We start from the raw sequence: 134,689 nt of genomic DNA, 5'->3' as shown, positions 1-134,689 counted from the left end.
AACAGATTCAGAGTTAAACCTTCAGATCAGTTTTCTGAGCCTCTCCCTGTGTTCTGAGTCTGTCCCAGCGCTGGGAGTACTGGCCCTCCCTGGCTCGAGGCTGGAGCTTTAGATCCACCTGCTTCTTGAATGTTCTTTGGTACTAGATTATTACCAGGTTCACCGCAGACCATAGATGAAAATTCCTGGTCTTTGGAACACCAGTTGTATCTCATGTTTTAGTATTTTTGTTTTTAGCAGGGTCTCTTGCGTGGGGTTGGGTACAGAGTGCCTGAGGCAGAACAGCAGAACCTCTGTCCACCTGTCCCAGTGGAACCGCCGTTCTCCGTAGCCCTTGTGCACTTACTCCTGTGTCTTTGTCCTGCTCCTTCAGCGACCTCTCTTTCACTTGAGGCTGTCGGTGTCTGTTCCTTCCCTTCTCCTTTTCCTCCAACTTCTGTCTTCAGTTTACCTTCACTGCTGGCAAGGCAGAGAAATTTACATTGTGTCTTGTAACCAAAGTTGCCGTGGGTAAGTTTATTGTTGAAATCCATGGCATGGTTACATTGTATCCGCCTGTGAAAACCCTGTTTATTGTAGAGCCAGCGGCCTGTTCTCTGATTACATTTTCTTTCTAGAGTAGGGCCCCTCTCCCCTCAAGGTTGCAAACAGGCTCCCCCCACCCCCAACTTTTTCTTGGATTCTAAATTTTCAGTTCCCATCATTTGGTGTATTATCTTTGTGGCCTGGAACTTTCCTTTGGGTACTTTGTCCTCTTACCCCTGGCCAGACAGTGGCTCTTGAGACTGCCTGTCCAGCCACATTCCTTATTTGACCCACAGTGTGTAGGAAGGCTGGACAGTGAGATGCATGGCAGCCATAGAGGCCTCTGTATCTTGGAGCAGTGTCCCCAGAGACAGTGAGAACAGAGCCCTTGGTTGGCCTTCATGCTGCTTCATGTCTGTGCTGAGTGACACTGCTGAGACAGGCTGTAGAGCCTGGGCTTGGTGGGTGCAGGAAACAAACTGAGGAGGTGTAGCTGGGGGGGGGGGGGGGGGTGCGGCGTGCTCCTGGGACTTGGGACTCTGGGTGTGACTGAGACCTTTGAAGTTGGCCTTTGTCTCATGCCCATGTTAACTCCAGATGAAGCAGATCACCTGTGGGTGAAGTCTTTAAAAGAAAATATAGGAGACTTTACTTTTGGCCTTGGGGTTGAGATGGACTTTGAACAAAAGCAAAAAAGAAAAGGGAAACAAAGAGATCATCATTTTGCAAAGATTTGATACATTCAGTTTCATAATTAAGAAGTTGTGAGATCGGTTGCACAACAGTGTGCATAGAGTTGGGTAAGTTGGTAAGTAAATTTCATGGTTTTTAGCACAGTAGAAAAATGTAAGAGGAGCTCCTGGGGGCTCAGTTGGTTAAGTGGCCGACTCTTGGTGTCAGCTCAGGTCATGATCTCTTGGTTCTTGAGTTCGAGCCCCACATCAGGCTCTGGGGCAGGAGCGTGGAGCCTGCTTGGGAGTCTCTATTTCCCTCTCTCTCTGCTCCTCCCCAGCTTGTTCTCTCTCTCCCTCGCCGTCTCTTTCCCCCAAAAGAAATAAGTAAACTTAAAAAAAAATTTGTTTTAATGTAAGCACTAGTGTTCATCAATAGACATGGTAATAAATGAAAAGGAACTAGGAACCTTTGTAGCATTTACAACCAGTAGAGGGTTGGTGTGCTGGAGGCCACAACTGGTGCAGCCAGCCGCCCTGCCAAGGGGCAGACCCCGAACCCCACACACTGCCCTGTGAACGGTCCATACCGAGAAAGGCGCCCTTCTGCCCCCTGGTGCAAACTGGGAAGCCTGGCAGTGCCCATGACTGTGCCAGGGGGCAGGGGGCGGTGCTGATTGCTGCCGACTCCTGGTCGCAGGTAGCGCCCCACAAAGACGCTGCCAGTTCTCCGGAGCCAGAAGCTCCCCTTCCAGGCGTCTGCCCAGGCTCTTCCTAAACGGTTTGTGGTGAAGGACCAGATTTTCTTTAATTGCCAGTCTGTCAAAGACTGATGATACTTTTGTAAACTGCAATGAAAATGACTAAGTGGAAAAGTAAATTACAAACAAAACGTAAAATACAAACCCAGATTTTTTTCTTCTCTTTTATTTTTTAAATGAGCATAGTAAAACTGACCTTTTTTTAATGTTCTCTGAGGTTTTTTTAATTTTTTTTGTTTTTATTTATTTTTGTTACAGAGAGAGAGCATGAGCAGGGGAGGGGCAGAGAGAGAGGGAGACAGAATCCGAAGCAGACTCCGCACTTTCAGGGTAGAGCCCAGCTTGATCTCAGGGACCATGAGATCATGAGCTGAAACCAAGAGAATGTTTGACTATTTTTTTAGGTTCAAAAAACTAAAACTAAATAATGTTTAGGGAGAAATGCAAGGTAATATTTTAAAGCAAGGGAATAATAAACATTAATTCAGGGTAACGTATACGGGGAGAGCACAAGGTTATTGACAATGTTCACATTCTTATTTATTTTCCATATTTATTTATTTTTGAGAGAGAGAGAGAGAGAGAGAGAGGCAGAGCATGAATGGGGGAGGGGCAGAGAGGGAGACATGGAATCTGAAGCAGGCTCCAGGCTCCAAGCTGTCAGCACAGAGCCCAACGCAGGGCTCGAACCCACGAACCGTGAGATCATGACCTGAGCCGAAGTCGGACGCTCAACTGACTGAGCCCGCAGGCGCCCTTGAAATCTTCAGATTTTTAATTTGAAGGATGGGATCGTGGTGTTTATCACAATGCATTATCACACACACACACACACACACACACACACACACCCCATTCTGTTTGTCAAATGTTACATAAAAATAATTAGAACAGAAATAGCTTTCCTTTTGAGATGTTTTCACATCTGCTCTTTCACATCCAGAGCCGGCCTGTGCTGAGTTTCCCCCCAGCAGCAGGTTGGACTCAGCAGAGGCTTTTTACAAACCATGTGCTCTGTGCTGCAACTGCGTCCGGAAATGCAGGGGTCCCAATACTCAGCTCTTTTCCCTGAAGGCCGCTGAGTCTTCTGAGAAGCAGAGACATGGCCCACGAGGACAGGGATTTTTGTCCCTCTCATTTATTTTGTTCACTGATAAATCCCCAGCTTGGAGAGCAGAGCACGGCGTGTCACTCGTGCTCCGTCAGCCTTAGCTGAACGAGTGAACACAGACACGTGCCCACAGCTCAGGACGGCTCAGCTGTGTGTGTGTGTGGAGCAGTGGCCAGGAAGAGGTGTGTCCACAGGGCTCAGGGGTCCCAGCAGGACCTCTCCACAGAGAAGGGGGCAGGGTGGTTAGAGAGCCCCGGTGGTCAGTGGGTCTGCCTTGGAGCAGGTAGGTCTGCCGGTCAGTCAGGCCCTGAGGCCCAGTGGACGCGGTGGTGGGAAGATGCTGGTGGTGGGCGGGGCTGTGGCCAAAAGGGCCTTGAAAGGCAGGCCAGGGGGCTGGGATTTGATGTTGCCGCTCTTGGGGGGTCGGGGAACAGAGCTGTGCATCGCAGACACCCTTGCAGCAGTGGGGGAGGGCAGAGCACGTGGTGTCTTCCAGCAAAGCCTCCCTCTTTACCGGATTTCTGCCTCTGTGCCTGGTGATCTCTGACCATCTTAGAGCTCGTCGTTCCTGCTCACAGGAGTGTGCCTTCTTGTCTGCCCGGTCCTTGTGTCCCATCTAGCAGCACAAACCGGGGTGCGCCACAGATTTGCAAAACACGTCCCTTTGTTTTCAAAGCATGATGTTACCGAAAAAGATCCTGCCTGAAGACAGTAGTTTAACCCTCCTGGAGTGAAGACGGGGAGCAGGCCTCTGGTGGCAGCTAACGAATCACAATGGTGTAGTTGCAGTAGGCGGGGCTGCTCTCCCGCCCTTGAGGGTGGGTCTCAGGAATGCCTTGACCTTACTTAGAACAGGGTTAGGGGAAACCAGCCGGGGCGCAGCTGCTCCAGACGGCAGGCGGTGAATTCCCACGTCGTCGCCCGCAGGAAGTAGAAAGACATCTGAAAAGCTTGGGACACGGTTGAAGACTGTTCGCCCAGTCAACAGGGCTGCGCCGTCCCTGGATCTCAAGGTTGGGTCCCCATGGCTCTTCCATGGGGTCTGCTCGTGGTCTTGAGCGGAGGGCTGCCTGCCTGCGCCAGGTGCTTGTTTCTTCTAATCATTAAAGTATACCTTCTCTTTATAGAAAATAAGGAAAGTGAAGTATTAAGACTTAAGTGAAGTATTAAGTATTCAAAAGTTGAATTTAATTTAAAAAACCACAAGGGGCTCCTGGGTGGTTCAGTTGGTTAAGTGTCCAACTCTTGGTTTTGGCTCAGGTCGTGATCTCATGACTTGTGGCTTGTGGGATCGAAACCCAAGTCAGGCTCTGGGCTGACAGTGTGGAACCTGCTTGGAACGCTCCCTCCCTCCCTCTCCCTGCCCCTCCTCCCCACAGGTTCTCTCTCTCAGAATAAATAAATACACTTTGAAAAAAGGAAACCACTGGGGCACCTGGGTAGCTCAGTCAGTTAAGCGTCCGACTTTGGCTCAGGTCATGATCCCACGCTTCGTGAGTTTGAGCCCCACGTCGGGCTCTGTGCTGACAGCTCAGAGCCCGGAGCCTGCTTCAGATTCTGTCTCCCTCTCCCTCTGCCCCTCCCCTGCTTGCACTCTGTCTCTCTCTCTCTGTCTCTGAAAAATAAATAAATATTTAAAAACAAAAAAAAAAGGAAACCACAAAACTTCATTATTTCCTTCTCCCCTTAACTGTTCTCTCGTATTTGGCCTTCCACAACTTTTCTGTTTGCCAATACCTTCCTGATGCATTTCCCAGTATCACAGACACTAAGTGAAATAAGGTCCTTTCATTTACAGTTTGTGTTTTAGTTATAAGACTGTTCCGGTTGAACATGGAACTTTCAAGAGTGTGCGTTGCCTGGGAGTGCCGGGGTGGCTCAGTCAGTAAGCATCCGACTTCGGCTCAGGTCACGATCTCGCGGTTTGTGACTTCGAGCCCCTGTGTCGGGCTCTGTGCTGACAGCTCAGGGCCTGGAGCCTGCTTCGGATTCTGTGTCTCTCTCTCTCTCTGCCCCTCCCCTGCTCGTGTTCTCTCTCTCTCTGTCTCTCTCTCTCTCTCTCTCAAATAAAATAAAATAAACATTAAAAAAAAAAGTGCCTGTTGCCTGGCAATGTTTACTTTCTAACCAGAACATGAACTTTTGAAATGTGTGTGAAGTGGTGTACGAATTTAAATTTAATCGTTTTTATGCTTGGAAAGCATCTATTTCATCTTCTGACTCAAAATATATACCAATTTGAGTAATATTCGTGGCAGCTCCTTTTTTTTCTTAAAGGGACAGAGTGTTTTTAGGGTTTGTGGTTACAATCTGTGTTAAGAGTAGCCAGTAGACATGGTGGAAAGGGTGGGGGTGTGATGGTGTCCAAATGAGAGTCTGTTTGTAAGATAGGCAGCCTGTTCTAGATGATTGGAGAGTTTTATGTTCCGTTTTGATTTTCTTATGTAATTTGCTTTGGGAACAAATAGCCTTAATTACAACAGCCGCTTTTCTAAACACAGGTGAAATTGACACACAGCGAAATGCATAGATGTTAGTAAATTTCAGGGAGTTTTGGTGTATATATACAATTGTGAAATCACTACCCCAATTAAGTTATAGAGTATCTCTGTCATCCTAGACGGTTCCTTTTACTGTCCATAATCACTTTCCTGGTTTATATCACAACAGATTGTTTTTCATATTCTTAATCTTTTTGTAAATGGAATCATTTTGTATCTAGCTTGTCTTACATAATATTTTTTTTTTTTTTTAATGTTTATTTTTGAGAGAGTGCGTGAGCTGGGGAGGGGCAGAGAGAGAGGGAGACAGGGTCTGAGGTGGGCCCTGTGCTGACAGCAGAGGGCCGACAGGGGGCTCGAACTCACCAACTGTGAGATCGTGACCTGCACTGGTTGGATGCTTAACCAACTGAGCCACCCAAGCGCCCTGAGGTTTATCTATTTTATTGCTTGTGTCAGTATATTACCCTTTTTTATTGATGAGTCACGTCCCTATAGAATAGTCCTTTGTTGCTGGCCGTTTGTGTTCACTCTTCTTAAAGCTAACGTAACAGTTCACATACGTTGGAGGAACTCGGACGTCAGGCAGGTGCAACCCTCTGTCCTCCTCCTTTCCCAGATGGGACCCTGTGTGTGAGGATGTCACAGACTTTATAAACTGTGAAAGTCAGGATTGATGTTTTTTAGCTTTCACCTTTCATATATATATACTTCTTAATTTTTTTTTTATTCTTTATTTACTTTTGAGAGACAGCGAGACAGAGTGCGAGCGGGGGAGGGGCAGAGAGAGAGGGAGACACAGAATCCGAAGCAGGCTCCAGGCTCCGAGCCGACAGCACAGAGCCCGATGCGGGGCCCGAACCCATGAACCTCAAGATCCCAACCTGAGGCCGAAGTCGGATGCTTAACTGACACAGCCACCCAGGCGCCCCTCATATATATTTGTAAAAAACAGAAAGGAGGGGTGCCTGGGTGACTCAGTCGGTTGAGCGTCCGACTTCGGCTCAGGTCATGATAGCCCCACATTCAGCTGTGCACTAACAGCACACAGCCTGCTTGGGATTCTCACTCTCCCTCTCTGCCCCTCCTCCACTTGCTGTGCACACTTTCACTCTCTGTCTCAAAGTAAATAATCTTTTACCTAGATACTTACCAAAGGCTCCATTCCTTCCTGAAAGTGCTAGTTTCTGATACCATTTCCCTTTGGCCTAAGTAACTCTTTGGCATTTATTGTAAGTTAAGTCTTTCTCTTGGTTTCTTTCCTTCTTTGTGTTTCTGAAAATGTCTTTATTTCACCTTTGTTTTGGAGGGGTGTTTTTTGCTGCAGATAGAATTCTGGTTGGATGGGTTTTCTATTTTAGCCCTTTAAAGGTGTGCTCACTGCCTTCTGGTTCCCATTACTTCTGACGAGAAGCACGTAATTCAGATGATTGTTCCTATGTAATATGTCCATTTTCTCAGTTTACAAGATTTTCTCCCGATCCTTTAGCTTGCAGCACTGTGAGTATAATGTGCCTCGGCAGGATCTTCTTCATATTAATTTTATACCCTGCAGCCAGAATAATCTTAAAACGTAAGCTGTTTTTGTTGCCTGTTTCCATAAACTGTATTACTGGGGACCTGTGTTCACTGATTTCGAGTGTCCTGCTTCACTGAACTCACTCCCCACTCTCAGATTGTATTTCCTGTTTATCATAGTATTCCCAATGCCTGGCATGTGGAAGGACTCAGTAAATATTTTTCAGATAAGTGATCATGCAGAATGATGAATGCTGTGCTTTGTGAGTGAAGTTACAGGCATTGGAGCCCAGCGGGGCTCGTGGCAGGGTCTTCATCCATCTGGTCTGGTGCTGCCCTGCCCTGATGCCGCCACACCTTACCGTCGTCGTCATAGAGAGGCTGGTGGGGCGCCTTGTTCAAGAACACTTGTGTGTCTGATGCACTCAGCAGACCTTCCTCTTAGCGTTGGAGAAACATGTGCAAAGTGGGGGATCTTGTTTCTGTGTTCTTTGGTGTGAAGTATTGTAAGGGTACTTGTTCCATGTTACATGATAACTTAAATTTAATTAAAATTCCAGTTGGAAAAGACCCATAAAATATGTTGCGGATACACGGTTGGAGGGTCATGCATGGGCTGCCGAGGTCTCCAGTCGAAGGTTGTTTGAAGAACCTCTGGCCACCCACGTGTCGAGTGCCCTGGATGTGCCAGGCGGTGTTAGGGAGCCTGGGAGACCCGACTGCGAAGTGTCAGGGCACAGTCCTCCCACAGGTCCTCCTCAGATACAGCAGCCGCTGCATTTCTTTGCAGTAAAGTGGCATTTGTTTTCTGATTTTTGGATTTGTCTTCTGGTTTAAGTTTTCCCATTTGTTGTGTAGTACCTTTACAGTTTCATTGCCAGAGAAAAACCGTAAATAAATCATTAATGAAGTAAGAAGAATGAACGGACAAGGGACAGCTTTGATCTTTCTTGGATGGTTTCTGTTAAAAATGCCTTTGCCTCTCACATGGCTTTTCCAGCCATTTTTACGTGGACAAGAGGGTGCCCTTGCTGCTGTCTGGCCCTCCAGTTGCTTTATGTTGCAGCCAACTTCTTTGAATTCTTCCATATTGATTGAAAATGCATATTCGAAACATTTCTTCTTCTTTTTTTAATGTTTATTTATTTCTGAGACAGAGACAGAGCATGAGCGGAGGAGGGGCAGAGAGAGAGGGAGACACAGGATCCAAAGCAGGCTCCAGGCTGAGCTGTCAGCACAGAGCCCGACGTGGGGCTCAAACTCACAGACCGTGAGATCATGACCTGAGCCAAAGTCGGACGCTCAACCAACTGAGCCACCCAGGTGGCCGTCACCTTCTTTTAAAAATTTTTTTTAAATATTTATTTTTGGGAGAGACAGAGAGAGACAGAGCACGAGCAGTGGAGGGGCAGAGAGAGAGGAAGACAGAATCTGAAGCAAGCTCCAGGCTCTGAGCTGTCAGCACAGAGCCCGATGTGGGGCTTGAACTCACAGACCGTGAGATCATGACCTGAGCCGAAGTCGGGCACTCAACCAACTGAGCCACCCAGGCGCCCCTCAAAACATTTCTTCTTTAAGTCACCTAAGTTTGTACCTCTATCTTTGTTTTGTATTTGTGCACGGTTACTTTTGAGGACTGAAAAAAGTGTGACAGTAACTAAACCTACACTTGTCCACAGTATATAAACATAAGGGGCCATCTGCAGGACCTAATTTCCCTTAAATAAGTCACAAGAGACCCATTATGTGACTTCGAAGGCAGGGCTTGCACCTGCTTCTGTAATTAAATCAGGTTTTATTGGAGCACCCCTGTGCCCATTCTTTCACACAGTGTGCTTTCCGGCTTCAAAGGCAGAGCTAAAAACTGGGGACCCAGTGATGGAGACTGGCCCACAAGACCGAAATGTTTACTATCTTGCCTAAAAAACAGCTGGCCGATGCCTGCTCCAAGGCGAGTAACCCTTGGAAGACCAACACCAAAGTAAAGCTAGGGTAGGGTCTGTGCGGACTGTCCCGCAGCCAGCCCACCCCTTGCCGATGCGGGCACTTGGCTTCGACACAGTTACGGTAGGTCAGAGCTGCTGGCCATACCATTATGACATAAAGGAGGTTAGTTTCCAACTCTCGTTTGTGATGCCAGAAAACTGCCAGGGGCTTGAAATTGGATCGGGAGGGGGTCCACGTGAGGATGTTTGCTGGTTCCTGGGGTCAGCTAGACCCTGGGTGACTGGACCCCTTGTCTGGGTGCCTTCCATCAGCTGTGGCCAAAACAGACAGACTTGCCCACAAAAGAACAGCTTTCTCTTTCTGCAGTGCTGCTTGTTGGAGACTTCCTGGTTGCAAGAGGGAAGTTTAGCCCATGGGGATGAGCTCCAGACCCCTGGTTACAGGGGCATCACTGGCCGGGTAGACTGGGCTTCTCAGTACCCCTGACAGCCCAGCACACCGAGCATGCTAAGTAAAGCTGTCCTGGAGGCGACTCACTAAAAAAGCACCTTCTGGGAAGGGCAGTCATGTATCCGGAAGCGCTTTAAAAAAAATTTTGTAATGTGTGTTTATTTGTGTGAGAGAGAGACAGAATGTGAGCAGGGAAGGGGCAGAGAGAGAGGCAGACACAGAATCTGAAGCAGGCTTCAGGCCCTGAACTGTCAACACAGAGCCCAGCACGGGACTCGAACTCATGAGCTGTGAGATCATGACCTGAGCCGAAGTCGGATGCTCAACTGACTGAGCCACCCAGGCACCCCATGTTTATTCATTTTGAAAGACAGAGAGAGACAGAGCACAAGCAGGGGTGGGGCAGAGAGAGAGGGGGACACAGAATCCGAAGCAGGCTCCAGGCCCTGAGCTGTCAGCACAGAGCCCGACACGGGGCTCGAACTCACAAGCTATGAGATCGTGACCTGAGCCGAAGTCAGACGCTCAACCGACTGAGCCCCCAGTGCCCCCAGATGCACTTTTAGAAGAGGTCTTGCGGCAGCTGATGTTCTGAGAAGGACAACTTAGTAGATTTTATAAAAGTGATAACTTTATAACGGTATTAAAAGTTCACACAATACAGAAGAGCATAATGATTTAAAAAAATCAAGCCATGGTATAGAAGTGGATGAATGTTGGGCACCTGGGCAGCTCAGTTGGTTGAGTGTCCACCCAACTCGATTTTGGCTCAGGTCATGATCCCATAGTTTGTGGTATTGAGCCCTGCATTGGGCTCTGCGTTGACAGTGTGGAGCCTGCTTGGGATTCTCTCTCTGCCCCTCCCCCACTTGTGCTTGCTCTCCTAAAACACGTAAAGAAGGGGCGCCTGGGTAGCTCAGTCGGTTGAGCATCTGACTTCGGCTCAGGTCATGATCTCACAGTTTGTGAGTTCGGGCCCCGCGTCAGGCTCTGTGCTGACAGCTCAGAGCCTGGAGCCTGCTTCGGATTCTGTGTCTCCTTTTCTCTCTGCCCGTCCCCCGCTTGTGCTCTCTCTCTCTCTCTCTCAAAAATAAATAAAGTGGGGCGCCTGGGTGGCTCAGTCGGTGGGGCGGCCGACTTCGGCTCAGGTCATGATCTCACGGTCCGTGAGTTTGAGCCCCGCGTCGGGCTCTGTGCTGACGGCTCAGAGCCTGGAGCCTGTTTCAGATTCTATGTCTCCCTCTCTCTCTGACCTTCCCCCATTCATGCTCTGTCTCTCTCTGTCTCAAAAATGAATAAACGTTAAAAATAAATAAATAAATAAATAAATAAATAAATAAATAAATAAATAAATAAATAAAGTAAAAATGTAAAAAAAAATACATAAATAAATGTTAAAAAAAAAAAAAGATACGGGTGAATGTTACACAGCCAAGAAAATGTCCGTTAACCTCTGGTTCCTAGTTTTCCCCCAAATAATCAGATACTTAACCTTCTAAAGATGTTTGCATGTCTTTTACATAAAAGCATTGTTGCACTTTTCCTTGAATTTGACATAGAAAAATCAAGGTGGTGCTGATAAAATTAGCATCCCTCGGTGCAGGCAAACCCCACCCTTGTCTGCACGCCCCTCCCCCCACGTGTCTCCTGTGTCCTTGTAGGTTTGCGATGTTTGTATCCATCAGATTTGTTCGCACAGCTCCCAGTGCTCTTTAGTCTTGTTCTAGGATTTCCGTGGGTTCAACACCTGCCCACAGACCCGTTACCCCTGGTTTCCATTTTTGACTGCTGCCTTTTGGTTTGTGTTTTCACTGGCTGGGTTTTCAACAGATCATTTTTTCTAGAAGCTTCTTGTTCCAGAAGTTCTCATGTCCATGTGAACATTAGTCTGTGCCTCTGTCTGTGGAGAGCTTGCCTGATCATAACATTATTGGGTCAGGAGTGTTCAGATAGTTGTCCCACTGACATTCTGATGCTGTATATTACAGATTTGTGCTACTCCAATTATGAGGGAGAAAGCTGCCAGTCACAAATGACTCAGGATGCTTAATAACTTAGTTTTTAGGGGCACGTGGGTGGCTCAGTCAGTTGAGTGTCTGACTCTTGATTTCAGCTCAGGTCGTGATGTCACAAGCGGTGGGATTGAGTTCAGTGTTGACAGAGCAGAGCCTGCTTGGGATTCTCTCTGCCCTTCCCCCGCTTGCTCATGTATGCACATGCCTTCATGGGGGGGGGGGGAGTTTGGATGTAGTTACTGGCAACCCACTGAAATTAGGAAAATTAATTTTAGATTATTTTATTGATCTTTAAGACGGTTCTGTCTGAGACTAGGAAATTTTGACATTCAGTGCAGTAATATTAGTGATATCTGGCATACATACTGAGTTTTAAATAATACTGAGTTTTAAATAATACTGAGTTTTAAATCATAATTTAAAATGTGAAAGTTTCACAGGGTACTCTCTTCCATCAGATTAAGTAGCTGACTGCTTCTAGATGTTGTAGGCATACGAGCCTATCTCCTGTGGAGGGCTTGGTTCCAGATAAACCGCATTAAAGCAAGTATCACAATAGAGCCCAGTCAAATGAATGTTTTGGTTTCCCAGTGCGTATAAACGTTCCATTTACGTTAAACCATCGGCTGGGGAGTGTGCAGTAGTGTTATGTGTTAAAAAAAAAAAAAAAATTACAAGCCTCAATTTTAAAATACCTTATTGCTAAAAAATGCTAACCATCATCTGAGCATTTGAGTCAGAATCACTGATCAGAGGTCACTGCAACAAATACAGTAACAATAAAAGGTTTGAAATATTGCACGAGTTATCAAAATGTGACACAGAAACAAAATGAGCTAATGCTGTTGGAAAGGAGACTTGCTTGATACAAGGTTGCCAAAAACCTTCCATGTGTTTAAAAGAAAAGTACAGTGTGAAAGAGGTATGCCCAGAGCTATTTTTAGAGAGTAGACAGAAACTGTTACTTAATGGGGTTTAGAGGCCAACTACTTAATAGGCGCTGGGTACCTGAGAATAAAAACCAAAGAAGTTACTTACGGGCAGTAGTTGGATTTGACAGTGCTGTGGTACTTCTGACATGGCCTAACGAGGCAAGACAGTACTGGCTCGGACTTGGATGCTGAGAGTATGCTGCTCCATCAGCATCAATAAAGACCCCTGCTCCTGGCGGATCTCTTGGCTCCTTGCTAACCTAGTCTGGTGAGGTCTACAGGTGAGAGAACTGCAGTGATTTGCCTGAGGTCGCACAGCTAGAAACTTTCAGAGCTGGGCTTAGAACCCTCACATCCTGATTCCAGAACCCATGATCTCTCTCTTGGCAGTGAGACTTGTTTTATTTTCCGCCCTTAGCAGCACACCATCCATCATCCCTTGGGCCTAGGGGCGAGGTGGTTTAACTGGTGTCCATAGGCCAGGGCGTGGTGCCCTTGGTTTGGGTTCAGATCCTGACTTCACCTGTCTGTACTTCTGTCTCCACATCTGTGATACCACTGCCACAGAGCCTGCCTGGTGAGGGGAGGGGAAGCCTGACCCCTGGGGGCTGCCACGCTCCAGGAACCCAGCCCGGTGAGTGCTCAAGGCGGCCACTGGAGGGAGTCGAGGAACCTGGCACATTGGGGCCGTCCACCCCTGCACCCCCCTCCTGTCTGTTGTGAGCGTTAACCTTTGCATTAGGTGTGGTAATTAGGTGCCCACAGGAGGGTGGGGGGTGTGGGAGCTGCTCTTGTGTCTCCTGCTGTCACTTCTCCTGCCACAGGCCCAGATGACACCACTCTCCTGTCCCAGGTTCCTCATTCTGTTCAAGTGTGTCCTCCCCAGACAGTTCCATGTAGAAGGCAGGAGCAGTACTTCTCCCAGACTCTTACATTGATGTATTCTTTATTATTTTTTTAAATGTGTGTTTATTTTTGAGAGAGAACATTTATTTATTTATTTTAAGTTTACTTATTTTTAGAGACATCACAAGTGGGGAGGGGCAGAGAGAGGGAGAGAGAGAATCCCAAGCAGGCTCCACACTGTCAGTGCAGAGCCCGATGTGGGACTCGAACTCACGAAACCATGAGATCGTGACCTGAGCTGAAACCAAGAGTCGGAGTTTTGACTGAGCCACCCAGGTGCCCCACACATACAGATTATTGAATCAGTATTGAGTTTAAAACTTACGTCCATCCTTTATTTTTCAGATGGTTGATCTCAGGCCAGGGTCGCAGGTGTTTAATGGCACAGGGAGCTGCCTAGACCCGTCTTACTCCTATCGCGGAGGCAGAGTAGGGAGATTGGAAAGCTCCCCCCCTTTTTTTTAAATGTTAGATATTTTCTTTAATTTTTTTAACGTTTATTTTTGAGAGACAGAGACAGAGCGCAAGTGGGGGAGGGTCAGAGAGAGAGGAAGACACAGAACCCGAAGCAGCCTCCAGGCTCTGAGCTGTCAGCACACAGCCCGACTCAGGACTCGAACCCACGAACCGCGAGATCATGACCTGAGCCGGTCGGACACTTGACCGACGGAGCCGCTCAGGCGCCCCAACACTTTGCCTGGTTTTTACCAGTGGTGATATTTTGCCAAAATATGAGTGTTTTGTTTTGTTTTAATTTTTAAATGTTTTATTTGCTTTTGTGAGAGAAAGTGGGGGAGGGACAGAGAGAGGAGGAGACACAGAATCCGAAACAGGCTCCAGGCTCGGAGCTGTCAGCACAGATTACAACATGGGGCTCAGACCCACAGACTGTAAGATCATGACCCGAGTCGAAGGACACTCAACCAACTGAGCCACCCAGGTGCCCCTCCAAACTGTAGTTTTAGATCATTACCAGGAGACTGATGTTGATACGATCTACCGATCCTACTCAGATTTCCCCATCTTTACTTTTACTCATTTGTGTGCATGGTGACCTCTGTTCAGCGGTTTCGCCTGCATAGGTTTGTGTTTGCGCCACTAGACTCAAAATACTGGAGGTCTCAGTGCCACTGGCCATCCCCGCGTTGGCCTTCGTACTCACACTCACCTCCCATCCTTGACCCCTTGGCACCCACCCATCTGCCTTCCATTTCTGACGTCGTATCATTTCAAAAATGTTCTGTAAGTACGGTCATACACTGTGTAGCCTTTTGGGATGGGCTTTGTGTGTTCAGTGGCATTCCCGGGAGGCTCATCCAGCTTCTCACAGCAGTTACTTTGTTTTCGTTTGCCAAGTAGTATTTGTTACATGGTGTATTCACACCCCAGTTTTTTAAGCATTCAGTTGAAGGACATCTGGACTAATTCTGGTTTGGGGCTGTTAGGAGTAAAACTGCTCTGAATGTTGTGTGTAGGTTTTTATGTGAACAGTGTTTCCTTTTCTTTTGCATAAATCAGCCAGGAGCAGACCTGCTGGGTCCTGTGGCAAGTGTGTGCCAGGTAACTTTCCAGTGTTTCCTGGAGTCCTTGTAATCGACCTCTCGCTCTGCCTCTGTGTTCACGCAACCTCACGTACTTTGCATTTACCAGGGTTTCATATAAGGGACTCCTACGTCGTCTGTTAGGTCTCACCCCTTTCACTCAGCAACATGCTTAAACGGTGGTTGTGGCTCATTCCCTTCGTGCTGAGCAGTAGTCCACTTTACGGACAGACCCCTTTCTGTTGATCCATTCACCTGTCGATGGACATTGGGTTGTTTCCAAATGTTGGCTGTCAGGAATAAAGCTGCTGTGACCATTGGTGTGTAAGTCTTTGTATAGACATGTGTTTTCATTTTGCATGTGTAAGACCGTACCCAGCAGTGGAGTGGCTGGGTCATATGATAAGTGTGTGTTTGACTTCTTAAGGCACTACCAAGCTGTTTTCTGAAGGGGTTGTGGCGTTTTACGTCTTCAGCAGAGTTCATGTTACTTCACATCCTTGCCAACTTACTTGATACGGCTCATCTTTTTTTTTTTTTTAATGCTTATTTATTTATTTAAAAAAATTTTTTTTTATTTTTGAAGGAGAGAGAGAGACAGAGCATGAGTGGGGGAGGAGCAGAAAGAGAGGGAGACACAGAATCCAAAGCATGGTTCCAGGCTCTGAGCTATCAGCACAGAGCCTGACCCGGGGTTCAAACTCACGAACCGTGAAATCATGACCTGAGCCGAAGTCAGACGCTTAACTGACTGAGCCACCCAGGAGCCCCTTAAATGTTTATTTTTGAGAGAGAGAGAGAGAGTGCAGGTGGAGGAGAGGCAGAGAGGGGGTGGGGACAGAAGATCCCAAGCGGGGTCTGCACTGACAGCAGAGGGACTGGGGCTCGAACTCACGAACTAACTGTAAGATCATGGACCTGAGATGAAGTAAGACGCTAACCGACTGAGCCACCCAGGTGCCCCGATACGGCTCATCTTTTTAATACAAGCTGTTCTAGTAGAAATGTAGTAGTATCTCATTTTATTTTGCATTTCTGAATGACAGCGACGAACATCTTTTCATGTGCTGTTGACCATCTGTATGTCAGTGTTATGCCCTTTGCTTTTCCATACACATTTTTAAATAGGTTTCTCAATTTCTATCAAATGAGCCTGCTAGGATTAGAGTTAAGATTGTATTGTATCTGTAGATCAATTTGGAGAGGATTGGCATCTTAACAGTATTGACTCTTCTGATGCATGAACATTATAAATCTGTATTTTTTAAAATCTTTGGTTTCTCTAGGCAATGTGTGATTTTCAACGTAAGGGTCCTGTATGTCTTCTGTTAAATCTGACTCCTAAAAAAATTTAGCGTTTTGGATGCTGTTGTAAATGAAACTTGAACGTAATAATATTTTCCAATTGCTTACTGCTCTCAAAAGTATGGTTGTTTTATTTAAAAAAAAAATTTTTTTTAACGTTTTATTTATTTTTGAGACAGAGACAGAGCATGAACGGGGGAGGGGCAGAGAGAGAGAGGGAGATACAGAATCGGAAGCAGGCTCCAGGCTCTGAGCCGTCAGCCCAGAGCCGGACGCGGGGCTCGAACTCACAGACCGCGAGATCGTGACCTGAGCTGAAGTCGGCCGCTTAACCGACTGAGCCACCCAGGCGCCCCAAAAGTATGGTTGTTTTAAATATCATATTAGTATCCTGTGATCTTGCTAACTTCACTTCTCAGTTGTTGGTTGGTTGGTTGGTTGGTTGGTTGGTTTTCTGTTTGTTTTTGTTTGTTTTTTGTGGATTCCTTAGGATTTTCTATATAAACAACCAAGTCATCTGTGAATAGGGACAGTTTTAGGTCTTTCTCTTTTTTCTTTTTTTCCTGTTGCAGTGTTCAGGGTCCTATGACAATGTTGAATAGAATTGGTGAGAGCAGGCGTCCTTGTCACATTCTGGTCTTAAGGGGAAACCATTCAGTATTTCACTCCTAAGCATATCAGCTGTAGGCTTTTGGTCAGATGTCCTTTATCAGACTGAGGAAGTTTCCTTCTATTCCCAATATCTCCTGAGAATTTTTAAAATCATAAATTGGTATTGAACTTTGCCATATGCTTTGATTGAATCTCTTGAGATGATCATGTGGTTTGTCTCATTTATTCTATAATGTAGTGGATTACATTGGTTTCTTTGGAAAGTTAAATCAGGCTTGCATTCTTGGGATAATTTCTACTTGATTAGATTCTATTTGCTAATACTCTGTTAAGGATTTTTGCGTCTGTGTTTATGAGGGATTTTTTGGTAATGTCTTTGTGAGGTCATGCTGGTTAAGACACGTAAAGAGCAGATCCTTCTTCCTCTGTTTTTGAAAAAGTTTATCTAAGATTAATGTCATTTCTTCCTTGAATATTTGTTAGAAAACTCATCAGGGCCTGGAATTTTGTTTGTGGGAAGGTTTTCTATTACCGATTCAATTTTGTTAATGTTTTTAGGACTACTCAGATTTTTCTGTTTCATCCTGTGTTAATTTTAGTAAATTATATTTTTCAAGGTACTTGTCCATTTCATCTAATTATTGGCATAAAGTTGTCTATAATCTTATCATCTTTTTTGTGCCTGTAGGGTCTGTAGTGATGACCCCTCTTTTTTTCCTTCCTCATGTTACTGATTTCTGTTCTTTCTTTTGTCTGGCCAGTTGTTTATTAATTTTATTGTTTTCAAAGAGCCAACTTTCGTCTTTGCTAAATTTTTCTATCACTTATCTGTTTTTTATTTTGTTGGTTTCTGCTCTTTAATATTTCCTTCCTTCCATTTCCCTTGGGTCTGCTCTGCTTGCTTCCAGCGTTCTAAGCCTGAATCTTAGGTTTTGGCTCACATGTTACATTTTATTATTTAGCTCAAAATATGTTCTATTATTATGATTTCTTTGAGCTGTGTGTTAGTTTAGAAGTGTGTTGGGTGATGTTAAATACTTGAGGTTTTCTCAGAGGTCTTAGTGTTGAGTTTCTAACTTAATTCTGCTAAGCTCGGGGAGCACACTTTGCATGATTTAAATTTATTGAAATTTGTTTTAGAGCCCAGCATGTGGTATATTGATGATTTTTTTTTTCTTTTCTGTGTGTTTATAGATGTTGAGGGTCACATAAGTGTCATTTAGGTGATGGTGGTCGGTAGTGTTCTTCAGGTCATCTATTTATACTTTGTTGTTGTTGTTCGTTCTGTCTGTGTCTGAGAGAGGGGTGCTGAGATTTTTAGAGCAGTGGGTTGTCTCTTTCTCCTTTTAATTCTGTCAGTACTTGTTTGATGTATTTTGACACTCTGTTGTTTTTAACACTTATTTATTTTGAGAGAGAAGACGTGTGCATGCAAGTTGGGGAGAGGGAGAGAGAATCCCAAGCAGACTCCACACTGTTAGCACAGAGCCTGACGTGGGGCTCAGTCTCATGAACTATGAGATCATGACCTGAGCTGAAGTCAGATGCTTAACTGACTGAGCCACCCAAGAGTCCCATTGTGTTTTATCCATTCTGACAATCTCTCCCTTTTTTTTTTTTTTTTTTAAATTTTTAAATTTACTTCCAAGTTAGTAGCATATGGTGTAATAATGATTTCAGGAGTAGAATTTAGTGATTCATCACTTACATATAACACCCAGTGCTCATCCCAACAAGTGTCCTCCCTAATGTCCCTTGCCCATTTAGCCCATCCCCCCCCCACAACCCCCTCCAGCAACCCTCAGTTTATTCTCCATATTTAAGAGTCTCTTACGGTTTTTCTCCCTCCCTGTTTTTATATTATTTTTCCTTCCCTTGTGTTCATCTGTTGTGTTTCTTAAATTCCAAATTCTGCTTGAGTGAAGTCATATGATATTTGTCTTCTCTAATTTTGCTTATTAGCATAATATACTCTAGTTCCATCCACGTTGTTGCAAACGGCAAGATTTCATTCTTTTTGATCTCTGAGTAATATCCCACTGTATGTATATACCACATTTTCTTTATCCATTCATCAGTCAATGGACATTTAGGCTATTTCCATACTTTGGCTATTGTCGATAGTGCTGCTATAAACATTGGGGTGCTTGTGCCCCTTCAAAACAGCATAGCTGTATCCCTTAGATAAATATCTAGTAGTGCAGTTGCTGGGTCGTAGGGTAGTTCTGTTTTTAATTTTTTGAGGAACCTACACACTGTTTTCCAGAATGGCTGCATCAGTTTGCATTCCCACCAGCAGTGCAAGAGGGTTCCTCTTTATCTACATCCTCACCAACATCTGTTGTTGTCTGAGTTGTTAATGTTAACCATTCTGACCAGTGTGAGGGGGTATCTCAGTGTGGTTTTGATTTGTATTTCCTGGATGATGAGTGATGTTGAGCATTTTTTCATGTGTCGGCCATCTGGATGTCTTCTTTGGAGAAGTGTCTATTCATGTCTTTTGCCCATTTCTTCACTGGATTATTTGTGTTTTGGGTGTTGAGTTTGATACGTTCTTTATAGATTTTGGATACTAACCCTTTATCTGATATGTCGTTTGCAAAAATCTTCTCCCATTCTGTCGGTTGCCATTTAGTTTTGCTGATTGTTTCCTTTGCTGTGCAGAAGCTTTTTATCTTGATGAGGTCCCAGTAGTTCATTTTTGCTTTTGTTTCCCTTGCCTCGGAGACGTGTTGAGTAAGAAGTTGCTGCGGCCAAGGTCAAAGAGGTTTTTGCCTCTTTTCTCCTCTAGGGTTTTGATGGCTTCCTGTCTTACATTTAGGTCCTTCATCCACTTTGAGTTTATTTTTGTGTCTCGTGTAAGAAAGCGGTCCAGGTTCATTCTTCTGCATGTCACTGTCCAGTTTTCCCAGCACCACTTGCTGAAGAGACTGTCTTTATTCCATGGGATATTCTTTCCTGCTTTGTCAAAGATCAGTTGACCATACGTTTGTGGGTCCATTTCTGGGTTCTCTATTCTGTTCCATTGATCTGAATGTCTGTTTTTGTGCCACTACCATACCGTGTTGTTGATTACAGCTTTGTAACACATCTTCAAGTCGGGGATTGTGATGCCTCCAGCTTTGGTTTTCTTTTTCAGGATTGCTTTGGCTGTTCGGAGACTTTTCTGGTTCCATACAAATTTTAGGATTGTTTGTTCTTGTGAAGAATGCTGGTGTTATTTTGATAGGGATTGAGACAATCTTTTTTTTTTTTTTTTTTTTAAATGTGTATTCATTTCTGAGAGAGACAGACAGAGTGTGAGTAGGGGAGGGGCAGAAAGGGAGACAGAATCCGAAGCAGACTCCAGGCTCTGTGGGGACAGTTCATGGGGCTTGAACCCGTGAACCATGAGATCATGACCTGAGCCAAAGTTGGACATTTAAGCGACTGAGCCACCCAGGTGCCTCGAGACAGTCTCTTCTTTTTATTGGAGTTCTTAGTCTAAAGAGTTCATTTCCCTTTTTCTTTTTTTTTTTTTTTAATGTTTATTTATTATTGAGAGAGAGAGAGACAGAGCATGAGCAGGGGAGGGGCAGAGAGAGGAGGAGACACAGAATCCGAAGCAAGCTCCAGAGCGGCTCCGAGCTGTCAGCACAGAGCCCATCGCGGGGCTCGAACCACAAAATGCGAGATCATGACCTGAGCCGAAGTCGGACGCTTAACTGAGCCACCCAGCTGCCCCATTTCCCTTTTTCTTTTAGCCTTTATAGCTATACTTTGCATTTCTTTATTTAGAGGTTGCTCTGGAGATTACAATAAACACATGTAATTCTGCACAGTCTCTGTGGTGTGGCCGTGTTCTCGCCTTCACAGGCACAATCACCAACTTTAACTTTGCCTCTGGCCCCACTCCCCACACCCCTTTATGTCATAGTTGGATGTGTTGTGTCTGTGGACCTCCTGGCCCCCACTAGCAGTGTTATGATGTTTTGCTTAGAACAGTCATCTGGAATAAAGTGTGTCAGCAGTGTGCTTGGAATCTCTATACTTCTTGATGTTTTCTTCGCATTTTTCTTATAGATTAGCCTACCATGGCAGACCAGAGACAGCGCTCACTCTCTACCTCTGGGGAATCACTCTACCATGTTCTGGGGCTGGACAAGAATGCAACCTCAGATGACATTAAAAAGTCCTATCGGTGAGAGGCCACACGCGGGGAGGACCTCGTACCTCGTGGGGTTTGACTTGCATTTACCGAAACCAGTGTTTGTCCCTGGCTGAGCTGACCCCGTGTCAAGCTGGCGATGGTTCCACCACACCTTGTAGCCTACAGCTCTCAACTGATATTTTCTCGGCAGCGACAAAATAACACTTTGTGGGTGATACAGACGGTCTGCCCTGGAGCAGCCAGGTCCAGAGGGAAGCGGGTCTGAGCCTGCTCCGTAGCCGGGGCTTTAGAATGCTCAACGATTTGCTCTTCTCCGCGCAGTGACAGTAGTCCCCTCCCAGTGGAACTTACGCACAGCTGCACGGAGTAGGCCATAGGAGGCAAACCCCCCACGAGTCCGCACCCTCAGCTAGTTGTCTCTTGTGTTCCTCACGTGTGTGATTCGTGAGCACAGAAAGCAGGCCCACGTTGTGCTCGCCTCGCTTGCAGTCACTTCGTGGGGCAGCTGAGCAGTTAGCCTGCTGGGACACTAGAGGTCGGCAGTGGGTTTGCCTTGGAGCTGTTGGAAGAGCCCTCCCTCCCCCACCCCCCTCGCAGGCTGTGCCTGCGGCCACTCCCCCAGGGTTAGCCTCACCCCAGGACCCTCTTCTCTGGGGCCGGGGCCGGGGCCGGGGCCGGGGCCGGGGCCGGGGCCGGGGCCGGGGCCGGGTCTGGGTCAGGGCCGGGCAGTTTGCAGAGATTTCTCTGGGTCTGACGGTCTGGAACTCTGGAGAGGTGGAAAGTGCCGCGGTGATGCATGAATGTGTCCTCCACAGGGCCCTGTGATGGGTGTGTGTGAAATAAGGGACAAAGAAATGGTTTTGATTTGCAGAAAACTTGCCTTGAAATACCACCCTGACAAGAACCCCGATAACCCGGAGGCGGCAGACAAGTTCAAGGAGATCAACAACGCCCACGCCATCCTGACGGACGCCACAAAAAGAAACATCTACGACAAGTACGGGTCGCTGGGGCTCTACGTGGCCGAGCAGTTTGGAGAGGAGAACGTGAACACCTACTTTGTGCTCTCCAGCTGGTGGGCCAAGGTGAGCGGAATGGGCGGGGGGCGGGGGGTCCGGGCGCACACAGTCAGACCGTTCAGTCCAGGGGCTCTGCTCAGGGGCCCCGGTTCCCGGGTGTGGGGCAGCCTTTCTCCCCGTCCCGTGCGGACGCGGCCGGCTCGCTTGCCTGTGTGCAACGGGCCGAGAGCGCACAGAGCGAGCCCGACACCGAGCGGACGTCCTCTGACGAGTAAGTTCCTACAGAGACAGGCCTCGCAAGGGAGCTTTTCCAGCGCGTTTTGGACGGATGTTTTTGTCGTCGTGGGGGAGGACGTGTTTGAAATCTGACTTGAGAAACTTTTGACATTTTGTCCGGTGGTTCTGTTTTGAACGCTTGTCCTTTTCCTCACTTGACTCACAACCCGTGTCCCGTGAAGGCCCGAGGGTGTGACGGCCCCGGCCACCCGGCGCCGTGGTGCTGGCCAGTCAGCCCCGTAGCCCCTCCCTGTAGGCTCCCTTTCCAGAAGCTTACAGAGCTCCGTCTCTCGGTGTCCCCGCTCCTCGGGCCCTGAAGGGCCGCGGAGGGCGTCTGGGCCCGACACGCCCCCAGAGCGGCCTCGGGCTGGCCGCGGGGCGGGGGTCCCGGAGGCCGCGTGGCCAGCGCCCCTGTCGTCCACCCGCGCAGGCGCTGTTTGTCGTGTGCGGCCTCCTCACCTGCTGCTACTGCTGCTGCTGCCTCTGCTGCTGCTTCAACTGCTGCTGCGGGAGGTGCAAGCCCAGGGCGCCCGCGGGCGAGGACGCCGGCTTCTACGTGTCCCCCGAGGACCTGGAGGCACAGCTGCAGTCGGACGAGCGGGGTGAGTGCCCGCCGAGGGCCGCTGAGCGGGGCGGGCCGGGCCGGGCCGGGCCCTGAGCCGTGTCGACCTGTCTTGTCAAACAGGAGGGCACTGACACGGTGCCGCAGTGTTTGTGGTGGTCGCTGGGACTGTTGAGGTGTGAACGTGGACACTTGAGGTAAAAGCAGACGCAGAGGGCTGTCCCCACCCGCGATCTGAAGCGGCCGAAGTTCCACGGGACCCAGCAGGTGGGGAGGGACCGAGGGCTGGCGGTGACCCGAGGCGACGGAGGAAGGTTGCGTTGGGTGGAGGTGCGCAGGTAGCCTCTCCCCTCCGACCTGTGACCCTGGTGGAGCGGCCGGGCGACGGAGCTTTGTCACGAGGACGGTGTCGCTGGGGGTCACACGTGCGCTCGGGAGGCCCGGTGGCGAGGCTCCGCCCTCACACGATGAACACGCGCGTGCTTGCTTTTCAGAGGCCGCAGACACGCCGATTGTCATACAGCCAGCGTCCGCCACAGAGACCACCCAGCTCACGGCCGACTCCCACCCCAGCTACCACACCGACGGGTTCAACTAAGTTCCGGAGCCGCTGTGATAGAGGATAGCCCAGCACCCGGCCACTTCACCCTTAGAATCATGAACTGTAGCCGCAGAGATGGGGAGGGGGCTGCCCTGGCCACGGAGGAGGAGCAGCCGCCAGCCCGCCGGGGCCCTTCCCACCTCTGTGCCCGCCCACCCGTCGCCCCCCAACACGTGAAGTGCGTCGCATGCAGTATTTAAAGCAGTGTAGCTACGGTCCTCTTCTGTTCTCTCCTTTTTTAATAGCATGTCTGGGGCCACGTTCCGTGTGTGTCTGTGTTGTGGGCGCGCCGCGGTGTGGCCGCGTGAACCAGACGCCGAAGCAGTCTCGGGGCTCACGAGTGGCCACACCGGCCGTGGCTGCTGCGTAGGGTCTCCCAGCCGGGCAGGCTGGGGCCAGAAGGGTGGCTCCTTCCCCTGTGTTGGTGGCGGCCAGAGGCGGGTTCTGGCCGGCGGCAGCTGTGAGGTCCAGTCCCTGTCCTGTGCTCGCCAGCCGTGTGGTCACAGCCAGAGCCTCTGGACGCGTTCGTTGCCTGGGAGGAGGTGGGCACGTCCTCCCTCCGCCCAGCGCTGGTGGCCTTTTCGTGCTGTGGGTTTGTGCGGGGCCGTTTGCCTTGGTGGCTTGGCCTCGTGGCTGGGTTTTCCTCTGGGTGTTTGTCGTGGAACGTGTCGCAGGCTCTGCTGACCCCAAGATTGCGTTTTCTGCCCGGATGCGGCCCGGGTCTCCGTGGCACGCGGTCCCTGGCCAGGCTGCGGGACGTGGTTCTTCCGCACTCCCACTCTCGTGCCCCGGCCACATTCCAGCCACCTGCCCTCCCCTCGGGTCACCCTCCACATTCCTTCAGGCCCGCCCGGGCCTCCTGGTGGGCCTTTCTGGACCTGGAAGAACCACAAGTGGTGGTGGCAAGCCAGTTTGTTGTCAGAGGGGCTGACCGTCCAGGCCCAGGTTGCTGGCGGAGCAGGGCCGAGCGGCTCTGGGAAGCACAGTGGTGAGCACAGCCCTCTTCTCTGCGCTTCCCAGAGCTCCTACCCTCCTTCCTTCGCCCGTTCCCTTCGGCTGCCCTTGATGGTTCAGGCGGCGCTAGAGACATCAGGTTCCCAGAGGAGGCAGCACCTGGACCGAAGGTGCACCTGGTGCCCTTGGCTGGTGAGCCAGCAGCCGGACTGTGGGATGGATCCTCCTCTCACCGCTGTGTTGAGCGGCACCTTTTGTGGAGCTGGAAGTCAGTCTTGTCTGTGCCCCAGAACTCGTGGGTGACGCCCCTGCCGCGGGGACTGAGGAGACGTGGGTTATGATGTGCCCGTGCCGGCCCAGAGTTGAGAGTTGCCCCACACCCCCCAGCGGCACCAGATGTGCTGTGGCTCCCTGCTGGGCCCACACTGGCCGGTGGAGACCCACGGGGCCCACGTGGGCTTGGCTGCTGCAGAATGCGTCCTGGATTTGCAGATGAAGGACGAGGACGACGCCGGCTCAGACGTACCAGGTCGTGCTCCTGACGCCTGCGGCCTCCACCCCCTCCCGCCCGCCCGCGGAGCCCTCGCTTGTCTGCCACCCGGGGCCTTGAGGAGAGCAGGTTCTTGTTGTTGGCCAGGAAGTGGCTGGAGGGATAGCGGTGTGAGGACAGAATGCGGACGCGCTCGGAGAGCAGCCGTGTGAGGGCGGGGCCAGTACCAGGCCCCTGGGCAGGTGTTTGATCCCATTTTGTTGTTTTTTGTCCATTAAAATGATTGTGAAGACGTCCAACGAGAGAGAGAGTATGCACTGTGATTTTAAATTAGAAATAATTCGCTAAAATCTGACCTCGTGAAAGGCTAAGAAATTCATTGCCGGCTCTGGGACCAGGGAGGAGGTAAGACCACAGAGCTGTTCTCTGCCAGTCCCAACATGGCAGCGAGATGGAGCCTGAGAGGCAGGCTGTGGTCGGCCTTTGTGACGTTCTGGAAATACCTTTGGGAGCTGTTTTTCCCCCAGAATGGCCAAGAACTAGCTTCAAAGCCTGGACTTAAGGTAGAAAGCCTCCCCCTCTGCTGCTGGGACCTGCAGGGGACCATGCACCTCTGTGCTCAAAAAAACCCCGGGGCCACTGCATGCGTCTGGGGAGCCCCTCGCCAAGTGTCCTCCAGCCACAGGACGGGACACTGTCCTGGGGGCCGGGGTGGGTGGGTGTTGCAAGAGGGGCCGGGCAGGAAGTTTGTCCGACCAGTCCTTTGAAGAATGTGTGTAGTCGAAGTGAATCGTGGCAGTGAGGACGGTGACGATTGCCCAGGGGCCTGGGGTTCTCCCTGCCTGGCCCTGACTTGGCGATTCTGAATGAGAGCCCCCCCGGCTGTGCTCACTGTCAGCCCTGGGCGTGTTCCCTTTTTCTGGAGTGTTCTGTGTGTTTCCCTGCTGTGCACTTGCTGAGTCTGGAGGGGCACCCTGTTCACTGGCCACGTGGGGGCGACTGTCTGCCTGCTGCGCAGCTGTGAGAGCTCCTGGCTCTAGGACACCCCCCCCCCCCCCCGTCCCCCTCTCCCCTCCCCCTCCCTCTCTTCCCTCCCTACAACCCCCGTGCCTTCCCACCCACCGCCCGCTTCCCCCCTCCACTTACCTCCCCTGCTTCCCTCCCCCACACACCCACCCCCCTCGAGCCAAGGCCATGTGTGGCCAGAGAGCGCGGGGCCAGTGTGGGCTGGAGCCCGTCCTGTTCCACAAAGCGCAGGGCTTGCCCAGATGCCCTCAGGGGCCTGGCAGCAGCGACCGCTTCAGGATGGCAGGAAACACGCAGGAGACTCGCGGGGCGTCTGATGGTGGCTGCTGGCGTTTGCGTTCTGTTCCTGCCCCGTGATGTGGTCTTCTTTCCTTTCTCTTGTCTTCCTTTGGCTTTGTTCTGTTTTCAAACTGCTTTAGATATGACCGCTCGGCGTGTGAGCTTTCCTAGTTCCCTGGTCAGTCAGCGCGGTTTGGCACCCATGGGGACCCACTGGAGAAGAAGCCAGAGTGTGCTGAGGTTAGAGCAGGTGGCGTTTCCACACCCTTGACCACCAGGTGTGGCCACGAGGCTCCTGCTCCAGGAAAGGCCTGTTCCCACGAGTTCTGACGGCAGGGGACCGTCGGGTGAGCTCCTGCTGGAGGAGTGCCCGCTGGCTGTCTGGGAGACGCTGGGGTGACACCACCAGCAGGTGGGGTGGGCGCCTGCCCGCGGGCTCCCACCGGGGGTGGCGGGGGGCCCTGCCCGGCCTCCCCCGGCTCTCGGCAGATCCCACCAGAGGGACGGACGTGAGGGTGTGGGAGGAGCGACCTCATTCCTTTCTCAACACGCTGGTCTGTGAGCCCGTGTGACACAGGACCGCCCTGTTTGTTTTTGTTACTTTGGTTGTGAACCCTCCTGTGGAATTGGCGAAAGCTACGTTTTTACTGTCCTTACGAGCACGGTTGGCGTTGTCTGTGCTGTAGGTGTGGGCAGTGGGTGTGTGTGTGTGTGTGTGTGTGTGTGTACATATGTGAATATGTATATATCCCGCGGCAGGCGTGACTGCTGCTGTCCGGCGGCAACAAGTACAATAAAAGCTGGCCCCAAAACGGCCTTGGGTTTCCTGGTGAGTTGGGTCAAGAGCAGGGTCTTGGAGGCAGGTAGGCTCCTTCGCCGGGTGCGCAGAAGTGAACACCGACCCACTTGTGTCCCTAGGGTTTGTGTGAACGGCTAGGTAGGGTGCCAGGGCTACCGTGGTGGACCGTCCCCCAGTGCCACCCCCATCTCTGGGGGCCCACCCTTCGTGCTCACCTGACACTCCAGTGAGTGACCCTTTGGGACCTCCAGGTGGCTGGAAATCTCCCCTCCCTCGAAACATTAAAACCAGTTTTCTAAGCATAGGATACAGCCCGTGACAAATGCATTCTAGAGGGGATGCTGTCTCCTGCCCACAGGTCTGCTTTGGGAGGGGTCCACTGGGAAGGAGCAGGGGCCACACGGGGCCACCCTCCAGGAAGGGGCTGGGCTCAGGGTCCACAGGCAGTACCTTTCGCAGATTTTGTTTCCCTAGGAAATGGGACAATGTTTCAAGCTAAGAGAGGGAAGGCAGTTCACTCTGGAATAGACACGTGTGTATATATACATTGTTTTTAAATACTAAATACAAATGCATGGAAACAGCCGTCCATGCGCCGGTTTTGTCCTGTTGCTGGAACCCACAGAGGTGGGCAGGTGCCCCTGACCCCGGCTCCCACGTGCACCCTTGAGGGCCAGGCTGGAGGGTTAGGATGGGTCCCGTGATGATCTCCATTTCGTATGTCTGAATGTTGACCTTAAAATAAAGATAACTGTTGTAAAATAAATGTTTTCACCGCAAACCAGGCGTGTGTTTTATTTAAGGATCCCTGTGGCATCCTCTTTTGGGGGCGTCTTGCACCGGGGGGGCAGGGACCTCACTCCTGCCTGGCCCACGTGTGGACAGAAGCCCCTCCTTGGTTCTGTTTTTCACCTCCATTTTCTAAATACCACAAATAGGGTGAAGAGAGGGTCCTGTAAGCTCAGGGCGGCTTGGACTGTGGCTTCTGCGGCCCTCCTGGGACATGTCCCAGCAAGCCGCTGGCCGAGAGCCCGTGCTTCCACTGTCCCCTCATTCCCACCTGGCTGACTTGGTAACTCCTACCGCCTCAGCCTGGAACCGCCCCTGTCCCCCACGCAGACGGCAGATCACAGAACTGCCTGGCAGGACGGGGCAGGCTGCAGGAGTCCGGAACAGCACGCTGGGCCTGGGCCCGAACCCTCAGCGGGTAGCACAAGGTAGGCAAAGGGTGACTGTGGGGGCACCTGGGGCAGGCTGGCCACCCCCCGCTGTCCACTGGGCCTGTGCTGTGTCCCCCCGTCCCCCGGTTCCGACCAGGTCACCCCAGTGCCCGCCCACCCAGGGCATCAACGTGGAGTGCACTCGGGTCCTCGTGCCTGGACGCTGCTGTGCCTCCCTCCTGGGTCGTGTCTGAGCGAGTGGTGACCTGGCACTGCATCCTGGTGTCTCCTCAGCAAGGCCACCCTGCACCCCAGCCCCCATCTGGTCCTCCAGCCGTCATGGCTCCACGGGGTTCAGAGTTTCACCCCCACACACACCACACCGCCTTGGTGGCAGACAGACAAGAACAGCGCGTGGCCTGGGCCCCGTCAGGCACCCTGGACTGTGTGCAGGTCACAGCATGGGGTTTCCGGCCCCACTCCCAACTACTACTGTGCCTCTCTTTCCTCATCTCGGAGATTGAGGTCTCTGCCTCAGGGCACGTGTGTCCCTGGGGGGTTCGTGTCTGGCCCACACAGTGGGGCGGGTGGCCCAGGGGCCTTGGCTTTAGGTCGGAGAGGCCACCCTGAGCCAGGAGGCCCGTGGGTGTGACCACTCGGTCCCGGCCACAAGTGTCACCTTCCATACCCTTTCAGTGACTGTCCTTCACACCTGGAACCCCCCCCCCCTTGGGTCAGGGTACTGGGTCGTCTGTTCCCTTGGTCTTAGAGCAAGGCAGAAATACTTGGAAAAAAATTAAGCAGCATAGAAATGCTAAAAGTAATTTAACAAACACCTTGAAACAAACCCTCCTTCTGGACATAAATATGAAGCCGTTTGATTTAGATTTTCCATAAAAGGAAAGCTGACGGTGAAGCCCTGTACCTCCCTCCCCAGCCCCGCGTCCCCCTTCCAGCCCTGGCCACCAGAATTTCAGTCTCTTTCTGCCTGTGGTTCTAACCCTGCCCACCGGTGTCAGCAGCCATAAAGCCCATTTCATTCATGATTTTATCGACCTCTAAGATTTTGCCTCAACTGTAGCATGCTGTATTCAGCATGCACTTTCCCTCAGTGCAGGTTTTTTGAGAACTCCATCGTGGCTCCACGTAGGTTTGGTTTGTTTGCTTCAGCTGCTGCATGGCATGCAACCTAGAACCAACCACAAGTGGTCGACGGCCTTGCTAGCTGAGGACGTGGCTTTTCGGTTTTTCGCTGTTGACCAAAGCCTGGCTGCCGGGAGCAGGTGCACGCACGGCCAGCGGGCCATGGCTGGGCACCCATCCGGAAGCCCGTGGACTGCGCCGGTCACCGTCACCACTGGAAGCGGGGAGGAAGCGGGAGGGGGCGACCGGGAAGTGGCGGGACGTGGCCCCCGCGGCGGGGGCAGGGGTCTGGGGACCCGGGGCGCCGAGGGCCAGGCGGGGGGACTCCCTCCCGCTCAGGAAGACCGCGGCAGCGACTCCGCGAGAGCAGCTCGGGCGGCCACGGGCCGCGGGCAGGACACGGGGGTACCGGGGCGTCCGGGTCTGGAGGGGTCCCCGGCGCGGCCCCACCCGGCGAGCGCACGGCCGCTCGCAGCCCCGGACGCCGGGCTCTCTCCTGCCGCAGAGGGACCCCCGCTCCTACCGTTTCTCCGCGGACTCCGCTCACCGGCCCCCCACCTCAGCCCTTTCTCCGTCCGGGTGCGCGGTGCCGCGCGGGCCGGCTCCCCACGCTCGCTCGGCGGCTCCGCTGGCGCTGGGGCCCGGGGGCGCAGCGGGGGGCGCGGGAGGCTCGGAGGGGGCGGGGCCAGCGCTAGCCCCACCCCCGCCACGTGACGCCGGGCCAATCCTCGGCCCCCTGGAGGCCGGTCGGTGACCAGAGAGACGAGCCTGAGGACCCGCGCCGGGAGCCAGGCCCACCCACCGGCGCGCCGACCCCGGACGTGTCGCTGCTGAGGCCGATACCGCTCCCAGCTCAGCCCCTCCTCCGGCCCCGTCCTGTGGCGGTCAAAGAGGTGGGTCCTCGTGAACCCCATGTGCGAATTATCCCTTCTTGCCCTTCTACCCGAGGCCAGCTAAAAACCCACCCGCTAACCCCCGCCGGGCCCCTTCGCGCCTCTGAATCGGCCGCTCCCTCCCGTCCTGCTCGGAGCAAACCCACAGCTCCAGGCTGCTGAGCCCGAGCGAGCCCGGCCAGGAATCCGGGCACCTTGCGGTTCGGTGGGGGGCGGGGCGGGGGGGGGGCAGCTGAGGCCCCGTGAGGGGTGGAGTCTTGCCCCAGGCCCGTAGCAGCCCCCAGACTCCACTGCTGACAACCTGGCTGACTTGCCCGACTGAGCGTGACCACCAGATGTGCCCAATGCCGGTCTGGGGCTCCCCAAGCTTCCCTTCCGGCCAGGCCCCGGGGGCATCGCTCCTCGCCTTGTGGCAGCCGCTGCTGGCAAAGGGGTGGCACCTCACGGGCTGACGAACCTGAGATTGACCCCGGAGACACCATTCTCAGGTTGGACAGTCCTGGAGGCACCGCCCGGGGGCAGCTGGTGAAGGACACCCACCATGTCATGGGAGCTTCTGGACCAGCGTGGGATGGGCTCCCGGCTGTAGCCCCGTCTTCCCAGCTCTCCTCAACTTCTCCCCCAGGCACCTGCCCCCCCACCCCTCAGCTTCTGCTGGGCCCGGAGGAGCCCAGATGCCTGGAAAGGCACCATGAGGGCCACCGGAGAGTGTCCTGGGGATGGGCTCATCCATCCCTGGAGGGCCTCACCCACGCCTTCTGCCCCAACTGGAACCCCCCGATGTGCCCGGAAGCTGTGCTGATTGTGGTTCCCAGGAAAGTCTTGGACCTTGGGTTCTGGTCCTATCTCTGGGACTAAGAGGCCCCAAGGCCCAGAGGAATTGTCCCCTCCTTTCTCTGGCAGCCTGAAGACCCTCCCCCAGCGCCGTTTGCAAGGTGACCTACTTCTACTCCCTGCCCCCAACAGGACCCAGCAGGAGATGGGCTCAAGAACCCCCCCCCCACCCTCCCCCAAGCCCATGGCCTAGCTTCCCCAAGTTGCCTTGGACGAAGGGACCACAGCCTGAGGGGGCAGGTCCTCTGGTTCAGGCTTCCCGTCTCCCGATTCTGCCCTAGGCCCCCACTGACCCTCAAGAAGCGGGAGGAACTCGTCCTCCCCCGGAGGCTGGCTGAGTTGGGCAGGAGCAACTGGGCCCTCCTTCCAGCTGCGTTGTGCACACGCACACGTGCCCGTGGATTTGCCGTGTGCTGATGTGTGTGCGTGGTGTTGATACGTGGGTGTACGTGTGTGGGTTTGAGTTATTCTCTGGGAGCTGGTCAGCCCCTAGCTGGACTCTGGGGGGGCCGTCCGAGGAATAACCTAGCCTCTGCCTGGACCCTCATTAACGGTTTGCCCTATTTCTGTTCTGGAAAGACCCAGTGTGACCAAATGGCACGTTCCCAGCCTCACTGCCCCAGGTTACCTCCTAAGCAGGGCCAGGCCAGGTTCCCAGCACACAGCACAAGGATGTTAGAATGGGTGAGCGGGGGCCCCAGAACATGGGGAGGGGCGTCTACTCACCAGCTTGGGCAGAAGCCCCTCCTGCTGACCTCTGGGCCCCATGTCCGTGCTCTGTCCCTGGTGCCTGGCCACCCCTCGGACAGCCTCCTGCCTTTATCTGCCTGCCCTTGGCCTGGCCCCCACCCAGTGACTTCCTGTCCACGCCCCCGCAAGCTTTTCCATGACATGGTCTTTTGTGGGGTTGGGGGGGGGGGACCAAGGAGATCAGGAAGGCAGGAAAGCGGCAAGAGCCAGCCCTGGAAGAAAGAGGGGGAGGAAGGCTGGGGGTGCCCGGCAGCCCACCCCCAGCAGCCCAAGCATCTGCGTCCCACACACCCACACCCAGGCCGGCCTGCCACAGACCCACCGTCTGGAGGGGAGCGAGAGAAGCCCACACACCCTCGAGCCCGGCGGCAACGAAGGCAGGGCCGGAGGTGGGTTTCTGGCCCCACACAGCACGGCCGGCCGCTGAGGCCCCGCCATCTCTGCTGCAACTTGGGGCTCTTGTCAGTGGCTGGGATCCACTCGTCACTCCCTCCTACCGCCGCCCACACGCTGATTTCCGCCCCGCTCCCCGATACTACAAACACATGGTGGGGGTGGGAGGCGGCTGCGGAGGCTGTCTCCTGAGACCCAGAGCCCCAGGTCCCCGCGGCCACCCCGGGGCCCGTCTAGCAGAGCCAGGAGCTGTGCCCTCCTGAATCCGGCACTGAGCCCGGATCGCCGGGAGAGCCGAGCGCGAGACCGGGGGTGCCCGTTGTGCTGTGGAGAAGGCCAGGCCCCTGGACTCTTCCTCTCCGTGGTGGCTCCGCACCTCGGTCCCAGGCAGGGCAGCACTCAGGTGCCCCTCACCCATCGGTCACGGCTTCATTTCCCTGAACTTTATTTTATAAAACGTACAGAGTGAGTTACAGCGGTAACGTCTTTTTTTAAACTGAAATAAGTTACGACATCTCTGTAAGCAAGGCCACGCGAGGCGGGAAGAGGCTGGGTGGGGGCGAGGGCAGGAGGGCTCAGGCTCGCTCAGGCTCGCTCAGGCTCGCTCGTGGAGGCCACTCTTCCTCATCACTGCCGTCAGGAACAGCGTCGGTCCCGAAGTAGCGGTCACCGAAGTTCCCTGGGGAAGGAAGCAGGCCCTCGTGGCGGGGATTCGGGCCGCCAGAACCCCCCCCTCCCCCAGCACCGCTGACCGGCCCTGCGCGGCCTCACCGATGCCAGGGATGATGCGGAAGAGGTCATTGACGCGCTTGTCCACAGCTGTGGTGAGGATCCTCACTTGCGGGAAAGCATACGCCACCGAGTGAACACCCATCTCCGCCATGAGCAGCGACAGCAAGAAGATCTTGTCCTCCGGCACGTCGTGGTCCTGCACGGTACGGGGCCAGTGAATTCCAAGCCAGCCCTGCGGCCGGCGGCCCCCTCCAACCCACTCACCAAGAGCACCCGCACGGCCATCATGGCTGCAGCGCCCGTGGACACGGTGCAGTCCATCAGGATGACATGGTCGTCACTAATGTCCTTGGGCAGCCGCAGGTAGTGGAGCTGCGAGGAGCCGGAGTCGGAGCCGGAGTCAGAGCCGGCACAAAGCCAGGGCTGCCCTCCGGACTCTCCCCGCCCCGGATTACCACCGCCACCCCCCCCCCCCCCCGTGCCCTCCAGGCTCCCTGCGCCCCTTGGCCCCTGCCCTCCAGGCTTCTTCCGGCCCCGCACCTCGGGCTCCCCAGTGAGCTGGTTGGTCTGGATGAGGATAGTGCCTATGCGCACGTCTTTGCACACGGCCCGCAGCGCGGGCTCCATCGTCTCACCGGCCCGCAGGATGGACACGCCAGTGATCTGGGGGCCCGGGGGTGGGGGGCGTTGAGGTGGCCGGACCTACCGCCTCGCCTCCCCGGCTGCCCCAGTCTCGCCCCCCCGGCTGCGGTCGGCCCCGCCGGTACCTGCTTCCCCGCATAGCACTTGCCCGCGTAGTCCTGCCCCTGCGGGGTCTGCACGACGCAGTCCTGCGCACAGAGGGGGTGGGGGCGCTCGTGAGCACGAGGGGCCGCCCACATCCCGCTCCCCCGCCCCCCCCCCCACCGCCGGTCCCCACCCCGCCCCGCACCTGGAAGGGCAGGAAGGAGAGCGCATGCTCAATGAGCAGCCGCATCAACCGCTTGGAGTAGAAGATGAATTCGTCACGGCTGGTCTCCTTGTCCCTGTGGGCCGGTGGCGTTAAGCAAAGGGGTGGGCCGCCAGGGGCCACCTCGTCCTACAGAAAGGGCTCTCACCTGATGATGGTGTGCATGCCTCGCACCTGCGGCGTGCTCTCGAGGACACTCAGCGTCTGAGGCAGAGGGTGGCACTGGTGCGCCGAGGCCAGTGCGGCCCTGGAAACACAAGCCAATTGGGGGACTCAAGAAGGGGTGTCTCCTCCTGGCGCCCCATCCTCCCGCTCCGACACTGTGTGTGGGGCAGATGTGAGGGGGACAGTGGGGCGTGCAGAGTGGGGGCCGCCGCCTCCCTGTGGCCGACCTGGAGGGAGGGCCCCACCCCCGAGATACGCCCGCCAGGCGAAGGCAGAGCAGCTGACCTTCAGGTGGGAAAGCGAGGGGCTACGGTGTCAGCCTCCCCTCCCAGCCCCAATCCCCTCCGGGCCTTGCTCGGGAGAAAGCGAAAGGGGACCAGGCAGTGGGAGGGAGGAGTCTCAGCCCCCAGGAAGGGCGACTGGTCCCCAACCCCAGAACATGTCTCTCTGGGCAACAACTGAGCTTCAGGGCCAAACTTCACCCTGACCCTTCCCTCCAGGTGATGCACCACCCTCTCTGAAGACAGGAGCAAATCTAGCTCAGGGCCACCCCTGCTGCACCAGGCCTGGAGAGGGGAGAGGAGGGGGGGGAAGTGGGGAACAGAGGGGGCGGGGCAGAGGGGAGAGCTGGGGGAGGGCGGAGCAGAGGGGGCGGAGCAGAGGGCAGAGGGCAGGGGCCGGGGCAGAGCTGGGGGAGGGCGGAGCAGAGGGCAGGGGGCAGGGCAGAGCTGGGGGAAGGCGGAGCAGAGCAGAGGGGGCGGGGCAGAGGGCAGAGCTTGGGGAGAGCGGAGCAGAGAGCAGAGCTGGGGGAGGGCGGAGCAGAGCAGGGGGGCGGGGCAGAGCTGGGGGAGGGCGGAGCAGGGGCGGGGACAGCAGCCCCCCTCCCCCAGCAGCGCACAGCACAGCAGCAGCACAACCAGAGCGCACTCTGTCCTCACATATCCCAGCGCAGCTTCCTCTGCTCGCCAGGTGAAGAGTACGTTCGGGGAGGGAACAGGGCAGGAAACCCAAGGGTTTACAAAGAGGAAAAGAACAAAGAGAAAAAGAGCATTTAGCAAGGGAGCGCGGGCAGCCCCTGCAGCCTCCGGCTAGCTGGCCTGAGAGAGAGAGGCAGGTGGCGGGCGACTGGGGGACCCCTGGAGGCTTTGCTCTCCGAGGCACGAGGCACGGCCCCCGTCCCGAGGCCTGCCTGCCTGCCTGTCCCCGCCGCCGACCGCCCACCAGCAACACTTCCTGGGGCTGACAGAGACGAGCGGCCACCAGCCACCACTTCCGTGGCTGGCCAGAGAAGGGGAACTAGCCGGCAGCAGCATTTGGGTGTTTTCTCAAGTCTGAAACCCCAGGAACTGCATTCTCACAACAGAGGCTTCCAGAGGGCCTGACAGGACAATCCCTGCAGGTGCCCTGGTCTGGAGGAGAGCCAAGCAGTGATTCAAGCGAGGGCAGGACGCTGGAGGGGCCAGTGACTGGCCCTGGAGGCATTCCCAACGCAGCAGCTGGGGCTCCCAGTTGTGAACCGGGGTCTCTCCTGGTGCTTCCCGATCCCACAGAAAGCCTGGGCTAAAGGCAGGTCATTCATTCATTCATTCATTCATTCATTCATTTCATGCTGAGCACTGTGTGGGGTAGGTGCTTCCTCTGCTCCCTTGGGGCCCTGGTGCATTCAGAGCTCCTGGCTCTCTCTCTCTCTCCACGGCCAGATGGGCAGGGGGCCAGGGGGCTGAGGCCTCACCACCATCTGTGGGAATCCAGACCAGACCCTCAGATCAGGCAAAGAAGGCATAAACCCAGGCCCTCCCTCTAGCTTCTGAGGGGCAGGCCTGTAGCCACTGACCTGGGGGGCACCCAACAGGGCTGGCTCAGCACAGCTGTGCCCTCTGGCGTCAGACCCCATGCAACCAGCCCCATGCTAGGGAGAGGCCTCCAGAGAGGTCTGACCAGGGCAGAGTCAGGGCTCTGTGTGACCTTGGGCAAGTTCCTTAACATCTCTGTGCCTTAGTTTCCTCATCTGCCAACAAGGACAGGCAAGAGCAGTGTGGGGGCCACCACACTGTCCCTTCCGTGCCTGGGGCAGGGCTGCCCAAGGGTGGGCATGACAGGAGAGGACCCTCCCGCCTGCCCAGGTGACAACCCAAATTCTGAGCTGCCTGTGGATGTTGGAAATGCCTCCGTCTGTGCAGACAGGTGTAGGAAGTCTTACCTGACACTGAGCTCACGCTGCGGCAGCAACACAGGGAGACACAAGGGAATGGGGTGGCACGTCAGTGATGGTAGCGCTGCTCACCTCACAGTCACCGGACAGCACAGCCCCTCGCCACCGTGCACCCTGGCCAGCTGGGCCACCCCCACCCAGGAACGGACCTGCCACAGCCCCACCAAGGGATCGTCCGAGGCAGCTGCCAACCGTGGGAGGGAACCAGCTGTTACGGCCTGTGACCTGGGCACCCTCTGGACTGGGCAGTAAGAGCCAGGACTCCTGGGGCTCTGTTCCTCATTCCTCAGGCTTCCAGCACCCCATTACGGAGCCTGCCCAGAGCGGTGGGCAGTGCCCTTAGCCAGCCCAGTGCATGTAACTTCAGGTTGGGGCACCCCTCCTGGAGTGTTCGGGACACAGCACCCAGCACTGACACCCAACGGTCCCTGGAAGCTTTGGGAAGAACAGGAGTGCACCCTTCCGCTCAAGGCCCAGCTCAGGCCGGAAACACCAGAAGGCACCTGTACACTCCACGCTTCCTCAGGGAACCCAGCTGCCTCCGGCCAGCACAAAGGGCCGGGGGCTGGTGGGCAGCAAGGCTGACCGAGCAGGCCTGGGACACTGGAGGGCCAGAACGTGGCAGGGGACAGTAAATACACGGGGGCTGCAGAGCAGGTGGCTGTGGATGGTGGCTGCAGGGAGGCAGGGAGTGGGGCTGGGCGGGCTGCAGGTAGCTGGGAACCTGGCCCAGCTGACTCACCTCCTCCAGCTGGCTGTGCATGTGCTGCACGATCAAGTCGATGGCCACTGTGTTCCCGCTCCCTGGGACGGGACGGGACAGGTCAGGAGGGTGACACGGGCAACCAAGGCCTCCTCTGCCCACATCCCCAGGGCAGGTGGGTCTGCAGGCTCACCCCAGGGCACCACGATGTCTGCCACACGCATGGTGGGCTGGATGTACTGGTCGAAGGCAGGTTTGACGAACTTGTTGTACTGCTTGATGACGCCCTCGATGTCTCGGCCTCGCTCGCTGATGTCCCGACGCAGCCGCCGCACGAGGCGGATGTCAGAGTCTGTGTCCACAAAGATCTTCATGTCCAGGAGCTGGATGGGGAGAGCCGGCTGCTGAGCGGGGCGTGCCACCGGCAGGGCCGGTGTGGGCGACATCGGGACCAGTTCCTGCAAAGATCTCTGGGCTGTGTGCCGACCTTGGGGCACCTTGAGGCACCTTGAGGGTCTGGCTGGTACCTCTGGCTGGCAGTGTGCGTGGCTGTGGGGGCATGTACACGTTGCGTGGGGGCGCTGTCCACCAAGGGCTTCAGCCAGAGGCCACTGGATGGGTACTGGTTCCTGAGGCAGGTGGAGCCGGCACCACTACCGTGGGTCGTCCGCTATCTACGTGCCCTCGCATACACCAGGGGACTGGGGACTTGTCCCCTCCCCACCACACCCCCCATCATGGTTCTTGGGCTTGGTGAGTTCCGGTCTGGTCTAGAACGGGCGGATGTGGGGCTGGGCGCTGCTGTACGGTGGGCAGCGGAGTTCCCTGAGCCTCAGCCCAAACTCGCTGGCCTCAGAACTACAAGGAACCGGGAGCAGGTCTGGCACAGCTGGCTGTGAGCACAGGCCTCCCCCGATGGGCCTCAGCAGGGGCAGGAGAGGGAGCCCCGCACAGCAGGGCCTGGCGGGATGGACGCGGCTGTGCACGCCTCCCAGGGGTCAGGGGTGCGCCACGCAGATGGCACAGACACAAGGGCCCGCCTCCATCCCAGGCAAGAGCACGCACGTGCACACACGCAAACCCACACCCACCACCCCAAGGTCACTCTGACCTCAGTGCCTGCACGAGCCCCAAAGAACGGCAAAGGAAACACAGACACGAAGAGGGTGCGTACGGGTCAGAAGAGAAAGAAAACACAGTAGAGGCCCTGGCCCAGGGCTTGCGCCCCCACCTGGAAGGGAGCCTCTCCTCAGGCTGCCTCCCCCACCAAGGGCATTTCCAGTCTCTCTGTGGGAGTGGCGGGTCTGCTTGACCCAACGTCCTGACTGGCTCCCCACAGAGTAGCCATTCCTCACCCAACACCCAGTGACTGCACCACAAGGATGGGACAGGTGGCCATGCACCTGTCAGAGCCAGTGGCTTGGCCTGCTTGGAGGAGGCAGGTTTGAGGTTAGAACCACAGCAGGGGCAGGGAGCTGAGCCGGGGTGGGCGTCCCCGGCCGTCAGCCTCGAGCCCTGCTCTCACCTCCAGCAGTGTCTTGTCAGCAAAGGCCATGATGCCCTCGAAGATGATGACGTTTGCACCGTAGAGCGTTTTCTGCAAAGGAATCGTGCAGCGGTTCACCCTCCGTGCCCACCGTGCTCCCAGGAGGATAGGCACAGGCCGAGCCCAGCAGGCCTACCCAGTCTTTCTTCCGGCTGTGGGTGGTGAAGTCGTACACGGGAACCTTGACACTCTTGCCCTGCTTCAGCTTCTTGAGGGTGGACACAATGAGGTCAAAGTCAAAGGCGTCTGGATGGTCAAAGTTGAAGTTGTTGCGGGCAGCCTGCTCCTGCTGCTGCGTGGTGAGCACCTGTAGGGGGAGGAGGCAGGGGCTCTGTGTACCCCTCCCCGCCATGCCCGGGGCCGGGGCGGGGGCTCCAGGCCCCTCGGAGGCCATGGCCTGCATGTGTGGGAGTGCTCCTCACCTTGTAGAAGGAGTCCATGGACAGCAAGACCACCCAGGGCACGTCCAGGGCCTCGATGATCATCCTGGCCACGGTCGTCTTCCCGGAGGCGCTGCCGCCTCCCAGGCCTGCGGGAAGGGGCAGAGTGACCCTGAGCAAGGGCCGCCCAGCCATCCTCCCAGATGGGTTCCCTGACACAACTGAGGGGCACGAGGCTGCTGACATCAGTGGAGCCGCTGCTCGGGTGCTCAACGGCAGGTCCTGCCCGACCTCCCCTCCCGCCGCGGGCCTTGCTCACCGATGGCGAAGGCCTCCTTGGACTGCGTGCCGTGCTCGTTGTACCAGGGCGGCCGCCCGGCTGTGTAGATGGTGCGCTTGCTGGTGCGCAGCAGGGGCGGCTCAGACTTGCACTGGCTGGTGGTGCGCTTCCGGGGCGAGCGCCCGGTGCCCACGGCTGGGAGGAGCCTGTCCAAGGACTCCGCATTGCTGCCGCAGAGAAGGAGTACACGCTCGCCTCTGCCGTCCCGTGTCGGGCCTGGCGTGGCCGCCGTGGGGCGCGGCCTCCGTGCAGGCACACGGGCACGGCGCGGGGGGGGCAGACTCAATTGGGGCATACACAAAAAACCACCCGCGGCCCACCCACAGGGCTCCGGGCCTCGGACCGCCACTGCCCACGCAAGTTCAGAGGGACAGCAAACACGGGGCAACGAGGACTGCCATCTTGGGCCTGGCTCCTCTTTCCTCGTAGGCTGGGCACCAGCGGGCTCCATAGGGCCCCTGTCCTTTCAGGAGATGAGAGGGGCACACCAATGGCAGTCAAGACCCCGTGGAGGACTATGTTTCCTCCCAGGACACTCTCTGGGCAGTCCTCTTGTTTTCTATGATCCGATCCCTGCCACCCCGTAGGGTACACAGGGCGAGGGCCTCCGGAGACAGAAGCTGCTGACGGGAAAGCTGGGCAGGGCGGCAGAGTGGATGGGTGCAGGAGGAAGGCCCTGCACTGGGAGGCCTACAGGGAGGCCCTTGCTACTTGCCCTCCAGCTCGCTGCAAACTCCGGGCAGAAGGCAGCGGCCCCCAGGGGCTACGAGCTGGAAAACTCAATCCAGGGAAGGCACGGACGGCATCCGTGTTCTGTCCTGCCCATGCTGTCCCCCTAGTGCCGAAGGGACATGCTGATGTCTCTGTCATCTCAGAAGGGGCACGGTGTGGCTGCTGGCCCAAAGCCTCAAATCCCAAGAGCGGCAGCTCCGGGGACATTCAATTTGGCTGAGTGGCCCAGCTGGGAGGCAGTGTCTGCCTGATGCCTGCTCAGAGTCTGTGCTGAGAGGCTTGGACACAAAAGCCTGGTGTAAAGATGGCTGCAAGGCCAGGACAAGCCCAGGGAGAAGGCATTTCTGGCCACCGCATGAGAGAGAGACCGGGCTGGCCAAAGCATCACCTTGCTGACCTGCTCCCGAGGCTTCAAGGCAGGCCGTGGCCCAGCACAACTACTGACTATCCGGGCAGAGCCCCCGGCGGGTGGGAAGACAGGGCAGGGAACCATGTGGACGCGCTGGGCAAGTCGGTCCCTGCGCAACGCTTTCTGCAGCACTGCCTGTCCACCCCTGGTCCAGGACCCTGGTGATGAGTGCTGCTCACAGTACTAGCAGGAGAGCCGGGGATGAACAGAGACAGGGAAGGCGTCCTGGAAGTATGGCTGGGTGAGAAAGTCCAGTGCCATGAGACACGAACTCATTTATATATTTACATAAAACCGCCCGCCTGCACACACCTTCATTTGAGGGCGCGTGAGCAAAATGGGGCGCACAGAGGGGACTACAGTCTGTGAAGTCTGCTGCCACCCCTACAACCAGCAGTGCCGGGCCGCGGGGTGCCTGGAACCGGGCCGCAGACCCATGCCCCGGCAAGGGTGCTGCCAGCTCACCCAGGCCCGTGACAGTGCCTTCCTGCCTCTGGAACAGCCTGCAAGAGCCGGGAAGGTGGGGTGCACATGTGTTGGGCGTGGGAGGAATTAGCTGAAGCCAAAGGCGTGACAGGTAGCGCTCGGGAGCCTACTGGTGTGTTGAGAGGACAACTTCAGCAGCAAGAAACCACCCACCACATGACAGGAGACACGTGGCCGCATCCTGGGGGACAGACAGCACAGGACTGCCGCTGCTCCTTGCCAGGACAGCACAAGGAGCCAGCGCTGGAGGTGATTAGCCTGTCTGTGTGCTCAGTGTCACCTCTGTGGCTCTGGAGACAGCAATCTGGAGCGAGGACAGCCCTAGGCACTGTCACCCAACAGCAAGCATGTGGGGGCTTCTGCCCAGCATGGAGCCACCCCAGCAGTGCCGCCCACACGCCCATTCAGTCAAACCAGAGAGGGACACGGTGCGGGGGTGGGGAAAGCATGCACCAAGCAGCAGTATCTCCAGGACCTGGGCAGAGGGCAGTGCTGTGTGATCTAACCCCGGACGTATTCGTCTAACCACACCGAGCACACAGCCCCCACGGCTCACCAATGTGTTGCCCTCCCAAGCAGGCGGCCCGCCGCTCGCTCTGGAGATGACAGATGGCCCATTCGGGAGAGTGGAGCCAGCCCTGCCGTGGCCCTGGGGGTGACGGTGGGCAGAGAACAAAGTCCAGCCCCGTGCCTTCCGCGAGCACACTCCAATGTGGGAAACCTGACTTGCAATGGAGGAAGTCCTCCCCATCTCAAAGAACGCGCTCTTGTGCGCTCGTGCTGAGCATGCCCACGCAGGACCGCCTCGGGGCAGCGTAGGCCTGGGGCTGGCATCGCTCCCGTCCCCTGCTTCTCACCCCGGCGCAGCGGCCTGGCCTCTCCAGCAGGAAACTCAGAGTCCCTATTTGTGAGTGTTCGTTGTACTACTGAGGTAATGACGGCCACCACCACTGACAACTACTGAGGCTCATGCTGCCAACAGCCTGGGACCATTCCAGGGAAGAGTACCCGTGCGCCAGGAAGAGCTGAAAGTAGGGCAGAGAGAGCTTTGCCAGAAACCCGCCCCGTCTAGGGCGCCGCCCCATCTAGGGCGTGTGATGGGCCGGAAAGGCATCAGGCTGGGTCTGCAGCCAACTCCAGCTGCACTGCCTTCTCCAAAGCCCCGTCTCTCTCTGGGAATCAGGGACAAAGCCGCGCTGTGACCTCAGAGCAAGCCGCACCCCATTTTCTCGGCGACACGACCTTGGAAATGGGAACATCGCACAAAAGATCTCATTTCTCAGTCAACAGATGGTCGGGGTGCTTCTGGCTACAGTGACAAAAGCTAATCTCAAACCAAAGGATTATGAGCCACAACAGAGACTCACCTGTAACAGACTGCCCCGAGCAAAACCAGACCCTGCTGGCGGCCAGCCCTGCCTGGCCCCTCACGAGCACCTACCCGGCCTGTTTCCCTGCGTCGATCGGACACACGCTACATGGGGCTGCCAGCGGCCAAGACACTGCAAAGGCAGTTGCCTCACTACAGCCGCGGGGGACAACAGGCCTGCCACTCACCTGCCTTCTGCTCCGAGGGCCCAGCATCCCGAGATCCTGATGCCAGGGTAAGCTGGGGGGCTGCTCATGGCTGGGACACAGGGGACAGTGGACAGCAGAGTGATCCCAGGTGTGTGCAGGAGCATCTCCACAGGGCCACTTAGACCCACAGTGGCCCCCTTGGACAGCTCAGGAGACACCTGAACTGTCCCTCCATGTGTGGGCAGGAAGTGCTGCAGGTGAGGAGCTGGGGTTGGGTCCGAAGAGCCTCCCGTGTGGAAGGAACAGCACTCACTGCCGGCCTCAGAGGCTGAGGCCACGGGCATTAAGAGGATCACCCGGCTGGGGGCTGTGCACTTTCCTGATATTAATAGCACTGACCCTGCTGAAAAGAACAGTGTCCTGTGGCCCTGGCAGACCTCAGGCCTGCCCTGGCCTGTGCACCGGCTGGTGCACTGCTGGCCCAGTGCTTGCTGAGGACCACAGTGCACCCCTCCTAGAACACCACGGAAAAAACTCCAGACCCCAGGCCTGCTTGGGACTGTAAAACCAATCCTCTCTACACCCCTACAGGACAGGGAAATCTGAGGTCTCTCCTGGCCAAGTCTTGCTGAATGTCAATGCTGCGCTGAGCGCCACACTCTTGGCCCCAAGGTGCCTTCTAGAGGCATAAACAAACCTGAAACTCTATCCACCTGCCCCACCCCCTCCAGGGGTAGGCTCCAGTTCATCCCCCAAGGCCACCCAGTGCTGCGTGTTCAGCCGGGGGAAACAGTCATTCTCTAGCCTGGCAGCAGGAGAAAGAATGGGTTCAGCCCCAGCCTCAGCAAGGGAGGGTCAGCCAAAAGATCTTTACTGCAGTGTGTGAAGCGGTCTGCATCCCTAGGTCCTCAGCCTCCTTTCCAGCTTTCCTCCTGGCTTCTAACAAGACGGAGGCTCAGGGAAGAGAAGATTCCAGATGTGGCTCACACACCTGAAGAGGGGCCGCTCCTGGCCGCCCAGGTAACAAGGGTGCGTCTGCCTCCCTGTCCAGAGGCACTCGGAGGCAGAACTGAACTGTCCAACTTTGCCCACAAGCGCTTCCCCCTCCTGCTCCCTGGCCTGGACAAGCGGGCAGGGCCTGGCCCACACTTGGGAGGCTGGAGCTGTCCTGGACAGGGCTGCAGAGTTGGGGCATGCAGCACCAGGGCCTTCACTGGTGCCTGACACTCTGTCCAGGTTTAGGAAGTTTGCTGGATGAGTCAAATGAGGCTGGATGGAGGAGGGAGGAGCCAGGCCCCAGTGGACCCCAGACTGCTCAGAGACAGAGGTGTCAGGGGAGTATTCTCAGGGCAGGTAGAACGCTGGGGGGCTGCAGCCTTAAAGGAGCCAAAAACAGGCTCCAGAGACTTGCACAGCCCCTACCCCATTACCCTGGAAACCTCCCTGCAGAAGTCCCTCGTTCCTGCTGCTCTGGGCGGGTCCAGCCAGCCTCCCTCCATTCCCATAGCTGCAAACCCACCTCCACCAGGACCGCACCAGGAGACAGCCCCAGGGGTTCACTGTTATCACCACCATTCTCATTTACCCATCAGCATGTCCAGTGCTAAGGGAGTTGGAGTCTCTGTCCTCATGGAGCTAACCCTCTAGAGGGGCAAGCAGACAAAACACAAGGGCAAAGTGGACAAACCATACCAATGCGTCCGCAATGATGTGGAAGAAGCTGGAAGGGTGGTCAGGGAGAGCCTTAGCTCAGGGGCACTGGCACATACACCTAAAATGCCAACCAGACCCAGCTCCGGGGCCCTTGGGGGGTGTGCAGGGACTGTGGGGGCAGCACAGAGGAACAGCCCTCAGGACACCAGCCAGCATCAAGGGACAACCGTGAAGTCCAGAGGCAGTTCCAGGGTAGACCCCATGGGCCTCTGGAGAAAGCGTGCTGGAGTCTCCACTTATGGCTCCCAGGTCCTGGCTCTCTTCCTACGACCTATGCTTCCCTGGACATCATGGGGGGGCACCCAAGCCCACTACATGATTCTGCACGCAGGATGGGGCCCTGACTGCAGCTGCCACCTATCTGTGTCCTCAGGGAGTGCTTTTCTCAAGGGCCTACCTAGCTTTATCCTCTCTGATCTTGGGCTACCTCAAAGATTCTTTGGAACAAGCAGGTGTCACAGACTCAAGTCCTACAAGACTCACCCTGTGCCAGGCATATAGTCACTTTTTGCCGGGAAGGTGTGAGATGGGAAGGACACACAATGCTCCTCAGGGCCTGGGCAGCCTCCTGCGATCTGGCGGCTCCTGAAGGAGAGCTGTCATCGCAGGGCAGCCTCGCCTCATCCCTTACCCCTCCCCCCCTCCCGCCCCTCTCCTCCCTCCAAGAAAGAGGTTGCCCTGGCACCCAGACCATTCTGGAGGAATCCAGGCACACAGCATTTCTGCCTTGGAGAGATCACCCAAGTCCCGAGATGAGATGCCCGGGCTGGAACCGTGGTTTCCTTGGACCCCCACAACCTGCGGCCCTCGCAGAGCCTTCCTGAATCGACAGTTTAGACCCGGAAGTGCAGGGGGCTGCTCCGGATCGCGGCTCAGCCACCGCCCCCTGGTGGGCCTGGCCCCAGGAGCTCAGTAGGAGCCCATTTCCTCTTGGCCTCTTCCATCTCCCCAGTCAGGGTGACAAAATGGCCCTGCCCCCGCTCTACCCTTCCAACTTCAACTCTTGCAAAGCCTCCCCAGAGCCTGGCGGCACGGCACAACAGGTGGGGCAGGCAGAAGGCGGCAGGCACGATCTACCCCAGACTCACGAACCCTGGCCTCTTAGGTGGAGCAGAGCCTGAGTCCCGGCGGATTCCAGAACACACTGACCACCTCAGATGCTCCAGCCCAGGGGCCTTCCCCGTCCCCTCGGGACAGACAACAAAGTCCACGCCAGCTACGTGCAGAATCCGCTTTATCCGCAGAACCTCGGACTGGGCGCCCGGCAGGCCCTGCCCATCAACCCGGTGCCGCCGGCCATCGAGGAGCGGCGGGGCGGACACGGTCTCACCTCCGGGCTCAGCGCCGCCGGCCCCGCCAGGCCCGGAGGAACCTCCCACCGCGGCCGGGGGCCCCCCGCGTGTCCAGACCCAGCCCGTCGAGGTCGCCCTGCCCGCACCGCGGGCTCCGGCTCACACGGCGGACGCGAGAGGGCGTGCGCGGCCCCCAGCCCGTGCTCGGCGGGGCGCGCCTACCGGTCCTCGCACGAGGCCTCGCTCCTCTCCGCCGGCCGGTCGGGCCCGTCTCCCGCCGCAGCGGGCGGCGGAGGCAAGCGGGGCGCGTCAGCAGAGGCTGGGGGCGCCGCCATGGAACTCTGAGGCCTCTCCGCGGGCCGCGTCTCCGGGGCTGGCCGCCGGGAGTCGTAGTTCGGGGCTTTGCGCCGCACACTCGCTGGCGCGCCGTGCGGACTACAAGTCCCACAAGGCCGTGCGGCTGTGCGTGCCGGGACTCGTAGTCCGGCCTCACCCGCTGCGAGCGGGCGGACGGGAGTCGTCTGCGAAGAAAGATCCCACCCCGAGCTTTACCATAAACTCAGCAGCACAAAGCCCCTGGAAAAAAATCAATAAACATTTATTTGATACAGTCATATTTAATACATACAGTTGATGGCCCACCCCCGCGCCACATGGGGCCGGGAGGCGGGGACGAGGACCGGGGACAGATGGTCACAAGGCGGGCAGGGCCCGAGCTCACCGTCAAAACATCTTGCAAATAAACACTTTGTAGATAGAATATATATGTATATATACGGTTACAAGTGATAGCTGGAACCTCTCTTCCGAAATGCACTTATGTACGGAGAACCGGCATTAAAAAACCCAAACCAAGAAACCCAAAGCACAGGATGTGTGGCTGCCAGGCCAGAGGTACTGGCCGGCGCCCCCCCCCCCCCCGCCCGCCCCCGCCCGCGACCCCCAGGCCTCCAGGGTAAGCCACCTGGGGCCCATCGAACTGGACACACCGGGACAGCCCTGCCCCCCGTGGGTCAGGGTGCACCCATTCTCTCCCTTCTGAACCGGAGGGACAGGAGGGGGCTACCGCTGGGAGGGCCACTGATCACCTCACACCAGGATACACCCTCAACTGCCTTTGCACAAGCAAATAAAGTGCATCCTATTTTTGTGTGAAGTGTCAGCCCCTTCAGTCGGGCCGTTCCTGTTCTCAGGGCAAGGGTGGGTGGGCTGGGCCAGAGGTAGATCTTCAGAAAGGGACCTGGCATCGTGCCCTGGGCTTGGGTCTTGGGCAGGGTTCACGCCCACCATGCCCTGGGGGTCTGCCACTCCAGTCCCTCTCACTGAAGGTGTCAATCAAGGCCAGGCGGTTACCTGGCTGGATTCCCACCAGAGTGGGGGGGTGGGCAGATCCCGCTGAGCCGCCCAGGGCTCTGCCCACTTTGGAGGAGGGCTCTGCCCACCAGCTCGCCACTGCCACTCACCAGAACATGGGAAGCAGGAAGGGAAGAAGGGAGAGAGGGGTCCGACCCAATAGTCACTTTTGGCAGCAGCCCCCCACACCCACTTTAAAGACAAAGAAGGGGGTTAAAGTGCTAAACATCAAGTTATCCAGGACCCCACCTCTTCCCACACATCTAGGCAGGGTTCCCAAACCAGGGACCAACTGTGGACTTCAGGGGGTGACCTGGAAACTCACCCCCCAGCAAAAAACCAGCCCCCCGTTCCCCAAGGGCCAAGTACCTGAGAGGCTGGGGCGGGCGGCCGTCCCCAGCAGAGGTGTTGAGGTCCAACCTCCTCCAGCCATTGGTGACAAAGACAAATGCACCCGGGGCTCCTGCCAGCACCTGCATCCCCTCCCTGCCCAAGGCTGCCCCCCCCCCCCCCCCAGTGGCTGCCTGACCCCACCTCTGCCTCCACCAGCTGTATTACCATAGTGACACCCAGGAACACAGAAAAGTCTTTCTGCCCACGCTGCCCTCCCTTCATGTTTGACGCTGGATCACATCCATCCATCCATGCCTCCAGTCTTTGATCAAGTCAAGGTGTGTGTGAGTGGGGGTAGTCCAGGTCTCTACACCCCCTCCCTAGCACACAGGCCGGGTTGCCCAAGAGCCTTTTGGCCAAAGGAAGGAAACTGGAGACGGGCAGCATGACCAGCCCCCAAACCCCCCTGGAATCTGTCTCCCTACTGCAGGGCCAGGAGAGCCAAGCCTGGCTTAGGGCCCCTCCTCTCCTGTGACTAGATGAGGACGGGAGCTGAGGGGCAGAGAGGTGCCCGGTCAGCACCGCCTCCCTGAGCAGGGGAGAGACACCCCCTCAGCCCCTAGATCCACCGTCGGCACCAGGAAACCCTTAGCACCAAAATGTCGGATTGTTGTTTTTGTATAAAAAACAGAATAAAAAAAAGGTTGTTACTTGTCACAGCAACAAGACTGGCATCCACTACACCCAGGAGATACACGCACACGGGCAAATATCAAAATTCACATCGTCCAGGATCGGCAAGGCCGAGCCCTCAGCCCACCCTCTACCCCCCAGTGGGAAATAACCTCTGTCCAAACCCAGTGGCTCTGAGTACCTTCCTCCTCCCTACACTGCCGAAGCTGGAAAGTGGGGCCCAGGGAGGAGGCCAGAGGCGGTTTGGCCACCTCCTGTGGGTGCCCTGGACTCCAGCCTGAACCCTGGTCAACCTGCAGACCTAGCCACGCTCTCAGCCCCAAAAGGGCCAGCACAGAGCTGCCACCAACACAACGTGACCTTGGCCAAGCCCCCTCCTGGCCTTCAGCTCTCATATCGAAAGACCACACAACCAGAAACAAAAGGGCAGGTAAAAAAAAAGGGGGGGGGGCGGGGAAGGAGACTCCCATGGGAGCTTAGCCACAGGCCAACCCAGACCAGCAGACAGAAGGCTGATTCCCACAGGGATTACTCCTCAGAGCTGGGCCCCAGTTCCATGCCCCACATGCCTGTGGGCCCCAGACCAGACTGGCCCATCCCTGACCCACTGGGCTGCCCCAACCTAGAGCAGTGGTCTTAGCAAAGCTGGAGATTGGAGCCAAAGCTATGCTCCATGTGACCCCTTCACCGCCCCCCCCGCCCCCCCTCCCCCGCTCCGGCAGCCCTGCAGGTGAGAGCAGAACCCTCCCCCTGCCCCAGGCAGGGAGCACCCATGAAGACAGGATGGCAGGAGAGCCCACGAACAGGGCCACCTCCACCCACTGTGACGGACAGGGGCCAGTGGGGCAGGGGCCCGAGCACAGCAGGGGTCACACAGGCAGGGGAGGGTGGGCCTGGAGAGGTAGAGAACAGAAGCAGAGGAGCCAAATGTGGAAGGACGAGGGAGGCCACGGTAGGGCGGCTGTCTGGTCAGCATGGTAGCAGTCAGACTCAGGGTCTGTCCTGGGAGGTAGCTGGGGGTGCTGGGGTCCAGTGTTGGGTAGAAAGGTGAGGCTGCTCAGGTGCCCTCATCAGCCCAGAACCATGGGTCACCGAGGACCCCCAAGCCTTGGGCCTGAGAAAGCAGACGGGGCCAGGAGCTTGCATGGTGAAGGCCATCTGCCTGCCTTGCTCTACCCCGTGGTGCTGAGGCCTAAGCCACAGACCCTCTTCCTGCCCATCCAGGGCCCCAGACTCCACCAGGCCCATAAATGTCCCTCCAAGCTATTGCACTTCCGTTGCTGCCACGGGCCTCCCCCCAGAGAACCAGCCCAGGTGTGCCCTGTGCAGCCTGCACACGGGAAGGGCCGTCAGGAAGGAGAGAGGGACTGGCTGCCTCCGCTGGACAGATGAATAGGCAGGGGTGGGGGGTGGAGAACTGGAGGGCAGGAGGTCCTGGAGCTAGCTACCCCCACCCTGAACAGAGTGGGCTTGGTGTCCAGTGTGGGGACCAGGCCCCACCCACCTGCCAGCCACTCTGCTCACTTCTCAGGAGCTTTGCTGGCTCCCACCTTCCGGCCAGTGGAGCCCCGGGCCCCTTTGTCTCTGCCTCCTGGGGGCCAGTCGTCTCGACGTGGGGGCATCTTGGGTGCGGGCTCCTCAGGGGTCCGCTCCTTGGGCTTTCGGCCTCGCTTCTTCCCACCTGCCAGACTCTTCTTCTCTTCCTTCTTGGGTGCCAGTGAGTCCTGGCTCCTGTGTTTGGGAAGTGGGTCAGCCGAAGTACGGAACCAGTTCTGGAAAGAAAAACACCGCAATGTAGACCCCGAGGCAGGAGGATGCAAGGCACTGGGGTCAGGCAGGCCGCTGCGCTACGGTGCCTCCTGCTCGGGGTGTGGGGGAGTGGTGCCCAAGCTCCTCCCGTCCTCCAGGGAAGCCAGAAGCCACTTTGAAACAACCCCACCAGATTTCTTCTTTCCTTTTCTTGTTTTTTTTTTTTTTTTTTTTTTTTTTTTTTTGAAACCACCAGATTTCTCAACCTTGGCTGCTTGCTCAAAGGCCACACAAGCTATTACCCCACCATTCCCGCCCTGGCCCAATCCCCTGCCTGGGGCCAGCCCATCTGCTGCAGGCTCAGCAGGTGTCTCAGCCCATCCCACCTCTGCATGGGTCTTGAGGATGTGATACTTGACGCCACTCTCAGAGCTGAACTCCTTTGGACACAGCAGACAGCAGTACTTTCCCACCAGGTGGTCTCCCTGCAAGGCATCAGGCAGGCCAGCCCCCAGATATTGGACCCCACCCCACCCCTGGGAATACCAGAAGCACCAGATCTAAGCAGGGAACCCCGGGCCTCTTCCCGCACCTGTGTGGCTATAGGGTCGGGGCAGCAACTACAGCTCATCTTGTTGGGTGCTCAATGGGTGAGCTTAGGGACCCATCAAGGCTTCTGTGTGGCAGGACCTCTGAGCTGCCCCCACTGCAGGGGAGGTAAGGGATAAGGAGAGGATGGGAAGAGGAACGTGCCTTGGGGAAGGGCTGCAGCCTTGGCCTAAGGCCCCTCACCCCAAGCCCAGGTCCACTGTGCCCGCTTACACCCACACAGACGAGAAGCCCCTGTGGGCAGAACAACTTGGGCCAATGGACTCATGGATAGGGTTGGAGAATGCTGAAGTGTCCTGGGCTGGGCTGGCCATCGGGCACTGGCCGGTCCCTGCCCCACCGGGGTGGGGTCACACACCCAACATGCCGGAGCCCCTAAGGGTTGGCTGGGAGTGCAGAGCACCTACCCCACCACGGGGAAGGGCCAGGGGACTGACCTTGCTGCAGCTGGCGAGATGGGCCTTAAGGCCGGACACACTGGAGTAGATGGCTTCACAGCACTGGGGACAGGAGACAACGGTGGGGGAGGGCCTCCCAGCAGATGTCCCCACACAGACACACGCGTACCCCTGGCTGAGGGATTATGGGGCCTCTGGGGTAAGTGGGGGGCTTGACCCCAGGGGTCCTGGGATATGGGCAGGCTAGACCTCTAAAGCTGAGATTATGGGGCTCCATCTAAGGACCCTGCAGGGATCACAGGTTGGCTGATCACTTGGAGACCTCCTACCCAGGGCCACACCTGGGCTCTTTACTCCTCAGCCCCAGGGTCCCCACACCCACCCACCAGCCTGCCCCAACTCACGTCATTGGGGCAGTTGACGTGGCCCTTCTCCTTGACTTCATTCTTCCACGCCTCCAACAACTGGGGGTTAAGTGTGGGGAGGCCTGGCCGAGTATAGTTGAGCTGTAAAAGCAGGTGAGCACCAGGGTGAGCCCAGGGGGCCTGTGTTAATGGGAGGCTACTGAATGCCAGGCCAGAGCCGACCCCACCTGCTCCAAGGACCTGACTGTGCCCCCCACAGATGGCAGATGTGAACCTGGAAGGCCAGCAAATGGGCCAAGTCGCAGGGGCGGGGCCGCTGCAGGGGACCCCAAACTAGGTCACACCCTGTTCGGGGACGGGAGCTCACCCGGGCAGTCTCAGGTACTAAGTCATCCTTCACCCGCCGCTTGGTCCAGTCTCGAGCCAGTTCGTCCTCTGCAATCTCTTGCAGGTGGAACACGGCAACCTGGGCTGACGTGCGGCGGATGCGGCCGCTGGGGGTCCGCTCCACACCCAAGAGGTCCTCAGTTTCGGGGGGCTTGTCCTCAGGCTCCTCAGGCGGCTGCAGAGCAGGAAGACAGGGTGAGCAACAGGGACCAAGTGGCACGGGGTGCAGAGAGACAGAGGTACGTGCCCCAGGCAGTGAACACGGGCACTCGGGGGTCCCAGGCTCGCTAGGCCCCATGCACGTAGCCCCCAGAAAGGGAAGGGGGAGCACACACAGCAGATGGCACGCGACACACGTGCTTGGTACCCCAGGGGCAAGAGGACCCAGGCCACAGGCTGCTCACTGGGGCCGTGTGCTCCGAGCGCATGTGGTAATCGTGTCCGGCCTTGGAGCGGTAGGTCTTTCCACAGTGGGTGCAGGGAAAGGAGGGGCTGTCCACTTCACAGGGAGGCTTTCCGCAGCGTCGCTGGTGGTACTGGTAGCCCATGAGGCTGGAGAAGGCGGCCCCGCAGCCCTGGGGTCAGAGTCGGGTAAGTGGCCAGCAAGGGGCTGTGTCTCATCCCACGCCCAGCGCCCCGTGCAGTGCGCCCCGCCACCCCCCCATCCCACTGACCTCCTGGGGGCAGCGCAGCCTCCCCATCTGCTTCAGCACCTTGCGCAGCCGCTCCCGCTCCTCCTGCTCACTTCCCTCCGAGGCCTCGGCGTCAGAGGGCTGGGGGGCAGGCCCAGCCTTAATATCCCCACCACCACAGGGCCCCTGCCCCAGCCCAGGGGTCAGGGCCACAGGTGTCCAAGGTCAGGCACGGGAACCACTAAGTTCTGCTGCCACGTGGGGACGAGAGGTCAGTGGGCAGGGCAGGCAGGGTGGGGTGGGGTGAGATGGACTAGGAGGCTAGCGGCTGGTGGGTCAGGGCATACCTTGGCGCTGTGCTCCGCCATGGTGTGGTAGTTGAGGCCGGCCTTGGACTTGAACTGTTTCCGGCAGTGCTGGCACTTGAGAGCATCCTGCAGCTGCAGACATGCCCCTGTCGTGAGAAGCTGAGTCCGGGCACTTCCCCGCCTGGGACCCCGGGCAGCCTTACCTTCTGACACACCTCCATGTGCTTCTTAAGCCCCACGAGGGTCTTTCGGGTGACCACGTTGCAGGTGGGGCAGACAGCCTCCCCCCGTTCATGGATGGCCCGCTGCCACTGCTCCTCAGGGCCACCTGTAGGGCAGGGCCAGGGCCTCAGGGGCTGGTGGGGGCTCCCGGACGCCCTGGATGCCAAGCACAGGACCCACGGTCCACACTCAGCCCCCAGTCCCTGTGGTCCAGGATCTGCCCCAGAGTTGAGATCTGTCCTGGGCCCTGCACATGGCAGCCCCCCCACCTGGAGCTGGGTGGGCCGTGGGGGCCGGCACGTCCTTGCTGACCGTGCTAGCAGGAGCCAGCACCTTCTTGCGCACGTCCTCGGGGCCCGGCCCCTCCTGCTTCTTGGCACGGTGCAGGCGGGATTTGTCCTCTGCCTTGGCCAGGCCTGTGTGCACATACAGGATGGGGCAGGTGTGAGCCAAGGGTGCAGGCACACTTGTGCATGTGTCGAGCCCCAGATGCTGTACTGGCTAGGGCCTCACCTTTGAGTCCGAAGGTCCCTGAGATGGACGGCTGCTCCCCTGTAAACTTCTTGGGTGTCTTCTGTTTCCTTCCTGACTCGGGGGAGAGAAAACAGGGCCCAAGGTTTCTGGTCAAATAACCGTCGGGAGGCCTGGGCCAACAGACCGCTACCCCCACCCCAGCCACTGCCTCCCCCCTCTCGTCTTACTGTGCTTTGTGCGCTCCGCTCCCTCCTCAGGTGGGGACACAGGGCCTGTGGCCCTCGGTGCCTCCTTGCTCCCCAAGGGCCTGCTGCCCAGAGAAAGGGGGCTGCTGCCGGGGTCTGTGCTCAGCTGGAAGGCCGAGGTGTGGCCCGTGGTGGATGGGCCATACTCCCCATTCTCCGGCCTCGCCTGCTTTGGCAGGATGGGGCATGCATCCAGGCTGTCCGCAGCCCTGCAGGGAGCAGGCAGGTGAGGGGCAGGAGGGCCCACTTCTGACCCTGTTACCACCTCCAACCTGGAAGGAGCCCCCGTACCTTTTCTTACCACTGCTCCTCCCTGTGGCTCGAGGAGTTTTGTTCTCGGACTTGGTCAGCAGCACCATTTTGCAAGGTGGTGTGTGTCTGCTGATGGCAATGGGCCTGCTGACCGTCACTGGCTTACTGACCACAATGGGCCTGCTGACCGTCACCGGCTTCGTGACTGGCATGGGTTTCGTAACTGTCACAAGTTTTGTCATCGGCACCGGTTTGTTGATGGTCACTGGTTTGGTCACCGGCACGGACTTGGTGACTGGCACTGGCTTGTTGAGACTCACTGCCTTGGTGACCGGCACGGGTTTGGTGACCGGCACGGACTTGGTGACCGGTATGGGTTTGGTGACCGGCACAGGCCTGCTGACCGTGATAGCCTTGGTGACCGGCACAGGTCTGCTGACCGTCACTGGCTTGGTGACTGGCACAGGCCTGCTGACTGTCACTGGCTTGCTGATGCCGATGGGTTTGCTGACACCCACGGGTTTGCCAACAGTGACAGGTTTGCTCACTCCAATGGGCTTGCTGACCCCAACGGGCCGGCTGATAGGGACCGGCCGGCTGACCGGCCCAGGCTTAGGGGCAGGCAGGGGTCGGTCCATGTGGTTCCAAATCCGGTGCTTCTCCAGCTGGGTCTTGGAAGTGAACGCAGCCTCACAGAAGGGGCAGGGAAAGGTCAGCCTTTCTGAGATGGCACCCTGGGTGGAGAGGGCAGGCATGGGATGGCAGCCCAGGCCTCTGCCCAGACACGCCCTGAGCAGACAGGTGGGGCAGGGCGGGCCCCAGGCCTCTCTTTCCCTGCCCCACAGCCCCTTACCCCTTGGCACCGCTGGTAATGGTACTTGAGCCCGTAGATGCTGGGGAACTCCAGCCAGCACCCTGAGTTTGGACACTTCACCCTTGAGTGCGCCTTGAATTCATCTTTCCACTGGTTCATCAGGGAGAGCTGGACATGGAAAAGGTGAGGCTGCTGACCCCTCAGCCAGCCAAGTCTCTGCCACCCCAACCCATGCCCAGCCTCCGTCTCCTCCCCGGGCCTGCAGGGCAGACAGGCTCCAGGAGCCCTTCAACCTCAGAAGTGCAGCAAGATTCAGGCCACCCCAAGCAGCGATGGTGTACTTGACCTGTTCTAGGAACCCCACAAATGTGACCCACTGGGTCCCAGGCCGCACCATGAAGCCAGAAAGCACAGAGCGACCTCTGACGCGAGCTGAGGGCTTGGGGCTGGTGTGTGAAAAGCAAGCAAAGGCAGGGTGGTGGCCTTGACAAGCAGACCCCAGCATGAGTCCCACCCCCGCCTTCAGGGAGCTCACAGGAATGTCTCGGAGGGCCTGGTTCTCGGCTTTTGGACGCCCCTTTTTCTTCCCTTCCGTCCTGTCACTGGCTGGACTCCCCGGGTCAAAGCAGAGTGGGCCCTGGCTGGGCACCGTCTGCCCGCCCCGGACCACCGGCATCCCTGCAACACATGATATGCCAAGGCTTGGAAGCTGCATTCCCCACAGCCTCACCTGCCACCCAGGGGGCTGCTCAGGCCTGGAGGAAGCCCCACTCCCCCCACAGCGAAGCATGGGGAGTGGGAGACTGTGACTGTAGTCAGCCCAGGACAAGAATCCAGGGGCCCAGGCGGCCCAGCTGAGCACCCAGGAACTAGACTACTGGGGGAGCTGGGAGCTGAAAAGGAGTCCCACAACCAGTAGCAGCTGCCTGTGGTCACCTGGAGTTGACCTTGGCCTGATCCCTCTTACCCAATTTTGGTGGGTCATGCAGCACAGGAAGTCGGACTTCGTTCCGGCTTCCATCCTTCCCAGGTCCACTCTTGGTGGATCCTGGGAGCCGGCGGCCTCCTCCAACACAGAAGGGATCGGTCATTTCTGCAGAGCAAGTAGACAAACCTGTGAGGCTCACCAGGCCCGACTCAGGACTTGAATGGACTACTCTTAAACCCTGCCCCCAGATAGGCCCCTCTCCGGCTCAGGGGAGGAGAGCCTGCCCACCTGTGTATGTATGGTAGGTGATGGAGGCTTCTGGTTTAGGGGAGGGGCTGCCCAGCTGAGGTCTCCCCGGATTATCCAGGAGACACAATCATCTTGGAAGCACCTAACTGTCCCGAAACCTTCATCAGCTCTCATAGACTTCCTTTGTCCCCAGACACACAGTCCTAAAACGTGCCATGAATCATACCTGGTACTGAGCTGCGGGCAGCCCCTGAAGAGGTGGAGCGTTCAGGAAGAAAGAGACCGACAGCATCCCTCCCAGGGGCCAATTATGACGCTAATATGGCTGCTAGCTCACAAGCTGCTCTGGCCCAGCACCTTGGGACACCTTACTCCACAGCCCCACTCAGACCGAAGGCAATGCCACCCTACCTGGACATGCACCCCTGGACCCTTCTCTCCAGGACACAGATGGAAGATGGCCAAGATGAGCACTGCAGGCCCCTAGCCTACTCAACTGAATAAATTCCCCTGGGGGGGGGGGGGGGCAGATCAAGGACTGAGGATCCCAGGAGCACCTGTTTCTAGTCCCCATGCCAGCTGAACCATTCTACCTGACTTTCTTCTCAGCCTTGTCTCCAGCAGGAATCCCTCAGCCACCCTCTACCTGGCTGACCTCCTCTCCACCTCCACCCTCAAAAGCCTATCTGTCCCCCACCTACAGGTCCACCAGTGCCACTCCAGAAACTGCCAGGCCATCGGCCACAGGGATTACCCCGCTGCCTGAGGCTGGACATCCTGGGCCTGTTCTGCTGGGGGACTCCAGACCCTGAGAGCTCTGGGGAGGGACTCTTGAGCTCAGCCCTACAGGATCCTCCTACAGGGACACCTAAGGCCACAGGAAGGGGGGGGGTGTTGTGTGGGCAGGCAGCCCCTCCTCTGGCAGTTCCTAACGAACTTACATCAGAGGAAGCGGGGAGGGACTGCAGGGCCTAGAGGGGGTCCAGAGACTGAGGTCTCTGGTAAGGACAATCACTGCTCATTACCAAGGGGGTGCCCATATCTTGGGCCCAGGGGGAGGTTCGGGTCTACACGGGCCTAAACAAACTTCTCTGAAGTCTTCACACCAAAACTTCCAAAGGAGACATGCCAGCATCAGTCATCCCAACGCCATGATGATTCCATCAGCCTGGGATGTTGGTGCCTACCAAGAACCCACTTTGCAATCTCTCCGGCTTGGGCGGAGAACTCAGAGTTGGGGGGCCTGGGGCCAGGGCTGGCCTAGGGGGCAGACACCCTCCTTCCATCCACGACCTGTGACTAGAACAACAGGAGGAAAAGAGATTCCACCCTGTCAGAGGACCCAGCAGGGTGGCAAAGGTGGGACCCTCGCAGGGGGGAGGGGGCGCCACAAGCAACGCTGGCGGGGGGACCTCGGCACAGGCCGGGCGCGCGGATGAACCCGGCCAGGAAACGTACACCTGGAGACTGGCCTCGCCACACACCTGTCACCTGCAGCCGGGGTGCGGGGCCCCGGCCTGGCCCCGAAAGGGCCGATCGCGGGTGCAGGGGGGGAGGGGGGGGCGAAGGCAGTGAACCAAAATGGCGACTTTTTCTGGAGAAGGAGGAGACAGGAGCGCGGCGCCGACGCGGGGCGCGGGGCGCGGCGCGGGGCGGGGTGGGGGGGGTCGGGGCGCGGCGGGGGGCGGCGGGCGGGGGCTCCGGGCCCGGTTCCCCCCCCGACGACCTGCGTGCGGGGTCAGGGTCGGGGACGCGGCCGAGCGAGGGCTGCCCCGGGGTCCGGCCCAGGGCGCGGCCGGGTGCTTACCTGCGGCGCCCTGCGGGACGGCGGCCGAGGCGGGGGGCCGGGGCCGGGGCGCGGGGCGCGGGGCGCGGGGTCCGGGCGGCGCAGGCTGCGCGCCGCGCTGCGCACATGCGCGCTCCCGCCCCTCCCACCTTTGACAGTTTTACTGTAGGGGGGAGGGGGCGAACTCTCGCGGTATTCCTGCAGCCGCTCCGCGACGGGGAGGAACGGGTTGGGGGGGAGGGGGCCCATCGGCCCGGCCCCCTCTCCCGGCTCCCGGGTCCGTCGCCTCCGTCCGCTGGGGCTCCAGTGCAAAGTGGCCCGTTATGCCGCCCGTAGGGCAAGAGGCGTTTTTTCAGGCAGTGGGGTAAACTGAGGCACTATCGGGACGCTGGGAACTGCCCCGATCCCAATGTACGCGGATCGAAGCGACCAGATGCCTCTAGGTGTTGGCCCTGGGAAGGTGCAGCAATGGAGACCACCGTCCTCTGGGAGCCTGAACTCCTGGCCCCTGGGAGATTGGGGCCTGCAAAGCAGGATCTGGATCTCTTCCAACCGGCCCTGTGACCACCTCTGCCTGTGGCCACAGTCAGGGGACCGCCTGGCTACTAACAGTGCTGGGGGAGCAGTTTGAGGCCATGGGCTCTGTGGGGTTACTGACCACTGGACCAGCCTCTGTCTGCTTCGGGTGGGGGTGGCCAGGGCCAGTGCCTTGCTCTGCTGTGCCCCAGAACCCAGGGGACACTGGTATCAGGGCTGGGGGTAATGGGGTACCATCGCTACCAGGATTTGGGAGTGAATGAAGCAGAGGAAGAGGTGCCTGTTGGGAAACAGTTACAAGACACACCTCCTTCCCTGAAGCCTTTCCCACCCCCGGCACCTACCCCCCACTCCACCCTTCTGTCTACCCTGCAATAGATTCAGGGCAGAGCACAAGAGACATGGTCAGATTAGGGTCTGCCTCTCCTCATGGGGACTCTTGAGACCTGCTTCTCTAATGGTTGGCACAAAGTGCCGCCAGAGAGAGGGGTAGGGGCCTTCTTTGGAGCGTTCATTGGGTTAGAACTTCCCTTGGAAATCAGAGCCAGAGAAAGGTCCATGTGGCCCCAGGAGGAAGAGGAAATGTCCTTCCCTCATTGACCGTGTCCACCCTGGGGACAGGACATCCAGGGTTGGGGGAGGGGTCAGTGTGTGAGAGCCAGCCAGGTTTGTCATCTTTCCCCGTGTAAGTCTGCATGTCCACGCATGGAGCACGTCCACGTCTGTTGATAGGTGTGTGCCTTAGTGACCACGTGTGCCGGGCAGTCTCCTGTGTAGACGTCTGATGTCAGGGTTATGTCTATGTGTCCCATACTAGGGGAAAACATGCCTATCTGTATGTTAGTATCCAGGTGACTAGTTGGAAGGTGTGTGTGTGTAGGGAAATCTGTATCTTAGCAGATGTGTCTCCAGGCTATAGAATGTCTGGATGTCGGGACATTGTGTGTCCTGTGCCCCCTGTGTTTATGTTAGGGGGTCACTGGGTATCATGGTGTATTGTGGATCTGGAAACCAGCATCATTGTGTCTCTGTGTCTCCAGACTCCCGTGGTCAGTTTCTGCCTCTGCATTACCATGTGTCTGGTTGCTGTGTGGGCACATGTGTCAGGGTGTTGTTGTGACCCATGTGTTTCCTATGTTAGGGCATTACCCGTGTCAGGGGCTTAATGGGGGCCCTCCAAAGATTGCCATGTCAAATCCCTGGAACCCACGAATGGGGCCTTATTTGGAGAAAAGGTCTTTGCAGATCTTAAGTTAAGGGTCTTGAGGTGAGAAGATCATCTGGGATTATCCAGGTGGCCCTTAAATCCAGCGACAAGTTTCCTTGTAAGAGGAAGATATGACACAGAAGGTGATTTGACCACGACGGGCTGAGATGGGAGTGATGTGCCCAGGGATCCCCGCAGCAGCCGCGAGAAGCTGGGAGAGGTGAGGAAGGGTTCTATCCTGTGCTCCGGGAGGGACCGTGGTCCTGCTGGTTTTCAGACTGGTAGCCTGCATTACTGTGATGAAATCAGTTTCTGTTGTGTTAAGCTTCCCAGCTGTCATTCGTTATGGAGGCCCCAGGAAAGTAACTCACCTGTGTCCGTGCATCTGGCTGCAGTCCACAGGGCTGAGCCCAGGATTCCCCACCCGGCCCTGGGGTAAACAGGTGTGCGGTCAAGATGCGACACCACTGCCCCCTAGTGGCCCTGTGGAGGCACCTGAACTGGGCACCGGGCACCGCCTCCTCCCACAGCCAGGGGCCCTCCATCCAGGACTCTTCCCACTCTCCAACACCCAGTTGGCCTGAGCCAAACACCACACTGGGGCAGTTGAGAACCAGGTTTATTTCTGGTCTTTGTCAGAATATAAAAAAGCGCAAAACAAAGAAGACAAGACAAGCATGGCAGGGTGGGGGGCAAGACAAAGGAGGGAGAAGACTGCGGCAGTGATAGGAAGGGCCCCCTGGAGAAGACAACGTTGTGATGGCACAAGGCAGGCTGTGGCAATCAGGGTGGCCAGAAAGGACGAGGGGGCTTCCTACTGGGGCCCGCGGGATAGGGGGCACCAGGCCAGTTATCCAAATCCCACTCGGGACCTGCAACAAGCCACTTCCCATCTGGAGGCCGGCTTGGGGCACAGAGAGGAGGCTGGAGGCTCAGCCTCAATCCCTGAGATTTTCAGGGCTCCCTAGGGGAGTGGGCAGGCAGAGGAACAAGAAGGTGGGGGCTACCAGGACTGCCCTCACTGTCCCTCTGCTGGGCAGCACCAGTCCCAAACCTTGGGCCCTCTGGCTCACAGAGTGGTTGCTCAGGTGCTGGCTGGGTCTCTGGTGGGCAGGGGTCGGGGGCACAGCCCTCAGGACAGTCTCTTGTGTGAATTCAGATTTTCTTGGGAGAGGAGCAGTGAGAATACATGCCCACAACTGTCCCTCAGAGGCAGCTTCCGCAACCGTGGGAGGAGGGGGGACACCCAAACCCAAGGCCAGGAGACAGCTGGGTCTGATCCCCGTCATAGGGTGCTCATAGTACTGGGTTAGGTCTTGGGCGCCTGAGCAACCCCCAGACCTCTCTTGCCACAGTTCCCGGGAACAGATGGGAGTGTGGCGAGGGTTTCAGAAATCACGAGGGCACGCACTTGGCATGGTGTGCCTGGGGATGCGGCTGCTGCTGATTATCTGGGTGGGGCAGGGGAGGGCACTCGCCAGAGGGAGCTTCCACAGCTTATTCCGCCTGTCCTCTAGATGCTGGGTGAGGGTGTAGAACTGGACAAATGGGCAGACAGACAGACCTCTTGCCCTGGGGGAGGGCAGGATGCTCAAAGGAAGCATGATTCAGCAGGCAACAGGGGCACAGACATCAGTGTGGGTGAAGGGAATATAAATAAACGGACTCCCCGGGAGTCTAGGGGGATAACCAGACCCTGCTCTGGCTCCAAGTAGCTGCCCCACACGCTGCCAGCAGCACCAGAGGGTGCATTTGGGCTCAGGTCCTGCAAGGAAGGGCCACACCCAAGCAGCCCGCACCTGCTCAACGGCCCAGAATGCACAGCCAGAGATGGCAATCCTGGTCCCACCTGTCCATCGGGCTGGGCTCAGCCCCTGGGGCCTCCTGCAGGGTCCGAGAGGGGCTGTGTGCCAGCTATGCATCATCCTTGCCACAGGCTCCGGTCACAGTGCTGGGGTCTGGGGTTCAAGCCTCAGGCAGCAGCTAGGACATGTTTCCAAAGGAGGCTACGGGGTGGGTAGGGGTGAGGAGGGGTGGAGATCTCTGGCATCTTCCACTCTGCCAGGCACAGGATGGCCCTTACCAGCGTCCTACAGCCGCCCCCCTGAGGTCAACTCACCCACCCTCCTCTTGGCCCCATGGCCCAGCCTCTCCCCCTGCCCCCCCCCCAAGACTCTCAGGCCCCCCTGGCTCCTCCCACTGACCTTGGCTCAGCAGCTGCAGGCTCCGCCCCTCCTCGCGCACCTGCAGGCGCAGCACCTGCTGCAGCACCTCCTGCCGCTGCGCCTCCTGTGCCAGCCCCATCCGCTGCAGTTTCTCCCCATTCAGCCTCAGCAGCGCCCGGCCTGGGAGAGAGGGGAGGAGGGGTCAAGCCAAGGTCAACACGCAAGGAGCATTAAGAGCCAAGGCAGAAGTGGGGGGGAGAAGAGGGGGACATAGACTTAAAGAGAAAGAGAGGCAGAGACAGAGAAATAAGGAGAGGGAAGAGGGGGATAGGCAGAGGAAAGGCAAGGACGGACAGAGCCGGGGCAGAGAAAAGCCAGAAAAAGATAGAAATGCACTGGGGAGGCAATGGCAGATTCTGCAAAGAGACAAACCTAGAAGGAGAGGTTGACTAGAGGGAAACAGAAGACAGGAAGAAATGATAGCAAAAGAAACTGAGGCAGGCTGAGGGGGGCTCTCCAGGGGATCCTTACGCCCCTCACACCCCCAGCAACCGAGGGTACCTGTGATGGCGTGCTGGGAGAAGGCCTCCACGTAGACGAGGTAGTTGTGGGGACAGTGCTTCTTGAGCCACTTGCAGACGTCCTGCTGACTCCACAGAACCACAGGCCTCGTCAGGCCACCCAGTGAGGGACTTGTGTGGTACAGACCATAGTGGTCGGAGTATAGCCGGCCCTGCAGGGGAGATGGGTGGCAGGTGGAGTGAGGTGATGGGGAGGGCAGGGGCTGAGGTGGGTATGCTGGGTGGGTACCTGGGGGGCCTCTGTGCCAGGCTGCTGCAGGAGCTTGACTGGCCGGCCGCCAGCGGCCCGCTGGCTACGGGAGTCGTGCCACGTGAGGCTGGTGCCTGGCGTCCGAGGCAGGTGACAAGGGATGCTCTCAGTGGACACTGTGTGATCCAGGAGGGTTCGGCAGAAGCTGAAGTGTGCCGTGGCTGTAGAGCACGGGTGCCTGATCAGAGTGGTCAGGGACAGGGCCAGAGGACCCTCTCTCTGCAAACCAGCTCCCTGCCCAACCCATCTTCCCTCCCAACACAGAGAGCCACCTTCCCGGTTAGAGGTTCCCAACCCCCCAAAGGCAGAAAGGAAGTACACAAGAGCTGTCTTGAGCACCCACCCAGCCCAAGGATGACGACCTAGAAACACCTTTCCTTTTCTGAGTACACAGTTCATACTCTGGGGAACAGGACTGTGCTTAGATTAGAGAGGAAATGTGCCCACCAGGGAGCCTCAGACTTATAGCCTGGCGAGGGGCTATCCTGAGGCCTGATCTTGCCCTTGCCTTGGGCTGACACGTGCTGAACCAGAGTGGGGCACAAAGACAGGACCTGCTTGTGAGGGAGCACTGGCCCCTACGTCCTGGGAGAGCCTGCATGGTGGGAACCCCCTGAGTATGCTGCCTGCCCCTCACCAGTGAGGGCACCCCGTCTCTGCAGCCATACCTAGCATCTGAGACTTGGCTCCTGCCCTGTTGTGCTCTGCTCATCTGCTGACCCACCAACAAGAGGGCTGAATGAACTCCGGGTCAGCCAACAACCAGGATGGCTCTCCTCCACCTGCCGCAGAGCCCTTGGCCCAGGACAGCTCCTGGGGGTAGTGGGCTTCCAGAGGGCATGGGCTCCTCAGCACAGTTGTGCAGGGTCCAGCCGTATGCTCAGAGGGCCCAGTGACACCTTGCGCCCTCTATTCCCCACACAGACTTCATTTTACTCTTGAAGTTTCAGTTTCACTCTCATTTCTGGGCTTGTTGCTGACATAGGTCATGGGAGGGCAGACACCCCGATGAGCTCCTCCCAACACCTTGCACAGGTCTGGGCACAAAGGAGGTGGCCAGAAATACTGTGGATTAACGGATGGATGGGTGGGTGGGTGGGTGGGTGGACAAAGGCTCTGTGTGGTATCCACACGTCAACAGAACCCTAGGGAGAGATAGGGCCCAGGTGTGCCCTCATCTTTACAGCATCCAGGCCCCAACTCAGCAGGCAGAATCAGGTTCTTGGCCAGGGCGCTTGCCCCACTGGCTCTCAGCAGAATGAGAGACCCTGCCTCCCATGGACACAACCTCGCAGCCACAACTGAGGGCAGGGTTTGGCGATGTGCCCAAGAGGTCTCGGTATGGGGGAAAACCCATTACTTCCCCTCCTTCTAGCCCTTAAGATTCCTCCGACTTAACATCCCCCCTTCATTCTTACAACGTTCTGGAATCGGATGACACCAGGTGACTCTAAAATTGAGGTCCAGGTGTGGTGTGGCTGCCCCGTTGTGGCTTCTAGTATCGTGGAAAAAGATTAATAAATCTTTCAGGACACAGGTGCCTGTGCCGCTCGGCGTCGCGTCTCAGGGCCTCGCGAGCGGAGCCGTGCAGGGCCGGGGCCCCAGAGCTAAGCTCTGGGCGAACCAGTCGGACGCCACCGAGCGCGCTGCACCTGTCAGGGTACAGCCGGGCCCCGCCCATTTCCTGCCCAGCACCAGGAGGGATCTCCATCTTTCCGTCCGTCTGCCCGTCGTTCCGTCCCTCCCTCTTAGCCCCAACGTCAGAATTCCAGCATAAAATGGGGCGGGGGCGCCCAAGCCCGACTGTGGCCTCGGCTCCCTCTCGGCCCCACTGCAAGAGCTGGGGAAGGAAGGGGAGCTCGCGCGAGGGAAAAGGTGACCGCAGGATGGTGCGAGCCTAAGGACAGGAGCCCCAGCCCATAACCTCCTTCCAGCCAAGGGTGCGCCGATCCCCGAGGCCTGAGGCTACCCGCCCCGCCGCCCCAGCTCAGGACAAAGACACCGGAGACCCCGTTCAGCCAGGACGCGCCCCCCAGTCCGCGCCAAGCCGCCACTTGGAGTCCGCCAGTTCCCGCCCCCGTTCCTCTCGGTCCTCGAGCCCCCAACCTGCGATATCCCCGAAGCCCCGCTCACCGTCCACATCCCGGCGCTCCCCGAAGCCGGCGCGCACAGCCCCGGCGCGGCCTCGCGGGGGGCTCAGCTTGGTCCTTAGCTCCGTGAACATGGGGCCCAAGGATCCCGGGCCCGTGCACACGCCCCTCGCCGGGCGCAAGGCGGCCCGTGTGGCCGGCGGGGAACGCGCGCCGCTGCCCCGCCCCAGCCGGCCCCGCGCCCGAGCCGGTCCCCGCGCCCGGCGAGTCTGCGCGGCGAGGCACCTGCCTCTGAGCCCTGAGTGCTGGGCGCGCTCCGGGAGCTCCGAGGTGTGTCGGCGGCGCGCAGGTCTGCGTATGCAAAGGGTGTCTGCCAGGGTAAGGGACGACCTTACGCACCTGGGCATGGCTTCAAGGAACAGTGATTCTGTGCACCTATACGGGATCCAGACGTCTGAAGGGGCTTCTGAGGCAGGGAAATAAAGATGCGATCTTTCGCGCGGGGAAGGAAGGGGTAGGAGGGGAGTATCCTACCTGCTCCTGGGATCTTCTGTCCACCGGAGCCCAGGTCAAAGGCCAGACCGATGCCTTGCAACCACTTCCCTTCATTCTCCTACCTCAGATTACCGACTCACTCCTTTATTTACGCATTCTTCACACCTATCCAGAGATCTCTCCTCAAATGGGCACTTGCTCCCCTAGACCCTCTCTTAACCCCCACCACAATGTGAACTCCAGGAAGACAGCCAGGGTCTCTCCCCTTCCCTCTGTAGCCCCAGAATCTGACTCAGTGCTCAGGATGTGGCACCAAAAGGGGGTTGGCTGGGAATGGGGAGGAGAGAGAAGCTCCAAGGAGGCTGCAGCAGGCAGGAGGCATGTGTTTGTTCCAGGACCCCGCTGAGAAGTGCTAGGGTGGGCTGGGGGCTGCCCTGTCCAGAGGCTACCCACTGAGTTTCGCTTGCTCTGCCAAGTCTGAGCACTCTCCCCAGGTGTATGTGGGCTGCTGGAGGATGTCCCACAGAATGAGCAAAGGTACACGCGGAGATACAGAAACTTATGCAGAGTCGTCATGTATGTCCACCTGAAACACGAGCACAGGTGATCTGACTGGTACCCATGTCCACCAACACACGCAAGTAGAGATCTGCACCGAATTCATCCACATGCTGTGGCCACGCATGCCCACATACCGAATTGTTCCCAACATATCTACTGCCTTTACTTATTTTCGCCAATTGGCCCTGTAGGGGCTGCGCTTCTGCCCTCACTGCCATGCTCAAGGTGTGGTGGGGGTGGGAGTGGAGCCTGTACTGGGACTGGTGCCTGAACTGGAGCCCGGGGAACCTGAGTGCTGAGAGCTAGAACAGCAGCCTGCACCCTGGGGCACGAGCAGACAGGTGTGCCCACGATCAGGACACATACACCGCACACAAGCTGTCCACAACTAGTCAGGTGCAGCCCCGCTCAGATGTGTTAAGGCCTGCCCCAGGGCCAGGACGATTCTGAAGGGAAAGGTGAATGGCTAGGCCTGATTATGAGCGGTCCCCGGCGGTCAGGCGGACTCGGGGAGGGGACCCATGGGTCCCGCTCATGCAGGCAGGTCTCCTCGGAAATGCGTCGAAAGCACGCAGTAAGTAAAGATGCCCCAGGCTGAGTTTTGAGGTCCTGCAGGTTTTTTTCCAGGATGATGTCGCTCCAGGAGGTCTCCAGCTGGGCGGTTCGCACGCCTCCCCACTATCAGGCGCCCCGCGCGTGCGCCTGCCACATCCCCGCCCCATCGCCGGTGCCGGAAGTTGGTTTTCAGGAACTTCCGCCCGAGGAATGCGGAGTGGGCGGGGCTTCGTGCGGCCGGCGACCTTTGCTTCCGGGGCGCGGGTGACGCAGGGCCCGGGAGCTCTTCCTGCTGAGGAGCCTGGGACGTCTGTGGTCTTTTGCCTGCGGTCGCGGCCTCCGTCCCCTCTTCCTCTCCGGCGGTGGTCGTCACCGGCGCCATGAACAAGAAGAAGAAGCCGTTCTTGGGCATGCCCGCTCCTCTCGGCTATGTGCCGGGGCTGGGCCGGGGGTAAGGCTGGGGGCGAGCCGCGGCGCTTGAGGGGAGGGAGCCGGCGGCGCGGGCCCCGGGGCCCGGCGGGCGGAGCGGGCCGCGCGCGCTTGGGGAAGAGGGGCTGGGGGCCGGCCCGGGCCCGGACAAGACCGTCCTCACTACCCGACGCTTCTCCTCGGGAATCAGTCGGATTTGGGGAGCTTGGCGACGGGGAAGATTTCTCGAGAGGGATGACAGATTAGGATCTGTGGCCACACTGTTTGCAAGACGTCCCTGGGCTTGGTTTAATCCATGTAGAAGAATGATGCTTTGGGGTGGACCAGAGCTGAGTACCACTTCTGCTTGCTCCCTAGACGACGCGAGGCTTGGGCTTTGACCATGCGTTGGTGGTGAGCCCGTGTTTGGATCTGTAAGATGATCTGTGAGCAGGTCTGCAATGAGGACTACGGGAATCTTTGACGGGTCGTAGGAACACCGCGGCTACTCTCCCCAGGCCAGGCAGACCCCACACCTTTGTCGAAAGCATAAGTGATCCTTTCCCGGCCAGATTCCTCTGTGTGGCGGCTCCCAGTGCCCCCTTCTTTCCCCGTGGTGTTGGTCGTCATACACTGGGTGTTGGAACTCTCAGCTCAGGCAGGCAGGGCATCTGTGAGGCTTGTGACTGGGTCTCCCGCGCCTGTCACACGGATTACTGTCACAAGAGGTTGAATAAATGAGCAGTCATCATCATTGTATTTGTTTGGTTATTCATTTGTTTAGGGAAGCTATCAGGTTGCCCTGTGGGGGGTTAAGGTTGGAGTGGGGAACACACAAGTCTCACTGGCATCATCTTCAGAAGACCTCCTACCAGGAGAGGTGAGGTCTTTGCATTACTAAATAAATAAAGAGGAACAGATTCGTTTTTTAAGCCTTTTTTCCCTAAAGTTTATTTGTTTTGAGAGAGACAGAGACAGAGAGAGAGCGCGCATGTGCATGAGGGGAAGGGCAGGAGGAGAGGGAGGGAGAGAGTCCCAAGCAGTCTCCACGCTGTCAGTGAGGCATTGGATGTGGGGCTTGATTGAACTCACAGACTGTGATCAGCAGTCAACGCAGGGATGCCTGGGGGGCTCAGTCAGTTGAGTGTCTGACTTCGGCTCAGGTCATGATCTCATGGTTCGTGGGTTTGAGCCCCATGTTGGGTTCTGTGCTGACAGCCCAGAGCCTGGAGCCTGCTTCGGATTCTGTGTCTCCCTCTCTCTCTGCCCCTTCCCTGCTCACACTCTGTCTCTCTCTCAAATATAAATAAACATTAAAAAAAAGAGTCAATGCTTAACCCACTGAGCCATGCAGGTGCCCCTAAAAAGGAACAGATTTGGAACTCTTGGGTCCCAGCGGTCAGGGAATGCTCTATCGAGTGGTAGCATTTGAGCCCTATTTGGTAGAAGATTGGGATTTAGGGATGTAGAAATGTGTGTGACTGACACTGTGTGTTGGGTGGTGAAGAAAAAAGGCCTGGTGTGGAGGAAGCTGAGGGACTCTCAAGGGGTCTGTTGGGTGGAAGGTGCAGGGGTGGAGGGGCCAGAGTTCCTGTAGGAGAGACAGAGCCGTCGGAGCGCCATGGTCAGACTGCGCTGAAACGAGAAGAAGGCTAGAGGCAGGGGTAGCGAAGTTGGTTCCCGGCTGTGATGGGAGTCAAGGTTTGGGGAGGAGGGGTTTCAGAGGTAGACTCAGTAGAACTTGGTACCGATGGGATGGAGAAGAGGGCACGGAGGTGAGGCCGGTGGTCTGGTGCCCGCCTGGTACTTGGAAACATCCCAGGGCGGCTGCAGGATAAGCACAGAAAAGGAATTCTGGTTGGGTCACATTGGGGTTGGGGGGCTCCTTGGCTGTGTGGGGGACGCGATCAGCAGGTTATTGGAAATGGGAGGCGGGAACGTGGGCAGAGGGAGGTCTGATGCTCTGGTGAGTCTCTCAAGGAGAATGTGGGGCCTTGGTAACCTCCTCAGGGTAGGTCGGAAGCTTTCTGTCCTGAAGAGAACAGACTAGTAACGTTGGCGAGCAGAGCGTGCTTGGTTCCTTACTGCCTGGCGCTTTGGTGCCTTCCCAGAGATGCGAGAAAAAGAGGGGTTATTAAGCGGGGACTGTGGAGGGAGAACAAAGGAACAAGTTCGCCTGGATAAATGGGCGTCTTGGGGTCTCCTGCAGTGCCACTGGCTTCACCACCCGGTCAGACATTGGGCCCGCCCGGGACGCAAATGACCCTGTGGATGACCGCCACGCGCCCCCGGGCAAGAGGACCGTCGGGGACCAGATGAAGAAAAGCCAAGCTGCGGATGATGACGATGAGGATCTGAATGACACCAACTACGATGAGGTGACCTGTGGCGCGCTCCCAGCCAGTCCCCAGAAGGGCCGACCAGCTTCTTGACCCCGTGTGCCCTTGGCATCTCTGGCGACGGGCTCAGAGAGGCCAGTACAGCTAGCGCCTCTGCTGTGCCCAGGGTACCTTCAGCAGAGGGCAGGAAAGGAGCAGGACAGACAAAGATACGTGCACTGTGGTCTCTTCAGAAGAGATGTACTAGTCCTGGGGTTTTGTCTTGGCTTGTTTTTAATAATGAAAACTCCAGGTGGAATTGGCGATGATTCTCTATTTTGTTTCAGTGCATACTCTCTTAGTTAGTTAGTATTTGGCCATTTGAGGTTTTCTTCATGTGTGTTCTAACAGGTGGCATTTTTACTCAGGAAAAGATTTTAAAAATTTCAATTCTGAAATGATTAAAAAAAAATTTTTTTTTAACGTTTATTCATTTTTGAGAGAGAGAGAGAGAGAGAGAGCGTGAGCAGGGGAGGGGCAGAGAGAGAGGGAGACACAGAATCCGAAGCAGGCTCCAGCCTCTGAGCTGTCAGCACAGAGCCCGACATGGGGCTCAAACCCACAGACCACGAGATCATGACCTGAGCTGAAGTCGGACGCTCAACCGACCGAGCCACCCAGGCGCCCCAATTCTGAAATGATTTTAAACTTCCAGGGAACTTGCAAAAATCGCGTGGAAAATGCCTTCACTAGCTTCTCCTCATCTCACGTGACCTTAGTACAGTTATTGAAACCAGGAAACTAACATTGACACAACACTGTTGGCTGGGTACCTAACCCGTGGGCCTCATTTGCGTTCCATCCGTTTGCCCCTGGTGTCTTGTTTCTGGTGCACCCAGTCCAGGACCCTGCACTGCACTGGCTGTGTCTCTTGGTCCCTTCCCCTCTGGGTAGCTCCTTTATCTTTCGTGCCCATGATACTTGTGAGCAGTACAGATGACTGACTTTATTTTCCCTCAGTTTGGGATTGTCGGATTGAGAAAAATTGTTTAACAAACGTTTTACAGCTAGAGGTGTTCTCTGTTTCTGCTTGTGGGGATTGTGTTGGGGGTAAAGCTGACCCTCTAAGTATGTTGTTGTGTCCTTAGTTTAATGGTTATGCTGGGAGCCTCTTCTCCAGTGGGCCCTACGAAAAAGATGACGAGGAAGCGGATGCTATTTATGCCGCTCTGGATAAAAGGATGGATGAGAGAAGAAAAGAAAGGAGGTAATGTAAATTTCTGCCCTTTACACTGTATTTACCCAACTCTCTTTCTCCTTCCTTTTTTCTTTCTCTTGCTTTTAATTCTATTTATTTATTTTAATAGTTTATTTATTTTGAGAGAGAGAATGTGCATGCGTGAATTGGGAGAATGACAGAGAGGTGGGGGAGAGAGAATCCCTGGCAGGCTCTGAACTGTCAAGAGCAGGGCCCAATGCAGGGCTCGGACCCATGAACCGTGAGATTATGACCTGAGCCAAAGTTGGATGCTCCACCAACTGAGCCTCCCAGGTGCTGCATTAAGATTGTATTGTATTTATTTTTTGACATTTGTTTATTTTTGAGAGAGAGAGAGTGCAAGTGGAGGAAGGGCAGAGAGGGAGACACAGAATCCAAAGCAGGCTCCAGGCGCCCTGCTGTCAGCACAGCTGGAGCCCACAAACTGTGAGATCATGACCTGAGCTGAAGTTGGATGCTTAACTGACTGAGCCACCCAGGCACTAATCTCTGTACCCGTGGAGTTTGAACTTACACCCAAAATCAGGAGTCATATGCTCACTGATTGAGCCAGTCAGGTGCCCCTGTATTTACCTAACTTTAAAAGAGATACTTGCTTTGACTGACTTCAGATGTGGAGAAAAGTTGCAAGATGCACGTGTCTGCTCAGCTCTGAGGCCACCTGGATCTTAATTTATGGCAGCCACACTTGGATAAGTGCCAGGCTGTTGGAGAGTAGTCTTAGGGCTGGGGACTGGAGTGGAGAGCTTAAGAACTCTATTGTTTTCCAGAAATCTACAGAATTTGAGGGATTGTTTTGATCACACGTCAGGATTACTGTCTTTGAGAGGGGTGTAGTGATGTTAGTTGATATTTATTAAGTAATTTGGAAGTTAGCTGAAGATGACAGATGAATATGTAAGTCCTTGTAGGCAGGGGCTGTGGCTTGAGAATCTTGGTCCACACGACAGCGCTGGGACTGCGTTGGGACTGTGGGGAGTCAGGCTGGGCTGGGTGACGGTGAGCCTGGAGGGAGCAGGTGCACTCTGTCCTTGGGGGCCTGTTCAAGAGAAGATGTGGTTTCTCTGTGGGTTCTCAGGTGGGTGTCTTGCCCTGAACTTTGGTTTAGCAAATCTGTTCGTTGATGTTACTTCAGTCTCCATTTCATATGGCAGCTTTCTGAATTCCCCGACCCTGTTTCTGGGGAAGTTAAAACAAAGTGAACACATAATCTTTTAAGCCATAATAAGTTATATTGTTTTGTAAGTTTTTTATGATTTGTAAAACAAATTTTAAAAATGAAACAAGTTACAAATAAGAAAGCTGTAATCTTTTTTTACTACTGAAAGAATGTGTTTTCGTTATAGAATGTTGGGACAGTGAGACCAAGTATAGATAAAAGGGTTATATTTGGTCATAAGTCCAGAAAGTGATAGTTAACATTGCTTCTTACACATGCAATTTAGTAACTTCCCATAATGTGTGTAGAGTTTTTATTTTGGAAAGGCGAAATACAGTTGTTCAGGGCTTTTTGTAACGCTTGTTATTCGTTATTACGTAGGCGTGCGTTATTTTATGTACATCTAGTAATTAAGTATATGTGGTTTTGCATATTAAAGAAGGTTGAATTTCAGTCTTCTAGAATTCACTTCAAAAACTGGGGGACATGGATACGTGTAGAAAGTCATCTCATTAAGTGGTTTTGGAAAAATGCTTGACTTTTAAAACTTCTGTTAGGAGTACTTTTTACGATACAAACCAGTGGGACAGTGCAGCCGAGCATGCCCTCATGTAGTCTCAGCCCTGGCTACACAGCTTGTACATTTGCTTCTCCCACATCCGCTGGTGGTCTTTGCTGGGTCGTGTCAGGGTCAGTTTATCCTCTGCACTGGTGCAGCACCTTTATTGCCCCCAGCAGCATGAACCCCAAAGCTTTATTCCAATGACTACCTGACAGCCAGTCCATATCCGTATTTTCTTAAGAAAAAAGTTTTTTAATGTTTATTCATTTACTTATTACTTTTAACATTTATTCATTTTTGAGAGTCAGAGGGAGAGCATGAGCAGGGGAGGGGGGGAGAGAGAGAGAGAGAGACAGAGACAGAGACAGAGACAGAATCTGAAGCAGGCTGCAGGCTCTGAGCTGTTTGTTAGCACAGAGCCCGATGCGGGGCTCAAACCCACAAATTGCGAGACCATTACCTGAGCTAAAGTCAGATGCTCAACCGACTGAGCCACCCAGGCGCCCCAATGTTTATTTATTTTTGATAGAGACAGAGTGTGAGCAGGGGAGGGGCAGAGAGAGGGAGAGACACAGAATCCGAAGCAGGCTCCAGGCTCCAAGCTGTCGGCAAGCACAGAGCCTGACACGGGGCTCAAACTCAACAACCGTGAGATCTTGAGCTGAGCTGAAGTCGGACGCTTAACTAACTGAGCCACCCAGGCACCCGCATATTTTTCTGCTGGTCTCCAGAACATAGTAGAACTGCTCTTTTCCAAACCAAGATACAATCAAGACCACTCCTCATTTCCTGTCTCTTAAGTCTGTCCCCTTACCCTGCCTTTTTAAAGTTTTTGTGCCATTGGCTTTTTGAAGAGATCAGTTGTTTGGTGGCAGGGCGTGAGTTATGGAGTGGCTGCCCATCTCCTCGGGTGTCCTTAACCTGCTCACAGTATTCCCTGTGGAGTGGGAATTGGATCCTGAGGCTGCATTAAAATCAGGTAAAACGAGTTTGACCAGAAAAGCTGATAGGGGCAGCTTCTCCCCTATGTGTGTTGCTTTTCATTGGGAGCCACGAGGACTAACTGTCTCCAGCTCATGGGGAGGTGCTGGTCTTTTCCAAGCGGTCATTTGTCATAACACATTCCCGTGCCTGCTGTTTTCCTCTTTACCTTATGAAGAAAACGTAAATCTCAATGTTAGGAAGTATTAGTTATGTGGGTCACATTAACTCTTGTTTAACTTGGTTGATGCTTTGTTACAGTAACCCATAAATTTCTTCTCAGTGCCTAGACCTGGTCCTAAACCACCAGAACCCGGTAGCTCTCTGTCCCTGAAGGCCAGTTGCATGGACTGATGAGACAGCCCGTTAGTTCTGGCACATGGAGCAGAAAGCTGGCTTTAGAGGTGCACTGACTGCTTGGAAGGGAGGGAAGCAGTGACAGGCTGAGAGTCAGGTGAGCAACTAGGACAGTGGTTCAGTTTTCACAGGATGGATCTACCTTTGGGATTTTGTAGAATTTTAAAGGTGTAAATGCACTCATATTCAAATGCAAGTATTTTTATCAGGGTAAGATAACCTGCTCCCTGCCCCTTTTTTTTAAGTTTATTTATTTTGAGAGAGAGAGCGGGGAGAGAGCATGTGCACTTGAGCTCATGGGGAAGGGACAGTGGGAGAGAGAGAGAGAGAGAGAGAGAGAGAGAGAGAGAGAGAGAGAGAGAATCCTAAGCAGGCTTTGTGCTGTCAATACAAAGCCTGATGTGGGGATGGATCTCATGAACCACACATGGGATCATGACCTGAGCTGAAATCAAGAGTTGGATGCTTAACCGAATCATCCAGGCACCCCCAGCTTACTTTTATTTTAGTGAATTTCTGCCTGTTTTCATTTGGTAAATAATTGGGTCAATATAATTATGGATGTATCCATTGATACTTTAAAGTATATTTGATTTAACTGCTGAGTGTGTGGAATTATTCTTTTGGTGACTTAATGAAGAATAATAAAATGATTTCGTTTCAGAATTGACGTCCAGTATTTCTCTTTTTTTGAGAGAGAGTGTGCATGTGCGAACGTGGGGGAAGGGGCAGAGGGAGAGGGAGAGAGAGAATCTTAACCAGACTCCATACCCAGCACAGAGCCTTATGCAGGCCTCAATCTCATGATCCTGGGATCATGACCGGAGCTGAAATCAAGAGTAGGATGCTTAACCAATTGAGCCACCCAGGTGCCCTGACGTCGAGTATTTCTAATGGATGCACACATTTTACTTTCTAGGGAGCAAAGAGAGAAAGAAGAAATCGAGAAGTACCGAATGGAACGGCCCAAAATCCAACAACAATTCTCAGATCTGAAAGTAAGTGGATGGATGGCACGCACTTTCTCATGCCTCTAAGTTACCCAGCAGAGAATGGGGTAGGATTGATGAGACTTTACTAACTTTGCTCTTTTTTAATTTTTTATCTTTTTAAATATTTACTTATTTATTTTGAAAGAGTGCGAGTGAGCATGAGCAGGCGAGGGGGAGAGAGAGGGGGAGAGAAAATCCTAAGCAGGCTCTGTGCTCAGTGAGGAGTCCGACACGGGGCTCCATCCCACAACCATGGGATCGTGACCTGAGCCAAAATCGAGAGTCGAATGCTCAACTGACTGAGCCACCCAGGTGCCCCAGCTTGCTCTTTATTAAATTCATGTGATAGCAGAAGGTCCCTGCTTTAGTGTTTAATTTTTTTTTTTTTAATTTTTTTTTTCAACGTTTTTATTTATTTTTGGGACAGAGAGAGACAGAGCATGAACGGGGGAGGAGCAGAGAGAGAGGGAGACACAGAATCGGAAACAGGCTCCAGGCTCCGAGCCATCAGCCCAGAGCCCGACGTGGGGCTCGAACTCACGGACCGCGAGATCGTGACCTGGCTGAAGTCGGACGCTTAACCGACTGCGCCACCCAGGCGCCCCAATGTTTAATTTTATGTGTATGTGTGCAAAGAAAAAGTTCTTTCTCCCTCTGCTGAAAAAAATGGGACTTGTGAGTTCATTTTCTTAGTAACTTTAATTCTGTTTGTGCATAAGGTTCTCCACACAGTCCTCTGGGCTTTGACAGAACAATTTACATTTGAGTGAGATAGAGTAGATCCAAGACATTGAATTTTTTGAGTGAAGTAGATAATTTCTGCAACAAAATTCTTTCTAAACCATGATGATTTGGGGACCAGGGGTCAGGGAGAACATAGTTTTTCATGTGCACATGAAAGTCTACCAGAGAATTCATGTTTTTCGGGGGTCGAATGTTTCCAGAGGAAGTTGGCAGAAGTCACAGAAGAAGAGTGGCTGAGCATTCCCGAGGTTGGCGATGCCAGAAACAAACGCCAGCGGAACCCGCGCTATGAGAAGCTGACTCCCGTTCCCGACAGTTTCTTCGCCAAACATTTACAGACTGGAGAGAACCATACTTCAGTGGATCCTCGACAAACTGTGAGCATCTGAAAAGAAGGCGACTGGGTCTTTAGCCTCATTAGAGAGAACAGTAGTGGGAGCCATGGGTGGTGTTAGAGTAAGTGCTTCTGTGGTTCAGAAGCTGAACTGTGGCTGAGTCTGTATAGCTGCATGTATATCAGGCTACCCTGGAAAGATTTCAGAGTGATGGGATTCTTGTGCATGAAAATGCAACCCCGTGTTTTTTGTCCTCTCCCCCTCCTCCCCCAGCAATTTGGAGGTCTTAACACACCCTATCCAGGTGGACTGAACACCCCATACCCAGGTGGAATGACACCTGGATTGATGACACCTGGCACAGGTGAGCTGGACATGAGGAAGATCGGCCAAGCGAGGAATACTTTGATGGACATGAGGCTGAGCCAGGTGAGTCTGTGTTGCGTGGCGTCTTCCTACGATGTAGAAATTGCTTTCTGATGATCAAACTAACATATGTTGGTGAAAAGTGCATATTTTGAAGTGCTTTGTCACAGGATCCGCAGACCTGTGACGAAGTAGTGTCCTGGCAGGACCCTGCGTCCAGGCGGCCTGTGCATCTGCCTACAGGGCATGCATAGGTGTGGTGCAGTCAGCACCAGCGGCAGAGGCCGGGCCGCGCGGCGCTCCTATTCCCTCTCGGGGAGCTGAGGGTGGTCGCAGGTGACAGAGGGCTGCCTGACAGACCGAATGAAGGCACTCATGTCAAGCTGCACGCTCTCTGTCAGTGCGGCTCGGTCCTTCCACCTTTATGCAGAAATTAAGTGCGGGTGTATATCCGCAGTGGAATATCACTCAGCCATACTAAAGAGGGAGAGCTGGTCATTTACAGCAACGTGGGTAGGCTCAGAAGATACTATGCTAAAAGAAGTAAGTCAGACAGAAAAAGATACCAGATGATCTCATTTATATGTGGAATTGAAAAAACAACCAACCGAAAAATAGACTCTTCAATACAGAGAACAAACTGGTGGTTGCCAGAGGGAGGAAGGAGGGTAGGTGAAATAGATAAATGGGGCTTAAGAGGTACAAACCTCTTAAAACAAGTCACCATGATGAAAAGTACAGCGTAGGGAATCGTCAGTAAAGTCGAGGTAGTGTTGTACGGTGGGTGACTGCATCGTGGTGAGCCCCGGGTGACGTATGGAGTTGTCGAATCAGCATTATACACCTGTTTTATACTTCGTATGGTAATTCTACTTCAATAAAAATGTTAAATGTGCATGTTTTCTGCCTGCACTTGAGTAAATTTGTCAGTGCTCTAGAAAACCCAGGTGAGGTACAAAAACCTTTCTAATTATGACACGCACATCGGAAACCATGAAGGGAAATATTTGCAATTTGATTACGTACCAACGATAAACTTTTGCATGATAGAAAGCACTGTAAATTCACAAGAATGCACAATGTGGGAAGAAGAATCCTCACGTGCTCGACTGCCTGTGTTGCATGTATGACCTTCCACGGTGTAGCCTCACACGGATGCACCTGCACATTCTTAGGAGGCGTCCGGGCCCACACCCTCACGCCACCAGTGGATGACGTGGGCTGTGCAGCGGGAGCTACTTGTGACTAGAAGTGGCAAAACAGTGTAGTGAACATCTCAACCGTGACTGTTTGATGCAGCGAGAAACTTTCAGGTTTTCAGGGAACTTTTACTGTACTTGAGCTTTTTCTGGTGAGCAAGTATTTTATAATACAAATCAGCTTACAAATCTAAAAAATTACACGTTTTTATGTTCCTGGATGTGTACCTACTCTATACTTCATAAATTGGGAAGTAGTTCACTGTTTATGGGTATCGTGATTGAATCTTTGAGGGACTTTGTGGGGTTTCATTATTATTATTATTATTATTTTGCTGTTACAAACCACGCTTTGGTGAGCTTGTTTGTGTATCTTTAAAATGGACTTGCGGGTTTTTTTCACCTAAGTGCTAAGCCGTCTCTCCAGCACACGGCATTTGAGAGCCCACGGCAGAGGCAGAGCTTTTGCGACCAGAGGCTTGCTGCGCTGGCTGAGGGCGGGGCATGCATCGCCTCTGTGGTCACTGTCACCGACTGGAGAGGCAAACCCCCTGCGGCCAGCCAGCCTCCGTCTCGCTTCCATTCTTGCCGGTGGCGTGGCTGCATCTTCTGCGCGTCTCCTGTCCCAGCAGTGCCGTCAGTGCTGCCTCTGGCGCCTGCTTTGTCCGTTTCCCTCTTGTCTCGACACTGCTCTGACGTAAATCATCATTCCTGTTGTGTGCGTCTTCAGGAGTTGTTTCTCTTCTAGGGTTTTTTATGGAATACAGAATAATTTCTTAAAAATCCTTTTTGGTAACTTTTTTGTGGTAAAATATATGTGATAAAATTTGCCATTTTAATGATTTTTCTTAATGTTTATTTTATTTTATTTTATTTTTCAACGTTTATTTATTTTTGGGACAGAGAGAGACAGAGCATGAACGGGGGAGGGGCAGAGAGAGAGGGAGACACAGAATCGGAAACAGTCTCCAGGCTCTGAGCCATCAGCCCAGAGCCCGACGCGGGGCTCGAACTCACGGACCGCGAGATCGTGACCTGGCTGAAGTCGGACGCTTAACCGACAGCGCCACCCAGGCGCCCCTCTTAATGTTTATTTTTGAAGGAGACAGAGACAGAGTGAGCAGGGAGGGGCAGAGAGAGAGGGAGGCACAGAATCCGAAGCAGGCTCCAGGCTCTGAGCCATCAGCACAGAGCCTGAGGTGGGACTCGAACCCACAAACTGTGAGATCATGACCTGAGCCGAAGTCGGACGCTTAACCGACTGAGCCCCCCAGGCGCCCCCGTACTTAAGTGTACAGACAGTGGTGTTGAGTGCGTTCATGTTGTTACGTGACTGTCACTGCCGGCTGACTCCAGAACTTCTTCATCTTCCCAAACTGAAGCTCTGTCCGCATCGATGCTGATTTCCCAGTTTCCACCTCCAGCCCCTCTTAACTTCTTTTCTTTCTGTCTCTACAAATTTGACTTGATTCTTGCACGTACCCTCACATGAGTGGATTCGCACAGCATCTGTCCTCTTGTGACTGGCTTCATTTCCATTAGAGTGATGTTCTCAAGGCTCATCCCGACTGTGGCGTGTGTCGGTACCTCTTTTCTTTTTCAAGCTGAAAAACACTTCATCGTGTGTATGTATAGATCCCATTTTGTCTGTTCTTTCGACAGACGCTTGGGTTGCTTCCACCTTTCGGCTATTGTGACTCGTGCTGCTGCGGACACGGGTGTGCGGGTAGCCGTTTGAGTCCCTGCTTCCGAGTTCCTTTGGGTGTAAACCCAGAAGTGGGTTGGTGGATCATGTGGTGACTCTCTGTTTACTTCTTTGAGCAGCTCTGCCTAAGGGTTGCAGTTTCTCACTATCCTGGACATTTGTTATTTTCGGATATCCTGGTAACAGCCGTCGTAACAGGTGTGAAGTACTGTCTCGTCGCTGTGGTTTTCATTTGTGTTTCCCTGATGAATGTTGAGTGTCTTTCCATGTGGAGAAATGTCTTTTCATGTCTTTTCCTTGGAGCAAAGTCTACTCAAGTCCTTTACCCATTTTTTTGGTGTTATGGTTTTATTGACACAAATACAGCGTGCACATAAGCTGTCTGTTCATTTTGTTTGCTGCACAGCCTGGCTTGAGATTGGTGAGTCTCATGGCCGGCGGGGCTGCGCTTTCCACAGCGGTTTTGTGGTTCCTGGAGGGACCCCGTGAGCGGTCTCTGCATAGTAAGATCTGTTGCATGTCAGCAACGCTTCAAGCTCCTTGACATCGTGGACGAGGAACTTCCGGAAGCCACCGGGGAGCGTGTGCTTTGTTTTCTTGTTGCTCCCGTAACCGGTGCTGGCCATCAGGATCTGGCCCTTGAACCTTCTGTGCACTCTATTTTCCGTGCCTCTGGGTTTCTGCCAGTTGAGTTTAATTTGACACATGGGTCTGACTGGTGCTGGATGAACTTCTTGGTTCCCTTTCTGACGGTGCTGTGCTTCACCTGAGGTCTGAAGGTGGCCACGATGCCGGGGAGTGACAGCACCGAGGACGAGCTGCCCGTTTTTTTTCAAGAGCAGTTTTAGATTCACACCAGAGTTGCGAGAAAAAGATAGATTTCCCATATGCCCTCTGCCCCCACACGTGCGTAGCCTCTTCTATTGCCAGCATTCCCATCTGAGTGGGCCAGTCTTTAAAATTAATGAGCCTACATTTACAAATCATCATCCAAACCTGTAGTTGGTATTAGGGTTCACTCTTGGTGTTGTGCATATTATGGATTCGGACAAATGTATAATAACGTGTATCCACCATTGCATAGTTGACTCTTGAACAACGCAAGGGTTAGAGGCAGTGACTCCCTGCTCAATTGGAAATCCGTGTGTAACTTTTTACTCCCCAGAAACTTAACTGCTAAAGCCTATTGTTGACTGGAAGCCTTACTGATCACTAACTGTTGATTAACGCCTATTTTCTACATTGTATGTATCATGAACTGTATCCTCACAATAAAGGGAGCTCAAGAAAAAACATTATTTAGAAAGTCGTAAGAGAAAATACATTTACAGTATTATCCTGTATTGAAGAAAATCCATGTAGACCCATGTAATTCAGCCATGTTGTTCAAGGGTCAGTTATTATATCACTAAAAAGAGGTTCACTGCCTTTGAAGAGATTTAAAAATTCCCCTGATAAGCTCTGCCAGCTCGTCCCTTCCTGCCTCTCCACCTCTAGCAATCACTGAACTTTTTACTGTCTTCATAGCTCTGCCTTTTCCAGAATGCCATATGATTGGAACCATTCAGTGCGTAGCTTTCTCAGATTGGCTTCTTTCAGTTAGTAACATGCATTTAAATTTCTTCCATGTCCTTTCTGTTGTTTTTTTTTTTAATTCACATTAGCTTAAAAACATTTTTTTGATGTTTTGTTTATTTTTGGGAGTGAGAGTACAAGCGGGGGAGGGGCAGCGGGAGGGGGACAGAAGATCTGAAGCGGGCTCTACGCTGACAGCAGCAAGCTTGATGTGGGGCTTGACTCATGTGAGGTCATGACCTGAGCCAGTGTCGGGCATCGCACCAACTGAGCCACCAAGCCACCCAGGCACCCCTCACGTTAGCTTTAATCGTAATAAGATTTGGCATCTTTTTGCATGCTTAGTGGCTATTTCTTTTTAAAAAATGCTTTTAATTGCAGTGTAGCTGACACACAATGTTACATTAATTTCAAGTGTGCTTCTTTATGTCCTTTCATGGCTTCACAGCTCATTTCTTTCTGTCACTGAGCACTGCTCGTTTTCTGGATCTATTTTATCCATCATCTACTGAAGGACATCTTGGTTGCGTCTAAGTTTTGGCAGTTCTGGGGCGCCTGGGTGGCGCAGTCGGTTGAGCGTCCGACTTCAGCCAGGTCACGATCTCGCGGTCTGTGAGTTCGAGCCCCGCGTCAGGCTCTGGGCTGACGGCTCGGAGCCTGGAGCCTGTTTCCGATTCTGTGTCTCCCTCTCTCTCTGCCCCTCCCCCGTTCATGCTCTGTCTCTCTCTGTCTCAAAAATAAACGTTGAAAAAAAAAATTTAAGTTTTGGCAGTTTTTTTTGTTTTGTTTTGTTTTAATTTTTTTTTAACGTTTATTTTTGAGACAGGGAGAGACACAGCATGAACAGGGGAGGGTCAGAGAGAGGGAGACACAGAATCTGAAGCAGGCTCCAGGCTCTGAGCTGTCAGCACAGAGCCCGACGCGGGGCTCGAACTCACGGACCGCGAGATCATGACCTGAGCCGAAGTCGGCCGCTTAACCGACTGAGCCACCCAGGCGCCCCAGTTTTGGCAGTTTTGAATAAAGCTGCTGTAAACGTTCATGTGCAGTTTTGTGTGTGTGTACGTGTAATTTTTTAACTCTGGGTAAATACCAAAAAGTGTGACTATTGGATTATATGGTAAGAATATGTTTAGTTTTGTAAGAGACCAACGAACCGTCTCCCAAAGTGGCTGCACCGTTTGGCATGCCCGCCGGCAACGCATGAGAGCTCCCGCCGCCCCACACCCTCACCGGCGTATGGTGTCAGTGTTCTGGAAATTGCTCATTCTAAGAGGTGTGTAGCAGTATCTTGTTTTCATTTGCATTTTTCTCTGGTGACATATGTGGAGCATCTTTTCATATTTATATTTGTCATCTGTATATCTTTGGTGAAGGGTCTGTTAGGGTCTTTGGCCCAGTTTTTAATTGGATTCTTTTCAGATTATTGAGTTTCAATTGTTCTTTCTATGTTTTGGATACACGTCCTTTATCAGATTTGTCTTTTTGAGTATCTGTTCCCAGTCTGCGGCTTGTTTTTTTATTCCCTTGACAATGCCTTTTTATTAAATTTATTTTTACAATTTACATCCAAGTTAGCATCTAGTGCAACAATGATTTCAGGAGTAGATTCCTTAGTGCCCCTGACCCATTTAGCCCATCCCCCCTCCCACACCCCCCCCCAGTAACCCTCAGTTTGTTCTCCATATTTGTGAGTCTCTTCTGTTTTGTCCCCCTCCCTGTTTCTATATTATTTTTGTTTCCCTCCCTTATGTTCATCTGTTTTTTCTCTTAAAGTCCTCATGTGAGTGAAGTCATATGATTTTTGTCTTTCTCTGACTGATTTCGCTTAGCATAATACCCTCCAGTTCCATCCATGCAGTTGTGAATGGCAAGATTTCATTCTTTTTGATTGCCGAGTAATACTCCATTGCATATATACACCATGTCTTTATCCATTCATCCATTGATGGACATTTGGGCTCTTTCCATACTTGGGCTGTTGTCGATAGTGCTGCTATAAACATTAGGGTGCATTGTCCCTTCAAAATAGCACAGCTGGGGGCGCCTGGGTGGCGCAGTCGGTTGAGCGTCCGACTTCGGCCAGGTCACGATCTCGCGGTCCGTGAGTTCGAGTCCCGCGTCAGGCTCTGGACTGATGGCTCAGAGCCTGGAGCCTGTTTCCGATTCTGTGTCTCCCTGTCTCTCTGCCTCTCCCCTGTTCATGCTCTGTCTCTCTCTGTCCCAAAAATAAATAAAAAACGTTGAAAAAAAAAATTCAAAATAGCACAGCTGTATCCCTTGGATAAATACCTAGTAGTGCAATTGCTGGGTCGTAGGGTAGTTCTGTTTTTTATTTTTTGAGGAACCGCCACACTGTTTTCCAGAGTGGCTGCACCAGCTTGCATTCCCACCAGCAGTGCAAGAGAGATCCCCTTTCTCCGCATCCTCGCCAACATCTGTTGTTACCTGAGTTGTTAACGTTAGTCATTCTGACAGGGGTGAGGTGGTATCTCATTGCGGTTTTGATTTGTATTTCCCTGATGATAAATGACATTGAGCATCTTCTCATGTGTCTGTTGGCCATCTGGATGTCTTCTTTGGAGAAGTGTCTGTTCATGTCTTTTGCCCATTTCTTTACTGGATTATTTGTGTTTTGGGTGTTGAGTTTGATAAGTTCTTTATAGATTTGGGATACTAACTCTTTATCTGATATGTCATTTGCAAATATCTTCTCCCATTCCTTTGGTTGCTGTTTAGTTTTGCTGATTGTTTCCTTTGCTGTGCAGAAGCTTTTCATTTTGATGAGGTCCCAGTAGTTCATTTTTGCTTTTGTTTCCCTTGCCTCCGGAGACGTGTTGAGTAAGAAGTTGCTGCAGCCAAGATCAGAGAGGTTTTTGCCTGCTTTCTCCTCGAGGATTCTGATGGCTTCATTTAGGTCTTTCATCCATTTAGAGTTTAGTTTTGTGTCTGGTGTAAGAAAGCGGTCCAGGTTCATTCTTCTGCATGTCGCTGTCCAGTTTTCCCAGCACCACTTGCTGAAGAGACTGTCTTTATTCCATGGGATATTCTTTCCTGCTTTGTCAAAGATCAGTTGGCCATACGTTTGTGGGTCCATTTCTGGGTTCTCTATTCTGTTCCATTGATCTGAGTGTCTGTTTTTGTGCCAGACAGTGCCTTTCACAGACAGAAATTTTTTAATATAAGGAAGTCTAACTTATCAGTTCTTTCATGGATGGTGCCTTTGGTGTTGTGTCTAAAAAGTCCTCACCAAGCCCCAGATCATCTACATTTTCTCCTATGCTACCATGTAAGAGTTTTATAGTTTCGTGTTTTATATTTAGGTTTGTATTCCATTTTGAATTAATTTTTGTGAGGGGTATAGAGTTTGTGTCTAGATTCATTTCTTTGCATGTGGATGTCCAGTGGGTTTAGTGCCATTTGTTGAGGAGACTGTTCTTGCTCTGTTATGTTGCCTTTGCTCCTCTGTCAAAGATCAGTTGACTGTATTTCTGGGCTCTGTGCTCGCCCCCCACCCCCGCCCCAAAGTAAGCTCCACACCCGACATGTGGCTTGAACTCAACAACCCTGAGATCAAGAGTCCCATGCTCTACGGGCTAAACTAGCCCCCTGGGCCCTGTTCTCTACCACTGATCCATTTGTCCGTGTTTTCGACAGTACACACTGTCTTGGTTACTGTGGCTTTGCAGTGAGTCTGAAAGTTGGGTAGTATCAGCCCTCTGGCCTCTTTCTTCTGCTTCAATATTGTGTCGGCCACTGCAGGCCTTTGTCTTTCTACATAAGCATTAGAATCAATGTGTTGATACCCATGGAATAACTGGTTGGGATTTTGATTGGGATTGCATTGAATCTATACATCAAGGTGGGAAGAACTGATATCTTAATGATATTGTCTTTTTTTCAGGAACATGGAGAGTAGATGATACTTTTTTGTTTTGTTTTTTTAGAATTGAAAAAAATTATTTTTAGCATTTTTTTTTTTTTGAGAGAGAGAGAGGGCACAAGCGAGTGAGGGGCAGAGAGAAAGAGAAAGAGAGAGAAAGAGAGAGAAGTGGGGCTCACCTGAAGCGAGGCTCGTGCTCACCCCAAGCAGGGCTCGAGCTCAGGAACCATGAGAGCCAAAGTCAGAAGCTTAATAGACTGAGCCACCCAGGCACCCGATACTTTGTTTTTAATTTCAGATTCCTTTTGTTCACTGCTGATATATGGGAAAGTGATTGACTTTTGTATGCAACCTTGTATCCTACACCCTTACTATAATTGCTTATTAGGTCTGGGAATTTTTATGTTGATTCCTTGGATTTTCTACATACACAGTCATATGCAAACAGAGCCTTATCTTTTCCATTCCAGTCTAGACCACTTTCCTCTTTCTCTTGTCTTGCTGAATTCACTTAGGACCCTCTGTCCACATTTCTTTTTTGTTGTTGTTGTTGTTACTGTTTATCATGGTAATTTTAAGGTTCACAGAGAGAATTGTATAATGAACTGCTATTTGCTAATTTAAAGAAAGTTATTGAAATAATCTTTTTACTTTATAATTTCTAGGTTTTACTCATTCATAGGTAGACCTTATGTTTAGCTAGGTTTTTTCCCCCTGGGGCTTTTATGATTTTTTTTTTTTTATAACTCTGTTATATATATATATGTGTGATCATCACAAACTGTTGTTTTGAGTTAGTGTTGTTTTTCTACCTTTATAGTGTCCGTATTCACTGGTGGTCAGGATTGTGGGAGGGGTCCTGGGGCTTCTGGGTACTTTGTTTTGGCGTCTTTGACTCCCCTCCAGTTCCTATTTGACTTGTCCTGCCTTGCAGGTGTCTGACTCAGTGAGTGGGCAGACTGTGGTTGACCCCAAAGGCTATCTGACGGATTTAAACTCCATGATTCCGACCCACGGAGGGGACATCAAGTGAGTGCTCTGTGGAACTGGTGGGAAGGAGTGGGACTCAGGTTGCCTAGAGTGTTTTAGATTTTATTTGAAAAGTATGCAGCCAAAATAGGACGCGGACATTCTAAAAAACGTGTGGTGAAATAGGTTGATTTTTATCTGTACGGTTAAGTATGTTGTGGATATGAAATATGTTACAAATAATATTCAAAATTGGTGGGCATGCTGAACTAGAAGGCACCTTGCTAACTGTGTCCCACACGAGGACCCTCAAGCTCAGTGCCTGCCTGGCGCCTGGAGAGGTCTTACAGCCTGTTTGCACGGGTGCTCCGCAGCCGTCTCAGAAGGGTGCTGGTCAGAGCTTTGAGCGGGTTTTGCCCCTTGGGACATCAGATTTGACAGTCCCTGCACTGGCGTCTTCGTCCTGGGCCTGGGCATCCCCTCGGCCTGACCCCGTGTGCCTTCTGACCCTTGCAGTGACATCAAGAAGGCACGGCTGCTCCTCAAGTCTGTGCGGGAGACAAACCCTCACCACCCACCAGCCTGGATTGCATCCGCCCGCCTGGAAGAGGTCACCGGGAAGCTGCAAGTAGCACGAAACCTCATTATGAAGGGGACGGAGATGTGCCCCAAGGTAAGGCTCGGGTTGGGGTTTTCCTGGAAGGCTGCACGATGCCAGCCGCGGAGGGACCCTCAGTGTCTGTAGCACGCGGGGCGTCTGTGAGAGGTAGACTTGAGGTAGAATGAACCTGCCTGCCTCTTGGTGTCGAGACTCCACACAGCTGGACAGGCCAGGGGGAGGAGGCAAAAAGTATTAAAGGGCTTTTTCCTGCTTATTCTCACTTAGAGTTTAAGGCTCATCTACGGTTAGTTTAATGGCAGGATAACCTTAACCAGACAGCTAAATTGGTCAGCTTTTCCACCCCACCTAATATAAGAGGCATAAAGATTAATTCTCACTCTTAGGAGACTATTCCAGTACTTTTTTGAGAGGTGGGGAGACTAGACAAGCTTTAAAAAGTCCTTTGAGACCCTCTAACGCACCATACATTTATTGTGCAGATGGGGTGCCCTTGGCAGTGAAAGATACCCTCTCTGAACCCTTAACACAGGACATCAGGCATAAATTAGAACTTCCCAGGCAATCCCACAGCCACATGCCGATACGTCTCCATTTCGTCTGTCGATTGACTCATCATCCCAAAGGGCAGACTGTTCGTCTCTCGTAGTGTTGTGTGTTTCCCTGACTTGGACACAGAGGTGCTGGAGCGACATTCCCAAGCGTTGGCATTACGGGGCCCCCGGTGCAGGCGTGTTTGAGACCAAGCTCACGGACTTAGGTTTGATTGTAAAACCTGGGGCCGTGGGTCTGATGAGCCCAGCCCCTCCTGTTCCTGAGGCTTTCGGGGTCGCCTGCTGCTCTGCCTCAGCTTACTGCCTGCACGGACACTTCTGTTGTTTTGTTTTGCCTCACAGAGTGAAGATGTCTGGCTAGAAGCAGCCAGGCTGCAGCCTGGGGACACAGCCAAAGCTGTGGTGGCCCAAGCTGTCCGTCACCTCCCTCAGTCTGTCAGGATTTACATCAGAGCAGCGGAGCTGGAAACAGACATTCGCGCCAAGAAGCGGGTTCTTCGCAAAGGTGAGCCTCCCTGGGGCTGCCGTCACCAGCAGATGCATCTGGGGCTGTGACCCACGTGAGGCAGGCGCCACCTTCTCCACTCCTGGTGCCCGTGTTCTCGCTCGGAGAGCAGACTCTTCACTGCTCTGCTCAGGCTTTTGGTGGAAACGGTTAGGGAATGGGTGATGTTTTCAGGCCTTTTTCTGGGCTGGGTTGCCTCTGCTCTTGGACCCTCTTGGATCGGGGGGTAGTTTCCACTCTGGATGAGGCACTCGGGTTTATATCCCACACCTGCCTTTTCCCGTTGTGTGACCTCGAGCACGGTAAGCAGTCACGCTGTGGCCCAGGTTTTCCCATCTGTAAGAACAGTGTTCATTCGGAACCTGCTTCTTGGGGCTTGATGTGGTGGTGTCTGTGGGGGGCAAGCCGGGCCAGCCCAGGGCAGGCTTTGGGGTGCCCGTCTTCTCCACTGTCAGGAACCTGACGCCGTGGCAGGTAGCGTGTCGTGGTTTTAAGGCTGGACCAACTGGGTGGTCACAGCAGAGCTGTGTGTTAATGGGGTCCTTCCCGTCTCCTGAAACCCTTGCTGGGTCACGGGATAGCACCTGTCTTCTCGCCTGGTGCTTCAAGCAGGGTGGCATGTGCCATCGGCTCCTGTCACAGTGAATGGTTTGTATGGCGAGGAGGCTGTCCCCACCCAGGAGTCACTGCCCAGATGGAGCCTGTGTGGTGAACTGTCGTTGTTGCAGAGCTCGCGTTAAGAGCCGCGTTTCTCCCTGCACAGCCTGTGAAGTGGATGCTGCTTCTGGTCTCTGTTCCAGAGCAGATGCGCATGAGAGGGCTGGTCCGGAGTAAACCTGTGTCAGTGGCGTAACTCTGCTTGAATTGGTGGTGTGGGGAAAGCGAGGTATGTTTTGTAGGATTGAGGGCAGTGTTCGGTGAGAGGTTCCCGGCTCTTGTTTTTAAGGTGGGTGTTTGAATGAGATGTTAAGAGGTGTGTGACCTCAGGCCATGCGAGTGTTCTCACACAGTTTCTGACTGTTTGTTCTCTGTGTTTGATTGAGGCCGGGCAGAGTCCCCCTTGTGCCTGTGTGTGTTCATGCGTGTTTTCCTCTCTTGGGTCTGGTTCTCGATTGCAGCCCTACGACCCGTTAAGTGCTCAGCCAGTCTTTTAAAATGAGGCCAGGAGCAGAAAGTTAGCACCTGTCTTGGTTTATAGAAATCAGCTTGTCTGTTTTTAGCCAGAAAATTAGTTCTTTAATGACAAACATATTAAACTGTGGGTAATTAGCATTATTTATTTAGGAAAGCTCTACTGAATCTCGCCTGCCACAACTCATGATGAATGGTCAAAATGTCTTTGTGGCCACTCCTTTTTCACCACCACATTACCTGGATTCATTTCCATCTGGCTTCAGATTTGGAGAGGGGAGCGGGCATGGCGGTGGGGCCTGCAGAGCAGTGTTGACTGATGGCTTTTCCAAGCTGTGCTGGATCTCTAGAGCAACGGCTCTCCTGCCTCTGCTTCTCTCAGAGAGCTGTGCTAAGGTAGAAAGAACATGGAGTCCCCAAGCTGGCCTCTGCCCCTAATCCCTGCTCTTGGTCCTGGCCTGCCCCTGGCCTCAGAGTATTTCCAAGAACAGCATTCTTTTTTCAGATGCCTGGGGCAGAGCTGGGTGCTGCTTCAGTTAGCTCTTGGTGAGAATCAAGGTGACAGCTACTTCCATCAGTGACTTAGGACACCTCTCCAGCCCTGAGTTGCTGGCATGGGAGCTCTGGGTCTCAGTTGAATGCAGCTGACCTCTTAGTCCGTTGTTGGGAGGATTTGAACTTGGAATGCTAGTCTGACACCTGAGTGACCTTGAGCGTGGTATTAGACCTTTGAGCTGGTGTCCTGGTCTGTATAAGGGCAACATGTGGGCCTGAGGCTAGGCTGTTGGCTGCCTCCTGTCAACTCGGCTCACTATGATAGACGTGAAGGTCTATGTCACTCTGCGATTAATACAGTCATAGAAGTGGAGTTATTTTACCCTGAAACCGTGTATTTTGGTGCATAAATCATGGCAGCCTCCAGTGGCCGTCACTGTCGGGTCACTGTGAGCAGATGGATAGCAGCTGAGTGTCCTCCCTGCAGGGCCATGGCCGTAGATCATGTCGGCCTCTGTGTGATCCCGCCTTCTGCTTGCGGGCATGTCTATCCCTACCTAGGCTGCCCCTTGTATACCGGCTGGCTACAGCCTCTCAACGTGGTAGCTGGCCTCTGGGAAGAGCTCTGGCAGGAGCCGAACCGGCCAGCAACAGCTGGTTTAGCTTTAGTGCTCCGGGCTGCTGACGAGACAGCGGTGGAGGAGTTCCCACTGTCTTCCCAAAAAGTGGACACACACCAGCCCTGGGCGTCGTACCCATCTCTTGGTGAAGGTAACGACCCTGTGAGTTCAGTCCCACTGGAAAGTTCCAGATGCTAGAGACTGAATGACGAAGTTTACTTCCACTGATCTGCAGTATAATGCGGAGAAGGGAAGCAGGGGCAAAGTAGCTAACGTGTGCCTGCAGGGGTGTACTTGTGTGTCCTTGTGTTTCTGGCTGGTCACTTGGCTGGAGGATAGGACTTTCTTCCTCCACTGCTTGTGCCCTCTGCTAGCACCTTACCTGGTCAGGGTCCTTTCCTGGACCAGGGACTCAAACTGTGAACTCCTGAAGTGGCTAGGTCCTCAGCGGTCTTGCTTTCTTGGGCTGCCACGCTTCCATTAACTAACTTTGGAAGTGGAAATCCTAAGCCAGGCCTTAGCACTCTCTGGGCTCTGGTCATGGGTTGTCCTTCCGCAGTACACAGTGCCACTCAGTCTCCCCTTGGGGGTGAGAGTTCCCCTCTCCAGCCAGGGCTGGTGCACTGGCCTCAGAGGGCTCATCTTTCAGTGTGATAGAGCTGTGGCTCTGAGGCCTCCTGCAGAGTTCACAGGTGGGAACCAAGCTTTCCCAGTGGGTTGTGACCTGTAGTCTGGGGAGCTGCTTGGATGTCACTGCTTCTTCCTGGACCTGTGCGTTTTGGCTGCGTGAGAAGCACCCGTGTAGGCGGTTGCATCCCATGATGTTGAGGCCTGTTGCTTCGGGGTGTTTCTCCCAGCCACGTTCGAAATGCTCACTAGTGTCCCGTTGTTCTGCTAGGCCTTTGCTGCAAATGATGGGGATGTGGTAAGGCCAAGGGATCCCGCAGTCTGAGCCCTTTGCTGCACGTTTTTCTCTGTGAAATCGGTTTCTTGAGTACGCAGTGGATGTGTGGTGCTGGAAGGGCTCTGTAGTCAGGGAAGGCACTTCCAACCCTGAGAGAACCAGTCCCTGCCGCTCCCAATGGAATGGGTCCAGGGTGTTGGCCCAGTCCAGGGGCTGGCTAGGGAATGGTTCCGGGTGAGGGGACTCAGCTCAGCAGTGGGCATCGTCAGGCCACCCTTGGGAGGGATTCCGTGAACTCCGAATGGCCCTCTGTGATCCTGCTCCGTGGCGCTGGTACGCAGCCCCGTGGATTGGGTGGGGGCGGCACGTCCCCTGAAGAGGAGGCCTGCCAGTTGCTTCTGCTGGTGAGGGAGGCTCAGCTCCATTGGCAGGGAAGCCTGCCAGTTCATCTGCTGGTGATGAAACCTGGCTTCATCCGGGTGCCCCCGGAAGGCCCCAGTCTGTGCCCTGATTTCAGATGAAATCAGAGAGCTGCCTCAGAAGTGCTGTGCTTTCCTGGCTAGTGACCTGAGCTGTGCTGTTCTCCGTCAGCCCACCCCTGCCGGGGGCCTCCCGGAGGGCCTGGCCTCACCCTCCCCTAGTACTCACGCTGCAGGGCTCTGTGTTGGTCTGCCTTCTGATTTGGACTTTTTGGTAAATTGTGTATGAAGAAAGGGTTCTGTTGCTTAAACAGAGGTTTGGAAGTTTCTGGACTGCACAAAGTTGTAGCCTCTTCTGGGAGTCCGTCCCCCTTCTCTGATGTCACTCCATATGCTGGCTGCCATGGGCCACCAAAGGAGCCCACCTGCTGCAGAACCAGTCTGTCTGCGTCAGCGCACAGCGCTCCTCAGGGGCCAAGAAGGAGCCCACACCCAGCTGGCCCTCAGATGCACACCAGCCTGGGGAGATGTGTATCCCAGGGCCACTTCTCTTTGCTTTCCCCCGATTTCTGCACACTCACTCACGTGCGACCCGCCCGGCCAGCCCTTCACACGTGGGTGATTGCCTTCTTGTGGTTCTTAACATTGGTTTTCAGGCCTGAGTGGGAGCAGACATGGCACACAACTCCCTGTGCCTCCCTCAGTTGTCTGCTGTGTCCTGGCCTTGCTTGTGATTGAAGATGTTCTGCCCTGGGCTTGGCTGTATCTGCCCCAGACTCGAGAGGACCCACATAAAGGGCTGCTCCGCGATCCTGGCCACCAAGGGAGGGATCTTTTGGCCCTGCTGGCGGCAGCGCTCTTTGTGACACAAGCATCCTGCTTCTGCTTCTGCTTTTCCGTGACCTGATTTCTTGCCTGACCTTTCTCAGCCCTTGAACATGTTCCAAACTCGGTTCGCTTGTGGAAGGCAGCCGTTGAACTGGAAGAGCCTGAAGATGCTAGAATCATGCTCAGCCGAGCTGTGGAGTGCTGCCCCACCAGCGTGGAGGTGAGTCTGGCAGGCTCTGCCTGAGTCCAAGTGCAGCGTCTGGAAGTGGCATCGGCTGAGCATTGAGCCGTGATTTCTGGGGCCGTGAGGCGGGGTGAAATCATACGAGGCCATCTCGTAACATGGCTGCTGGGCAGAATGGCCAGCCTGGCCGTGGTCACTCGTGCTCCTAATGGAAGTGCAGAATGGAATCTTAGCTCGCCTCCGGCCCCTACAGAGAATTCTGTTTTGAGCACTCTTTTGCAAGGGCCTGTCCTTCTCGTTCAGCTCAGAGTTTGTAAATGGGACCTGCACAGTGGAGGGTGGTAGAAAATACTAATGGCGTCTTTCTCTCAGCCCAGCATGAGAGGTTCGTTGCCTCAAACTAGTTGGGTTTCTTTAGTTTCAAACATTCTGGTTCACAGCATTCTGTGCAATGATTTTTAGTGTTGGTTTTATGATATCCAACGTGTCCTTAATTATCCTAAGGGGTATTGTGAAATTCTCCAAGCAAAATTAATCTTCATTTATGTAAAAGTAAATAGAGCCCTACACATCTTTGGTGATGAAATGCTGCAGAATGAACAGCCAGGATGTGAGAACCCCAGAAGGCTGAACAGCCGGGTGTCCTTTGTGAAGTCCGCAGTCGCGTCCTGCTCATCTTCTGTGCCACACCTGGAATGAGTCGGGCACAGTGTGTACATTTAACTGGTGTTTGAAATGTTTGACTGAGACTCTGTCGACTTCTCGTGTTCACCAGAGTCACTAAATAAGTCAGAAGCAGAACTGCACGGTTAATCAGATCAGGTGAAAAATGTTGCTGTATACGTTCACGGGCCCTGTTTAAAGGATCCTTGAGAGCTGTTAGAAAGAAGTTTGTGCAAGTGCTGCGGCCTGTTAAGGTTGGCTCAACGTTTGACCTGGCGGGTTGTGCTGAATGCTGTCCTCTTGTTTGCTGGTGTTGTCTCCCCACAGCTCTGGCTTGCTCTGGCAAGGCTAGAGACCTATGAAAATGCCCGCAAGGTCTTAAATAAGGCCCGGGAGAACATCCCTACAGACCGGCACATCTGGATCACGGCTGCCAAGCTGGAGGAAGCCAATGGCAACACGCAGATGGTGGAGAAGATCATTGACCGAGCCATCACCTCGCTGCGGGCTAACGGTGTGGAGATCAACCGCGAACAATGGATCCAGGTGAGGTCAGCAGGTAGGACTCTCCTCCGTAAGCAGCTCTGTCTCGGTGTCTGCTTTAAACATGTACGTTGGGGGGCGTCTAGGTGGCTCAGGTCATGATCTCATGGTTCGTGAGTTCGAGCCCCGCGTCGGGCTCTGTGCTGACAGCTTAGAGCCTGTATCGGATCCTCTGAACCCCTCTCTCTCTGCCCCTCCCCTGCTCTCTCTCTCTCTTTCAAAAATAAATAAACATTAAAAAAATAAATACAAATAAAAATGCATGTTGGGGGGTGCCTGGGTGGCTTAGTCAGTCAAACCAAGGTCTGACTCTTGGTTTCTGCTCAGGTCATGATCTCATGGCTCGTGAGTTCAAGCCCTGCCTCGGCTCTGTGGTGAAAGTGTGGAGCCTGTTTGGGATTTTCTTTCTCTCTCTCTCTCCCTCCCCCCACCTTGCCCCTCTCCCGCTTGCATGTGCTTTTTCTCTCTCTCAAAATAAATAAATAAACTTAAAAAAAAAACCACGTTGGAGTCTCTCATAGGGTAGGGGCTGGTGGATGCTAACTGAGGGTCGTCACGCTGGCAGGAAAGCAGGCATGTGTGGCTTTTCCTTAGTTTTTATAGAGTTGACACCCTGAGGACACCTGTGGGTTGGATACTCTGAAGAACTTTCTGCACATGGACACTAGTGAATAGTACCACTTTTCGAGGAGAAATAATACGATGTAAAGAGAACGGTAGGCCTGGGGCTGGTGAAGTCTCTGAAGATCTTCTGACCCGGCTTCCAGGATGGGCGACCTCTCCTGCCTTCCACTTTCACCACGTGAGCTCTGTGGGCAAGGACTCCCCGTCTCCTGGGGGCCCTGCCTGTAGTGGAGTCAGCCTGGGGCGGGGAGTGCTTCTTGACCACCATCTGCTCCCCACCAAGGGCCCTATGCAGGCGGCCCTCTTGTTTCGCCTACTGCCCTTGGCATTAGAAGGTGGGAAGGTGGCCTCAGGCCTCCCGCCTCTTCCTTCTTGTGTTCCTGCTGCCACAGGTCTGCTTATAGGTCCAGTTGTCCGCCCGGGGGCCTCACCCCTCCTGAGGAGGTGGCCTCGAGGGGTGCTGCCCTGTTCCCAGGGATCCCCTCTTGATCAGTACCTCTGCCCTGTGTGGGTGTCATGCCATGTGGCCTCTCTGTGTTTGGGCATTTTTTTTTTCTTTTTTTTTTTTTAAATCCTGGCTGCAAGGTCTCACATGTCCCTCTAAAATTCAACCGTTGAGATTCAGCCCCTTTATTTCCTTGGTGTTTTTAGCCACGTTGTTACTTTTCGATGCCTCCTTCCTTTGTGGAGACCCATGGAGACCCACGTTTCCAACTTGTGTCTTCTTCCTTCTGCCTGAAGGGCTGTAACAGTTTCTTATGTAAATTCTTCCAGTTTTTACGTGTCTGGAAACTGTATTTGATCTGTTTTTGAAAGCTGTTTTCCCTTGGTATAGAATTTAGGTTGACAATCTTGTTCCACAGTACTTTCAAGATACAACTTTACTGTCTTCCCTTGTGTGTTATTTCCCATAAGGAATTTGTCATCTTTAGCTTTGTTTCTTCACACATATTATCTTCTCTTTCTTTTTAAAACAATTAATGACTTAAGTTTTTTTTTTAATGTTTGTTTATTTTTGAGAGAGCGTGCGTGCGCACGTGAGTGGGGGAGGGGGAGGGACAGAGAGAGAGGGAGACCCAGAGTCTGAAGCAGACTCCAGGCTCTGAACTCTCCTCACAGAGCCTGATGTGAGGCTCAAACTTAGAAGCTGTGACCTAAGCTGAAGTCGGATGCTTAACCGACTGAGCCATCCAGGTGCCCCTGTTGTAGCTCTTACATTTAGATTTATGATCCATTTGAGTTCGTTTTTGGGTGTGGTGTGAGGGAAGGCTTTAACTTCATTCTCCACGTGCATGGCCAGTGGTCATCGGTGTAAGAGTTTATTTCTGAACTCAGTCCTAGTCCTTGGACTGTATGTCTTTATGCTAGCCCTGTGGTATTCGGATGGCTGTAGCTTTGTAGAAAGCTTTGAAATCAGGAAGTGACAAAGTGTCCTTTGTCGTCTACAAGATTATTTTAGGTGTGCTTGATTCTTTGTGTTTCCATATGAATTTTAGGATCAGCTTGTCAGTTCCTGCAAAAGAGAAACTTGGGGGGCGCCTGGGTGGCTCAGTCGGTTAAGCGTCTGACTTCAGCTCAGATCATGATCTCGCAGTCCGTGAGTTCGAGCCCCGTGTCGGGCTCTGTGCTGACAGCTCGGAGCCTGGAGCCTGCTTCGGACTCTGTGTCTCCCTCTCTCTCTGCCCCTCCCCTGCTCATGCTCTGTCTCTCTCTCTCTCTCTCAAAAATAAACAAAAACATTAAAAAAAATTAAAAAAAAAATAAAAGAAACTTGGACCAGCTGGGATTTTGATAGGGATGTCATGGGACCTGCAGATTGCCTTGGGGACTGTTGGCATCCTGACAGTATTAAGTCTTCTGATCCATGAACATGGGGTGTCTTTCCGTTGATTTAGGTCTTCAGCTTTTTCAGCAATGTCAGCGTACGAGTATTGCACTTTGTTTTATTCCAAATATGTTGTTATTTTTGATGCTATTGTAAGTGGAATTTTCGTGTCATTTTCAGGTGGTTCGTTATTCGTGTATGGAAATACAGTAGACTTCCGAATATGGAGCTTGTGTGACCTTGCTGAAATCATTTATTAAATTGTAATAGATTTAATGGGTTCTGTAGGGTTTTCAGTATGCTAGATCATGCCATCTGCTTGTACAATTTTACTTCTTTTTTTCCCCCCTTCTGGATACCTTTTATTTCTTGTCTAATTGCCCTGATTAGAACCTCTAGTGAAATGTTGACTAGAAGCAGGGAGAACCAACATCTTTGTCTTCCTCCTGATCTTAGGGGGAAGTATTTAGGTTTTCCTGTTGAGTGTGGTGTTAGCTCTGTAGCTCATTGGTGCCTTAGTTACATTTTAAAGAACTTTTCTTCTTTTCTTTCCATTTCGTTTTGGATAACTTGTATGGCTTTGTCCTCAAAGTTTGTTCTTCTGTAACATCTGATCTGCTGTTTATCTCATCTAGGGGATTTTCCACTTCAGATCTTGTAGTTTTCATTTCTGTGAATTTAATTTTGGTCTTTTAAAAATGTCTTTCGGGGTGCCTGGGTGGCTCAGTTGGTTGAGTGACCGACTTCGGGTCAGGTCATGATCTCGCGGTTTGTGAGTTCGAGCCCCGCATCGGGCTCTGTGCTGACAGCTCAGAGTCTGGAGCCTGCTTCGGATTCTGTGTCTCCCTCTCTCTCTGCCCCTCCCCCACTCATGCTCTGTCTCTCTCTCAAAAATAAATAAACATTAAAAAAAAATGTCTTTCACATCTGTACAACCTTTTTTTTTTTTAAGAGAGAGTGTATATACGAGTGGAGGCGGGGCAGAGAGGGAGAGAGAGAATCCCAAGCAGGCTCCACATTCAGTGCAGAGCCCAGTGCAGGGCTTGATCATGATCTGAGCTGAAAGCAAGAGTTGGACGCTCAACCAACAGAGCCACCCAGACACCCTTGTGCTGGTATTTTGGACACACAGACTCAATATAACGACTGTTTTAGTGCCCTTGTCTCCTAACTCTGATGTCTTTGTCCATTTGGGATTAATTTTGATAGATTTGTTAATCCTCTCATTACAAGTTGCATATTCTTATTTCTTTGCATGGCTGGTAATGTTCAACTTGTTGCCAGATACCGTGAATTTTCCCTTGCTGGGTGCTGGGCAGTTTTGCATTCCTGTATGTCCTCTAGGCTTTCCTGCTGGACCAGCTGGTGCTTTGGTCCTTTGGACCTTGCTTCAATGCTTTGCTAGGTTGGACCCCAGCAGTAGTGGGTTTGGGACAGTTCAGGGCTAATCCCCCTGTGGAGGTGAGACCTCTCTGTGCACTGTGCCCAGTGACCTGTGTCTTTTGGGGGTTTCCAGTCTGGCCATGGAAAGAGGCACTGTTCCTGGCCCCATGTGAGCTCTGAGGAGTGCTCTGACCATTGTGGATGGTTCTTTTCAAACACTCGTGCTTTGTTTGGTGCTCAGTGAAGACCCCCAGGTGGCTCTCTGCAGAGCACATCGCCAGGGTTGTCTCTCCACTGCACTTTTCTTCTCTTGTGCTTGATCCTGTGTACTGTATGCTGCTTCATCTTCTAGGGCTCAGCACCGCCTCCTCCAGCGTTCCCACCTGGGTCCCCCTCCCTATTCTGCGGCCTGGAAACTCTCCAGGCGGTGAGCTGGGCTAACATGGGGCTCCCCTTGACTGCTTCTGCGTCTCAGTCCTCACAGCCCTTTGTTAGCCGTGTCCAGTGTCTTGACAACGGCTGCTTCACAGGTGTTGTCTGGATTTCTCGTTGTCTCAGGAGCGGGGGCAGGGGGGTTCCGGCTCAGTCAGCAGCTTCTCTGGTTCTCTGAGGGCTTTTTGGAGGCTGACTGTGCACCTGGCAGGCCTTACCTGCTCCAGCTCTCTGCCTTCTCGGTTCTCCCTGGAGCCCCGTTTTGCACAGAGTGGAGGCGAGCGCCCTGTGCCCCCGGAAATGCCCGCGCACGTCAGTTACCATTCCTAACCCCCCTTTTGGGGCACACTGGCTTGGCCACAGTGAGTCCCGTTTCTTCTGCCAGCCTGTGTTTCCATCTTGTCAGGAAGGATTACTGCAGGAGGGGATGGTAGGTGTCCTGTCTCCTTGCTGGTTCTCAGACCAGCTTCCTGTAAACCCTCCATTAAGACACTGGCTTTGTGCAGAAAAATACACAGCACGAGCTAGAAGTTTTTAAAATTTTCCTCAAAATTTGGGGCACCTGGGTGGCTCAGTCAGTTAAGCATCAGACTCTTGATTTCAGCTCAGGTCATGATCTCACGGTTTGTGTGTTCGAGCCCCGTGTTGGGCTCTGTGCTGGCAGCTTGGAGCCTGCTTGGGGTCCTCTCTCTCCCGTCTGCCCCTCTGCCCCTCCCCTGCTCATGCTCTTTCTCTCTTTCTCTCTCAAAAATAAGTAAACATTTAAAATTAAATAAGAAATAAGCTTTCCTCAAAATTTGTGTTTTGCTGCTATTTGCTTCTATTTGAATGTGATGAAGGGATCTGAAAGCACACGAGGCTTGCCTGGTCTTTTTAAGGCTAGCACATAAAACGTGTCTTTGTGGTGTCCTGCAAAGAGTGTTATGGCTGAGGGGTTTTGCCCTCTGAGCAAAGTCACCATTTACTGAGCTCCAGACTCTGCCGAACGGGTTTTCTCCTTGCCTTCTCACTTCCTACTTCCCATTCTTTGTGGAACCCAGTCCCGGCCCTGACCCCGGGCCCCGCTGGACACCTCAGGAGCCTCTGCGACAGGCCTGGCTCCACCAGCCATGCCCTCGAACCGTGTCTGCATGTACTCACATGCTTTTCCTTTCGTCCTGCTGGTGCCACTTCCCCTCCTTTGCTGGTTCTCCTTCTCTCCTCTATTTTTTTATTTTATTTTTATTTTATTTTTTTTTTTAACGTTTTATTTATTTTTGAGACAGAGAGAGACAGAGCATGAACAGGGGAGGGTCAGCGAGAGGGAGACACAGAATCTGAAACAGGCTCCAGGCTCTGAGCTGTCAGCACAGAGCTCGACGTGGGGCCCGAACTCACGGACCGCGAGATCGTGACCTGAGCCGAAGTCGGCCGCTTAACCGACTGAGCCACCCAGGCGCCCCTCTCCTTCTCTCCTCTAAATCGCTTGGTGGTTTGGCCCTCAGCCCCTTTCTGAGACTTGTCTGTGCTTCTGTGAGGGTCTCGTCTCTCCACATTGCCAAGCAAGAATGGCACTTACAGGACAGGAACCCCCAAATGTGGACTCTGCTCTGGGTGCTCCCCACATCCTGGATTGCACCCCTGCTGCCCTGCGTCCCCCAGTGACATGGGACAGTACCAGGGCCTGATGTGTCCAGGGTGCATCTCCTGGTTTGCCCACAAAGCGTGCTAGTCCTCAGCCTTGCTCACCTCAGTATGAAGCACCACCATTTATGCCTCGTGAGTCACTGCTGACTCCTTTTTCTCATACCCCTCGTCCGGCAAGCAGTTTGAGCCTACCTTCCCATCTCTCCCTGGTCCGGGTGGCCTGCCTTGCCGTCTGTCCCTGGTCCGGGTGGCCTGTCTTGCCGTCTGTCCCTGGTCCGGGTGCACCTTGTCACCCAGTTGTGGCAGTCCTTGGCCAGACCACAGCTTCCCCCAGACATGGCAGTGTGTCCTGTTGTGTTTCCCTGCTAATGCTCCACACAGTGGTTAGGGCTGTCCTTTTAAAATGAGACTGATTATGTGACTCCTCCTCTAGTTTAAAAACCTCTGGTGCCTGCCTGCCCCACAGCAGTAAAACCCAGAGCTCTTGCTGTGGCCTGCAAGGCCCTGGGATCCAGTTAGAGTATTTCCTCCTTTTATCCATTTTGAATCCTGAGTTCTAGACTAACAGATGCAAATGTTTGTGAGCTTGTCTTGGTTCTTACTACTTTGGAAGTGTGTTCCATGCAGAGCCTCGTGTGGCCACTGAGCTGTCTCCCACAGTGCTGTGCACACAGAGCTGCCTGTGCAGTGCTTGGGAGTGCATAGATGCAGCCTTGTTAAGTCCTTAGGTATTTGTCAAGCGTTCATCTGCTGGGTGGAAAGGAGGGTTACCTCGCCGGGTGGGCTGCAGGAGGGCTCGATGGGCATCAGCGCCTTGGGTGCGCACCGACCTGCAGTGCAGGGGCTGTCCGTCCTCTTCATGTGGGCGTAGCGTGCCCCTGTCAGGCACCTGCAGCTCCGGACTATAGTTTTGTGTCCCTCTTGCAGGATGCTGAGGAGTGTGACAAGGCTGGGAGTGTGGCCACCTGCCAGGCCATCATGCGTGCTGTGATTGGCATTGGGATCGAGGAGGAAGATCGGAAGCACACCTGGATGGAAGATGCTGACAGTGTAAGTCTGGCCTACGTGGGCCTGAAGCACCTGTGGGGAACTAGCTGCAGATGTGAAAGTCTTCTTGATCTGCTGATTTTTTTGTTTTAATTTTTTTTTTTTTCAACGTTTATTTATTTTTGGGACAGAGAGAGACAGAGCATGAACGGGGGAGGGGCAGAGAGAGAGGGAGACACAGAATCGGAAACAGGCTCCGGGCTCCGAGCCATTAGCCCAGAGCCCGACGCGGGGCTCGAACTCACGGACCGCGAGATCGTGACCCGGCTGAAGTCGGACGCTTAACTGACTGCGCCACCCAGGCGCCCCGATCTGCTGACTTTTTAAAATGTATTTATTTTGAGAGAGAGCATGCGTGGGCTGGAGGGTCGGAGAGAGAGGAGAGAGAATCCCAGGCAGGCTCCATGCTGTCATCACAGAGCCCGACGTGGGGCTCGAACCCACAAACTTGCAAGATCATGACCTGAGCCAAGATCAAGATTTTCAAGAGTCAGAGCCACCCAGGGGCCCCTGATCTGCTGACTTTCTTAAACATAGTTGTAGCTGTAAGGAGTACAGGTTTCTCCTAACCCAGGTTTACCTGGAGAGCCACTCCTTGCAGACCTCCTGATCTGCAGTGCTCTGTGCTCTGTGTGGGCTGACTATGTGCTGTGGACCAGGAGCCAGCAGAGTGGGAGCCCACAGAGCTCTCTCAGCTGTTTTTTACCTCCCCACATCTACCCCCTGGGTTCTTTTATGAGTTGCACTTCAGAAGGCATTTTGTATACGAAACTTTTGCCTACTTTGAAATTATTTCCTTGGAATAGGCTTCCAGAGAAGAGAGCATGGGGGTCAAAATCAGTATGTATTTTAGGTATTCAGTGCCTTAAAGGTGGCTCTCTTTTTTTTTTTTTAGCTTATTTTGAAATAATTTTAGATTTACAGATGTTGCAAACCGTATGAAGGCTTCTTATATGCCCTTCACCCAGATTCCTCCGAATTTGACCGTTTCACCACATTTGCCTTTCCCATTCCACTCACACGTGCACACACATGCACACACATCCCTTACTGTTTCTTCTGAATAGTTGCGAGTAAATTGCAGAGGTCACGGCCCCTTTCCTCCAAGTACTGCAGCATTTCTTTAAAAGACGATGTTTTCTTACACAGTCACAACATAGCTATCAAAATGAGGAAATAATGTTGACACAGTGCCATTATGTCACTTGCAGGCCAAATTCCACCAGTTGCCTCCCTAAGCGTCCCTTTCACAGGAAGGAAAAACACAGCTGGTTCTGGTGCAGCAGCCGCCCCCGGTCCCAGCCTCCGGTCTCCGTGGCCCTGATGGTCTAGAGAGGGCTTTGGTCTGTCGTCGTTTTTCAGGAGTCTGACTTCTGGCCCCCTGATTGACTTTGTGACTTTGTGGCCCCCTGATTTGGGTCTCCATGATGCGTCCCCACATTGGGGTTAGGGTTCTGCATCTTTGTGGGATGTTGTGTCCTGGCAGGTTGTGTTGGTAGGTGCCTGTGCCCGTTCAACTCTGAGCAGCTCAAGTGGCATCCATCAGGTTTCTCCACTGGAAGGTTACTCTTTTTCTCCTTTCTAATGAATAAGTGCCTTGTGGGGAGGCACTCTGAGATGAAACATCCTGTTTCTTGCCAAACTCTGACCTACTAGTTTGCAGGCCCATTAATGATGTTTTTGTCCTGTATCAGTTACTATGGTATTTGCCAAATAGTGCTTTTCTTTCTTTCTTTCCCTTTCTTTCTTTCTTTCTTTCTTTCTTTCTTTCTTTCTTTCTTTCTTTCTTTCTTTCTTTCTCTTTCTTTTCTTTTCTTTTCTTTTCTTTTCTTTTTTTCTTTTCTTTTCTTTCTTAATGTTTATTTTTGAGAGAGAGAGTCAGAGCATGAACGGGAGAGTGGCAGAGAGACCAGGAGACAGAATTCAAAGCAGGCTCCAGGCTCTGAGGTGTCCTCACAGAGCCCAACGTGGGGCTCAAACTCACCAGCTGCGAGATCATGACCTGAGCCGAAGTCGGACACTTAACTGACTGAGCCCCCCAGGTGCCAAATAGTGCTTTTCTCAACACCGTTTCTTCTGTATTTTATTAGAGTTTATTAGTTGGAATTCTACAGTAATGACCTTTCCCTTATTCACGTGGGTATTTGTTTCTTTCTGTTAGGAGAGGCCAAGGATCCCTACTCCATTCTGGGAGATTATAGCCCCTGATGGCATCACCGGTGTGGAGCTCACATAACCTCGTGAGCGCCACATGTGCTATGACCCAGGGCACAGGTGCTGGCCATGCCATGCACTTCCAGGGGCCTGTGGCCTGCCGATGGTCTAGTGCACACCAAATATACCTTGGTTCTTTAGGCGAGTCGAGACACAGGCCAACCGTGATGGGTGTTAAAAGCTTTTCATTATGTAACATTTAAGACGCAAAGAAGTATAAAGAGTAACAAATATGCTCAGTGTCTGTATCGAAAGGAGATTCCCAAATATGCCAAAGAATCCTAGTTTCTTGTTGTCGAGCCCCTTTTTATTCTGCATATGGAGTTAAACACTTCACTTCATTTTATTTTCCTTATTGCTTTGACAGCATAGGAGGCCTGGCGAGGGGAGGAGCGGAGGGGGGATAGACCTTGCCCTATGGATGACAGATTGTGGGAGCAGAAGCCCACGAACCATTTCAGATTTTCTTTTTCTTTTTTATTGTCTCTTGCACGTGTCGTAGAACAACACGGCTGTCTTTCACAAAGCTGTGCAATTCTGGAGTAAGAGCTCAAGTCTCTGTGCTCAGAAGAGCGAAGTGTTTTTGTAATACTCCCACCCCACGGGGCCCTGCCTGGCTCACCCACACCTGAGACCCCTGGTGGGCTGTCACTTGATCCAGTGGGGCCACGGATGCCCGAAAATCTTTGTAACCGGCCTCCAGGACCTTGGTCAAAAGTCACAAAGAGTACAGACCAGTTTGTATGGGGTCTAATCCTCATTTGGCATCTTCTGTCACTTTTTCAGTCACTACTGGTCAGGACACGCCCGAGGCGGGGCCCTTCTTGGTTTCTGTGGTGCTTGAGTCAGATTGAGGCCACGTGACCAAGAAGGAACCCAGTCTGAACAAGGAGGTCGAAGCTGCATCCCTGTTTTTTTAACTCCACACCCATTTCCACATGGTGGTCTTTGTGCAACAGGAGGCTTATAGCCGTTCTCTTGGAGAATGCAGCTGTCAGTCTGGGAAGTGGCCTTGGCTGGCTCTGTGAGGTGCCTGTCTGGTTCCATCCGTGACATTTTGATGATCGTTGCTGCAAAACTTTGTTTCCGACACAGTTCCTAGTGGCTTTTCACTTACCTCAGAATACAAAACCCTTTCTTGGTATGAGAACGCTTCCTGCGTGTGCAGTGTGTTTAGGGCGGCACGTTTCTCAGGTGGTCCGCGAGCATCTGGTGTTGAGTATGGGGCGCACTGGCCTTTCCCCTGGGTCAGCCCGTTCCAGTGAGCGTCCCTGGCTCGTGACCTTCTCAAGAGATGGCTTTCACAGAGCGACTGGCTTTCTTGTGTTGCTTGATTCCAACCAGGGAATAAAGTCATTCTTTCTGTCTTTTTTTTTTTTTTCAATGCTTATTTATGTTTGAGAGCGAGAGCGAGAGAGAGAGAGAGAGAGAGAGAGAGAGACAGAGCATGAGTGGGGAAGGGGCAGAGAGAGAGGGAGACACAGATTGCAAAGCAGGGTCCAGGCTCCAAGCTGTCAGCACAGAGCCTGACGTGGGGCTCAAACCCACAAACCATGAGATCATGACCTGAGCCGAAGTCAGATGCCTAACCGACTGAGCCACCCAGGCCCCCCTAAAGTCATTCTTCAATAAGGAAAAAAAACATCCAGAGAAAGTAGCAGCAAGTGTTTATGGAAGTTCTGTTTGAGTGGATGGGTTCTTTCTTTCTCTTTTTTAAGCTGCATTTTTTTTTTTTTTTTTTTTTTTTTAAGAAGGAAAGCTAGGGCACCTGGGTGGCTCAGTCAGTTCAGCGTCTGACTTTGGCTCAGGTCATGATCTCACGATTCGTGAGTTCAAGTCCCGCGTCAGGCTCTGTGCTGACAGCTCAGAGCCTGGAGCCTGCTTCAGATTCTGTATCTCCCTCTCTCTGTGCCCCTCCCTAGCTTTCTCTCTCCCTCTCTCCCTCTCTCTGTCTGTCTCTCTCTCAAAAATAAATAAAACATTAAAAAAAAAAGAAAACTTTTTCTTCCTTCCTTCCTCTCTTTCTTTCTTTCTTTCTTTCTTTCTTTTTCTTTCTTTCTTTCTTTCTTTCTTTCTTTCTTTCTTTCTTTCAAGTTCATTTATCTTTGAGAGACAGTGCTCTCTGTCTGTGAGGGAGGGGTGGAGAGAGAGAACCCCAAGCGGGCTTCACACTGTGAGTGCGGAGCCTGAACATGGGACTCGATCTCACGAACTTGTGAGATCATGATCTGAGCCAAACTCAAGAGTCGGACGCTTAACCAACTGAGCCACCCAGGTGCCCCGTAAGCTACATTTTTTATTGTGGTAAAATACACATATCATAAGGTTTGCCATTCTTGCCACTTGGAAGCATGTGATTCCATGGCGTCTAGCACACTCACGGTGTTGTGCGGCCATCGCCACGGTCTCAGGCTCCAGGGTTTTTCTGTTCCCCGCATCAGAGCCCACACCCGTTCACAGCCATTCAGGTGGATAGATGCTTTCTTTCTCTTTGTGCTCATCTGTGTTTTACAGGTTTCTAACGAGCATGGCTTTTATAAGGGAGAACATACACTTAACCCTGAGTTCAGAGAGGAACCAACGTGTGTGGTGTGTGGTCAGCTCTCCCCTGCGGCTGGCGGCTGCTGTTCCCCTGCACCAGCTCCTGCTGTGTATGAGGGCTGGCAGACCGCCCCATGCCGGGCCCCGTGTGTTTCACTCCCCATCCTCCTGGGGTTTCGCTCTCCCGGGTCGTGTTTCCCACGGTGTGGTTCTGAGCAGACGGGCCGTCGTGCCTCCTGCTCTGAGGCCAGGGCTGGGCTGCCCACTCTCACCCTTATCTTTCTGCTCTAGTGTGTGGCCCACAATGCCCTGGAGTGTGCGCGAGCTATCTATGCCTACGCCCTGCAAGTGTTCCCCAGCAAGAAGAGTGTGTGGCTGAGAGCCGCGTACTTCGAGAAGAACCATGGCACCAGGTATGTGCTTGGGCCCCAGGTGCCTGGTGGCGCGCTCCACTCCGTGTGCCCATTGGCCTTCCGACTCCAGGTTGGGCAGAGCTGAGTTGAAACCTCCCCTCCCCATAGGTGGGCAAGGACCTAAACTTGAGATCCAGTCCTCTGCAATGAGGGACAGAATCTTCTACTGCACTTGAGACTTTGAGATCTGTCTTTATGGCTCCTTCTGTACCAGATAGGATTATCACTCTTTTATAGTTGAGAAACTGAGACGCTGAGGGCATTTGTGCAGAAGTGCCTACAGCTGCGTTGGCAGACGCCTGGTGGCCCAAGGGTGCCTGGGGCGAGGCAGGGTTCTAAAGCTCCACGTCTGTGCCAGCACTGGATTTAGCAGTGTGGGCGGTGCGGCATCTGGGCCCAGGCAGGCATGGTTTTCATTTAAGCTCTGCTGACTTTGGGTTTAGGCTAGTTTTTGTGCTCCGAGGAGGTCCTTGACAATTTTCTCTAATTGTATTCTTTAATTGAAAAAACCTTTTGGGTCTGCCTTACTGGCTGTAACTGCTGATTGAATTAGGTGTTGCAATTTCTGGTGTTCAAGGGGTGCCTCTCCAGGGTATCAGCCTCATGTTGTGCACTCTCCACCCAGGCCCTCCGCTGCTCTTTCCTGTGCTGGGGCGGGGGGACAGGCCTTGCTCATTCCAGCAGGGCTTTTGCTGGGAGCATCCAGCCCCTTTCTCTTTCCTTTCCCGGCATTGTTGAATCTCAGTCTGGTCAGGGTGTTTTCCCATGTGTGTTGCTGAGGCTTTTGTCTCCTCCCCACTCTCACCATCTGGTTTAGTGTTTTGGAGTGGACTCATCTGAGGCTGCTTTGAGATGACCGTGCTGGCTCACCCTGTACAAGTTCACCCGTGACCGTCCCAAGTCCGGAGCAGGGCCTCTCCTGCTGGGTGTGGTCTGTGGACGTGCCTCACTGGCACTGCTCCTCTTGGGCCCTGGGCGTGGGGCAGCCCCCTCCCCGGCTCTGGCACCCTTCCTGTCCGGCTGACTCGTGGCATGGAGTGGCACGAGGGGCTCAGGGTCTGGGGTCCTGGCTCTGGTGTCATCTGGGAAGCATGCTGCAGACTCTCTTGGGCTTCTCTCCACACAGAGTGAGTCCTTCGTCTTGCTGCCGAGGCCCAGAGAGCTTGTGTGCCGGGCGGTGCAACAGGGGTGGTGGCCGCCTGAGGGTTGGGGGCTTCCCACCTGATACCCAGGCTGGCGGTATTCTTGCTCGGTAGTGACCAAAAGAAGTTTCTTCCAATAAGACCATTTCTTTGGATGCCAGAGAACAGATTCTGGGTCATAATCTTTATCAGCAGATCTGTGGTTAAAGATGAAAAGAGCTCTCCTGTCACCCAGACTGTGAAGTTGTCACTCCCCTCAGGACCCATGGCTATGAAAGGGTCCCTTGAGAAGTTCCTCCATCAGGCTTAGCTATTTAACAATGCATGCTTTGTAGCACCCTCCTCGGTAGTTGATTTTAGAACCTTTATGAAGAGAAAAGATTTCCCCACACTCTCCCCATCGTAAAATTTGGTAAATCATTTATAGCACCGAACTTTGGAGCAGTAACTGTCTTTTCAGCACCCAGGCTGACGCTGTGAGCACCCTGCATGCTCTGGTGGTGACTGTGGCCCTCTGTCTTTCAGGGAGTCCTTGGAGGCACTCCTGCAGAGGGCTGTGGCCCATTGCCCCAAAGCGGAGGTGCTGTGGCTTATGGGCGCCAAGTCCAAGTGGCTGGCGGGGGATGTGCCTGCGGCAAGGAGCATCCTGGCTCTGGCCTTCCAGGTGGGTTGAGGGGTCCGCTGGGCTGCCAGGGGGCGTGTGCACTTGAACCCCCACCTCAGTGCCTGTCGAGGCCCGAGGGCTGCAGCGTGCGTGTGCCCTTGAGCCCTCCCCCTGCTCATTGACGGGAGCTGACCTGAGAGAGGAGAAGTGAGTTGGTCCTGACGCACCAGACTCGGCTGCTCTACGGACAGCTGGGGTCCTGAGGGGGCCCAAGAGTAGGAGAATGGCCAGCTGGCAGACCTACCTCTTGGTCATGGCCATTCAGTGTAACCATGGGCCAAATATTCCAGAACACAGAGCACGGGGCAAGCAGGCGACATTCCCCAGGCGAGTGGAGCAGTAGCCAGATACAGCCATTTCTCACAGGAGAGCACATGTGAGAATTGGATTGTTCCGTCCCTGTACTCTGAACACAGGATGCGCACAGAGGCCACTCGTGGGCCTCCTGGTGCTGCTGGGCCCTTAGGTGGTTGGGATTACATTCAGACAGCTACACCTAGCCAAGCTTCTCTTTGGGCTGGTGTCATGACCCGGGCAGCGTGCGGTTAGCAGTTAGCATGCTTAATGTGTTTTAACTTTCGTTCCAGCAGAGCTAACCCACGGTGTTTTTGGTTTTTGGTTTTTGGGTTTTTTTTAATGTTTATTTATTATTGAGAGACAGAGAGAGACAGAACATTAGCGTAGGAGGGGCAGAGAGAGGGGGAGACACAGGATCCAAAGCAGGCTCAGGCTCTGAGCTGTCAGCACAGAGCCCAACGTGGGGCTCAAACCCACAAACCGCGAGAGCATGACCTGAACCAAAGTCGGACACGTAACCAACTGAGCCCCCCAGGTGCCCCCCCACGGTGTTATGTTAGTTTTGGGAAGTGTGCAATACAGCAATTCAACACTTCTCATGTTATTCAGTGCTCGTAGCAGCCATGTTTATAAACTGTTGAGTGCTGTGTAAACATCAGTGTGTTGTTGTAACCCTGACTAGCGTAATTAAGTTTGTCCTTCCCTGAGTAAATGCCACGAGAGGAGCCTGGCTGGTATCTGGCCTTTTGCTTTTTCCTGTCCGTTGGAGGACAGTCACATGTTCAGGACGCTCCTTCTGTCTGAGCCATCACAGCATTCTCCCGCCATCTGCCTGGGCACCGCTGCCAGTCCCCAGCACCACCCTCCAGGTGCCCTCTCCTTTCCCTGCTGGTCACTCTCGGGCTGTTGATGAGGTCTGTGATGAGCCAGGCGAGTGTGCTTTCAGAAGGCCGCGAGCGTAGCACCCGTGTGTCTGCTGGATTCTGGCTGGTACGTGGCCCAGTCCTAGCCCTTGGGAGCCTTCCACGCCATCAGTGATGCCCTGGGCATCATTCTTTCCTGCTCACACAGACACACCGAGATGGCCAGTCCCTTGTCACCAGGCTTGGGAACAGGGTTGGGTATGGCAGATCCACATGGTTAGAACCTGAGCGAGCCGTTCCGGCTTTGAGAGGCCACTCAGGGAAGCCTGCAACCAGGGGGTGAGCCGGTGCCCCTGGCTGCAGCTCAGGGTGGGTCCTGGAGAAGACGGCTCTCCAGCTGCTGGTGGTGTTGCCTGAGTGCCTAGAAAATGGGCTGGCTTGTTTTCAGGTGGGTCAGCACTCTTGGGCCGGACCCTGCTCTGTCATCTGTTAGCCCTGGAATCAGACTGCCCTGCAGCAGAGTGAGGCCCGGCCTGGTGCCCAGGCTAGCTGCTCTTGATTAAGTATAATCTAGCCCTGGCCACTTTGTTCTGATCCCATCTCTCCCTCCAGGCCAACCCCAACAGCGAGGAGATCTGGCTGGCCGCTGTGAAGCTGGAATCCGAGAACAATGAGTATGAGCGTGCCCGGCGGCTACTGGCCAAGGCGCGGAGCAGCGCACCCACCGCCCGGGTGAGCAGGGCGTTGGGGCCATACTGGGTCCCTGGGGCCTGTGGTGTCCGGAAGGTGCGAGGTGCCACCTAAAGCTGTGGTACTCTTGGCTTATTGGTTCATACTTGACTGTGAGGTGTATTTGTGTTTTTGACGTTTATTTATTTTTGAGAGAGACGGAGACAGAACGCGAGTGGGTTGGGACAGAGAGGGAGGCACAGAATCGGAAGCAGGCTCCAGGCTCCGAGCTGTCAGCACAGAGCCCAACACGGGGCTCGAACCCACGAGCTGTGAGATCATGACCTGAGTCAAAGTCGGATGCTCAACCAACTGAGCCACCCAGGCGCCCCGTATTTGTGGTTTTCGACGCCCACCTTGTTCCAAAGGATGTGAAACAGCTTACAGGGGTCCATAAAACACAGCAGGATGAGTGGCATTTAAGGGGAGCTGTAGTGTAAAGCGTGTATTGTGAAGGTGCCGTCCTTCCAGGGCACAGTGCTAGACGTCGCCGTGCCGTCCAGACAGGTGGCCAGGGCGGGAGCAGGGGCTGCTTAACAGCGTGTCTGGTTGTCTTGCAGGTGTTCATGAAGTCTGTGAAGCTGGAGTGGGTGCTGGGGAACATTGCGGCTGCCCAGGAGCTGTGTGAGGAGGCCCTGAAGCACTATGAGGACTTCCCTAAGCTGTGGATGATGAAGGGGCAGATCGAGGAGCAGGAGGAGTTGGTGGAGAAGGCTCGGGAAGCCTACAGCCAGGGGGTGAGCTGGTGCCCCTGGCTGCAGCTACGAGCTGACTCTTGTAGACTGGACGCCTGGCCTCAGGGTGTCATTACGCCTCGCCTTGCTCAGGAATTGGAGGCCCAGCGGGCAGTGATTCACTTGGGCCCCAGCTGGTAGCGTGGTAGCAGGGCCAGACCCTGGTCCCCTCACTCAGACCCGTGTTTTTCCTTCCACAGAGCTGTGTGCCCCATATTCAGTCAAGTGCGGGTTATAGCACAGTTAACGTACAGGCTGCCGTGTGTGTGCCCCACACGCATGCATGTGTGCACAGCCACATAGTAAACATACGCTTGTACACAGCACTGCCGTGCACGTGAAACCCCACACCCAGACCTGAAATGGGCAGGTGGCTGTGGACATAGGCATCCCTGACTCCCGGCCCAGGAGCCTGCCACAGCTGTCACAGCCCCTCCCTGACACCAGCCAATCCCTCTCTTCTTTGTTGCTGCAGTTGAAAAAATGTCCCCACTCCACCCCTCTATGGCTTTTGCTTTCTCGGCTGGAGGAGAAGGTTGGGCAGCTGACCCGCGCTCGGGCCATTTTGGAGAAGTCTCGCCTGAAGAACCCAAAGAACCCCGGCCTGTGGTGAGTCCCGGCGAGCCGGGCTCGCCCCTCAGAGGGGCTCTGCTCCCTCAGTCGCTCGTGCAGACTCATTTGTGCAGCGTTTCCAGCTCAGGCTCCGTGAGAAGGGTGGCAGGTGCTGGCTGGGAGGAAGCACAGTCCCTGTCTTGGGAGGGTCCAGCTCGGATGGGCTCCATTTACAAACAGGCCTGCACATAGTGGGGTGCAGTTTCATTCGTGCTCTAGTAGAAGGCGCCCAGGGGAGCCAGGAGCTAACGATGGGGGATCAGGGATGGATGAGGCCGAGGAAGTGCATCCCACAGCGGTGGTGGCATCTGGACAGGGCTTTAAGGGTGAACAGGAAGTTGTCAGGCGAGGATGGCATTCTGTCTGTAGGAAACAGCGTCGCAGGGCTGCAGTGTAGCTGTTGCCAAAGGAGACCCCAGAGAGTTGGGCAGGTCCTGGATGCCGCTGCTGTGGTGCCCAGCCATCCTGGGAGCACCAGCATGCCCTCGCCCTCCATGTCTGCTTGTGCCTACGTGATGTCAGGGTCCAGGCCTCGGCTAGGGTGGCTGCTGGCAGGCCTGATGGCGGGGTGGGCACGAGTGCCTTGCGTCTCTGGTGGACGAGCTCTGCTTGGCAGGGCAGGTGGCTCTGGCCACGGTGGCTTCCCAGGAGCTTCGAGAACTGTTAGGCTTGCCAGTGGGCTTCAGTGGACGGGGTCTGACTTGTCCTTTGGGCCTCTCTCCTCAGGTTGGAGTCTGTCAGGCTGGAGTACCGCGCAGGGCTGAAGAACATCGCCAACACGCTCATGGCCAAGGCGCTCCAGGAGTGCCCCAACTCCGGTAAGGGACTTCCCGGCTTCCCAGACTTGCCAGGCAGCAGCAGTTCCTGGGGGAGTGGGTCTCGGGGTTCAGACACCCTATTAAAGTGTTTTGTTTGTCGGAGTTTCAGCTGCACCTGATCTTTCAGACATTTGAACTAAATCCCCAGTCCCAGTTGTTGTGGGTTTGACTTCGTGTTCTGGTTCACTACCATTACTTTTTCTTCTGAAACTTAACTTCTGTTATCTTACTTTGCATTTATTTTTTTTTTAATTTTTTTTTTCAACGTTTATTTATTTTTGGGACAGAGAGAGACAGAACATGAACGGGGGAGGGGCAGAGAGAGAGGGAGACACAGAATCGGAAACAGGCTCCAGGCTCTGAGCCATCAGCCCAGAGCCCGACACGGGGCTCGAACTCACGGACCGCGAGATCGCGACCTGGCTGAAGTCGGATGCTTAACCGACTGCGCCACCCAGGCGCCCCACTTTGCATTTAAACATACATGCACTGTGAACAGATTTGGGGTAAAAAAATATATATATATTAAAACTCACCTTTAAGTCACTTTTGACTTATTTGTATTGTCATAACTTGTGTTCCTGCACAAAACCCAAGTCCTGTGTGTTTAGTGTTGTCCCTTGTTTTATTTTGAGAGACAGAGAGAGAGAGAGAGAGAGAGAGAGAGAGGGCAAGTGGGGGAGAGGCAGAGAGCAAGAGGGAGAGAGAGAGAATCTCAGGCAGGCTCCACTGTCATTGCAGAGCCCGACGTAGGGCTCGAACCCACAAACCGTGAGATCACGACCTGAGCTGAAATCAAGAGTCGGACGCTTAACCGACTGAGCTGCCCGGGCGCCCCGGGACTTGTTTTAAAGTTGAAAGTGCCTGTGTAGATATATACCAGAAATCTACGACGCATCTATTGGTCAATTTGAATCTTTGTTAGTATTTCTGATTTTTTTGTTGTAATCGTTAGATATGAAATTATGGAGTCAGTGGGAGTGAACCTTGAAGGTTTTGGGTACTGCCTACCTAGTCATTGCCAGAACTTTGTCTGGCCTGTGCCATCAGAGCTGCTGTGGGGCAGGTGGTCAGTGCAGCCTTTGCGGCTCTCCCCCAGACATGTGGGAGGCCGTAGCCGTGGTCTGAGGACACCCCGGGTTAGAATGTTGGCAGGCCCATCTCGGGGCAGCCTATGCACGGATGGGCCGTGTCTGAAAGCAGAGGTGGGGGTCTGAGTTGTGGCATCCTTGTGTCTGAATTTTAGGTGTCCTGTGGTCTGAAGCCATTTTTCTTGAGGCAAGGCCCCAGAGGAAGACCAAGAGTGTCGACGCCCTGAAGAAGTGTGAGCACGACCCCCACGTGCTCCTGGCTGTGGCCAAGTGAGTGAGGGGCCCTTGTGGGGTTGCTGACCCTTCGGGACCTGATGGGATCTCTTAGGGTCCTTGGCCACCAGCATTCCACAATGAAGCACTTCTGCTTTGACCCAAGGCAGGCACATCTCCAGGCAGAGGCCATGCGGATAGGTGCTGTCCCAATGGTCTGCGCTGCCCCTGACCCACAGATAGGCTGCTTCCTCTGAGCCCTGCCCTCCTTCCCTCTGTCCTGGGCTCCTTCTGACGGGACTGCTCTCAGTCTGGGCACTTCTTGGTTTACACGTACATGTGTCCTACATCGAAAGACAGAGACAAACTTGGTGACCTTGGTCCACGTGGAATTTAGTAAGCAAGACTCCTTTGGCTCAAAGGGCTATAAGCAAGGAAATTATCTTTCTCGTGTTATCGTGAGAAAGCAGACACTTTCACCTTGGTGACCTTGGGGACGATCCAGGGTCCATCAGTCAGGCCCAATCAGTGTGCCTGCAGGTGTGGAGATGGCCATGCCAGAGACCATCTTTCCTTTGGGTTGCATGGTCTCAAGGGCAACAGGAGGTCAGCGAGTGACCTCACACCATCAGCTCATACGTTGGGTGCTGGGTCAGAGGCTCCCTGGGGTGGCCTGCGGTGTGGGAGGTATGGGAGGGAGTTTGGGGCCTCAGCAAGATTAAGCGAGGTTACGGCTGACGCGTGGGGGGCCTGTGAGCAGGGTGGGGGCTGCGTGTGCTCAGAGGAGGCCGGGAGATGACTGCGTTTGCAGTGGGGGGCATCAGAAGGAGCCTTGGCTGGGTTCCCGGGACTGCTGCTCAGGCCTCCCCTTGCGGAGGTGGCATATGTGCCCAGGAACCCCTGCGTGCTGTTGCTGCCCAAGCGGGAGTCTGGCCCATCCCGAGGCATGCGCAGGTGGTGTCGGCCCCACTTCCTCAGGTCCTCCCGGGCACCTCCCCTCCAGCTGCTTTGAGGCTGAGGACGCTGCACGTGGAGGCTTCCCTCCGGCTCCTGAGGCCCGGCTTGGGCCCGCCCGGGGCCCCCTTCTGCCCTGGGCTTCCGCCTCCCAGAAGGGCTGCGCTGTTTGATGCTCTGATAGGGCAGCCGTAAAACCTCATAAAAGGCTTTGCTAAAGCAAATAAGTCACTCCTTGCTGTTCCCAGGTTGGTGTCCTGTGAACCTGCTATCTGAGTTTGTGCTCTTTAAGTCATAGTTTATCTAACACCCAGCAATTAAGAATACCACAGGGCTTAAAAAACAATCAAGCTATCAGAGCATGAAATTACTCCGTTTTGTAACTGAGACCAGCCCACACAGCCGCCCTGAATGGCGTGTCAGTGGTGTGGCGGTCTGCTTTTGTGCCTGTGGCCACAGAGGACACCGGGACTGGGCGGATGGTGGAAGCCACTCAGGGTCTCAGCTGTCAAAGAGTGCTGCCCCAGTGTCCTTCCCCCCTCTTGCCTTCCGCCTTCCCTGGCGTGTGGGGGAGGGTGCTCACAGGTCCTTCAGTGGGTTTCTGGTGTCCTCGCTTGAAGCTTCCAGCGTGGGCCTGGTTTGCAGGTGTCTGCGTTTGCTGTGGGCCCGAGTTCTGGTGCTGAGCCGAGGCCCAGCTTGTCCGTGCTGGCTGGGTCCCTGCCAGGGACTGCATCGTGGGGCAGATGCTCCAGAAGGAATCTATTGAGGAGCTGACTTCACTGAACTTTCCCTAATCAAAGTCTTAACTTTTTGTAAGGTTTCCTTTCATCTTCTTGTATCTTACCCAGAGGAAACTAATAACTTAAAGGAGTTTGAAATTCTTGCTCTGTGTGGACTTTTTTAAGAAACAGTCTGATTAGACTCCTGAAGGACAGTTGCAGGTTAGTGGTGGGAGCGATACCCAGGTAGCCAGGCCCCATTCCTCAGCTCTCCTGTTGGGAGCTCAGGGGCTCGCCAGGGAGAGGATCGACCTGATGTTGCCAGAACTGGCTCCCCACCACCCCTCAGGCACCATCAGACGTGGCCACTTACGCTGGGTCCCTGAACTTATGCTTGCGGACAGGCTGTTCTGGAGTGAGCGGAAGATCACCAAGGCCAGGGAGTGGTTCCACCGCACGGTGAAGATCGACTCGGACCTGGGGGACGCCTGGGCGTTCTTCTACAAGTTTGAGCTGCAGCATGGCACAGAGGTGAGGTGCTGCTGCGGCTGCCTGCTGCTCTCCACCCCCACCTCTGGGCAAAGAGTGGGTGGAGGGGAGAGGCACAGGGGTCCCTCCTGACGGTATTTGCTTCTGCGTCTGCTTTCTCATTACAGCCTTTAGCCTCTTAACCTGAAATGTAGATGTTTGGGTGATTTTAAGTGGTCTATTAGCATCTCTGATGAGTTGGTTGGTGACTGGGGCGTTGGGTCACAGTAGAAATGGGGATGGGATTCAAGCCCTGATGATTGTCATGCCTGGGCGAGTTCTGTCCTACTGGACATGAGCCTGGGGGGGCCTGGGCAGCAGCATCCCCCCCCCACCCTCCACAATGCCTAGTGTTGTCACAGCTGTCCTGGAGTCCCCATGGGAAGTGGAAGCCGTGCCCATGGGGTCTGGGAAGCTGCTTGGGGTACTTGTGTGAGGCACACACTTGGTCTCGACTGGGCTCAGCACCTGCGTGCCATCAGCGCTGCAGCGGGGCACCTCAGACACCACTTGTGCCCCCCTGCCCTCCAGGTCCAGGGCCGTGGGGCCGGGCGAGCGTGGTGGGGCGCGTGTGAGGGGCAGCCTGGGAGGAGCCCCGTCTCAAGTGCCCTGTGGTCCTTGCCCAGGAGCAGCGGGAGGAGGTGAGGAGGCGCTGTGAGAACGCGGAGCCACGGCACGGGGAGCTGTGGTGTGCTGTGTCCAAGGACATCGCCAACTGGCAGAGGAAGATTGGGGAGATCCTAGTGCTGGTGGCAGCCCACATCAAGAACACCTTCTGATCCTCCGGTGCCTGTAGGGGGCAGCCCTCAGGACAGCGCGTAGAGGAGCGTGTGGTAGTGACAAGGGGGTGGAAGGGGCCCTGAGCCACCCATCCTGCTCTTTAATTAAAGGTTTTCCAGATAGCCTGTTGGGGTTGGTGACCTGCTGGTTTTGTCTGCGCCATTCTCCCCTGCCTTCCCGTAGGTGCTTTGGCTGCCCCCGTGTGCTCTCAGGCGGCGTCCTGGGCTCACTAGGGCTCTTGGAGACAGCCTGAACCCTGCAGGGGAAGCCGTGGGACCCCCTGAGATTCTGTGGGAAGGGAGGGGCGGTGCACGTTCTGGGAACAGCTGGGGCTCCCCCGGGCATCTCCCAGGTCTGCCTGCCCGGGTAAGTGACCGTCCTGCGTGAGTGCAGACAGCGGGCCCAACTTCCTAAAGTGGCTCCCAAGTGTGTTGCTAGGGGCTCACGGGAAGGCCCCTCGGGTGTGTGTCGGAAAGAAATGTTACCGGTAAGAGCTTTTCTCATATTTGCTCATGGCATTATTTTTATAATCAATAATGTATAATCAATTTTGTTCTAAAACACCTGTAAGTCCTCATCTCTGAATTGAAAAATGCATAACCTGGGAGACTTAGCATATTTGCCCTGTTTATGCTGTGTGAGGGTAAAGGACTTCCTCATACTTTGGACCCCTGTGTGTGTGTTCAACTGGAAACCAGCAGATTCTCTTCGGAGGGGTGTGTCAGCCATGGCTGCAGACATCTGGCCAGAGGTCGTGGGTTGTCCAGAGGCTGTGGGCCAAGGAGAGGAGATGCTCCTTGTTACGTATGGTGACGAGGGGAGTAGCTGGCAGCCGTTCCCACACGCTCATGTTAGAGAAGATTCCAGACAGGCTGCTTGGTGCCTCTTGGTTCCTGGTGACACCGATGAGGAGACTGTTGTGGGGATCAGTCGCTGACCCACGGCTCAGCCCCCTCAAGGCAGCCAAGGTTGGGGAACACATGCCTCGATGTCAGCACCTGAGGCACGGGCAGCTGTGCCTAGAGAGTCAGGCCCTGCCGGGTCCGCCTCTGGTGTTCCGGGAGCCACAAGGACACTGCCGTCCCAGAGCAGGGGAGGGACCACCCCCGTGGCCTGGATCCTACTCCCAGACTGTGAATCTGGAAATGCTGCTTCTGCCTCTCACTTGAGGTGGGCCAGGCCTGAGGAGCAGAGCAGGGAGGTTCACAGGGTCTTTGGGGTTTCCTTCTGTCTCATGGAGGAGGCGGGAGGGATCCGGCCCGGTACATTTATCACATCGAAGAGATACTCCTGGAGTTTTAGGAGGCTGAAAGCCAGCCTATTCCTGTACAGACCTAGAAACCGAGGCCCAGGGAGGAACGGTGACTTGGCTGTAGTCACAGGGGCTGCTGGCAGCCTTCTGTGCTCTGAGTTGGATGTGGCTTCTCCTGGACACATTTCTGAACTCAGTGTCGGGTGCGGCCTTCTGCAGAGCCCTTGGAATGTTCCAGAGCACCTGGATCATCCAGTGTGGATATCTCCTCCTTTGCGTGGGGGTTGTTTGCTTTGAGGTGGTTAAACGACTTTTCTCCCTGGGACAGATGTACCTCAGCTTGTCTCCAGCTGGGATTTCTTGAGCTCCAGCTCAAGGCAAGTCGGGTTCTGCACACTGCCCTTGTTCTGAGGTGGTGCTTGCAGGGTTGAGAGCCTGTTTGGGCGAGTGGCCGTGACCTCCCCCAGCAAAAGACCCCCTCGGCCCAGGAGGGATGAGCAGTAGGAGAAGCCTGGGAAGCCCCTCACCAGGACCAGCTGGGGCAGGGCCCCCCCCCCCCCAGGACATCAGGGTGTGGGGGCTGGTGGCTGTGGCGAGTTAGGTCCAGCTCACCTGGTTCTGCCGGCAGCTGGGTTCCTGGGAGAGGCAGCACCTGCTGACTGCTGAGGAAGGCCCCAGTGGAGGGTGCAGACAGGCCCCTGGCCTCTTCTGGCTCCCCTACCCCGGCGGGCCCAGCATTGCTCGCTGGACACCCCACCCCACCCGCCCCTCGACAGTACAGACCTTCTTGGGCCAATGGCTCAATCCAAGACCCGCTGGATGGGAAGAGAGCCCGCAGCTGCCGGGCTCCAGGGTCAGGTTAATTGAAGAAGCAATTGGATAGGAGGTGGGGAGAGGGAGGGGGTAGGGCTGGGGTTGTGGGGCCTCCCTCCCGCTCCCTCCCTCCTCTGCTCAGAGGAGCCAACTTCAAAAGCCTTGTCTGCCTGCCGCCAGCCTTCCCTGCTGTGTCCTGTCCTGGGAAGCCTGTTGGCCAGGCTTGGAGCAGGACTTGGAGTGGCAGCCGCACTCCCTACCTGAGGACCCAGGATCATGTGCAAGGCCCACTGGCAGGAGTGAGGGAGGGCCTCACCCTCAGAGGCCCATGGTGAGCAGTGTGGGGCCAGTGGGGAGGGGGCTCACTCTGGTCGAGGGTTTGGGACCGAGCATAGTCCAGGGGAGGCTGCTTGAGCGTCTGTCCCCTACTGGGAAACCTCCCTTGGTTCCTGTCACCTTGGCCTGGAGGGCCTGGCAGGCCTGGCCCTGGGTGCTCTTGCCTGTCCTTCCGGCAGTGGGGGGGGGGGGGGGGGGGGGAAGGGTGGGGGTCTGCCCGGCGGTACCAGGGCTGCTCGGTTCTCACTGGCTGGGGTGGGGGACAGGCAGGCCTTCCTAGAGCTGGGCAGCCAATCTCCCCCATGTGGACGGCTCTCCACACCCACAGCTCTTGTTCTTGCTGTGACCTCTGACCCCACCCCCAGCATGCCTGGGGGCAGATTTGAGGAGGGGCCACAGCTAAAGGCACCCACTCCTCCTGCCAGCGCTGCACCCCAGGTCCCCAGCTCGGTCAGGCTCCCCTCCCAGGGCTGGGAAGCCGAGTCGAGTCCTGCGTCTCGCTGGGTTCACATGATTAATTTTCTAGTCGCTGTTTGGGAACTAGCCGGTCTTTCTCTTTGATGTTTGGGCTTCTAGGGGGAGGGTGGTGGTGGGTTTCTCCCCAAGCCAGCCCCTTCTGGAGGGGGAGGCTCGTGAAAGGGATGCCTGGTGGGGCACAGTGTGGCCCCTTTCTCCCTTGCCTCTGGGGGATTCCCCAAGACTTCCTCCCCTCCTCAGAGGGGTGTGGCCTTGAGCTCTGAGCCCTCACCCCTGTCCTGGTTGGGCTGGAGGTACAAGGGCACCCCATTTCCCACGGCTGTGGGGGTGGGTTAGTTCTGCCCCTGCTCTGGGGACCCAGAGGTGAGCAACGTTCTGGGGATCAGGGGGTGCTCATCAGGAGGAGAGAGCCTGGCTGTCTGGTGGGGACTGATGTCTGGGAGGTGTGGGGTTGAGTTAGGGGATAGCCAGGGGTGTAGCCATACCGGCAGGTAGTGTTTCCCGCTGGACCCCTAGACCTAGGGGTCAGCCCTGCCCTCCAGTCTTGTGAGCCCCTAGTTCCCATGCACACAGAGCACAGAGTTCCTGCTCTGGAGCCCTCTGTCTCCTTCTTGGCCCCTCAGGGCTCAGTGGGCCTGCCTTCCCAGCCCGCCTCCCCCCACCCTCACCCTCACCCCTGGCCATCCTCCAGCCCGCCAATCTATGCATCAAGCATTGAGCTGTCTGGTTCGCAGGCCTACTATCTATCCTTCCCTCAGACTTGAAACAGGAAGGGGTTTGTCCTGCTAGACCCATGCTTGGGCGATGAATGGCACAGTGACCTTTCATTTTCTACTGTAGTTCAGAGAGTCCCTGGTGGCTGTGGTAGGGGGCCGTCCAAAGCAAATTGCCTGAGGGGTTGCTGTAGGGAAGGTCTCCTCTGCCCGCCTGGGCACCCCACCCTGACCCCGCGTCCCTTCCAGGTGCCTCCCAAGCCTGCACTCTGGGCGCTCCTGCTGGCTCTGCTGGGGCTCGCACCGGGTCAGGCAGGGCTCCGCACCTGCAGCATCCCTGACGTGCTCCGCCACTACCGTGTGGTCATCTTTGAGGACCTGCAGGCTGCTGTGAGGCAGGTCGGGCCAGGCTCCCGACACCTCCATTTCATCCAGAAAAACCTGACTGGAGCTGCAGTCCTCGGATGGCGGGATCGGGATCGGGTGGGAGCTTCCTGCGGTGCCCAGAAGGTATGGGGGGAGACTCACGCTGTTCCCCTCCGGGGCCTCCCCGTTGAGCTCCTCTCCTCAGCCCCCAATTTCCTCCCTTCCTTTCCCAGGAGCACGATATCCTGCTGTCCATTGCGTCCCTGGGTCGGACCCTGCGCAGGGTGGTGGCCCGGGGCCACCGCCGCGGGGCACTGGAGAAAGCCGCGTGGACTGTAGCCCTGCGCACCGAAGCAGTGATGCGGCGCCACTGCTGGATGATGCGCCAGGTGTGTGGGGCCAGACCCGGGTCCCTCCCCTTCCACAGGTCCCCTGAGCCTCCCACCGTCCCGCGGTGTCCCCATCTGGGAGGGGGAGGGGAGGGCGCAGAGACCGTGGTCACTCGCTGACCTTTCTGCCCCTGACAGCGGAGGAGGAGCCGGTGGCCCAAGAGGCACCCTCCTCGGAGTCGCCGCAGCCGCAGCCACAGCCGGAGGCGGCTCCTCCTGCGTGTCCTGGACACCGTCGCCACCTGCTGGGAGAAGCTCTTCGCGCTGCGTGCAGCAGCCTCCGAGGACTCCTAGCGCGTCCTGCGCAGGCGGGAGAAGAGCCATCGGGGCCGCGGGGCCTGGGAACGAGCTTCATTTGGTGACAACTGCCTCCTCTCCCTCTTGTTGGCTTACTCCTGGGCCCAGGCCCCTCCTTGTCACGGCCCTGGACGTGCTCCAGGCACCTAGCCAGGACTCAATAAACTGCTGGTGCTTCGGTCTGGTCTTCTCTTCGCCTGCTGGGGTGGGGCCCACCACCCCTGGATCTGGGCCTGGGCCAGGAGCGGGCGCTGGGGGCAACAGGCCGCTTGGTAGGGGAACCAGGACTACCCGCCACACCTGGACGAGGCCGGCCCCCACCCCACCCCACCCCCTTCCAGCTGCGCTCCCAGCCTCAGGCAGCAGGGGGCGAGTGGGGACGCTGGATGGGACTCCCCTAGGCTTGGGGGGGTGGATGGGGAGGGGCTCTGCCGGGCCCTGAAATGTCCGGTTTCCGTCCTGCTCCTCTCTGGAATGGGGGAAGGGGTGGAAATGGAGGGGAAGGGAAGGCTGAGCTTTGTGAACTCAGAGCAAAACAACCGGATAAAGGAAACGGGCCTGAAGGGAAGCCAGAGTCGCTGGCCCTGGCTGCAAGTGGGGCCAGGCCATTTCCTGCGGCCCTGGGAGGGGTGGCCACGGCCCCCTCTGTGGGCCTGGACAGGCTGGTCAGGGATCCGCTGTCTTGTGCTCTGGGACCGTATGTTTGCTTGCCAGGGAGAGGGTCCTGATCCTGAACTCCCCTGCCCACAGCTGCATAGGTAGCCAGGTGTCTGTGACCCCCTCCCCAATCATAGTCTGTGGAGGAGTGGAAGTAGAGCCCGCAGAGCGCCCGGCCAACAAGGGTGCCTGTCGGGCTCCACCTCACATACTCCTTTCTGACGGGTGGATGGACCAAGGAGACCCCAGAGCAGGCCTTGCCTCTGGGGTACCCTGGCAGAACAGACAGGGGGGGGATACAGAAAGGCCTTCATGGTGGGGCAGTCAGCATTAGCACAGAATGAGAACCAGCCCCTGGCCCAGCACCCCGCTGTACGTGTGCAGCAGGGCCTGTTGTCCCTGTTTGGTAGATGAGACTGAGGCACAGCCAGGAAGCGTGAGGGCTGGGGTGAGACCCAGGCCTTGAGCGTGGCTACACCCCGTGTGTGCCCTGTGCGCGGGCCACAGCGTGCAGCTGCCCTGGGGGCCCTGTTGTGGTGATGCGGGGACCGCCTGCAGTGTGGTGGGCCATTCCACCCATCTGTCAGCACCCCCTTCCTGCAGTGGAGAGCAGTCAGGCTGTCCTGGGTGGAGGGGGCAGGTAGGAGGGGGAGCACAGGCCTCAGAGTCCTAGGGACACGATCCCTGAGTCCTGGACCATGACCACGCGAGGGGGCAAGGTGCTCTTGTACTCTGACCCCATTCTTCCTCCCTGGACGCTCCTGTCAGAGCCCATCTGGTAGTGTGTATGTGTGGTGAGCACGCGCACAGGTGTGCTGAGGGGTTGCCCGTGAGAATGTGCACACAGCTGTGCATGCACTCTCCTGTGCGTGCGGGGGCGTGTGTCTGTGCATGGGGTCCCTTGGGGTCTGTGCATGTGTGTCTTGCCCTCCCCCTGCCTGGAAGAGCTCCCCACTTGCGGGTGGCCCTCCTGGAGTCTAACTCTGGTCCTTCCTGGCAAATTCAGCACGTTGAGTCAGGGACTAGAGGTGGCCTGTGGCCTGAGCCAGCAGAACCGAGGTTGCTCTTGGTATGAGACCCCACTGCACCCTGTCTGCCCACTGCCCCTTCTCTTCAGACCTCAGACAGAATGAGTGGCCTCCACACTGGGCGGAGGCCCTGCACATCTTTCCGGGTCCTGCCTCTGCCAACACGCTGATGGCAGGCCAGCATTCTGGGCACAGGGACCTGGGCCCCCGTCCCCATATCTCAGACACCATCTGTATGGGTTTCCTACGACTGCTGTAACAAATGATCACAAGCCATGCGGCTTAACACAATAGAAGTTTCTTTCCCCACAGTTCTGGAGATCAGAAGTCCAAGATCATTATCACGGGCTTGAAATCAAGGTGTTGTAGGGCTGACCTCCCTCCAGGACAAACCCATCCTGGCTTCTTGCAGCGTCCGGAGGCTCCAGGTGCTCTGGGGCCACATTGCTCCAGCCTGCTGCTGCTTCACGTGGCTTTCTCTTTCTTACAAGGATCTTTGCCCTGGGCTTAGGGCCCCTGGATAACCCAGGCTGATCTCATCTCAAGATCCTTAGTCCTATCTGCCAAGACCCTCTTCCTAAATAAGAATCCCACTCCCAGGTTCTGGGAGGTGGGCATCTCGTTCTTGGGGCCACCATTCAACACACTGTCGAGTCTTTCCTCACATGGGATGGCAGCAAGTGGGGCTTCTGGCTTCTGGGACAAAGTTCACTTGTCCAGCATGGGGATAGCCCAGCCAGACCTGGTCTGGGGACAGGTGTACAGCCACAGTGACCAGCCAAGACAGACCAGAGGGAGAGCCAGGGATGCCCTGCGCAGAACCCAAGATGTTCGCTTTTGTGTTCAGCACCAGGACCCCTTCTGTGGCTTGCACAGGAACTGCTGGCTGGAACAGACCGGAACCAGTGACGATGGGGTGCTCATCCAGGGACAGAGCCTTTGGCCTGTCCTGCATGAGGCACTGCCCTCCTTGCCGAGGTCCGGGGCGTGTGGCCTGAGCCTGGTTCTTCCCCTGCAAAAAACGTTGTTTCTGGGGCACATGCATCGTCGGGTTGGGTCCTGCACCCAGTGGTGTCCTGTCCCATACACGAGCCTTCTCAACTGCTTCCAGGGAGGTGGGGGCTGGGTCCCAGAAGGAGGGGCTGTGCCAGGGTGGTAGATGGGGCCGCAGGGCACTGGCCAGGGTTGTGTAACTTCCTGAAACCAGGGAGCCAGACCCCCCATGTGCAGCACCAGAAGAAGGGGGGGCAGGCTGACTTTGAAGGGTAGCCTGTGTCCCACGGCCTTCCCAGACTGGGAGCCTTTGAAAGAACATCTGGAACATGGGCGACTGGCAAACTGGTCTCTGGATTTGAAAACCAAAAAGTTAATCCCGACTTTGCCACTTGTGTGTTTTCCACCCCCGCCCACACGCTACTCTCTCCCCACCCCCTCTTCCCACCTCTGCTGCTCTGCAGGCGGGGGTGGGGCCATACCAGCCCAGTGTGCTGATCCTTCCGAGGGCTACTACGGATCGCCTGTGCCCTGCCCAGCACCGCCCTCCATGACTCCTCCCTTACCGGTGCGGCCTGATTGAGCAAAGGGAGGTAGTGGGAAAGACGAGTGGCTGCCATGCCCGGACCCTGGACAGATGCAGCTCCGGTGTTCATGGAGCCACGGCTGTGGGACAGGATGTGAGTTAGCCAGCCCCTGCATCTGGCGCTGGGTGCTGAGAAGGCATGGGGCCACACTCAGCCTGGGAGGAAACACCTGCACCCAGACCTGAAGGGTGCGCTGGCCCCGCCTGGCACTTGGCCTTTGCATGTGAGCCTGAGTGTGGGGTCCCCCAACCTGCAGGTGTGCAAGGAGGCTGCCTGATCCATCTGTGGTTGGTGTGGAAACAAACAAGGGCCTCCAGTCCAGGAAGCAAAGCACATACTCCGGGGGGTGGGGGGGCGGTGCCAGGTGCTGCAGCCCATTGTCCCTGCCAGTGGCCTGCAGGACCCTGGGGGGCTCTCAGGGACAGTCCCCATCCTGTCTCCTCCCTAGGAAAAGACCCAGCTTCGTAAACACAGGAGCAAACAACAACCACCATCCCCCCAACCCCAACTAACCCCCACCTCCACGGCCTCCCTCCTGAAGAACCGGCAGGGATCCCACACTTGCTAGGGGAAGTGAGCCCTTTTTTTTTGGGGGGGGGAAGGTCAGGACCTTGAGGGGCATGTATTGTGGGGGAGGGCCATCCTGGGGTTGGATACTGGCCCCTGGGTCACCTCTGTGCGGTGTGTGTGTTTACATTTATTTTTTTAGTAATCTCTCCACCCAAACATGGGGCTCAAACTCACAGCCTTGGGATTAAGAGACGCATGCTCTTTCCACTGAGCCACGCAGGTGCCCGTGGGCTGTGTCTTAACGGGACTTCTGCTCACATCTGTGGATGGCCACAGCCTGGCTCAGTCAAATCCTGTCACTGGCCTCGTTGCCTCCCTCCACAGCCCAGTTGTGACCTTCGTATCTTGGGGGTGAGGTGGCCGGGGCTCCCCGCCAGGTGAGCGGGCCCTGTCCTCCGGTCGCGCCCTGCGTCCCCTGCCGGGCCTGTGCCGGGGCGTGAGGCCAGGGGTCCCGGCTGTGGCCCAAGATAAGCGCCGCACCCGGCGGCCGCTTCCTGCATTTCCTCCCTGCGCCGCCGCTGTGCGCCCCTTCCTGTTTTCTCGGGTGCGCAGGCTGGCAGGAGCGTGGGATACGGGGCGGGGTCATGGGGTATGGGGCGGGGCCATGGCGCACAGGGTTGGGTCGTGGGGCACAGGTTGGGTAATGAGGGTAGGGGACAGGGTCGCTGGGCACGAGGCAGGATCGCGGAGACAGGACTGGGTCGTGGGGGCCAAGTGGGGTCGTGGGGTCGTAGGAAACATGGTGGTGGACGGGGAGCCCCTACGATGCTGAGCCCGCCCCATTGCACCCTGCCTGGCTTCCGTGCGAGGCTGGAGGTGAGGAGGGAGCCCGAGAGGAGGAGGAGCCTCGGCGTTCACCCCCCCCCCCCCCCCCCCCCCCCCCCCCGTCTTTCCGTCTCTCCAGGTCCGGGGCCAGGAGTTCCCACACACCTGGTCCCTGGGGGCCCCTCCGCAGCCTGGGGCAGGAGTGGGGGTGGCTGGGTGGAGGGCTGAGCCTTGGGATACGTGGCTCTAACATGCTGAACCTACTTGCTCGGATGGTCATTAGAGATATAAATCTGTGTAATTTTAATGAAAATGCACGCCACGCAAAACCTTGGTACACCGACGTTCACTGCGGCATTATTCGCAATCGCAGCGGGTGGAAACAATCTAAGCGGCCACCGGTGGGTGAACAGATAAAACGTGGTCCGGTCAGACGGTGGAATAGTACTCCGCCCTACAAAGGAATGAAGTTCACACGCTACAACACGGAAGAACCCAGGAAAGCTGATGCTCAGTGAACAAAGCCAGCCTCAAACCCACTTCTTGTGCGATCCCATTTATGTGAAATGTCCAGAACAGGCAGACCCACAGACACGGAAAGTAGGTGATGTTTCCCTGGGGGCTGGGGAGTCACTGCTAACAAGTGAGGGTTTCTTTTTGAAGAGGTGGGAATACACTGAAATGAGAGGCGTGGTGGCCGCCCAGTCCTGGGAATGTACTAAAACCACTGACTTAGCTGCCAGAAAACCTATGCAGGTTTGGTAGAATGTGGGCTGACACCCTTGGGTCGTTGAGAGCGTTTGTCCGGCCGAGTGGAGGGTGACCTAGGTCCATCCTTGCCTGCCCAGCGTGGCCTCGTTGGGATCGGGCATATGAGTGAGCAGAGCCTTGGCCCCGATGTATCTCTTGGTAGGCTATGTGACTAGTTGTCTAGTTGTGTGTGTGTGTGTGTGTGTGTGTGTGTGTGTGTGTGTTGTGTTCCCAAAGGTGTCCAGGGGATGACCTGAGAGGGAGAGGGTGCCCCTAACCTGCCCCCAGCCCCACCCTCCCTGACTCTCCTCCCCTGGGCTGCTTGCTGGGAAAGGTTCAACACCCCGGCCCAGGTCCCTCCAGGGCCCAGCTGAGTCCTGGGCGTGGGAGCTGTGGCTTGTGCCAGGCAGGGCTGCTAGAACTTCCCGCCAGGAGCTAGGCCACTAGGGTCTGTTCCTGGCCAGCCTGACTCAGCGGGAGCTGGGGGTGGGGACTTCCCTTTTCTGACCCTCGGGGAAGCAGGTAGGTGGAGCCAGGAGGGGGAACGGTGGGAAACCTGACCCAGGGCTGGAGCCGCCCAGGCCAGGGAAGGGGGGACAGGCTGTGGTTCTGCCTGAGACAGCTGTTCTGTCCAGGCAGGGCAGAGCCCGTCCCCTTGGATAGCTCCCCAGGCAGGGCCCCGGGCAGAGGGTCCTTTGAAGAGACCCCTCCCCACCCTCCTGCGCTGGCCCACCACTGAGGGCAATGGCTGAGGAGCTGCTATTGGAAACAGCTGCTCTCTGTGGGAGGCCCTCTCATGTCCTTGTTCAGATCCTGCTCCTGGAGTCCCCCAGCCCCTGGCGATGGGGACTGGCTCCAAATTGGGGCCCCCCACTGGCCTCCTGCCTTGCTACCGTGGGAGGGGCTTCTAGGGGTCCAGCTGCTCTGCCTTCTCCCTACAGGGGCAATGGTGTGTGCTGCCCCCCGGAAGCACCCTTGTGGCTCCCCATCCTACTGACCTCAAGGGGCCCTCTGGGTGGCATGGGGGTGGGGTGAGGAGCCCAGAACGGAGGGTGGGAGAATATCGCCCCGGCCTGTGCCAGAAAACAGGAAAGAAAGACACAACGGGCTGTGTCCGCTTGTCTGGCATCTTCTGTGTCCACGGGTGTCTCTGGGGCGGGGGCCCAGGTGGGACGATGGACAGTGCCTCAGCCCAGGCAGGGAGGCCCTTAGTGGGGCTGTTCACGGGGGCTCCCACCTGCCGTGGCCTCCCTCCCTCCCTCCTACCTGCCTCCTCCTACCTGCCCTGGCCAGTGGGTGGAGTGAGGGGATAGGAGGGTCCGCACCCGGGGTAGAGACTCCTGGACTCTGGCTGCTCTGGGTCCCCTCAGTGGGGCACACTTTGGTCCAGCTGACCCAGGGCTCGAGGGGGTGGGCAACCTGACCCCCCACCAGGGGGCAGGCCCAGAGCAGATCAGGAGCTGGAGGACCATGACAGCTGATGAGGTACACTCTTGGGTCATGTGCCCCTCTCCAGGCATGAGTCTGGGACTCAGCACTGGGGCCTCTGAGCACTCCCACTCCAAAGCCGTAACAAACGTGGCTGAACCGGACCACCCTTTTCCCTTTGGGCCTCGGCATCCCTGCCACGCACCGTGCTTGTGTCCACTTGGAGGGGGCAGATGGTGTCCTTGTCGTCCTGTGGGCTATTTCTGCCCCTCTACCCACCCAGTGTGTGTCTCTCTCCACCTCTGGGTCCAAATCCTGTCCTTTTCAGCTTGTCTGTCTCTGTTCCTATCTCTGTCTCAGTTTTTTTGAGACTTGTTGCTGACGAGGCAGGGGTAGGGGACCCAGGTGAAGTGTGTAGCCCGTGCCACTTAATATAGAGGTGATGTCAGTCTGCCTCTGAGAAGCAGGATACCTACAGAAACAGCCCCACCGCCTGTTTGCCTCCCCACACACACTCAGGCAGCAGACCCGTGTGTGTGGACACCTAGGTTTACACACTGACACATGCACATCCAGCCCCGGGGTTATTGCACCATGTGCACACAGACACAGTGAGCATGGATGGTCACAGTGTCACAGCATCACACCCATGCTCAGAGCCTCACGTACACACACATGCTTGCACACACTGGCTCACACGTGTGCGGTGAGAATCGGGCTCAGCTGCACTCAGCATCGTACAGAACCCACTTGACTCACAGACGCCCGTGCTCCCAGATGCATGGGAGACCGAGCTAGGACTGACTTTTGCATGTCAGCTCGCCAGGGAGGGGGGCAGAGAAAGGGGCTAGGAGACCACAAGTGTGGAAAGAGGAGGCCCAGTTCTGTTGGGAGGGGAGAAGGGCTGGCTGAGAGCTCCAGAATCCGGGCCTGAGCCTCCCTGCTCGGGTCGTTGACCTGTCACCGGGAAGCAGCACGGGTGTGACGTGGGGCTGCCCACTCCGGGGACACTGGTTTAAGAATGACAGGGCCCAGCGGCGGGGGTGGGGGGTGGGCATATAGGTGTCCACCCTGCCAGCCTCCTTTGGAGAGGAGCACAGTCCTGAGAAGTAGTCCCCAGGTGGGAAGGAAGTTGCATTTATGTATTTATTTTTAATTTAACTTAATTTATTTATTTTGAAGAAAGTTTTAAAAGAGCTGAGGATAATGAATCATGGGTGGAGGTGTGGGGGCATCGCCAACCCCTATTACGCTCGAATTAAAAAGCGGGGTTGGGAGAGGAGGGGAATGGAAGGGGGAGTGGGGAGTGCCTGCACCTCATGCCTCCCACCAACCTTGTCGCGGGGGGGGGGGGGGGGGAGCATCCTGGAAGGATGGAGAGGTGGGTGTTTTGGGGGCCAAGCTGGGTGGCAGTCTCCCAGGAGGCTCTGGGGAACGGCACGGCCAGGGTCCATTCCCCCTTCCCCCAACAACCACAGACTCGGGTGTGCAGAGGAAAGAGCGAGTCACTTTATTGTGGCCTCGCCTGGCCCCGGGTGGGGTGGGGGGGGGGGTGCAGATCCTGCTCCTCCTTTAAAGCAAACAAATACTGGTATTCCTCATATTGCTACATTGGTGCTTTTGGTCAGTGAAACCCGTTGGAAGAAAAAGTTTAAAAGTTTAATTAAAAATTAAATATGTTGTATTACGTGTATAAAAAAGGCAAAGCGAAAAATACAGCCTGATTCTAGAAAATACGCTGCAAGGAAAGCATTAGACGCTTCAAAGAGTTAACCCTAGCAGGGCCAGCCAACAGGTCCCAGGCCTGGGATTCCGGGAAAGGCCCCAGGGCACGTGGGAGGCACCCTCGCAGGGCGCCTGGGAGTAGCCGAAACGCGGGCGCCCTGGAGAGATGCCGGGCGGGCACGCGCGGCGGCGGCGGCGGCGGCGGCGGCGGCCGCTCAACCCGAGATGCAGGCGCTGTAGTAGACGGCGCTGCTGGCGTCGGACAGCGCGGCGATCAGGCTGCTCTCCTCGGGGCAGGACATGGCGCGCGGGCCCAGCTTGGCCAGCGCCACGTGGTACGGGAGCCCGGCGGCGTCGGGCCGAGTCCGGCCGCAGTTGAGGTACTGGTCGAACTCGGTGAGGTCCACGTCGGCCCACAGGTCGGCGCTGGGCCCCAGCGTCTCGGCGCCCTCGGGCGGGGGGGCCTCGGGGGGCGGCGACAGCGGGCCGGGGAACGGGCCGGCTGCGGGCGCGGCCAGGGCGCCGTAGTAGAGGCCGGCGAGCGGCGCGGCGGGAGCGGGCGCGGTCCTGAGCGCTTCGGCCGCGGGCGCCCCGTAGCCGCCCCCGGGGTCCCGGGGCAGCTCGGCGGGCGCGTAGGGCGCGCGGAAGGCTCGGAGCGCGCAGTCCTCGGGCGCCGCGGGCGGCGGGAAGAAGGCGGCCTCGCCGGGCTCCAGGCCGTCCAGCGGCGAGCGCTCGGGCGTGGGCAGCCCCAGGCCGTCGAACTCGGCGCCCAGCGGGGGCAGCTCGCGGAAGGCACGGGCCGCGCCGGGCGCCGCGGAGAAGGGCTCGGGGGGCGGCGGCGGCGGCGGCGGCGGCGGCGGGGGGGGCGCCAGGCCCGGGAGCAGGAGGCCGGGCTCCAGCCGCCGGGCCTTGCGCGCCTGCTTCTTGCGGCGCGGCCGATACTTGTAGTTGGGGTGGTCCCGCAGGTGCTGCACGCGCAGCCGCTCCGCCTCCTCCACGAAGGGCCGCTTCTCCGCCGCGCTCAGCTCCTTCCACGCCTTGCCTGCGGACCGTGGGTGCGGGTCAGCGGGCCCCGCCCGGCCCCCGCCCGGCCCGGCCCCAGGTCCCTCCCCCCACCCCCCACCCCCGCCCCGCGCCCTTCCCCGCCCGCCCGCCCGCGCCCCTCACCCAGCATCTTGCTGAGCACCGCGTTGTGGAGGTCCGGGTTCTGCTGCGCCAGCCGCTTGCGCTCGTCCTTCGCCCACACCATGAAGGCGTTCATGGGCCGCCGGATGCGCGACTCGTCGGCAGCCTGGCGCTCCCCGCGGCCGGCCGGGCTGAGGCCATAGCGCCCCGGCTCGGGGCTTCGCGTCGGGCTGCGCTGCGGGCTGGGCGGCGAGGCGGGAGCGGCGGGCGCGGCGAGGGCGGCGGGGGCGGCGGGGAGGCCGCGCGGCTCAGCGGCGGCCCCGGGTCCCGGGGCCCATGCACAGTCGCGGCGGGCTGGCGGGTCGTCCTGTGCGCCGTAGCCGGGCGGCGATCTCTGCATTCCAGCTGGGCGCGGCCTGGGCGGAACGGAGCGCGGGAGCGCGGAGGGTGGGAGAGCGGGCACTTCGGGAGCCGGGCGCGGAGGGCAGGGCGGACGGCGGTGGAGACGGCGGTGGCCTCGGGCCGGGTGGGCGCCCAGATATAGCGGCGCGGGGCCAATAGGCGGCGGGGCGGGGCGGGGCGGGCTGGGGCCGCCCCCTCCCCGGGGGCTCCCTTTCTTCTCCGGCCCTCCGGATTCCACCGCAGCCTCCTTCGCGCGGCTGCCCCCCGCACCCTCTCTGAAGGAGGGACCGCCACCCGCCCCCCTCCCAACACACACACACAGTGGGAACGGGCCGCCGATGTGGGCTGGAGCTTGGAAGGGGGCGTCCTCGCGGGGACTGTCAGACTTTCAGAGACGAGGTGCCGTCCCCACCCACGGAGTCAGACCCCCGGACGGCAACGGGGGGGGGGGGGAGGCTGGCTGCCCACCCCCACGCCCCCCCGTGAGTGGGTCATATTTTAACCCCACGTTCCTGGGAAGCTTCCCAAGAACGCTTCCTGGGGTCTAGCTCAAAAGTACCGGGCACTTTGGGAAAAGCGCCCTGTGTCTTGGGAGAGCGTGTTCTGGATAACCCCAGGGTATGGTGGCCCCCACCCCTCCCGTACATGTGGAGTCTTCACGACTGGGGGCTTCGAGCTCCTCCTGCCTGTCCATGGAGTTAAAGGAGTTGGTCTTCGTGCCCCCTCCATCACTCCCAAACCCACTGCAAACAGGTCAAACCTCAGCAGTAGGTGCCCCGGACGTTTCCCACAGTGGGAGGGAGCCCAGAGGGCAGAGGAGCCTCCAGGGAAGGCGCTGAGCCCGCGCGGCCTTGTTCCTTGTTCCTCCTCCCCTCCGGACCCGTTGGGGTCAGGGGGTGGGACCAGTGGTAACTGGTTGCCCTGCCCCGCCGGGGCCACCGCTGCCACATTAGAGTGAAGCTGGATCCAGGGCTGGGGCAGGTGGAGGGGAGCGGGGGAGCCCCTCCCCTGGGCCGCCAGGCCTGCGAGCGTTTCCAGAGGGGCTTCCTGGCAGTCCAGGAGGGGCTTGGGCTCCAGAAGCTGGGGAGTCCGAGGGGTCTCCCTGAGGGCTGTTTCCCTACCCTCCTGCTGAGGGGCGTTCTCTTGGGGGTGGGAGGAGTGTGCTTTCCAGCTCTGGGGTGGGATCTGAGTTTTCGCTCCCGCACAACTGTTTGCAGCCTGGGAGCTCGGCAGCCCTCCTTCCCATGTCGCGGAGCCTCTGCCCCAGGTGCTGGCAGCTCCGTGGCTCAGGGCCACGGGTGTCAGCGACCCTGGGCTAGGGCGCGTAGGCAGTGCTTGTGAGTGGGATGGCTCCCCCCATTGCCTGCTCCTGAGCTTTCCCCCCGTGGGAAAGGCCCACAGCCCGACAGGGGTCCCTCAACCCGAGGGCTGTCGGATGTCCGTCCTGTCCCCTCATGGGGTTCTGTCGTGTAGGGTCTTGTCCGTTGGACGGAGGACTAGAGCGTCGTGCGTCCCAGACTGTTTTCCGGATGCCCCGGGCCCCAGAGCTTAATCCGCAACGTGGAGCCTGTGCTGGTGTGTACTGGGAGCAGTCAAGGCGCCAGAAGTGGGTTCTCTGGGTCGAGGGGGAAGGTTAGCAGGAAAGAACATGGGGCCCTGGGGTGGCCCCACAGGCCTCCCCAGCCTGGGAGCCCACAGGCCCACAGGCCTCTCCTGGCAGGGCCAGCTCCCGTCCGGCCAGTGTAAGAGGGTGGACTGGGCGTCCTGACGGGAGGGGCGATGCGCGAGGAAGACTGTGGGTCGAAAGATGGGTCCCGGGAGCCGGCACCCGGCAGAGGCTACCTTTGCCCTGCTGGGTGTGGTCTGGGCTTCCCAGGGCCTGGCTTGGCGCGGGCAGCAGCTCTCTGGGATGACGGTCACTGGGGCTCGGGGAGGAGGCCCACTGGGTCCTCCACTGCGGCCTCCCCCCACATCGGGATGGATTTTCAGTCCCCCCCCCCCCACCCCGGGCCCTGCCTGGCCCTCTGCAGCTCCCGAAAGCCCAGGTTTGACCGAGCTGCTCCAGAAGCGGTTACCCACCGGCGGTTGCAGCACCCAGCGAGCGTTACCTCGCCAAGGCAGTGCCCCGCATCCCCCAGGGTTGCCGCCTCATCTGGCGCCAGCTGAGGACCCTCCCTCTTGGCAGAGTAGCACCTTGTGCTGCTCAGGGGGGGCCAGCTGTCGTGTCCTGTGGGCCGGGGCTGGGTGGGGCAAGAGGAGAGCCTCTTGGGGTGCCCCCTACCTCTTTGGGGTCAGGCTGCCCTCCTGTGTGTGCTGCCTGGCAGGGGTGAGGACCGTGGCTCTGGCCCACGGTCCGGACGAAGACAGTGGCGGAGGTGGGGGTGGGGACTGCAGTCGGGGTGGCCCTGACCTCGGAGGAACAGGGCTGGGGGACTCCCCCAGCGCTATACAAGGGCTGGTGTGGGTGTGGTCAGCTGTTCTGGGGGGAGGGGCATCAGCTGTGCGTGTTTGTGTGTTTGTGTGTGGTCTCTGTGTCTGCGTGGTGGTGAAGGTCTGTGTGTCTGTCTGCCTGAGTGTGGAGTGAGGTTGGCTCTAGTGTTGGAGTCTGCCCAAGGCCTTAGGAGCCAGACAGAGGCTGGACCCTACCGTGAGATGGGGTCCCACAGGGTGTGGAATAGGGGTCCTGCTCAGTGAAGGCCTCACCCTCAACACCTACCAGGGGAGGGGTCCCCAAGACTTCTCCGGAGTGGCCCCAGCTCTGTCCGAAGTGGGGTGAGTCGCGAGCCCGGGGCATTCCTCTGCCTCCAGAACCCATCTCTGTCTGACCTGGCCCAGCTTGGCTACTGCTCACCCTTGTGGGGGCCTTGTCTGCAGCCCCCAGCTCCCCAGACAGAAAGGGGGAGTGGAGGGGCAAGCTTTCCCTGCAAGCGTGGGGCTGGCCCGAGGGCCGAGTGGACACTGCCCTCCCCGCCCTCCACCCACTTCCTCTCTCAGCCAGGACCAGAGAATGCTGGGCAGTCCCCCTCCGTGCCGGGTGGGGGGTTGGCTGGGCTCTGGGAGTGGCAGACCTCCCAGGCGCTGCCCGGGGCACAGACCTCACAGGCTCCCACCCACCCAGCCCTGGCTGCTGCAGGAGCAGGGAGGCTGGGACCAATTACCCAGTCCCTTGGGGCCGGACCCTCCTTCTCCTGGAGGGTGGGGGTGGGGGTCCCTGTTAGACACAGGTCCAGGTAGAAGGGACTCTCTTGTCTTCTGAGACCTTGGCTTTACAGCCAGGCTGCTCGAGTCAGATCCCACCCTGTGGTCGTTGAGACCAGGGCTCTGGGCCCGGCCCTCGTCCCGGTCCTCCTTGAGGCCGCTCCAGGGGCTGGGGCGGGGGTGGGGGGTGGGGGAGGCAAGGCGCAGGATCAGCCTCAACCTTTGTGCAGGGCTCAGGGCTTCTGAGGAGGCTGCCCAATGGCCTAGTACCAAGTGGGCACATGCATGTGCATGGGGGTCCCTCGCCCAGCGACAGGCCTGGTTCAGGTGGACATCGGAGCTCATGCCTGAGGACAGCTGGCTTGCCCCGCCCCGTGCCTTCTTGCTCTCAGCCCTAGGATGCTGGGCCTGCTGTGCGCAGAACCACGGGGGTTCTGAACTTTGGGCCTTGCCCCTGGGAGAAGGTGGGGGTGGGGGTGGGGGTGAGGAAGCAGGTCTGGGTGCTCAGGCTCACAGGCAGCAGCTCTTGAGAGTGTCAGCTTTGGCGTCACAGTTGGCCGCAGTCGCGTGGACCTGAGTCCACAGGCTGGGCTGGGTGTTGTGGGAACGAGGGTGTCAGCGTGCTCTGGGGGGTGTCGGACTGGCTGCGGGTCTCGAGCCTTTTGGATGAGCAGAGGGGGTGGACGTGATGATGTCACTGTGGGCCCTTCAGGTGCTTGGGGAGGGTCTGCCCCTGAGTGCTGGGGGGGGGGGGGCTGGCAGGGCTGAGCAGGTGGGGGGGGCGCTTCTCTGGGTTGAGAGGCACAGGGCCTTGTGGGTGTCTGGAGGGCGACAGATGAGCCTTGGGTCCCATGTGGGAGGAGTGACTTCCGTAGACGGTCAAGGTGCCCAGGCTGGGGTGTTGCGCTGAGTTGGGGTGTTGGGCTGTGTGAGCCCTGGGGGGGGGTGCGTTATGTGGCCATGTGTGTCCTGGGGGTTTCTGCGAGCTGTGTGGGCCCCACTCAGGCTCAGCGGGGGCTCCATGGGAACCGGGCTCTAGGTTTCCGTGGCAACAGCAGGGAGGAGCCAGGAAACGCCAGCTCAGGAAGGAAGGCCACAGCTGTGAGGAGGGAGCCGAGGGCCAGGCTGCCTGAGCAGGCGCCAGACACTCTGTCTGTCCGGTCGTCCGGCGGGCCAGGCCTGGAGCTTCTGTCCCACTGCGCCCCCAGTGCCCCCCAGTGAGGGCACAGGGCAGCTGCTGGCATGGCTGTCTGTATTCACATCAGCGTGGCCTGGGCCTGGGTCTGCCGGTATCCTAGCCCTATAGGACTTGTGCCCTGCACCCCCCCGGCCCCCCAGGGACTCTTGGAGAAGCAGAGGGGGGGCTGTCTGTGTGTCCCGCGTGGGGAGGGGGGCTGCGGGTATCCCGGGCAGTGCCCACCCTGACCTCTCTGCCCTCGGATGGCTGGGCCTCTCTCCTGCCAGGGTCTGGTGACAGTCCTCAGCTGTCCTGGGAATGGTGGAGAGAAGGCGCAGAGCCCCCCGAGGGCCCTGCAGCTATACTTCTTTGCTGCTGCTGCCCTAGCTTTGCTGACAAGTGGCTTTGACAAGTGGTCCTCACTCAAGGGCAAGAATCATTCATTCATGCATTCATTCGTTTGTTTCTATGTGCCTGCTACGAACCCAGCTCTGTTCTATGAGATGGGGGTCTGGCAGTGAACAAAACAGACCCAGGTCCTTGCCCAGGGTTGGGAGTGCGGTTTCCTGTTCCGACAGAGAGGGACAATCAACAAATCCACAAGCAGGTTAGAATATGGGGTGCCAGGCTGTGATGTGCGAGAAGGGTGCTGGCAGATGTGGAAGAGGAAGGAGGGGCTGTGTCAGGGGGGCTTGCGACCTGTTGTCCCATGAGGTCGCTTTTGAGCCAACCCCAGAAGGAAACACGTGAAAGAGATGAGGGGATGCACAGAGAAGAGTGTTTTACACAGCATGAGCAGCACGTGCAAAGGCCCTGGGTCACAGAGGTGTGCTGGTATGTAGGATAAGTGGGGAGTGCAGAAGGGAGGGGACAGGTTGCTGTGTGGGGCCTGGGAGGGTCTCTCTTTTTTTTTTTTTCCTCTGAAGGAGAGTTGGTCACTTTAGGAGGGTTTTGAGCAGAGGAGGGGTGTGATGTGACTTAGTTTTCACAGCCTCAGCTCAGCTGCTGTGTAGAGATGTCAGCTCAGGAAGGATGGACTTAGCATCAGGAGAGAAGGGGAGGAGGCGGCTCCCGGAGCAGGCCTCGCTCCTCAGCCGAACTGCCTCCCTGAGGAGTTTCCTTGGCCCCCTCCAGGAGGGCAGGATTGGTGTGCCTGGACCCCCGGGAGAAGCTACCTTGGGGACCCCCGGGTTTGGTGCCCTGGGAGTGAGACTGCCTCCTTTCGCCCATGGCTCGTGACCACCCCCGACACCCCCACCCCCACCCCCCGCCTGGGGCCCCTGGGGATGGGGAGGGTGGAGTGGCCGCCAGGCTGGCTGGCAGGGCAGGGAGGCTGCGTTTCTGGGAATTGTGTGGGGGGAAGCACATTGTTAGAGCCTGGAGCAGGCCGCCAGGACTGCATGTGGCCTCTGGGGGATGCCTTCTGCCTCCCCCAAGTGCTGCCTCTGGGGGAGGGAGCTGGGCCTGGGCCAAGGTTATGGGCTGGACTGGGGACTTTCCTATAGATGCTACCCTGGGTGGGCAGCTCTTCCCATTCTGCAGACCGGGAGACTGAG

General features: G+C 55.7%; 8 protein-coding genes and 1 long non-coding RNA gene across 16 annotated transcripts; 4 read left to right on the top strand and 5 right to left on the bottom strand.

Annotated features, from left to right (window-relative positions):
• The first annotated feature begins 14,859 nt into the window (after window positions 1-14,859).
• Window positions 14,860-27,732, top strand: DNAJC5 (DnaJ heat shock protein family (Hsp40) member C5). Of its 2 annotated transcripts, XR_890110.4 has the most exons (6): window positions 14,860-14,897; window positions 20,858-20,975; window positions 21,817-22,030; window positions 22,671-22,842; window positions 22,926-22,999; window positions 23,297-27,732. XR_890110.4 is itself a non-coding variant. In XM_003983279.5 (5 exons), the coding sequence occupies exons 2-5, from the start codon at window positions 20,869-20,871 to the stop codon at window positions 23,398-23,400; spliced, it is 597 nt and encodes a 198-aa protein (XP_003983328.1). In that variant the 5' UTR covers window positions 14,867-14,897; window positions 20,858-20,868; the 3' UTR covers window positions 23,401-27,732. The 2 variants fall into 2 exon arrangements, 1 of the variants encoding a protein (XP_003983328.1); XM_003983279.5 differs by lacking the exon at window positions 22,926-22,999 and having other exon boundaries at window positions 14,867-14,897.
• On the bottom strand, window positions 27,477-32,542 carry LOC123384670. Its single transcript, XM_045055061.1, has 4 exons — window positions 32,501-32,542; window positions 31,708-32,224; window positions 29,778-30,604; window positions 27,477-27,686 (listed from the first exon to the last, which is right to left on the bottom strand). The coding sequence occupies exons 1-3, from the start codon at window positions 32,540-32,542 to the stop codon at window positions 30,108-30,110; spliced, it is 1,056 nt and encodes a 351-aa protein (XP_044910996.1). The 3' UTR covers window positions 27,477-27,686; window positions 29,778-30,107.
• Window positions 32,543-32,552: 10 nt separating this feature from the next.
• On the bottom strand, window positions 32,553-46,218 carry UCKL1 (uridine-cytidine kinase 1 like 1). Of its 6 annotated transcripts, none has more exons than XM_023250936.2 (16): window positions 45,524-46,218; window positions 44,493-44,594; window positions 39,131-39,318; window positions 38,854-38,960; window positions 38,568-38,738; window positions 38,411-38,482; window positions 37,079-37,268; window positions 36,925-36,986; window positions 34,909-34,928; window positions 33,954-34,052; window positions 33,788-33,881; window positions 33,624-33,686; window positions 33,397-33,519; window positions 33,121-33,228; window positions 32,896-33,052; window positions 32,553-32,803 (listed from the first exon to the last, which is right to left on the bottom strand). In XM_023250936.2, the coding sequence occupies exons 1-16, from the start codon at window positions 45,634-45,636 to the stop codon at window positions 32,700-32,702; spliced, it is 1,773 nt and encodes a 590-aa protein (XP_023106704.2). In that variant the 5' UTR covers window positions 45,637-46,218; the 3' UTR covers window positions 32,553-32,699. The 6 variants fall into 6 exon arrangements, with proteins under 6 accessions (XP_023106704.2, XP_023106705.2, XP_023106707.2 ...); XM_023250937.2 differs by lacking the exon at window positions 45,524-46,218 and adding an exon at window positions 44,701-45,242; XM_023250939.2 differs by lacking the exons at window positions 34,909-34,928; window positions 44,493-44,594 and adding an exon at window positions 36,171-36,187 and having other exon boundaries at window positions 45,524-46,217.
• Window positions 39,318-45,915, top strand: LOC123384238. The gene is made up of 2 exons (XR_006594970.1): window positions 39,318-42,382; window positions 43,201-45,915. It is a non-coding gene; the product is annotated as an uncharacterized LOC123384238 (long non-coding RNA).
• A 1,462-nt stretch (window positions 46,219-47,680) lies between the features above and the next one.
• On the bottom strand, window positions 47,681-57,198 carry ZNF512B (zinc finger protein 512B). The gene is made up of 17 exons (XM_023250935.2): window positions 57,120-57,198; window positions 55,103-55,228; window positions 54,671-54,813; window positions 54,175-54,303; window positions 53,361-54,055; window positions 53,052-53,278; window positions 52,864-52,935; window positions 52,620-52,766; window positions 52,332-52,456; window positions 52,168-52,260; window positions 51,863-51,961; window positions 51,593-51,763; window positions 51,169-51,363; window positions 50,841-50,942; window positions 50,476-50,538; window positions 49,816-49,914; window positions 47,681-49,452 (listed from the first exon to the last, which is right to left on the bottom strand). The coding sequence occupies exons 2-17, from the start codon at window positions 55,224-55,226 to the stop codon at window positions 49,201-49,203; spliced, it is 2,736 nt and encodes a 911-aa protein (XP_023106703.2). The 5' UTR covers window positions 55,227-55,228; window positions 57,120-57,198; the 3' UTR covers window positions 47,681-49,200.
• A 2,246-nt stretch (window positions 57,199-59,444) lies between these two features.
• Window positions 59,445-65,727, bottom strand: SAMD10 (sterile alpha motif domain containing 10). Of its 2 annotated transcripts, XM_019826194.3 has the most exons (6): window positions 63,972-65,727; window positions 63,257-63,333; window positions 61,818-61,999; window positions 61,569-61,699; window positions 61,047-61,187; window positions 59,445-60,848 (listed from the first exon to the last, which is right to left on the bottom strand). In XM_019826194.3, exons 1-6 carry the CDS (start codon window positions 64,333-64,335, stop codon window positions 60,826-60,828), a joined length of 918 nt encoding a protein of 305 aa, XP_019681753.2. In that variant the 5' UTR covers window positions 64,336-65,727; the 3' UTR covers window positions 59,445-60,825. The 2 variants fall into 2 exon arrangements, with proteins under 2 accessions (XP_019681753.2, XP_003983326.3); XM_003983277.6 differs by lacking the exon at window positions 63,257-63,333 and having other exon boundaries at window positions 61,569-61,740; window positions 63,972-65,716.
• A 68-nt stretch (window positions 65,728-65,795) lies between these two features.
• PRPF6 (pre-mRNA processing factor 6) lies at window positions 65,796-114,214 on the top strand. Its single transcript, XM_023250933.2, has 21 exons — window positions 65,796-65,990; window positions 68,157-68,325; window positions 69,414-69,532; window positions 73,523-73,601; window positions 74,540-74,716; window positions 74,948-75,103; window positions 84,337-84,431; window positions 84,888-85,044; window positions 85,887-86,049; window positions 90,548-90,666; window positions 91,621-91,839; window positions 98,654-98,776; window positions 103,820-103,941; window positions 105,609-105,747; window positions 107,520-107,639; window positions 108,197-108,373; window positions 108,846-108,979; window positions 109,709-109,800; window positions 111,047-111,161; window positions 113,182-113,308; window positions 113,932-114,214. Exons 1-21 carry the CDS (start codon window positions 65,920-65,922, stop codon window positions 114,082-114,084), a joined length of 2,826 nt encoding a protein of 941 aa, XP_023106701.2. The 5' UTR covers window positions 65,796-65,919; the 3' UTR covers window positions 114,085-114,214.
• Window positions 114,215-114,371: 157 nt separating this feature from the next.
• On the top strand, window positions 114,372-118,908 carry CA3H20orf204 (chromosome A3 C20orf204 homolog). Its single transcript, XM_045053351.1, has 4 exons — window positions 114,372-116,481; window positions 117,926-118,186; window positions 118,276-118,431; window positions 118,570-118,908. Exons 1-4 carry the CDS (start codon window positions 116,479-116,481, stop codon window positions 118,723-118,725), a joined length of 576 nt encoding a protein of 191 aa, XP_044909286.1. The 5' UTR covers window positions 114,372-116,478; the 3' UTR covers window positions 118,726-118,908.
• An 8,243-nt stretch (window positions 118,909-127,151) lies between these two features.
• SOX18 (SRY-box transcription factor 18) lies at window positions 127,152-128,894 on the bottom strand. The gene is made up of 2 exons (XM_023250932.2): window positions 128,399-128,894; window positions 127,152-128,273 (listed from the first exon to the last, which is right to left on the bottom strand). The coding sequence occupies exons 1-2, from the start codon at window positions 128,754-128,756 to the stop codon at window positions 127,447-127,449; spliced, it is 1,185 nt and encodes a 394-aa protein (XP_023106700.1). The 5' UTR covers window positions 128,757-128,894; the 3' UTR covers window positions 127,152-127,446.
• Window positions 128,895-134,689: the final 5,795 nt, after the last annotated feature.

Source organism: Felis catus, chromosome A3 (genome assembly GCF_018350175.1).
Source record: "Felis catus isolate Fca126 chromosome A3, F.catus_Fca126_mat1.0, whole genome shotgun sequence".
Taxonomy (NCBI): domain Eukaryota; kingdom Metazoa; phylum Chordata; class Mammalia; order Carnivora; family Felidae; genus Felis; species Felis catus.
The sequence above is the reverse complement of the archived record's forward strand: the minus strand, read 5'-3'. Positions and strand labels throughout refer to the sequence as shown.

Excerpts from the sequence above, each read along its gene's own strand:
- DNAJC5 (XM_003983279.5), top strand. The coding sequence starts at position 20,869 with ATGGCAGACCAGAGACAGCGCTCACTCTCTACCTCTGGGGAATCACTC. Across the intron at positions 20,976-21,816 it reads GACATTAAAAAGTCCTATCG|AAAACTTGCCTTGAAATACC; the intron begins GTGAGAGGCCAC and ends TTTGATTTGCAG. Across the intron at positions 22,031-22,670 it reads TCTCCAGCTGGTGGGCCAAG|GCGCTGTTTGTCGTGTGCGG; the intron begins GTGAGCGGAATG and ends CCACCCGCGCAG.
- LOC123384670 (XM_045055061.1), bottom strand. The coding sequence starts at position 32,542 with ATGGGTGAGGGGCACCTGAGTGCTGCCCTGCCTGGGACCGAG. Across the intron at positions 32,225-32,500 it reads CTGCCCTGCCTGGGACCGAG|GAGGGAGTGACGAGTGGATC; the intron begins GTGCGGAGCCAC and ends GGGCGGCGGTAG. Across the intron at positions 30,605-31,707 it reads AGGGGCTTCTGCCCAAGCTG|GTTCGTCAGCCCGTGAGGTG; the intron begins GTGAGTAGACGC and ends GGTCAATCTCAG.
- UCKL1 (XM_006929569.5), bottom strand. The coding sequence starts at position 42,640 with ATGCCCGTGGCCTCAGCCTCTGAGGCCGGCAGTGAGTGCTGTTCCTTC. Across the intron at positions 34,053-34,908 it reads AGGAAGCTGCGCTGGGATAT|GGCCGCACTGGCCTCGGCGC; the intron begins GTGAGGACAGAG and ends TTGTGTTTCCAG. Across the intron at positions 32,804-32,895 it reads CCGCATCATCCCTGGCATCG|GGAACTTCGGTGACCGCTAC; the intron begins GTGAGGCCGCGC and ends TTCCTTCCCCAG.
- ZNF512B (XM_023250935.2), bottom strand. The coding sequence starts at position 55,226 with ATGACCGATCCCTTCTGTGTTGGAGGAGGCCGCCGGCTCCCAGGATCC. Across the intron at positions 53,279-53,360 it reads AGGAGCAGTGGTAAGAAAAG|GGCTGCGGACAGCCTGGATG; the intron begins GTACGGGGGCTC and ends TGCTCCCTGCAG. Across the intron at positions 49,453-49,815 it reads TCCTCAAGACCCATGCAGAG|AACTGGTTCCGTACTTCGGC; the intron begins GTGGGATGGGCT and ends TTTTCTTTCCAG.
- SAMD10 (XM_019826194.3), bottom strand. The coding sequence starts at position 64,335 with ATGCCCAGGTGCGTAAGGTCGTCCCTTACCCTGGCAGACACCCTTTGC. Across the intron at positions 63,334-63,971 it reads GGAGCGCCGGGATGTGGACG|AAGCCACAACGGGGCAGCCA; the intron begins GTGAGCGGGGCT and ends CCACGATACTAG. Across the intron at positions 61,700-61,817 it reads CTGGCACAGAGGCCCCCCAG|TCCCTCACTGGGTGGCCTGA; the intron begins GTACCCACCCAG and ends GTACCACACAAG.
- PRPF6 (XM_023250933.2), top strand. The coding sequence starts at position 65,920 with ATGAACAAGAAGAAGAAGCCGTTCTTGGGCATGCCCGCTCCTCTCGGC. Across the intron at positions 73,602-74,539 it reads AACAATTCTCAGATCTGAAA|AGGAAGTTGGCAGAAGTCAC; the intron begins GTAAGTGGATGG and ends GAATGTTTCCAG. Across the intron at positions 86,050-90,547 it reads GAAGCGGGTTCTTCGCAAAG|CCCTTGAACATGTTCCAAAC; the intron begins GTGAGCCTCCCT and ends GACCTTTCTCAG.
- CA3H20orf204 (XM_045053351.1), top strand. Across the intron at positions 118,187-118,275 it reads CTTCCTGCGGTGCCCAGAAG|GAGCACGATATCCTGCTGTC; the intron begins GTATGGGGGGAG and ends TTCCTTTCCCAG. Across the intron at positions 118,432-118,569 it reads ACTGCTGGATGATGCGCCAG|CGGAGGAGGAGCCGGTGGCC; the intron begins GTGTGTGGGGCC and ends TGCCCCTGACAG.
- SOX18 (XM_023250932.2), bottom strand. The coding sequence starts at position 128,756 with ATGCAGAGATCGCCGCCCGGCTACGGCGCACAGGACGACCCGCCAGCC. Across the intron at positions 128,274-128,398 it reads GGTGCTCAGCAAGATGCTGG|GCAAGGCGTGGAAGGAGCTG; the intron begins GTGAGGGGCGCG and ends CACGGTCCGCAG.